Here is a 144179-nt window from a genome sequence, read left to right on the forward strand (position 1 = left end):
TTGAGTGTCCTTGCAAAGAAAGGTGGCTATATTGGTCACTGATTTGTTTTTGTTTTGTTTTTGAATGTCAGAAATGTATATTTGTGAATGTTGAGATGTTATATTGGTTTCACTGGTAATAATAAATAATTGAAATGGGTATATATTTTTTTTTGTTAAGTTGCCTAATAATTATGCACAGTAATAGTCACCTGCACACACAGATATCCCCCTAACATAGCTAAAACTAAAAACAAACTAAAAACTACTTCCAAAAATATTCAGCTTTGATATTAATGAGTTTTTTGGGTTCATTGAGAACATGGTTGTTGTTCAATAATAAAATTAATCCTCAAAAATACAACTTGCCTAATAATTCTGCACTCCCTGTATGCCAATTTGACCATGTTTAAAAGTGGTGCACAAGCACTTTACTACTGGTTAGCAGGCCTAAAGTGCTGAGTTCTAAAACTAGCAAACGTCGATACATAAAGGATGAACACACAAAAAAAGGTTTTTTCTACCCTGGCAAACCAGCCTCGCATTGAAGCACACCCATTTTCTGGCAATGTGCATATGTCATTAGATAGATGTCATCAGTCACGGGACAAGAGAGCTAGTGCTTAAAGTGAGCTGACCTGCTGCACCTGCCTGCGTATGCTATAATGGATGGAAGCACAGTGTAAACAACATTTCTATGGACAAATGGCAGAAGAGGGCTGACCTAAAGTCTCTCTCTCTACTAATCCATCTAGCTATCTCTCTCACTATTTAAATTAATTCACTTAAAAAACCCAAGGGTTAAAGTGATGTAATAGGCAGGTGAATATGTCAGTTTATACATATGTTTTAAACAAACAAAACCACTGAAATTGGTCTTTAGGGCTGAAGCCACAGATTAGGGCTCAGAGGTAGGGTTCGGTTCGTTTTTAGGGCTGGAGCCATCAATTAGGGCTCAGAGATAGGGTTGGGTTCATTTGTAGGGATGGAGCCATCAATTAGGGCTTCAAGGCAGGGTTGGGTTCGTTTTTAGGGCTGGAGCCACAGATTAGGGCTCAGAGGTAGGGTTGGGTTCGTTTTTAGGGCTGGAGCCACAGATTATGGCTCAGAGGTAGGGTTGGGCTAAGGTACAGTTCAGACCCAGTGCGCGGAATTGGACTACTTTGGCCTGTTGCACCCCACTTCTTTACTTGGCTGTCGTCTACCTTTGTTTGGAGCCACCAGTTGTTGAGGACAAAGCGTGTACCAGAAAAAAGGAACAAAGACAGCAGCGTCTGTTGTCTTACTGCACATCGGGATTTCCTTCAGAGAAACTGCCTGTTCTTTGCAACGTGAAGGTGTGGAGCGCAAGAACACCATGGGCCAAATGTATCAAGATTTTGCTTTGCGAGTCTCAAATAGCGAATTTTAAGAAATCGGTATTTCCGGCACGCAAAATGTAATGTAACAAAATTGCAAATCGGAAATAGCGATTTCTTAAAATTCTCTAATGCAATTTGCGAGGTCCAAATACCGAATCGCAAACAAAATTGCGATTCGGTATTTGAAAATCGCAAATTGCGAAAACAGCCTGATGACATCACAAGCAGGAAGTGAGTCAGCCCATGCTGTTTCCAGGTACCACACCCACAGGAGCAGTCAGAGAGTCACAGACCAGCCCCAGGGAGCAAGTGTGGGAGCAAGCCAGGACCTAACACCAACATGGCCAATGCTGGCAATGGGAAGGAGAAGGGAGATAGGAAGAGGAAGCTGAAATTCAGTGAGCAAGAACTGTAGGTGCTCACTGTGGCACTGGTCAGGACACATGACTGGCTCTTTGGGAAGAGCTCACTCCAGGTACCAGAGAGTGAGAAGCGGAAACTTTGGGCTGACATCCAGACCAAAATGTGCGCATTGGGGGTTGCGCAGCGCTCGGTGGAAGAGGTACGCAAGAGGTGGTACGACCTGTGTTCCCGTGCAAAGGAGAGGGTGGCCAGCAGGCTAAAGGAGGCAAGTAGCACAGGAGGCGGACCATCCACCCAGACACCCTCTACCCCCATGGAGGACCTGGTGGAGTACACACTGCTTCCAGAAGCTGTCAGTGGGGTCACTGATATTGACACTTCCGGCACACCCAGCACCAGCAAAGGTAAGTCCAATAATGATGTGTATCCCCATATGTGCATGTACAAATACCCCTTAGGAAATAGCAATTAGTGCAAAGCATTGTGATAAGTAGACCATTCCACATCTTACATGCGGCACAAAAATGCCTCATGGGAGTGGTAGTCCATTACCCTGAGCTGAAAATAGCACATAGATAGCAATTAAGTATACAGACACACCGAAGAACAACACACACAATTCACAGTGATACGATGTAAGTGTACATTTATTACCATTGTGCAACATTTGGTGATACATTCATAAATGACATGATGAACATTGTCGTTGCAGATGGCTCAGGCCCAGCAGCAGCAGAATGTGCCAATGTGGGGGATGCAGAAACACAGCGACTGTCCGACTCTAACACCACTGAGTCATTGTGTATAGCACCAATCAGATGGAGGGCAAGGGTGTTACCTCTCCACGAGTTGAGCCTGGACTCCGATGAAATGCTGAATGAAGGGCACACACCATCCCCAGAAGTTAGATCCACAGGAAGGCAGCAGTCCCTGCCCCAGCGTCACTCAACTCCCCGCAGGAGGCCTCACGATGCAGGCACACAGCACACAGAAAAAGGCGAGGGCCCATCAAACTTTGGTGGCCTTGAAGCGTCTATGCTCAAAGTGCAGCGCCTGCAATGCAAAAACATGAGGGCAATGCACAGGCAGTTGCAGTCACACAATGCCAATATGGGAGGACTGCACAAGCAGTTGGAGTCTCTCAATGCAAACATCTGCAAGCTGCATGAGAGACAGCAAACAGCTGCAGATAACACCAAGGAACTGACAAATGCCATCAAGGAACTCTGTACTGAGATCAGGCATGAGCGTGTGAGCCACCGCAGGCGCGAACAGCAATTCATGGGAATGTTCAATGGCTTTTTCAGATCCGTAAATCGTCTTGCTACATCAACTGCCCTGACATCACGGCATGCTGTGGCCGCACAGGTGGAGGCAGCACATAGCAGCAGGGACGTTGCACAGGGATTGGTGCAAATAACCAGCATTCTGGATGCTATGCTGACAGCACGCAGTGCTACACCCAGCGAACTGGGTGTTGGGGATACTGAGGAGTCATCTAGCCTCAACAGTCTTGCAGTCCCCGTGATGGATCCTAGGCGTCGCAGTGCCAGGCAGAAGTACTGCCTGTGAGCCTGATACAAGAGGTGCCGGCGAGGCAACTGCGCACTCAAGTGGAATGCGTGGTCGCAAGAAGTGACATTGAGGGCTACAGGGGACTACCTTCACATGTAGCAATACAGTAAAACTATGATGATAATAGTGTGACACTGTTAATGGCTCATGTCTGCCTATTGTGCATTGCTTTGTCCTAGTGACACATATGTTACCTGAAGTCAAGGTAATAAAGGTGCTAACTACGGGAATACATGTCAGAGAGATGGTGTTGTGATTACTTACATCTGAAATGGTTGTGCGTGATGTCAGCACACCTTTGCCTGCCCTCTGCTGCACTGGTCCTGTCTGCTGGCTGTAGGGGTGGTGTGGGATCATCATCCTCATCTGAGTCTGGCTCTGATATTTCCACAGGTATGCCCCTGGTGGTAGCTATATTGTGCAAGATTGCACATGTGGGGGGTGTGGCCAAACTTGGCGACCGGGACGGCCGCAAAACTCCCAGCTCCGCTCCCGGCCTAATTTAAACATCCAGCTCCAGACGCCTGTGCCCCTAAAAACAACAGGCGTCGCTTGCTCTGCAGAGGGGGACATCACCGTTGTGCATCAAACTGATTTGGGCGCTACGAGCGCCTAGGGGTGTGTGGCCTCTCGGAGAGCAGCCGGGCCGAGTGCTAGAGGGCGCGGCCTGCCCGGGTGTGGCGCCGGGCCAGAGAGCTACCCTTTGTTGCCTGAATTGAAGCTGGTGGCAGACTCGCGGTCCCCGCGCGGTCCGGACCAGCTCCTGCGCCGGGATCGCTGCCCTCGGAGCAGACGACGGACTGCGTTGACGCCTCGGCTCCGGGGCTTTGCGCTCGGAGGACCGCGCCCGCTTGGGGGTGCGGCCTCAGCTGATGTGTTGTGCGGGCTGGGCCGGTGGACTCCCTGCATCCCATCGTGGGGGCCCTCGGAGCCTGAACCGCCCTCATCGAGGATCGGAGAGCGGGCTGGCGGGGACGCTTGGACATGTCTTGACGTCATCCCCGCATTTGCTGAATGCCCCGAATGCGGTGTTTGCTCGAGGAGCTGCGGACCCCAAATGCCGGGAAGTAAGTGGCTGGGACTACGTTGGGCTTGGCGATGCGGCAGTAACACGGGAGGGTATTATACTCCCCGAATATAAAACAAACAGACATATATCTGCGATCATCCTCGCGGCTTACCGGCGACATTGATCGAGTCGCGGCGCTTACAAAAGGATCAAGTGCCTCTATGAACAATTGCACACACAGGCGACAGCACAAACTTTAACTAAAAACAGATCTGCCCATTTTGAATTGCTCTAAGTGCTGGCGTAATTTGAGAATGTGTGCACCCACTAAACGCCATCTACTCCAAAACTCAAGTTCTCTGCAGGGCACACATTACACAACCAGTGTGCTTCTTCATCAAGCACCCCAACCTGGATCTGCCTGCTCCAAGTAGAGTCCATGGCTTATACCTACAAATAAAATGCAAAGCAACCACGCAGTGAATTTATAAAGCCTGTGACCTTGTTCCAACACTTAATCCTGTTGCTCCTAGCGCTCAAGAACTAGAACACTGAAAAACTTCTCCGCCCAACATTAAACAGGCTAACTGCATAAATGAGAGAAATTCCTGCAATGTTAATCGGCCGACACCATGCAAAACACAGCTGTTAGCAATAACATTATATTACAGACAACCAATGGGCAAACCGAAGACTCCGCAGGCGCCCCCAGAGAACATGTAGTCCGAAGCATCACCCCCGTCTGCAGAACCCTCAGTCACGTACCAGGCACTACAAAAGATGGAGGCAACACTACAAACGCACACAACACAGTTTGAAAAGATATTGCAAGCTAGATTAGACACCAAAACCACCTTGGAAGCAAAAATAGGCTCAGTAGTCGAGGATGTTAACCTGCTGCGGACAGACCAATAGGCTTTAGCTGAAAAGGTTGCAGGTCTGGAAAAAGACACGTCACACCTCTCACCATTGATAATTGAACTCCAATCACAGATGGGGTCTGTATCGGCAGAGGTGGAAGCATTAAAGCGTAGAGCCGAAGATGCTGAAGGCAGGTCACGCCGCAACAACATCCGCTTTGTGGGATTTCCCGAACGTGTCGAAGGCCCTAGCGCAGAACTGTTTATTGAACAATGGCTAACGGAAACAATATTAAAAAACAATATCCCGAAGTTTTTCTCTATAGAGCGTGCCCACAGGGTCCCTGGAAGGCCCTTGCCTCCTGGCGCTCAGCCCCGCCTTCTAATAGCAAGACTCCTTAATTATCGTGATAGAGATCTTATTTTGCAATTGTTCCGTAAAGTAGGCCCAATACGCTTCGAAAGTGCGGAAATCTCGGCCTACCCAGACTTCACTGCGGAGGTACAGAAAAAGTGCAACTCATTTTTTTGGGTCAAAGAGCGACTACAAGACCACAACATCAAATACCATCTGCTGTTCCCTGCCAAACTCCGAATACAGGATGATACCCGTACTCTCTTTTTAACTACTCCGGAGGATGCATGGATTTGGCTACACGCTAAAGGCCTCGCTGACCCGGTAAACACAAGAAACTCCACGGACAAAAGGCCTCCTCCGAAGGATAAACGAAGACCCTGCAGAAAGCAAGACACCAAACCTACCCCGAGTGAGGAGCGATCTCTACTATTACAGATTACATCTCGCTTTGTCAATGCATCTCCAACGTCCTTGTCTGCACAATCTGAAGTAGATCCTGATCTGGAGGTAAACTCTGACTCCACGGACTCCGCCTGGGGCCCCAATCTTACTCCACGGACGGCAGATGACATTTGTTAGTTACTTTAGATTTAAACGCTACGGTACACCGGACCTTACCCCACCTACCAAATCATCCTGAACAGCTACCTAAACACCGCCTGGGCGCGCCCCCGACTCATCGTCACTCCCGGCCGCATCATCTTGGTCACTGATGCCCCCGGACAGCAGCACCATCACCAAGAGCACAACGGGCCGGGAATCCCATTGATTCGAACCCATTAACCTGAAGCACCCTCCGCTCCACACGGACCATTACACCAGGTTGGCAAGTACTGAAACACCACTGCCCTTGCCACAACCAGTTATTGCTAAACATAGTTAATGTTATTGTTTTCACTAAATGGGTCTCATCCCTGTTGCACTAATTAGTCTATGACAATAGAAGTATGCGTCATTACTGTGTAATTATTAAGTATATGCTAGGTAACTCCAATGCAAAATGGCTAGGTGTAATAGGCACAAAGTACATTATTAGCACGCGTAGGGCCAGATCCACAAACTCGCTATGCGACCGTACAAAACTACAAATACCACATGTCCTCCCAAAATCAACAGTACACCCCACAATATAAAATACTCACATGGAACATAAGAGGCATGGCATCCCTGCGCAAACGGCAACGGATCTATGCATACCTTAGGAGACACCAAATACATTTTGCCATGTTGCAGGAGACACATTTGGCTAAGCCCTCACTGGAGAGCACAAGAGCAAAATGGAAGAGACAATTATATGGCACTACCGTCTCAACATACGCCCGCGGGGTGGCGATCTGTATAGCCCCAGGGGTCCCATATGTTATGTCTCACACACAATGCGATCAAAATGGGCGGTATGTGATCCTAGAAGGTGCCCTAGACGGCAGCCCCATAGCATTAGTAGCACTATATACTCCCAATGCAAATCAACGTGAATTTCTATGGCCACTCAATAGTAGTAAGCTTAGTGACCCGGCGATAGACACCATATGGGGTGGCAATTTTAATTGTGTTTTAGATACTCAGAAGGACCATTCATTTCCCCCACTAGACAGTACTCCAGCTAGACGAGCTTCACTCAACCTAGCAGACTGGGCCTCCAACAATGGTCTAAGAGAAATCTGGAGAACCGGACACCCCACACTCCGCGAATATTCTTTCTACTCACCAGTGCACAAACTACACACCAGAATAGATATGGTATTCGCATCAACTGGCATAATTCCAAAAATAACTACATCTGGATATCTGGCTCGCACCATATCAGACCACAACCCGTTTTATGTTACCTTGCTATGGGGCCGCACACACACTCGTATTCCAACATGGCGCCTGCAGCCAGATGCCCTCACAGATCCTCCTTTTCACGCTGAGCTAGCCAAGTGTTTGTCGGACTATTTCTCCTTAAATAAACACAACATCATCACGCGCCACTGAATGGGATGCCCACAAAGTTGTGATTCAGGGTCACTGTCTAGCAGCCTCTGTGGGGGTCAAAAGAACACTTATTAAGGAGCTACAAGTGCTGGAGTCCAAATTATGTAAGGCAGAGATTGAGGTCTCTACAAACTGGACCTCACTAGAAACACTGAATTCGCTCAAGGCTAATCACAGAGAGGCTGACATTAGACTAAGCAAGCACGACTACAGACATTTTAAAGCACGGCAACATGTGGCGGGAGACAGGTCGGGCAAACTGTTAGCATGGCTGGTCCGTCAGCCATCGCAATCCTCGCCCATAGGTGCGATTAGGCTACACTCAGGAGCTGTGGTTAATTCTCAGGCTGAAATTAATTAGGCCTTTCACATGTACTATCGCTCCCTATATCAACCCTCCATCCCCCCAACTGAACAACAGTTGATTGAACTTCTGGCGCTGATTCCCTAAAACCCAAACATTACCGACAGCGCAGACACACTAGATGGCCCCATTACTATTGAGGAACTACGCTTAGCTCTTTCTCAAATGGCACGTGGCAAAACCCCTGAATCAGACAGATTGCCAGTGGAATACTATAACTCACAAGCCACTCATCTCCTGCAACCTCTACTTGAGGTGTTTAACGAAGCACGCAATAGGAAACAGCTGCCGGACTCCATGCGCGAAGCACTGATAGTGGTGCTACCAAAACCAGGACGTGACCCACTGGACGTTAGATCTTACAGACCACTTTCCCTTCTAAATTCTGACTGCAAACTTCTAGGGAAGATCCTAGCAAACAGACTACTCCCTCACCTACCAAGCTTAATTCACCCTGATCAATCGGGATTCATCCCAGGGAGGAATACCTTTTTAAATATAAGGCGATTAATCTGCATAATGCATAGCGCCACAGAAGCAGAAACAGTTGCTATATCTCTAGATATAGAAAAAGCATTTGATACGCTTGGCTGGAATTGTCTTTTTCGTACTCTTAAAGCGTTTGGCTTTCAGAACGGCTTCATCAGCTGGATTGCAACACTATATTCCAAACCAACAGCCCAAGTCAAAACGGGTCAAGTAATTTCGGAGGCATTCCCCATCGGCAGAGGCACTAGACAAAGTTGCCCGCTCTCTCCCTTATTATTTGTAATAGCTATGGAACCTCTGGAAATTGAGCTCCGTAGCTACGCTCATATATGGGGCATCCCAGAATTTAATACATATCATATTGTATCCTTATACGCAGATGATGCACTGTTATACCTGCACAATCATACTGTTTCCATAACAGGGGTAATGCAAATTCTGGATAATTTCGTCCTCGCCTCTGGCTTACACGTCAACTGAACTAAATCATGTATTTTTCCTCTTACATGTATACCCATTGAGCAGCACATGACACTGCCCCAACACCGACTGCCATGGGCACACCGGACTTTTAAGTATTTAGGTGTTTATATATACCACTCCGTGACAGATCTAAGAGAGGGCAATCTAGACAGACTGCTCCGGTCTACCCGCGGCTCATTGTCATTTTGGAGCTCGCTCCCTCTATATCACCTATGGGCGGAACGGCCATAACCAAAATGCTAATCCTACTGAGATTTTTATATTACTTTACTGCACTCCCGTTATCCTTGCCACGCTTGTTCTTTCATAAACTACATTCTTTACTGACGGATTTACTCTGGGCGTAGGAAGCACTAGCCATCACACAATATCCACAAGAAGAAGGCAGGCTTGGCATGCCGAATTTTGAACTATATTATGCAGCAGCCCAGCTTAAATGGGTAACCATGTGGCTTAGCGAACAGCCCACCCCAGAGTGCGCAGCAATAAATGCTTCCACAGCACCACAAACGATACCAACATCATTGCTAGCTGGGCCCCCCTATCCACTAAATAAATCTCCCCTGTTGGATACCGCCAGACTCTGCTGGCCGAGATAAGTCCAGGGCAGAATACCAACTCCCCCTTATTCCCCTTCACTGCCACTGTCTCAAGTGCCGGGTATTCATGCTCTCTCCTCTCACCATGATATACGCGTTACTAAAACACTGAATATGGGGGACCTTTACTCTGGCTCTAAAGCGAGCTCTTTCGCAGAATTGGTATCTGCTGGAATTATGCAACCCAGGACCTTCTTGACATTCAGTGCCATCACCAAACTCCTACACAACCTTTGGGGACGCAATCCCTACGAACCCAGCGAATCTCCTTTACTTACCACAATACTCACTATGGGCAATGCAAAAGGCATCATCACTAAACTATATAAAATACTTCTAACAGGTATATTAAATCATAGCAGCCTTAATTAATCTTCTAAGACACTAATATACACCATAAATTGTTGGTATTGTACGTAAAAATCCTCTTCCAAGAAGTTCCGTTAGCACTTTCAAATTTTAATATTGCATTACGTAAATTCCAATTCCATCAGCAGTCTTTTATAATGTTCCACTTCACATTATAAGATCATCCGCAAACCTTTCCAGTTTTCCATTAGTTCAATTCCTTCATTAATAATCAATTGATTAATAATGAATTATTTAAAATTGTATTTTATTAGAAAATACTGTTTGGGCACTTTCACTTTGGGAAATTGGATTTTATTATGTTGTTTGAATTCTGGTTTCCACATGAAGAGCATGCGATTGAAGGATTCACGTAAGGGAGATTGGAAAGTCAATGTAGCTATCATGTATAAATATTAATATTTACTTTATGTAATATGCCATTTAGGAAGTCCTGAGGAAGTCAATGGGCACTCTCATGACGAAACACGTGTTGGCTTGGCTTAATGGATGGCGTGATTAATTGATTATTAATGAAGGACTTGAACTAATGGAAAACTGGAAAGGTTTGCGGATGATCTTATAATGTGAAGTGGAGCATTATAAAAGACTGCTGATGGAATTGGAATTTACGTAATGCAATATTAAAATTTGAAAGTGATATACTCAATTTAATTACATTCATCAGTCATATCTGTCCCCGCCCTGTATCAATAAAATATACCCAAATTCTAAACCAGAGTGCCCTAGATGCGCCACTCCTGCAGCTAATTTCTATCACATGGTCTGGGACTGCCACCCAGTAAATACTGGGTGGCGTTGCATCACGGAAACCACAGCAGACATCGTGGCTCACACGCTTGCACCCACCCCGGAATCATGCTTGCTGGGTATACGGCATCGTGTTAAGGGAGACAAACATACTCACAAGTTTATAGACCTCGCATTCGTGGTATACAAGCGTTTGATTGCCACACATTGGAAGGCCCCAAATGCCCCTCCTTACTCCGCCTGGCTTAGCGACCTGTACAGTTGCACACCAGCAGAGGCTCACACATTAAGACAATTGCAATATGAGGGTCAGATACAAGAGGGTGCTGAAAACTGGGATCACTTTTTAGTAAAAATAGAAACCAGAGACAATATGTACCCTTCCTGAGATGTTAGGCACCCGATGGGGGATCTCGTGTTGAATATTCATAACACCTGATCCCTCATACCTTTCCTATTATTTCAGCATGACATCACCATACCCAACTGAAACAAAACATCAAGCGACAAGTGAAGCTTTATCCTGATGAGAATCTAGGGAACAAGATCGAGTACTATTAACCCGTTAGCCCTGACCTGACCCCACTACTGATTACATTATACACACATAAAGTAAAGATACCTCTATTGCCTCTACAGCCTAATGTTACCTCTATAATTTATGACGCTACTATATATGCTTAAGCATAATAATTGATATGACTATCGTTACAAGTTGCACAATTTTAAGTTGTATGCCAGTACGCTAAATTGAAACCGTATTGTACAAAATTTACAAATACGTGTAAATGTACATGAGAAGGGAAGATGCTTATTCTCTTTTTTAACTAAGTGGAATGTACTGCTGCTTTTGTATCATGTTTAATAAACAGATTTTTTTTAAAAAAAAGGATTGCACATGTGGCCACTATTCTACAGGTCGTGTCCGGGCTGTACTGTAGTGCCCCTCCACTTTTGTGGATGCACCGGAAGAAACTCTTCAGCAGGCCAAGGGTGCGCTCCACTATATTGCGGATTGCCCTGTGTGCTGAATTGTATCTCCGCTCTGCTGGTGTTGCAGGATTTAGGTAGGGTGTCATCATGTAGGTGCGCACTGCGTAGGCACTGTCTCCTGGAAGGAACAGAGGGTGTAATGAGTAGCTGTGCCATCTGACGTCACACTGCCTTCAATGCAACATTGTAAAGTTGGAAATTACCTAGTAGATATCCTTCACCATATTCCCCAGCTAGAAGTCTTGTGTGAATCCCACTGTGGCGAAAGATGTACGAATCATGTGTGCTCCCTGGGTACCTGGCCACAAGATCAGTTATGATGTAGGAGGCATTGCATATCACCTGTATGTTCATTGAATGTTGTTTTTTACGGTTGCGGTACTCATACTCTGTGGTCGATGGTGGACAGATTGCAACATGTGTCCCATCTGTGGCACCTAAGACATGGGGGAACTATGCTATTTAGAAATGCATTGAAAAATCTAGAGGGGGCACTCTGTGGTACCCCTCCAGCTGCTGCTATGACCCCTTGATATCTCCCTGAGGCTAGTAGGTACAGGGAGCATAATACCTGCACATGGGTGGGTATGCTATAGGTCCTGTGTGTTGTGCGCTGTAGTATGGGTTGTAGCTCAGCTATCAGGTCAAGTATCATTGCTGAGCTCAACCTGTACTTATCAAATATTTCCTCCTCTGTCTGGTCAAAAAGGGTAATGCGCACTCTGAAAGTGCGCTCCTGTCTCCTCCTCCCTCTCCTCAAACCTGCCAAGATCCTCATTCTCCTCACCATGACGTAGAGTGCAGCCATTGTGGAAAAGAGGCTGACGCATTCTGGGCCTATTTATATAGGTTGCACCTGGTTTCAAATCGTGGTAAATTGCATGTGCAAAAGGCCAGTCTGCGAATATTCACAATGTGTGATTTTTTGATGCATTGCATAGCGACATGGTTTTGCGTGTCGCAAGCTGCGTATCGCAATTTGCGACAAGAAATACCGAATCTGTATTTGCGAGTCGCTATTCGAGCTCGCAATTTGCGATATGCAAATAGCGATTCAGTTTTTCATGTCGCAAATTGCGATACGCAGATTGCAGCATGCAAAACCATATCGCTTCGCTAAAAATCGCAATTTTTGTGATTCCTTATATGCCTTTCATACATCGCAAAACCAGTTGTTGCATTTGCAAACGGCTGATTTCTGCGAATCGCACCATTTGCGAATGCAAAAACTTTTGATACATCTGGCCCCTTGTGCCGTGCGCGAGTGCTGCTTGCGTGTGCACATTTGGAAGCTGACCTCCATCGAACATCGGAGGCTTAGTTTGGGTGTGGCATTGCAAGGTCACTGTGCGTAAGCGCCATCTTGTTTTTACGCTCTCCCACATAGGAGCATCGGGACAAACTAACCAACACTCCTCATATCGGCAATAAGGTGAAAATAATTATGGGCGTGACCTGTGTGCCAAATATAAAGCACTTTCAGCAATAAAGTGATATTAAGTAAGTGCTATTTTGGGGACAATTGTTTAATGGTGGAATTTGAACAGTGGGAAGATAATAAAAGAGAAGACAGTACTACTGAACTAGTCAGTTTTAACTACAGGTACCCAAAGTTTCAGCATTAGCCCTCCCCAGCCATTTTGGTCTTCTGGTTCAGAATCTCCATTAAAATGGATGGAATGGAAAGAGTACTTTACCAATTATATTGAGGCCATTAATCATTCACAGGAAATGTCAGATGCGCAGAAGAAAAGGATTCTGTTATATTCATTAGATCTATGGGTTTAGAAATGTACTTTTGTACTACTAAGACACCTACTGTTGGGGACACAAATGTATTTACAGCAGTTCTTTGCGATCTAGATAAACATTTCATGCCTAAATATTTCATTGATATTTGATCAATCTAAAACTGAGACAGTGGATAAATATGTTGCTGATTTACCAATACTGGCAAGTGATTGCTAATTTGGCACGTTACAGGATGATGCGTCAGGGTTGCAGTGCCCCTGTCTCCGAAGGACACGATGGGGCCGATGTGGTCGTACCCCAGGGGCCCCAGAGGGGGAGTCGAAGAACAGACCGGAATCTCGTATATCCGGAAATAAAAAAACAAGCAGGAAGACATGGTGTGCGCAAGAAGGAAGAAACGCTAGTGACGGGAGAAACAAGTGGAAGGAGACTAAGGGCCAGATGTAGCAAAAAAAGATTTAGCAAATCTGAAATTGCGAGTCGGTGCGACTCGCAATATCCGATTCGCAAAATCGTATGCAGAATGGTGTCTCAGACACCTTCTGTGAATCTCAACGGGGTCGCAAAGACCCACCTCATTAATATTAATGAGGCCCTGCACTCACAGGGATGGTGGCCTGCAGAGGCAGCAGACCTCCATGTCTGTGACTGCTTTTTTAATAAAGCATTTTTTTTTTTGTATTGCAGCCCCTTTTCCTTAAAGGAAAACGAGTTGCAATACAAAAAAATAACGAAACCATTTGGTTTCGTTTTTTCAGAGTAGGCAGTGGTCCATTGGACCACTGCCTGCTCTGAAAAAACATTAATAGCGACATTCACAAAGGGGAAGGGGTCCCATGGGGACCCCTTCCCTTTTGCGAATGAGTTACCACCAGTGTGACACTGGTGGTAACTGCGAATTGCTTGGCGACCGCGTTCGCGGTCACAAAGCAATTCTGCATCGCGGTGTGAGTCGCAAATAGGAAGGGAACACCCCTTCCTATTTGCGACTCGCATTCCTATTTTGCGAGTCGGTACCGAATGTGCATCGCAATGCGCGTTTTGGATGGCACAAACTGCGATTTTCGCAGTTTGCGCCATGCAAAACGCATTCTACATCTGGCCCTAAAAGACCAGGAACACAAGCAGGCAAGATAGAGTCTAATGCATGGGAAAATGAAAGGAGAGACATCCGACCGAAGGCGTGCTGAGATGCCGTGCAGAGGGAGGACCCTGAGCGGCATACTGAACCAAGACAGACCGGAGAACCCAGCCACGTCCCTGGAGGGACATGGCTTATGCAGGTGCATGCTTGCATCCACAGCACCCGGGGGCTTGTGTGGAAGTGGGGACGCGGAAGGAGGGACAAGGAACAGCAAGGGGGTGGAGGAGAGATAACAGAGGGATACCAAAGGGAAAAGGAATCGGGTGCCCAGGAGTTGGGACTGACGTACCTCGGCGGTCGGCTTACACAGAAGTGTCACGGGGTGTTATACACTGACCCCTCCTCCCTATTATCACGGGACAACGGGACATTCTCCTCTTTTGGTGCACTCCTTCCTCCCTCTTTTTGCATGCCTCTGACCACCTTCCTCTACACCATGTAGTGATGCATGTGCCAGCAACCTTACCTTCAGCAAAGGTTGTGGCTAAATGGAGTCTCTAATTTAGAAAATATTTTAGCAATTGTAAGAAAAGCTGAAATTTAAGAAAATAGTGCATGAGCATTGAAACAAAATGAGAAGGAGACCACATCATGGAGCAGGATTTTTAAAAGTAAAAGTTACTAAAAGTACTAAAAGCAATATGTTACGGAATAAAGCTAATGTTTGGGGGAAAAAAAGAACAGATACAGCTAAAGGTGCCCTGCCCTGAACCAAAAATGTAGAAACTGTGGTATAAAGGGACACTACGCAAAAGTGTGTAGAAGGAAACAAATGTATTAAGTGTGTGCATGTTGATTACAGAGATGCTGAGCTGTATGAGTAAGATCGGGATTTGGAGGATGACAAACTTAAATTAGTAATGGATGTCAAGGAAAAATTGATTTTAAATGCTGCATACAAAGGCAACCTGGAAATTTGGATGACAATTGGCAGAGTAGGTGTTACCGTGTATGCTGATTCTGGTTCGCTTTACACCATCATTAAGGAGGGTATGTGGAAAGAAAGATCTGTTAGGAACGTTTGTGAATTCTTACTCGAATCCGATATAAATCCAGAAAGATTTGATGGAGAAAAAATGGTGGTACTAGGTTTCATATGGCTTATGTTTAATTTTATACATAGACAATCACAAGGAAATCTTTGTATAGCTAAGAGAAGACCATCTGTAATGATTCTGCTCGATGCAAAAATATTTAAATATTAGTCTGGACCCAAATAGCAAGGAACAAGTCTTGATTGTGGATCAGGGTACAGCCATGGAAGATGTTTTGTTTAGAAAGTTTCCTACAGTATTTAAGGAAGACTTGGATAAACTTATAGGATTTGAGCCTGAAATGTCACTGAAAAAGGATGCTTGTCCAAAAGTATATAAGGTCAGGAACGTACCTATGGCAATAAGGGATGAAGTTTCTAAAAAGTTGGAGAAGTTAGTCTCATGTGGCATAATAGAACCAATAAAAGCATTGGACTGGATTTCCCCGGTTGTGATAGCTTGACACGGTAATGGAAAAATCTGATTATGCGTCAACCTATGCCATTTGAATAATAACAACATTATTGTCAGATTTCCATCAGCCAAAATAAATGAAACGGTTACCTTATTAAAAAATGCACAACGGTTTTCAACCATTGAGCTTTTGTCACCGTACCACAAGGTTTCCCTTACTCCTGATTTTATGAAGTACACTGCTTTTAATAGCCCTGATGGCCATTTCCAGTTCAAACGGATGCCCTTTAGATCGACTTCGACTGCAGCCATTCTCCAGAGGCTAATGTTTAACATTTTTGGTAAAGAACAGGGCATTGTGATTTTGCAGGATGACATTCTGGTATTTGAGAAAAGCAAGAAAGAATAAGTTGACAAAACTACTATCTATTTTGGAATCTAAAGGGCTAACAGTAGTGTAAGTTAGCAGAAAGGAGTGTAACATATTTGGAACATGTAATTGATGAATCAGGACTTAAACTTAAGCCATCTTCGATTATTGAAGCAATCAAAAATGCAGCTACACCAAAATCTGAGGATGACATACATTCTTTCTTAGGACTTGCACATATTGTGCTAAATTTATTCCAACTTTTGCAAACAAAATGTTGTTATATTAGGCAACTCCGAAAACATGGAAGCAAATTGATATGGCCAAAACAGTGTGAGATATTTTTCTGTTATAAAAAAATTGTATGACAAGGCCAACCAAACGGAGGCCTTCATTACGAGTGTGGCAGTCTCAAGACCACCACACTCGCTATGGCGGTCGGACCGCCGCAGACAGGGCGGTCCGACCGCCCTTCTATGACCGTGGCAGATGTACCAAGGTCCGACCGCCAGCAACGCCAGGTTGCTGCTTGTCGACAGCCTGGCGGTCTCAGCAGTCGCAATCTGGGGATTACAAGTCCCCTTTCCGCCAGCCTTTGCATGGCAGTCTCACCGCCATGTAAAGGCTTGTGGAAAAGGTGGTTTCAGGGGCCCCATGGGGGCCCCTGCACTGAACATGCACTTGGCATGGGCAGTGCAGGGGCCCCCATGGACAGCCCCGTCACACATTTAACTGCCCGAATTACGGGCAGTGAAATGCACGATGGGTGCTGTCGCACCCGATGCACCACAACATTGCCGCCGGCTTGTCTACGAGCCGCCGTCAATATTGTGTTGAGCTTTCCGCTGGGCCAGCGGGCAGAAACGCTGTTTTCGCCCGCTGGCCCAGCGGAAAACTCCTAATTGGGCAGGCAAAAGATGTCCAGTACTGGCGGTCTTTTGCCTGCAGTGGCTTAGGCGGTCCTGTGAAAGGACCGCCAAAGTCATAATGAGGCCATGAGTAGCTATGACTTGGTTGCTGATAGTATTGTAACAAATGATTTCAATAACAAGTGTTTGGGCTCTACATTGGCGCAAGTCTATGGCAAAGGTATAGAAATTGTAATAGCTTTTGCTTCAAGGTCACTAACACTTATTGAAGAAAAATATCCTGCTATAGAGAAGGAAGCATTAACATGCACTTGGGACCTAGAACATTTCAGGACATTTGTGTGAGGAAGATCAATCACAATCCATTGTGACCATAAATCCCTAGTGAGGTTATTGACTACTGAAGGTACAGTTAATGCATCTCCCAGAGAAGCTATGATTTCAATGCGCATGCAGGATTTCATTTATATAAAATCAAGTACATGCCAGGAAAGGACAATGTGGCAGCAGATTTTCTGTCCAGGATGCCAAACCAACTGGAAGAATGTGAGGATGATAAATTGAACAAATTTCAAGGTTCATTCATGCATGATAGTGGATTTCCAGCTACAAAAAAGGGAAGTGGCCCAATAAGAGGAACTTATCAGGTAAGATTAAACCTTTCTGGGAAGTACGTTCTGATCTGTCTGTTGATGGGAAAGTGATTTTGAGAGGTGAAATTATTGTTCCTCCATTAAAACTTAGAGACTTGGGGACACATGAACAAAGCATTTTTCTAGTCATAAACGGAACGATTAGCAGAATTGGCCCGTTTGCAACTCGAAATTTTTTTGGGTGGATGTAAACTTGTCACCGAATCACAATTTAGGTTTTTCTATTCGGTTTTGGAACGGGGCGTGTTCAGGGCGTCCCTTCCTAATACGGAATCTGAATGGTATGTTTGATTGTTTTTTTACAGTGAATGCGGTCGCAAAACAATCGCAGTTAGCACCAATTTTAAATTGGTGTTAACCCATTCGCAAAGTGGAAGAGGTCGCAGAGGTACCCCTTCCCCTTTGTGAATGCATGCGAAAAAGGTTTTTAAGAGCAGGCAGTGGTCCCGCAGACCACTGCCTTCTCTTAAAAAATGAAAGTGAAACGTTTCAATTTTAATTTTTAAATACATCCCATTTTTCCTACAGGAAAACAGACTGCATAAAAAAAAAAAAACTTTATTTAAAAGCAATCACAGACATGGTGGTCTGCTGATCCCAGCAGGCCATCATCCCTGTGATTTTTGTGATAGCCAGTGGGTTGCAAATTGTGACATTCCTCATTAACATTAATGAGGTAGGTCTATTTGTGACCCACCGGGAATCGCAAAAGAAACTCAGTGGTGTTTCTTACATTTGGCATTACAATTTCCTAATTGCGATTTGCATGGAATCACAATTAGAAAATCGCAGTTCCAAATGTTCGTACAAGTGGCCCGAAAATACTGCAATTGTGCCATGAAGGTCATTTTGGCAAAGGAGGCACCAAGGCTGTTGCAAACAATTTTTCTGGTGCCTGGGAGTGGATTCTGAAATTGAACTCATGACCATGACATGTATGGAATGCTCCAGAGCGGACACATCTTTACATACACTTAGGCCTCCAAAGAGTGAGGGCACTTTCTAAAGAATTCATGGAAAGCCATAGCCATAGATATCATGAGACCAGTATGCCTTTCACAAAAATATGCCATTGTAATTATAGATCTTGTCTCCAGATGGCCTGTGATTAAAGTAGTGCAAAATGCTGACACTGAAGCGGTTTTAGTGTTCTTCGATCAAGTTTTCAGTTTGGAAGGTATTCCTACTTCTATTTTGGGTGACAATGGAGTGCAGTTTAAATTGAATCTATTTAATGGGTATTGTGACAGTGTTGGAGCAGAATTAAAAAACACTTCACTTTACAGTCCTAGCAGCAATGGCATGATCGAGAGGTTCAACCATGTCATTAAAGGCATAATTCAGGCTGCATGTGCTAGTAGGAAGGATGGGAAGATTTAATTGATGAACACCATTCGGGCCTATAAAGTCATTAGACATGAGACCACAGGGTTGTCACCTTTTTTGATAATGAAGGGCAAAAATCCCAGGGCCAAACCCAATCCTGGATGGTTATTTGGTGAGTGTGTTTGTTGGTAGATGCGGTCTAGACACCATGGAAAAAAACGCATCAGGAAAGCAAAGCTTATTATGATTTCAAAAATAGTACTAAGCCTGTGAGTGTAAAAGTTGGGGACTGGGTTTGTATTAAAAAAACAGGGTATGTAACCAAAGGAGAGAGTACGTTTTTTGAGCCTGGAGAAGTGATAGAAATCTTGCACAACGCAGTCCATTTGAGCAATAGTAAAGTTTGGAACCTCAAGTGAGTGGTGTTGAGCAATTCTAATAAATGGGGTGATGAAAGTCAGGAGAAGTGTGGATTTGACTGGTTGGACATGGACGACTCCATAGTTGATCCAGAAGCACTTATTGGGGTTGATGGTGATAATATTCAAAGATCAGATTTTTCTGAGAACAATTCGTCATCCACCCCAAGTAATGTGATTGGAATTAGAACAAAAAGTTGAGAGTGCACCAGACAAGAATATTCCACCTTCCATTAAGGAGGAGAATAAAAGGGATAAAAGAATGAGGAAACCACCCAAATGGCTAGATGATTTCATCCATGAAGTTGTAAATTAAGGGCCTCATTATGACCCTGGCGGGCGGCGGAGGCCGCCCGCCAGGATCCCGCCCTCCAAATTACCGCGCCGCGGTCAAAAGACCGCGGCGGGTATTACGAGTTTTCCCCTGGGCTGGCGGGCGGTTCCAGTAAAACCGCCCGCCAGCCCAGGGGAAAACGACCTTCCCACGAGGATGCCGGCTCGTAATCGAGCCGGCGGAGTGGGAAGGTGCGACGGGTGCAGTGGCACCCGTCGCGTATTTCAGTGTCTGCAAGGCAGACACTGAAATACTTTTCGGGGCCCTCTTATGGGGGCCCCTGCCGTGCCCATGCCATTGGCATGGGCACGGCAGGGGCCCCCAGGGGCCCCGCGACCCCCCCTACCGCCATCCTGTTCATGGCGGCTTTCCCGCCATGAACTGGATGGCGGTAGGGGGGGTCAGAATCCTCATGGCTGCGGAGCGCGCTCCGCAGCCATGGAGGATTCCAAAGAGCAGCGGAAAGTCAGCGGGAGACCGCTGACTTTCCGCTTCTGACCGCGGCTGAACCGCCGCGGTCAGAATGCTCATTGGAGCACCGCCAGCCTGTTGGCGGTGCTCCCGTGGTCGGTGGCCCTGGCGGCCACCGGCCGCCAGGGTCAGAATGACCCTCTAAATGTTGTTGCTATTTCTTATGTCGTTATTTTATGGTTTCTTTTCTCTTCTCCTCTTCAGGAACATATGTAACATTATAAGGGAATTTGAATGTAAATAAGTAGGTTATATTATTTTTTGTTAAAGAGGGGGAGGTATGTATGTTAACAAAAACAATGTATGTTTTACAGGAGAGAATGTGTTTTGGGCTCGTGCTAATGTCAGGCCCATGCCATTTTATTATTTGTATGCCATTCTGATTCTAGGAATGCCTTGCGGGACAGTGGGAGAATGGCTTTGTGTGGGAAGAATCGTGTTTCCTTCCTCTCTGTACTTTGGCAATAAAGACCACTTCTATCCAAAATTGTGCAGTACCTCACTACAGCAACCAACACCAAATCTTTGAACATTATGGTAATTTGTGAGATTCTATGTAATATACCTCTCTGCAGTCTTAAATACAAAGTAATAATCCACCCTCAAATGCCTATTGACATTTAAATGAGCTTTTCACAATGAACACATCTAATTCAAATTGAGCGAATCCTAAACCCTTTCTCAGTTATACTTACAAAAAGCCTGTTGATCACATAAGGTCAGCCAACAGGTGCACTATCAAGTTAGACCGGAATGCCCACATGCCTGAAACAGAAACCAGTCACTGCAAATCCCACACAACTTTTAGTTCAAGTTAGTTCAAATTACATTTAAAACCCGCTGTAAAACTCAATAAAGGTAAAAGTGATTCGTATTAAGCTCACCTTTTATTACGGGCACTTACCTGGGTTTCTGCTAAAGAGAAATATCGGTCCTGTTTATACCGGGGTCACTGATGTATGGGAGCAGTTCATTACTTCCCCTTCCAGAACTGTAGTAAGCCTCTGTATTTAAAAACTTTTGTTTGGACATGTGGTGTTTAGCTTCAATTTCTGAAAGGCTGTTTTTCAGGGAAGGGCCCCTTGCGTGTTACAATCGCTTGGGCAATTTACATGTATTTTCCAGGACTGCTTTTGGCTCAATGTCTGGCTCTAATTGTAAGATTAATAGCTTGAAGTAAGCTTCGGGGAGTGTATTCCACTGAGCTGGATCCAGGTTCCTAGAAGATCAGATTAATGGGTTCATGGAGCATTATGTATCCAGGGCGTCTGTGTAGATGGCTGCGTGTGTGGTGATTAGCAGTTGGAGATTAATTTGTTATGCTTGTCTCTCACAGAGAGCCATTAGCTTGAGTGTCAGATTCTAAATGTGATAACTCACTGCTATGATGTGGCCTTGTGGCTTACCACCTCATAAAGGAATTCCAGGCTGCTATGGCTGGGCTCAATGAGAGCCTGTCAGAGCTTTGCTGGAATACAGGGACAACAGCTTCTGAAGGGGAAGGAAGGGAAGGCACAGAGAGAGGTGATGGTGGTGGTGACAGGTAGTCAGATATTTTCTTTTTTCTTTCAGACAGGGAGGAGATGCCATGTTATGTAAGACTCCCAACCCCCCCCCCATAGTCCTCTGCGTAACTGTTGAAAGCAGAGACAGAGAATTTGGTGCTTCATATTTAACATAAAATTATAGATGAGTAAAAAGAGAATTACAGGATCACCTCGTTCTTGGTGTCTATTTCACGTCTCTCAGAACCCCTCAGTGAAAAACATTCCTATAATTCACTGGTGCACTTCTGTTATGCTATATGTGCTTGTAATGAGAAGCAGACTGCAGCCGCCTAGATATCCCTGTCATAATTGAAAAGACCACTATAGCTCGAGTGTTTTCACAAAGGAACTGGGAGTTTCACAAACTTTGGCTTTGCATGATGGGTAATGATGTTCATGTGTGGTTAGGTGCTTACTGTGGAATCTGTTGTTACTTATGGGATGTGTTCTTCATTTACAATGGGTGTTTGGTATCACTAGACAGTAATGGATTGGTATTTTGGGGAGTGTTTTCAGATAGTTCGATTTTATTTATTGTAGTTCTGTTTGTGTCTGTTTATGTTAAAAAAACAACAACACTATGGCCATTTGAGAATGTAAGTTATTTTCCGTAACAGCAGAATCAATTAAAATATTTCGAGTTTTGGGTGGCCCGTGTCTTTCTATGTGGTATCTGAATATGACACTGATATTAATATGGGCTACTGCCACAGGTTGATTCATTCTCGTGAATTCACCACAGCACAGTTTGAATTTTACTAATGATAACACTGATAAATTTAAAGAATATGTTCAAATGTTTTTGCAAAATTGTATTTAATTTCAATATGTCATACACAGTTTCACAAAATGTTTGTAATGGTTCTTAATCGTATCACTGTTGTCCACGTACTCAGTGATTCTGCTGTTTAGGACTACATGTGTGTCATCGGGGATTAAAATCGCAGTGACATCAGTTGGATGACTAAGCTGATCTGAGAATTACCTTTCTTCAACTTGTGATGCACACCTGAGCTGATACTCATTAAAGAAGAGAGGTTTCATTGCTGGATCCAAGGGAATACGTGTTAGACCGTAGCTTCCTTGTGAAGATGCACATGTGTTATGGTGATTCCAGTCCAAATGCTCTTTCAGACCAATGGCTATGTCCTGTTGTTAGGGTGGAGATGTCAGTCTTTGTCTTAACAAGTCATGTCAGGAAGCTGAGTGGAGACATCTTCACTCCTGGCAATGCGGCATGTTTGCCACCTATATGTAACCCACTACTGATCGTGATATGTACCTTTGCTGTGAAGAAGAACCTCCATATTTGTACAGTGAGAGTCCTGCCTTGACTCGGTGCACTTAGGTCATCTTTAATGCACTACAACTGTTCAATAACCACCACCCTATCCGTTAAATGGTAACCCTCGCCAAGTGCCAATGGCAGGGTCTGTCTGCAAAACAGTTCAATACTGAAGAAGTGCTGAATGTATCCAAAAAGAAATGGTTACTAGAAGGAGCAAGTAGATGTGCATGTGGATAAGAGAAGGGAACTACTCGAGTGTTGCCCACACTGCATCTTTGTGTGGAAGGAAAGCTTGTACTGATACTATGTATGTCGTACCATGGGGAAAGTTGGCACTGCTGCTGCCTGAGTTCTGCATTTATGAGAAAATCTTACCTGCTGCTGCATGTGTTGTACCTGTTCTGCATTCCTTGCACTGCTGTTGCCCGTGCTCTACCTGTTATGCTGTCGCTGTTCTGCATTCCTTGCACTGCTGCTGCCCGTGCTCTACCTGTTATGCTGTCGCTGTTCTGCATTCCTTGCACTGCTGCTGCCCGTGCTCTACCTGTTATGCAGTAGCTGTTCTGCATTCCTTGCACTGCTGCTGCCCGTGCTCTACCTGTTATGCTGTAGCTGTTCTGCATTCCTTGCACTGCTGCTGCCCGTGCTCTACCTGTTATGCTGTAGCTGTTCTGCATTCCTTGCACTGCTGCTGCCCGTGCTCTACCCGTCATGCTGTAGCTGTTCTGCATTCCTTGCACTGCTGCTGTGCATGCTGTGTCTGTCCTAAAATCATGATGAAAGCTAGCGCTGCTGCCTACTCTGTACCATTTGTGTGTCCAAGAGGAATGCTTGTACTGCCTATTTTGCACTGATGCTGCCTACGCTGTACATGTTCTACATTCCTGAGGAAAGATTGTATTGATACTGCACATGCTGTACGTGGTCTGCACTCCTAAGGAATGCTGCACTGCTACTACAGCACTGCTGCTACTGCTTATGCTGTACCTGTTTTTCATTCATGAGGAAATCTTGCACTTTTGCTACTGCCTATGCAGAAGTTCTGCAGTCATGAGGGTGGGTTACATTGATGCTGCACATGCTCTGCGTGTGATGCATTCATGAGGAAAGCTTTCACTGATAACTGCCCATGCTGTACCTGCTCTGCATCCAAGAGGAATGTTGCACTGCTGTTGCTTCTGCTACTGCACTGTTGCTGAACATGCTGTACCTGTTCTGCATTCACGAGTAACGCTTGCCTTGCTACTACTTGTGCTACTGCCTAGGCTGTACCTGTTCTGCCTTCATCCATGAAAAAAGACTACATTGATGCTGCTCATGCTCTACATGGTCTACATTCCTGAGGAAAGCTTGCACTGCTCAGCACATGCTATAATTATGGTGCTGAAGCTGATATACATGCAATGCACATAAGGGAGCCTTGCAGAGTTGTTGCATGTGCTTTATCCATTGATATGTACGAGAAAACAAAATCCATGCTGCTGCCCACACTGTACCTGTTGTGCGTATGAGGAAAGTTTTTACCACCAGGGTTAGAATGGGGATCCAAAAAGGGAAACACCTGCCACAACGCCATGCAATGCCCTTACCATGCAGGTATGTTGTGTGTCTTTGACGGGGGCAAAGAGCTGGGCTACAAGATGGCCATCACTGAGAGAGTCTCTGCTGGTTGGGTGCCTTAGTGTACCACCATCCATGCCATGAGACACTCTTAAACCGACCGTGAAGACTGATGGGGTCTGCTGCTGTGGATCACTGCTGGAGAAAGTGAAGGTGATCCGCACCACTGGTGGCATAGACTGTGGCGCCCGAAGCCAGCTGCTGGTAGCAAGGTGCCGCCATCAGGCCTGGCGGCCCATCCACTAGCCACTCACCTGTTGCTGAGCCAAGAGGGGCTAGCATAGAGCTATCTGCTTTAGCCCTGAGGTATGCCTTTGTTGACCTGTACAGGGATGCTTCGAGACTTACCGCCCTTGCTGCCCAGCATTCCTGGTAAGCCAAGCTGCTCTTAGAGCCTGGGGCTGCTGAGGCAAACCCGATCCCTGGACTGTGTGGTGCCTGGCTGCCTGGCCCTGAGTTGCCGGGGGTGGAAGCTGCTTGGACAGCTGGGACCTGTGGTGGAGTGGGTGAACTGCTCTCCATGCATGGCAATGAGGTGAGTCGGCAGGGGGTGCGTTGATGCTGATGGACTCACCGGACTGCAAGTCTAGAAGACCGTGAGTAGTGCGGGATCACACCTGTGCCTTGCCCCATGTGTGAGTGGAGTAGTAGGAGTTGCCCGATGCCAAGGGACCTCCGCGCTGGATATTTGCTGACTGCTGCAATCCTTTGTGCCTTCCCCACCACCTGCTTGTTGTAAAGCTGGGTCCATGCTGCTCTCTGCCAGTCCCAGCCTCCTGCTGTGTAAAAAGGGGTGAGATGGGGCCTGTGATCCCTCTGCATGAGGATACTAGACTGGAGCCCGAGGATTTGCTCTTGCTGATCTGCCACCTGGTGCCCGCTCTTGCAATGTGGAGGAACGATTGTACCCAGGCCAAGCTCTCCTTCAATAAGGAATGCCTCTCCAGGCCGGCAGATGCTGACAATGAGACTGAGAGCCTACCCACTGATGGCCATAGTAACTTGCCTGCTGACATGCATATTACAGTCTTGCTGGCCGATGTGTGGAACAGACTCCATACTAAAGACACTAAGGAGGTCATTCTGACCGCGGCGTGCGGCGGTCAAAAGACCGCGGCGGCCATTCTGGCTTTCCCGCTGGGCCGGCGGGCACCCGCCAAAGGAGCGCCCGCCGGCCCAGCTGGAAAGGCCCTGCAACACAGAGGCCGGCTCCGAATGGTGTTGCAGGGGTGCGACGGGTGCAGTTGCACCCGTCGCGATTTTCACTGTCTGCTAAGCAGACAGTGAAAATCATGCTGGGGCCCTGTTAGGGGGCCCCTGCACTGCCCATGCCAGTGGCCCCACGACACCCGTTCCCGCCATCCTGTTCCTGGCGGTAAAAACCGCCAGAAACAGGGTGGCGGGAAGGGGGTCGGAATCTCCATGGCGGCGCTGCTTGCAGCGCCGCCATGGAGATTCAGCCCAGATAGGGGAAATCCGCCGGATCCCCTTTTCTGACCGCGGCTTTACCGCCGCGGTCAGAATGGGCAGGGAAGCACCGACAGCCTGTTGGCGGTGCTTCCGTGGTCCTCCACCCTGGCGGTCGATGACCACCAGGGTTGGAATGACCCCCCAAGATCGACATGCCCACAAATCGACCCAATCGCATGGTTGATAGAATCAAAAAACACAACACTCGTCCGGGCCACCCTGAGCAACGAGTATCAACACTGAAGACAGTGCAGCTGCGTGCAAGAGCAGCTCTTCAGGATGGATAAAGTGTTTGAGGTGAGTCAATCTAAAAGTAAGATTTAGAGCTGCACTCCATAGGAAACAATGTTCGCATTTTAGTCCTTAGGAATCCATGGGCATGAATAAGATTGAGAATTATGTGGAGGGCATGCTTTGATCTCTCTTTCCGAAACAACTGACCCTAATGTTCTCTGTGGAGTATACCCACTGGACTCTTGGCACCTGTCCCTGCAAGACACCGGAGAGAGGGAGAGGGAGAGGGAGAGGGAGAGGGAGAGGGAGAGGGAGAGGGAGAGAGAGAGAGAGAGAGAGAGAGAGAGAGAGAGAGAGAGAGAGAGAGAGAGAGGGAGAGGGAGAGGGAGAGGGAGAGGGAGATAGAGAGAGAGAGAGGACCACGTTTTGCAGAACTCTCTTCACAGGAAGGAATTCCTCTCTCTCTCTCTCTCTCTCTCTCTCTCTCTCTCTCTCTCTCTCTCCCTCTCCCTCTCCCTCTCCCTCTCCCTCTCCCTTTGTTGGCTGTTTCACTGGCAGTATTCTCAGACCTTGATGGTCTGATCACTGTTTTCCAAACGTGCACACTGCCTTATTCGCCGATCGTGACTAGATACCTGTCCTGCTCTCTGGTGACTGGCCGACTTCTAGATGTCTCCTTCTCAGGTTGCCAGTGATGTTGGCGACCCCTCTGCTTTCTTGGAGTGTCCAGGGTATGCATAACATGAGGAACACTAGGCAGGTCCTTGCATTGATTAGGTGGCATAGCAGAGATGTAGCACTGCTGCAAGAACTGCACCTCATGAAGCACACAATGGGCAGACTTAGACGGGGGTGGATCAGTGCATGTGTCCACATACTCTACATTTGCATGAGGTGGCGCTGTTGACGTCCGTAAGGGAGTACCGTGGCACTCCTGGAACTCGGGGTGCGACAGTGAGGGCTGCTATGTTATTCTCCATGGATTTCTGATAGGCAGTAGGGTCAGCATTGCAAGTGTATATGGGCCAAACGTGGACTCCCCTGACTTCTTTATAACTGTGTGGCACACAATTCTGTGTATGGGTCCCTCTGCGGTCATCAGTGGAGGTGACTTAAACGCTGTACTGAACGGGAACCTCAATAAGTCCACCTTTGCTAGGAAAAACCACTCACATGTGGCTTCGCAAATCCACACTATTATGACTGAATAAAATCATCTAGATATCTGTAGGGACAGACACCCCCCAGGTGCCATAGGGCAGTGCATTACTATTGCACATCGCACATCCACTATTGGTTAGTCACAAAAGAATCTTTCAGGGCATTTTCCTCTTTCTATATGTGCTGCATACAGGGATTCAGGAATGCAATGGTAGTTTGAAAGCCCAAGCTCATTCTTTAGAATATTACACACAAGTTCTGGACTCTTTATGCTTAAAAGTGTTTTTTTATTTTCCTTAGCATATGTAAAAAAATATACAGAATATTATTAAAACAATAGTAATGCATGTTGCAAACAATAAAAACAATATGAACATTTCTACTGCAGTGAAAATGTCATCTAGCAACCTAGCACTCTAAAATCCACTTCTATGCTCCATACTATGGAAGCACAGAGTAACGTACCTTGCGTCTAGAGTTTCTTAGAGAGAATCAACGCACTACATACCTGTTTATAGTAAGAGTCTGTAATTATCAGTAGCTGGAAGAGAGTGTTCCCTTGAAAGGAAAACATACATCAGCTCCTTTCCTCTCTAACTTAGCTCAGTATCAACTTTCTGTGCAGAAGGGGATACTGCAGCAGTAAGGCAGTCTGGTAGTCTCTGTCAGGATTTCTGGCAGTATATTTGGTGGTAATCTTGGGCAAAGGACTTCTCCTGCCAAGTGGTCACTCAACGGGCATTTTATACTATGGTTTATCTGATATGGCAAACTTCTGACATAACCGTGGGAATGTTTGATATAACCTATGTACATCAATATGCTAGACTTAGACGCATTCTTATAAACAATGAAGGTAAAAACACTTAAATTCAGACGACATTGTTTTTGTCATTATTATTACCTGACCTTGAAATAGAGATAACAAGCCACTTGGTTCACATGTTCATGGAAAAAAAGGTCGGACAGCGTCTGCATCCAAGGCTGACATGCTGGTGAGCAGGCAAAAATAGAAACAAAAGTGTTTTGTCTGCTCAAGATGGAGTATGGCCATAGGGACCTTAAATCAGCCCACCTGGGAATATGGATTAGCAGAGACCTCATGCATATGGCAGGAGAACCACGACCCTTCAGTTGCATGGCTGGAGGAACAGGTTCCGACCTGGTCCAAACTCACACAGTCTCTTGCGAGAAGAACTGGTATAGTGGTATATCTACCTCTCTGCTAACATCCTGACCAAATCGTTGATGCTCGTCTCGGTTCTCTCCTTGTTGCAGGCATGTGAGCCGGGTGACACCCACATTTATCCTGGGAGGTTCTGACTCTACCCTTCGAGCATGGTGGTGTAAACATGCCCGACATCCAGTTGTACTGTTACTGACCGCAAGCCCAATATGACTGTCACCCGATGCTCCCCACGCAGTTTTACCCGCACGTCATTGTAGAGATGGATAATGCAGACTCTAGCCCTTTGTATACAGCAATCTGGGTGGTCCCGTTATACCCCAAGGGCATGATCGATTTTCAGATGCATGGTGTGGACCTGGAACGAGCGGCGCAGCATCTGGAATGCCTGTACTCTACAGAGCTACAACTGATACGCAATCCTTTGCTGCCCGGGCTGGAACATTGTTGTAGTGCTTTCCAGGATGGGAGACATACCCCCCAACAGCACCTTTCTTACCTTGATGTTCATAGCACCACCGCCTCTGGACATAAGCCTCTATTATTGCTTGCATCGCACCTGCAAACAGATAGCTGCTACTTTTTCTCAGGAACCCCTAATAGTCTTGCACTAGATGCTGTCCTCATTTTATCCTCTCCTCAGTGGCTAATTACTAGACTACACCTGGCATGGCAGTGTAGTAAAATAGCTCAATTCTGGTCCTCGGTGTCTGAATCTTTAGATTCAATGATACTCTGCACGCTGCAGAGAATGCCTTTGGTGGCCTTCCCGGGCTACATCAAGGGCATTCCCTCAGTCATTTGTGAACTTATCCTCATTATGCTTGTTTTGGACGTGTTCCTATGCACTGGGGCCGGCGTGCCTGTCCAAAGAGTGAACAGTTGGCTAACTGCTATAGTTTATTACCTTGAATGATTAGAAGACTATTGGTTGCTGATGCCTTAAAGATCTTGCCCAAAGATATCTGGAGCCCTGGTGGCGACCTATCTGGCTGTTCAAGATTGCTGGGGGCCGAGTAGTTGTACCTATTGGTTGAGTTCCCAGGAAAGAAGGCCACCTTACTTCTGTACTTTATCTCTGGCAATTGTAGAAGAGTGGTTTGACACTCTACCTTCCCTGTATCCATTGTAAATGCACAGTATTACTGTTGCACTTTTTGCCTTACGCAGGGTCATCCCCAGTCTTTTTGCCTCCTTCCTCCTGGTTTTTCTGACCTCTCGCTGTTGTCTCTAGGAGTCTGAGCACTTTATCACTGCTGACCAGTGCTAAAGTGCAGGTGCTCTCCCATCTAAAGTTGGTATGATTGGCTTATACCTAATTGGCATATTTAATTTACCTATAAGTCCCTTGTACAGTGGTATCTCTATACCCAGAGCCTGTAAATTAAATACTACTAGTGGGCCTGCAGCGCTGCTTGCGCCACCCACTGAAGTAGACTTTCAAACCTGTCTCAGGCCTGCTAGTGCAGGGCCTGTGTGCGCAGTTTTCTCCCACAGGGACCTGGCATCTAAATTTACTTGCCAGGCCCAGAACTCCCCTTTTACTACATGTAAGTCACCCCTAAGTTACGCCGTAGCTAGCCCTACGTGCAGGGTGCCATGTATGTAGAAAGGAAGGACATGTGCCATATTGCATGGCCTGTCCTAGTAGTGACAAGCAGCCTAACTTGGTGTCTCACTGCTGTGAGTGCTGCCTTTTCATAGGATTGCATTAGAAATGCCCTGCCTTATGTGTAAGGGGTATTGTCTGATTTATGAGGGGTAGCGTAGGCGTGTTTGGTATGGTTGTGATGGTGATAATAAATGCTGCTTACTGGTGTGGGTGTATTTTTTATTACTATCACAGAAATGCCACTTCTAGAAAGTGCGCATTTATCTGTGCTTATGACTCTGGTGTTTTGCAGCTTGACTCGAATCCACGTCTGGGCAGAGTGACAGTTGGGGCTTTGTGCATACTTTTCAGACAGCCTGTACACAGGGAGGGTGGAGGTGTCACAGAGGTGCATCTGTATACTGAATAGTCTTCCTGGGCTGAGAGAAGGGAGAGGCGGGGCACACCTCCATTTGTAAAGACTGTGCCCTGGCCTCACACAATAGGGTCGTTAACCCCCCACTGATGTTTGGAGCCTGTGCTGAAAGGAGAGAGGGGGCACTCCCAGAACCAGCTGTAACTGGCTGGAACCTCCTCTCCCTACCATTGTAAAACACTGTAAGAACTGACTATAAGTACAGGGCAATTTTCCCCACAATTTGGAGACTCTTGGAATCATCTTGGAACTGGACACCAAAGGCTGAAAGGACTCACCGGGAACCGCCATGGCCTGCTACTGCTGTGCTGACCTGTGACCTGCCTGGTCACTGTGAAGGACTTGCCACTTGCTGCCTTTCCCTTGTGCTGGCCTGTAGCTTGCCCCTCCACCTGAGGACCTTGTCTTTAGATTCTGCTCCCCAGGGGCAGGGTGCTGTGGCCCCTGACCCCTGCATCCATTTCTTCACGAGGGGTGCTTCTCCGTGGTTGCGGCTGCCATAGCGCTGATTGCAGCGCGCTTATGGAGCCTTGGGAGCTCGTAGGCTCCTTGCTGCATTGTGCCCCTTTAAATAAGATCACTGCAGCGGCCCGGGAAGCTGGAAGAACACTCACGCACCGCATCGGGTGCAGGCGAGTGTCTGCTCGGGCCCCAGGAGGGGTCCGATCTTCTTGTGGCTTCACAGCAGGACCAGGGGAAGGCGCGGGGAGTGCCCCCTTCCCCCTGGCCTCTACGTTAGAAGCAGGACGCTCCTTTTCTGCTGTTAGGTAAAATGGGTATTATTGTGGCCTCCCCCCCCCTTGGTGGAAGGGCCAGTGGAGGCCCGTGGGGCCCCCCAGAGATCGTGGGTCCCGGGAGGGGCCTGTCATTAAACCAGAGGGGGTGCGTGCCCTCCTGCGCTAAGTTGTTTTTGCTGGCTTTGGCCCCCCTCGTGAGGGCCGGTTGAGACCCCAGTAATCACGGTCCCCGGAGGGGCCTGTCTATAAAAGAGAGGAGGTGCATGTCGCCCTCCTCTGACCCCAGAGTATAAGGGAGGCCCCCGTTTTGCGCATAGGAGTGCCGGGGGCCCCATTGTTCACCTTCTAGGGACTGGAGGTGCCTTCATCCAACCAGGTACTGTTTAAAGGACCAATATAGTTGCAATCCAAAGTTCTTTCTACAGACTTTTGTTTGATTCATATATTACCTACCTGCGTTTGATGTTTTTACATATGTGTATGCAAATGTTCCTTTTATGGACATGCTTGCTAATATGTTTTTCTAACTTGCCATATGTTTTCTAATGTTCCTACTATGGGCATTTTATGATATTCTTATGACAAGTGCTGTGATGTAATAACGTGTTTTCCTGACTACTGCTTATGTTGCAGAATACTGAGTAACCTGTGTGTTATGTGTGACTACTGCTAGGTTGCAGAGTAACTAATGTGTAACGTTCTGACAACTGCTAAGGTAGCAGGATAGTACTGATATGTGATGTTTGGTCTGATAATTGCCTTGTGTACAATACAGTATATTTTCATATAATCTGGTGTTGTGGTTCCTTTGTGGTGGGGATATTGCGTCACATGTGTGTGTGTGTTGTGCAAATGCTTTACACATTGCCTCCGGGTTAAGCCTGACTGCTCGTGCCAAGCTACCAAGGGGGTGAGCAAGGGTTATCTTGGACGTGTAACTCCCTTGCCCTGACTAGAGTAGGTAAGTTCTGCCTGGCTGAGGTGCATACCCTAGCCAACCAGAAACCCCATTTCTAACATTGGTTGTCAGCGGTGAGGATAGGACTTGCGCTTGCACAATACCATTGTGACTCATTATTTCACTACAAGGATTGCGTTTAGACCATCACATGTTTGGCTTCTCTTAACTTTCTCTCTTTGGTTATTTTTCCTGTTTTCAGTTCTCACGCTTGGGTATTGTGGTTGTCACATTTGAGTTATTTGTACCTTTTCAAGATGGGGCTTACCTTTGATTTAGAGGACCTGCCGTTTTACACACAGGAGGAATTAGAGGGGTTCTGTAGAGAGGGAGGGCTGCCTGTAGAAGGGGACCTCAGGAGATCTCTGAATTTCTTTGAAAGGTTTGTGACATATAGCCAGGGAGGGAGTGTGCTTAGGGGTACCCAGAGGATCCTGAGTGTAGCGAGGGTTCCCAATGGGAGGGCTCCCAGACCTCATCCCTAGAGAGTGGTAGAGAGACTGATCAGGAGGGTGAGAATGACCGGTTGGGGACGCCAGTTGACAGGGAAGGCCCCAGTGATAGGGAGTCCCTTGCTGGGTCCAGTGTAAGAAGCAGGGCTACCTCTCATTCCTTGACGCCTGATGAGCTAAGAGATAGGCGGGAAGAGAGGGACCTGAAGTTGCAGTTAGCGCGCCTAGCTGTTGAGGAGAGAAGGGCTGAGGTAGAGAAGGCCTTAGTACAGGAGAGAATGGCAGAGGCAGAGAGGGCCTTTGCCAGAGAAAGACTCGCTCTAGAGCGCAGTCTGAAGGTTCTGGACTCACCAGGGCTGCAGGTGGAGTCCAGTGGTGGCAGCAATGTACAGTGCTGTAGCAAAGAGGTTCCTCACATACCCATAGATCTGGTACCTAGGTTCCAAGAGGGGGGTGACATACGTCAGTGGTTAAAGGAATATGAGAGGGCTCTGGTAGAGCGCAGGATCCCTGAGAAGGATTGGGGAACTGGCCTAGGTAGCTTTATTCCTGAGGAGGGGAGGGATGCCCTACTGACTCTAGAAGAGAGTGACAGGGAGGGGTTCTCCGCTGTAAAGAATGCACTGATTGTGAAGTTTGGTTTTTCCCCTGAGGAATACAGAAAAAGGTTTAGGGGTGGTAAGAAACTGTCCCACCAGTCTTGGGAGGAGTTTGTGGAGGATTGCTGCATTGCACTAGATGGATGGGTGAAGGGTAGCACAGTAAACAATTTTGAAGGGCTGTTTAATCTGATTGTCAGAGAGCACCTGCTTCGTTGTTGTTTTTCAGAGTTACGCCAACACTTATCGGTGTGTGAGCTCTCTGACCCCAGGGAGCTTGCAAAGGAGGCAGACTTCTGGTTGCGTACCAGAGGGTCTGGTGTGGCATTAGGGGGTGTTCCTAATGAGAGTTGTCTAGGTGTTTCCCAACCAGGTGTGGTGGGAAAGGCTTGTGTCCCAGGTAGGTCCCAGTGTATTGGGGCGGGTAAGGCACCCCATGTCCAGTCTCAGAGGAGAGGGAATGGGGTTGGGCTGAGGCCCAGGGTACCCGAGCTCCAGTCCCAGGTCCTGGAGGGTTCCATGAGTGAACGGCAGGAGGTGAGCCTAGCCTGTGCCGTAGGGCCAGCTGTTCAGAAGGATCCCATTTTGCCAGTAGGTCTTGGGCGGGTGGCTGGTGATAGCGTTCCGCCGGTCCTGGTGTCTGGTAGTCTCGCTCTACAGCGGAGGAGGCGCAAATCCAGGCATAGGGTTGAGAGGGGGCTGCGGGCCCCAGCGGAGAACCTGGAGGGTCAGGGGTCAGCTCTGAGAACAGAGCCCCCCAGGAATGACCTTGGTGAGACCATTTCTGGGCTGGGGGGGATCCAGAGTCTGTCAGATGGGCAGAGGTCAGGAGACCTGTGCCAGCCAGACTCTTGTGTGGCCCTTGGGGAAGGTGTATCCCTGGGGGGGGTAGGTGTGCCCCCCAGGAAGTCCTGGTGCGCCAGGCAGTGGTTCAACCGCAGGGTAGTTACTCTGGGTTGGATTACCAGATTCAGAGGGTAAGCTCTGATCTGGTAGGGGGTAGGTGTGCTCCCAAGGAAGTCCTGGTTCGCTGGGCAATGGTCCAGTCTAAGGGTGTCGTCCCTGGACTAGATAGACCGGTTCAGGGGGTAAACTCTGAACTGGTTGGGGGGGGGCGGTTAGTAGGCTCACCCCCCGTGTGAAACTTCTGGTGGCTTCTCCCGAGGTGGGGAGACGCAGGACTCTGGAAGTGGGGTTCAGGGAGGGGGAAGCCCGCCCTGTACCCCGGTGCAACCCAAGGGTGTCGTCCCTAGGTTGGGTGGTCAGTCGCCAGGTAGTGATCCTGGGCTGGCGAGAGAGTTGTGCAGGGCTGCTGTAACCAGCACCCTGGCAAGTGTGGATTCTGGTGATACCCCTCCTAGGAGAGGAGGGCGGGATCCTAGACGGAGGGGTAGAGGGAGGAGAGCCTCGCCTCTAGCCCCTGTAGAACCTATCGGTGCGGACCCTAGGTTGGTGGATCAGTGGCAGGGTAGAGCCCCTGAACTGATTGGAAATGGAGTGGAGACAGGTTGCTTTGCACCTGGGGCTACCGCCCACCACTCGTTATGGTTTCAGAGACCAGAGGCTCCTAGATGGCCTGGGGCCTGGTTCTGGCCAATGGCAGCTAGAGAACCCCTGTGGGTTGGTCTAGGCTGCCTGGGAAGCATTGACAGAGAGATCCAAGTGGAGTCAGGAAGGCGTAGAACTGGAACATGCCCCTGCTGTTGTGGGCCTGGGTCCTTGTTCTATCGCCCCAATCAGGGAAGTACCTCAAGCTATTGATTGTTCCCCCCTGGCTTTTGGCTGGTAGGGGGTTGTGTTGGACTTTTTGCCTTACGCAGGATCATCCCCAGTCTTTTTGCCTCCTTCCTCCTGGTTTTTCTGACCTCTCGCTGTTGGCTCTAGGACTCTGAGCACTTTATCACTGCTGACCAGTGCTAAAGTGAAGGTGCTCTCCCATCTAAAGTTGGTATGATTGGCTTATACCTAATTGGCATATTTAATTTACCTATATGTCCCTTGTACAGTGGTATCTCTATACCCAGGGCCTGTAAATTAAATACTACTAGTGGGCCTGCAGCGCTGCTTGCGCCACCCACTGAAGTAGACTTTCAAACCTGTCTCAGGCCTGCTAGCGCAGGGCCTGTGTGTGCAGTTTTCTGCCACAGGGACCTGGCATCTAAATTTACTTGCCAGGCCCAGAACTCCCCTTTTACTACATGTAAGTCACCCCTAAGGTACGCCGTAGCTAGCCCTACGGGCAGGGTGCCATGTATGTAGAAAGGAAGGACATGTGCCATATTGCATGGCCTGTCCTAGTAGTGACAAACAGCCTAACTTAGTGTCTCACTGCTGTGAGTGCTGCCTTTCCATAGGATTGCATTAGAAATGCCCTGCCTTATGTGTAAGGGGTATTGTCTGATTTATGAGGGGTAGCGTAGGCGTGTTTGGTATGGTTGTGATGGTGATAATAAATGCTGCTTACTGGTGTGGGTGTATTTTTTATTACTATCACAGAAATGCCACTTCTAGAAAGTGCGCATTTATCTGTGCTTATGACTCTGGTGTTTTGCAGCTTGACTCGAATCCACATCTGGGCAGAGTGACAGTTTGGGCTTTGTGCATACTTTTCAGACAGCCTGTACACAGGGAGGGTGGAGGTGTCACAGAGGTGCATCTGCATACTGAATAGTCTTCCTTGGCTGAGAGAAAGAAGAGGCGGGGCACACCTGCATTTGTAAAGACTGTGCCCTGGCCTCACACAATAGGGTCGTTAACCCCCCACTGATGTTTGGAGCCTGTGCTGAAAGGAGAGAGGGGGCACTCCCAGAACCAGTTGTAACTGTCTGGAACCTCCTCTCCCTACCATTGTAAAACACTGTAAGAACTGACTATAAGTACAGGGCAATTTTCCCCACAATTTGGAGACTCTTGGAATCATCTCGGAACTGGACACCAAAGGCTGAAAGGACTCACTAGGAACTGCCATGGACTGCTGCTGCTGTGCTGACCTGTGACCTGTCTGGTCACTGTGAAGGACTTGCCACTTGCTATCTTTCCCTTGTGCTGGCCTGTAGCTGGGCCCTCCACCTGAGGACCTTGTCTTAAGATTCTGCTCCCCAGGGGCAGGGTGCTGTGGCCCCTGACCCCTGCATCCATTTCTTCATGAGGGGTGCTTCTCCGTGGTTGCGGCTGCCATAGCGCTGATTGCAGTGCGCTTATGGAGCCTTGGGAGCTCGTAGGCTCCTTGCTGCATTGTGCCCCTTTAAATAAGATCACTGCAGCGGCCCGGGAAGCTGGAAGAACACTCACACACCGCATCGGGTGCAGGCGAGTGTCTGCTCGGGCCCCCGGAGGGGTCCGATCTTCTTGTGGCTTCACAGCAGGACCAGGGGAAGGTGCGGGGAGTGCCCCCTTCCCCCTGGCCTCTGCGTTAGAAGCAGGATGCTCCTTTTCTGCTGTTAGGTAAAACGAGTATTATTGTGCCCCCCCCCCCTTGGTGGAAGGGCCAGTGGAGGCCCGGGGGGGCCCCCAGAGATCGCGGGTCCCGGGAGGGGCCTGTCATTAAACCAGAAGGGGTGCGTGCCCTCCTGCCCTAAGTTGTTTTTGCTGGCTTTGGCCCCCCTCGTTAGGGCCGGTTGAGACCCTGGGGGGCCCCCAGTAATCACGGTCCCCGGAGAGGCCTGTCTATAAAAGAGAGGAGGTGCATGTCGCCCTCCTCTGACCCCAGAGTATAAGGGAGGCCCCCGTTTTGCGCATATGAGCGCCGGGGGCCCCATTGTTCGCCTTCTAGGCACTGGAGGTGCCATCATCCAACCAGGTACTGTTTAAAGGACCAATATAGTTGCAATCCAAAGTTCTTTCTACAGACTTTTGTTTGATTCATATATTACCTACCTGCGTTTGATGTTTTTACATATGTGTATGCAAATGTTCCTTTTATGGACATGCTTGCTAATATGGTTTTCTAACTTGCCATATGTTTTCTAATGTTCCTACTAAGGGCATTTTATGATATTCTTATGACAAGTGCTGTGATGTAATAACGTGTTTTCCTGACTACTGCTTATGTTGCAGAATACTGAGTAACCTGTGTGTTATGTGTGACTACTGCTAGGTTGCAGAGTAACTAATGTGTAACGTTCTGACAACTGCTAAGGTAGCAGGATAGTACTGATATGTGATGTTTGGTTTGATAATTGCCTTGTGTACAATACAGTATATTTTCATATAATTTGGTGTTGTGTTTCCTTTGTGGTGGGGATATTGCATCACATGTGTGTGTGTGTTGTGCAAATGCTTTACACATTGCCTCCGGGTTAAGCCTGACTGCTCGTGCCAAGCTACCAAGGGGGTGAGCAGGGGTTATCTTGGACGTGTAACTCCCTTGCCCTGACTAGAGTGGGTAAGTTCTGTCTGGCTGAGGTGCATACCCTAGCCAACCAGAAACCCCATTTCTAACAATTACTAATACTGTACTCCGTAATACGGTCAACACTACTTGGTCTGGTAAGTCCCTTTATATTTTGACTGTTCATTCCCACCTTTCTTATTTCCCTGTTCTGCTGACAGGTTCATTCCACAAAAATCCAATAAATAAATGCATAAATTAATTTAAAAAAGATTTTTGTACTGTTGCCTTGCATGACAATTCAATGAAAATAAAACAAAGGTTAACGCTTAGTTATAGTTAGGAAAACTTTATTTATTCTTTCTATACCAAACAAATAAACTACACAAACGTTAAAAATTCCAAGATTATAGTTGTGCCTTAAATTTATAGTTTACGCACAGCTTAAAATTACTATAACTTTTTTTAATTGAATTTCAATGGTTTATATTTCTTAATGAAAAAAGTGTTTAAAATCGTAGATGGAATGTAGTCAAATTGAGCGTCATTAAGTAAAATGTCAGAGTACAGTGGAGGAGACTGTGGTAGAGTGTAGTTTCATACAATAGAGTGGAGTTAAGTGGTGTAGAGTGCAGTGGCATAGGGTGGAATACTGTACAGTGGAGTGAGTAGACTGGTATAGAGTTGAGTGGTGTACAGTGGAATAGCATAACTTGGAGTGGCACAGAGTGGCGTTGCATAGAGTGGAATAGTATAGATTGGAATAGTATGGAGTGGAGTGGCATAGAGTGGACTAGCACAGAGTGGAATGGCGTACAGTGGAGTGTTAGCATAGAATCAGCTGGTATAGAATTGTGTTGGGTAGAGTAGAATAGCATATAGTTGAGTGGAGAAGCATAGAGAGGAATGGAGTAAAGTGGAATGCCCTAGGGTGGAGTGGCATAGAGTAAGGGTGGGCGTAACTGGTGTAATTTTCTCTAGCGTAATTACTGCAAAATTACTCATAATTATTCTTAATTGTGTAAGAAGAGTAATCCAACATTTAGAGCAAAATGCACACTTGTGTCCACAATGGGCCATAATGTTTGTGCTAAGAAAATAGCACTAAATGCTACAGGACATGAACAACAGTAGCTGCTCGCTCTCTCTTAGCTTGTTTTCCTGTGCTCCTGCTGTAGAATCTTTACTCCAAATTACTCTTAATGACACAAGCTGGAGTAATCACATAATTTCAGATCATAACATTAATGCATAATTACTGAAAATACAAAAATTACTGTAATGAAAATTATGCACAGGCCTGGCATAAAGTTGAGTGGTATAGAGTTTAATAGCATAGTTTCAAGTGACATACTATAGAGTGGCACAGAGTGGAGTAGCACATAATCAAATAGTGTAGAGTGGAGTGGCATAGAGTGGAGTGTTACAGATTGGAGTGGCAGAGAGCAGAGTGGCGTAGAGTGGAACAGTGTAGAAAGGAGTGGCGGAGAGTGAATTGGCATAGAGTAGAATGTTGTAAAGGGGAGTGGCTGATTGCTGAATGGTGTAGAATGTAGTGACATAGAGTAGAGTAGCATAGAGAGGACTGGCGCAGAGTAAAATAGAGTGGAGTGGCATAGAGTGGAATAATATAGAGTGTATTAGCATGGAGCAGAGTGGCGTAGAGTGGAGTGGCACACAGTGGAGAGGCATACAGTGGAGTGGCGCAGAGTCAAATAGCATAGAGTGGAATGGCGTAGAGTGGAATGGCATGGAGTGGAGTGGCGTACAGTAGAGTGGCATAGAGTGAAATAGTGTAGAGTGAAGTAGCATAGAGTTAGCTGGTGTAGCGTTGCTTTGGGTGGAGTAGAATAGCATATAGTGGAGGGGCATACAGTAGAATGTCATACACTGGAGTGGTGAAGAACAGAGTGGCCTAGAGTGGAGTGGCATGAAGTGGTGTACAGTGTAGTGGTGTACAGTGTAGTGGTGTACAGTAGAGTGGGGTACAGTGGAATAGCGTACACTGGAGTGGCATAGAATGGAGTGGCGTAGAATGGAGTGGCATGAAGTGGCCTACAATGTAGTGGCATAGAGAGGAGTGTCATACAATGGAATAGCATAGAGTGGAATTGCGTTGAGTTGAGTGGTGTGCAGTGGAATTGAGTAGAGTGGTACATTACAGAGAGAAGTGGAATGGATTTGAGTGTTGTAGAGAGACATAGGGTACAGTGGAGTGGCATAGAGTGGTGTACAGTTGAGCAGAGTGGAGTGATGTAGAGTGGAGTGCATAGAGTGAAACAGTGTAGAGTGAGATAGCATAGAGTGGAGTGGTACACTGTGGAGTGACCTAGAATGGAATAGCATACAGTGGAATGGCATAGTGTGGAGTGGGATAAAGTGGAGTGGAGTGGCACAGTGTGGACTGACTGAGACACCTAGTCCACTGGGAAAAGGCCCAGTGGGAAAAAGGCCTGTCCTGCCCTGTTACTTCCTGCTTGAGCTTTCCTCTGCTGCATGAGGGCGTTTTCCCTGTGGCTAACCAAACTAGATACCTTATAGTTTAATAAGGTACAAGTGCTGAGGGCCCCCAACTCCTCCTCTTCTACCTAAAAACCTTAATCTATTTCGCCTCTGAAGGTCTATAGATGGTGTCCATTTGCATCTTTTCTGACTTAGGCCCTCATTCCCAGTAAATTCAAAGCATGCATGTGTGGGATGCGGAAGGTTAATATTGACTAGAAATTGATGTACTGATTTCAGGGACTTGTGCAGTTTAATTAAAGACCAGTTGCTCGTGCTACTGTTTAAATCAGTATGTTCCCCTGCAGCTGGTTTGACAAAACTTGCTCTCAAGCAAATAGGGAATTGCGGCTCACCTTGAAAATTTAACCCAGAAACTCTGTACTGATTGCCCAGACCTCGTTCAGTTATAAAGAGGTACTGAGAGTTGGAGAGCAGGAAATCCAACAAGTTAATTGGGAGTGTTTAACCTGTGCTCTGTCCCTAAAAAAAAACAGGAATTTTGGAGGGTGGTAAGGGATTTACAAACACAGGAAAAATCACCTTCCCTAATGAGAAGCCATATTGTGGGGGGTCAATGGACGGCTTATTTTAACACAGTTTATCCAGCTCCTCTGTTGATGGTGTCTACTCTGACCTATTTATGCAAGAAGACATTTGTTACGGTGCTCGACTTGTTTTTTCAGTTGAGGAGGTGGCCAATGCTCTCAATTGCAGCTCCTCTTCTAAAGCCCATGGCCAGACGGAGTGTCAATTGACATTTTTAAGTACAGAGTTGGTCTGTGGTCCCCATTGGTGGCTAATGTTTTCAACAATTTAGATATGAACGCCCTCCCATCTTTTTTTTTTTATTTCTTTATTTGCATTTAAGACAGATAACAATAGCGGGCATAACAATATACAATGACCAATTATCATAAATATCAAAGACGTGGATACATCTATCATAGTAGCATTTATGCCATTGTGACTAGTGAGTTGGTTTGAGGGTTACAGCATCTGAGCATGAAAACCAGGAAGAGCGGTTAAATAGGTAAGTCGTCATAGTACCTTCTATCATCCCTAAGGATGGCCATTGCAGAAATGAAAAGGAAAAACAACACGTAACTAGAACTCCAACCCGCTCTGGCTGGCGGTATTGTCAATAGTCATTCTAGCAGCTTACAGGCGTGCAACTAAACTTGTGTTGCTATGGGAGTATTTCTAATGTGGTGACGGTTTGTATTGGGAAGGGAAGAAGGAACCAAAGGCGCCCGTGAGTATATTACCGCCAATATGGTGGGCGGAAATGGCACCGGTGTATTCATCGAAAAGTGCATCGTGTCAGGACTGGACTCGGTGTAGCAGGTGCTGTAGGGCTCTTCATATGATTGCTCTATCGATGGGGGAGGCGTTGGGTGTAATTTGTCTGACAGTTTCACTACATAAATGTCCCATAGTGTGGCCACCCCACTCCTCCCATGTATCTTGTGGTCGCGTGAGAGGGTATCTATCTATCTCCGCCAAGGCCCATCGGGAGGCCCCTCGCAACCAGCAATTAATCGTAGGTGGCTGGGTACCTTCCAGGGCATGACAATGAGGCATTTAAATAAAACCAGTGCTAGGTCCACAGATTTCAAATAGTGCTTATTATGTTCAGATTGCTTTGTCATCCCTAGTAAGCAGAGAAGGAGTTCCGGAGGAAGCATAACATCGGTCAACTCCGCCAAATGTTCCACCACCTGGGCCTATGCTGTTCACAATGGCAGACATTCCCCTGTCATGCGAATAAAGGTAGCATCCCCGTGGCCGCACCTAGGACTAAACGGAGGCATTCCCGGGAACATCTTGTGCAAACGATGTGGTGTGAGGTATGTTTGGTGTAGTTGAACTATGTGTATTTCAGGCATGTATAATGTGACACTCGCTTCACCTGTTCCAAGGCCATGGACGATTGCTTATCATTCAGAGCTGTGTCCAGGCAGTCATCCCACTGAGACTTCCTACGAATCAGAGGCAAGCAACTCCCCCATCAAGGTCGTGTATACATCGAAACTGCCCTTCGTCCTAAGCCATGTGTTAGCACACACTATAGTCCCTCATGGGTCAGTGGTTCAGCTGGGCCAGTTTTCCAGATCTCCCCAATGATTGTGTTGACTGTAGTTTAGGCAAGGAAGAGCCCAACCTGTAAAGTATAAGTATCTGTGAGGTCTTGGAAGGACAGTAGAGTACCCTCTTTGTACAAATCTCCCACTAGGGTGATCCACGCCTCCCTCCTTGGGGTGTAGTTGTGGACTTGCAGGAGGCATTTCAACTTGGGGATGCTACGTAAAGGGAGCTGTGTGCGTATGGGGTCAATGTCTGTTGGGCTGAATAAACCGAGTCCAAATGAGTTTTGCGGTGCGCATCAGCTTACCTAGCGAATTGGATGGTGAGCCTGGTGAAAGAAGCCTTTCCAGAATGTCCCTGTCTCCAAGGTCTACCCTAACCGTAACACCCTTCAGTGTTGCATCACCTGCAATCCAGCACAGAGGCCACTGCAACTGGGCCGCTGCAAAGTAGCGCTCCATATCTGGAACTGCCAGTCCCCACTCCAGCAGAGGCTGCTGGAGTGTAGCAATAGAGACTCACCCACGACCCGCACCCCACACAAGCTTAGCCTGTAGGCTCCTCAAGGTCCTAAATTAGGATTTAGTGGGTATCACCGGTAGAGCTACGAAAAGGTATAAAAGCCACAGGAGGATTAACATTTTGGCAATTGACGATCTCCCCATAAGTGAAAGAGGAAGTCGCACCCAGAAAGGTAGGGATTGTCGTAGTGAGGTTAAGGCCCTGCTGTGATTGATGTCAAGCAAGTCAGCGTCCGTTTGGTAGATTTTGACACTGAGGTAGCGGAAGGTTACAAAGGACCATGGAAGGGGTCCTCCCTCAGGGACTACTTGGTGTTTTGGTTCCAGTGCATGAAGAGGAAAAGCACAGGATTTATTCCAATTTGCCCTAAGGCCTGCCACCATCCCAAAGTGGTCAAGCAGGTCATATAGGGCCGATAGAGTGGAGGCCTAATCTCACAGATAAACCATTACATCATCCGCATATAAAAATATCATGTACCAGTTTTGGCCAAGTCGACACCCAAATTGGGCCCCCTATTGCGCAACAGGGCTCCCAGGGTTTCCATAGCCAGGGCAAAGAGTACCGGCGACAAAGAACATCCCTGGCGAGTTCCTCTCTGGATGAGAAAAGGATGGGATATCTGGGTGCCAGTGCGGACTCGCGCATGTTGGGCAGTGTAGAGGAGCTTTATCCAGCCTAAGAAATTGGGGCCCATCCCAAACTGCTCCAATACCTGTAGCAAATAGAACCAACTCAAGGTATGAAACGCTTTTTTGGAAATCCAGGGAGACCGCCACTGGTTGCCGGCCTCTCTCAAAACCGCATCGATGATGTGGCATATGCGTTGTACACTGTGTTGCTCTCTGTGGCACAAAGCCACATTGGTCTGGACGAATAAGGGTATCAACCATCGGAAGCAGTCTATTTGCGAGGATCTTACTCAACAGCTTGTAATCAATGTTCAGTGGGACAGTGAGAGGTAGGAGCTCACCTCGAGGGGGTCTCTATCCAGTTTGGGTAACATCACAGTAAGTGTTTCTTGCAGGAAGCTCAGGAATTAACCCTGTTGGCAGGCCTCTCTGTACATTTCTTGTAAACGAGGAGCAAGGACAGTCTGAAAAGAGGTGTAATAATCGAAAGGAAACCCGTCAGTGCCTAGAGTCTTGCCGCGGGACAGCTGACTGATTGCTAAATGGATCTCCTCTATTTGTATAGGTTGCTCCAGGTCCAATAGTTGGATTGGAGTTAATTGAGTAAGTGTCAGATCTTGCAGGTAAGCTCAAATTCGTGATGGGGGGCTCAGGAAGGGAGGAATACAATTGCTCGTAGTAATGAGTAAAGGCTTTGTTAATTTCTGCCTGGGTATTTTTCACCTGAGTCAAATTGTCACATATCTCCCCCAGAATGGTTCTAGGTGTTTCGGAGCACAGCAACCATGCAAGCGTGTGCCCAGGTTTGTCTCCATCTACATGTTGTCAGGTCAGGTGTAACTTGTAATCTACATTGCAAAGGCATTGCAGTTCAATCAATACTGGCGTTGTGGATTAATCAGGAGAGAGCGCGCCTCTTGGGATGTGACCACCTCCTTTTTATGGGCCAGATACGATCTTCTACTGCTGATACACTGCGTGTAAGAGAGGATTTAACTCCCCATGTTGTGGAAATACTATGACCCCTCATAACCACCTTCATGGCGTCCCATTCAATCCCATAGTTGCCCACAGACCCTGTGTTTTCTGTCAAATATGTGTACCTATTGGTTCTTTGTATGCTGTGTCTTGTAATGTATCTACCCGAAGTCTCCATGTCGGGATAGGTGTTCTCCCCCCTCCCCTCCCCATTGAAACATAAGCTTAAGTGGATTGTGGTCTGACCGAGTCCTGCCCAAGTACTCAGAACTCCGAATAAGCAGCCAGCAATCTCTGGTACAGAATAAATAGTCTGGTAGTGTGTGGATTTGATGTCATGGTGCTTAATAGGAGTATTCCCTATGACCTGGATGACGTAGTCACCAAACATCATGCAGCTCATACGACTTGGTCAAAAGTCGGAAGTGCTTTGTGACTTGCAAGCCAGACATATTCTGGAGTGGGGGTACTGAGCAATCCAAATCAATGTCATGTATGCAATTGAAATTGCCTCCCCAGAGGCTGGGTGCTTGGGGGTCAAGTAACATAGATGAGGAAAGCGAGTTCAGGAATGTACCTTGTGCTGTGTTGGGGGCATAAATGGAGATTATAGTGATGGGAAGACCATCCAGGGTATCGTCTAGGAAAATATGCCAGCCTTCTGTATCAGGGTGGACTTTAAGTTTAACAAATCGTACCTCCGAAGCAACCCAGATAAGGATCCCACTGGCATGTGCTGAGTATCCTGTTCTGTACACTTGTCCACAATAGCGCCTGTGTAGTCTGGCAAGTTCCCCTGTTGTGAGGTGTGTCTCCTGGAGACATACAAAATGTATATATCTGCGCCTTAGTCAAGCATATATCTTGTGTCTTTTAGCAGGAGTCGCCATGCCATGGATGTGCCAAGTCAGACAGGTGTATGTAGTGGCCACATGAGCAATTTGCAGTATTCAGAGTATCGCCCCGTCCATCCACCCCTCTGCCCAACAGCATTTCGGGTATCAATTCAGAGTAACTTAAACAGTAATACAAACATATGGAACAGCTCCCCGATCCCTGGCCTGAGTACCCGTAGGTGCCATGCCACAACCCACAGAACATTTTAACATGTGTGTAGGAACTGATTATATTTCAACAATGTCCATGCGGTGGAACTATATGAGGAGGTGTTGAGCAATCCATGGCATAGGTCCATTCTGGAAAAAAAAAACAGGCAATCCGGAGCCTGCACAGGGTGAGCATGGGCTCCAGGGGTGAGCCACCATGGGTATACATACCCAATGCATGGAAGGGGCCATGGGGAGATGTCTCTGTAGTGGCAACTCACTAGAGCATAGATCATCAGCTGAGCGCGGGGTTATCACCGGGCCCACAAGGGCGTGACCTGGGAGGGCATCGAAGTGCCGGTATCAGAACCAGAGTCCAATAAGCAGTTGAGAGAAGGAGTTCAAAGTCAATTGTGATGCCTCGAGCACCGCTCTATCTTGTTCAACAACTGCATGAGCTCGGGAGGGTCTGGCCTTGGGAGCCTTGCGCTTACATAGTTGGTTTACCTGACATCAAAGTGGTTATCAACCAGTTTTCTGCTTGATACCAGGACACTCCACATGTTCAGGGAAGCCAATTATCCTGATGTTATTTTGTCTGGACCCCATCGGTGTCATCTACCCTCTGGTGCAGGGAAGTCACGTCTGCCTGTAGCTGTGTCATTTGCGTTTGTAATTCTTGTACTGTAGGGCGGAGGGAAGTGAACGATAATTCTGTTGCATCCATGTGGTCCGTCAAGTTGCGGTGATCCGCCTGCAACAGATTAACATCAATGAGATTGCATCTATCCTGCTCTCCAAGGATGTCTTGGTTTCTAGGATAGCTTGAAGGACCCTGTCGAACTAGACAGAGTGTGTTTGGAGAGTAGTATCCAGATGAGTCAGGGCCTCAGCAGTGAGATCCTTCGGGTCTTGTGGCTGGGGGCCTGGTAGATTTCAGCTTTCCCACCATGGCGGAGCAATATAGTATGCCAAACACTCAGCGTGAATACGGTATCACCTCCAGGTTCATCTGCAGCAGGAGATGCTGCAGGGGATGCTACCCACCTCTCTTGATAAATGTCTCTGTACCTCAGCGAGCTGATAAAGGAACGCACAGTGCACCATGTGCGGGGTTACGGTAATGGAAGGAAGCAACAATTACCATAGAGTGGGCAAGCAGGGCGTACAATAGCAATAGTTCCCTGAGAGCAGTGTCTCTAATGCATGAGGTGTTGTGCCAGCCTTATGTCGTGGCTGTGGGGGATTCATGAGTTTCAAACCCGTTTGTGGTGATAGTGAATCTGGAGGTATCAGGTGCTTGATGGGCCCAGCATGGGCCAAATGTGTGAAAAGACCATTGCTTCCAAAGAGAGTGGGCCACAATGTCGGCTATGGGTGTATCTCACAGTAGATAAAGGCCTAGTCAGTGTGAAATACCCTCAGGCGCCAAGTGCCCCAGGGCCAAGAGCTGATTACCCACTGTCGCCGCAGCGCTGCCTCAAGGTGATCCCCACAGCTGATCTGTGGTTGATCGCATGCTGCGCTTCAGGGTCGGGTGGCAACACAGAGAGGCTCCATGAGGAATAGTGACGGGGCCGCAGTGCCACCCAGCAGGGACGAGTCACAATGTGGGCGTACAATGCAGTAAACAGTGATAACTTCCAGGCACTTTGCAAGTTGGCTCTGGGAATCCAGTCTGTGCACTCCAAGAGCTCGGTGGGTTCCCCGTGTTAGCAGCCTCTTCACCTCAGCGGTCTTGGAGATGTTAGCGCGTCGGACCTTAATAAGTAAACTTACAAGGGGACGCAAATAGGTCAATGAACCCTTTGACTCGTATTAAGAAGTTCTTACCATAGCTCCAGTACGTAATCAATAATCAATACATGATAATCAACAATCATTAGTAATCAATAAATCAATAATCAATTAAGTCAGTAAATGTCACGCACCATGACCTTTCAGCCATGAATAACCACACCTTTAGTAACAGTTCAGTACGTTTATTTCCCTTATATTAACAATACTAAAATCATGTAGATTAATCTCAAAATCAAATGGAACAAATATATGAACAATACTGGTTGTCCAAAGCGGAGGAAGAAACATAATCTAATCAAAGCTTGAATCACAACACATTCTAGAGCGACAGTGTAAATCAATAACAGAGTCAGCTGCGACAAAGTTATAACGTACATGGAATTCAGCAGGGTAATTCATCAATCATTTGTCCCTGTAATTGTCAGTCATTTGTGAGGGCCCTTAACTAATGTCAGATTAGCATCAGCATGTTGGGCTTCATGCCAAACAAATTAGAACACAAATTTAGAAAAACATCTAGCTATGGATCTGTCAAAACAGCGCAGTTGGTAACTAGAAAGAAAAGGCATAAAATGCATAACAGTCACGTATCATCATATCTACCTATCCTTGGTATGGGTCAGCAAAGCAGAATCAGTCTTTGTCCTCAGGTCATCAGCAGTGCTTAATTTGTGCTTGTTGTTTCCGGTGCTGAGCACCGGCACTTATTTGTGAGGGCCTGGGCTTATTCTTCTGCCTCAAGCATTTGCTGCGAGCAAAAGACACATATGGGAAACACGGAAGAAGGAAAAACGAAAAAGTGTCATAAAGGGAGAAAGTAGAAAGTTGCAGGATGAGCTGAAGGGGCAGGGGTGGCCGTAAATGGATTTAAGAGGCCCAAGATGGCTTCAGGATTACGCTGCCTCAGTATTCAGTGCTGGCAGATTTAATTACAGCAGCCTCGTGTTTAAGAGAAGGGCTTTGAGCACCGGCACCTCTTTATTTACAAATTAAGCACTGGTCATCAGTCGATTAGCAAAGCATCAGGCTCTCAGTCAGAGAGTATGAGCCCAATGACAGAATGAATCTCAAACCTCTCCTCTAAAGTCTCTCAAAATCACAGTAATTCCGAATAATTATCCTCTGTCGTGTTATTACATCGAAGTCACCTAACTATCCCCTAATTCCCTATTGGTCAGTTAATCGTGCGTTTATACTTTACCCAATAATATTTCTACACCAAATCTATGAATTCGAATATTTCACTCTTCACATGAACGATTGGTTCACTTTACGATGTCCTCATCATCCGGCTCGTCAGGTAACAATATTGTTGCATCTTCAGCTTCTGTCAGTGTCTTCGTTGTTCTCATCCTGAAAAAGTACATCTCGCACACATTACACATAAGTTGTTACACTATCGGGAACATCATTTCCTTGCAGTCAGTTCTCACGAAAAGCTTCTGTAAAGCACTTTTAACAAGACAATGAACATTTCATAGTTTAATTAACTCTGTCTGCATTTTTATTAATCGCTAAGAAATACAGCTTCTGCATGAGGCATGACAAGACTAGGCCAAGACACTTGCTAAGTTAAGGCCTACAGTTAATAAAATTAGAGCACACTTCATAACCCTTAATATAACATATTACTGCATTAGTCTAATACATTTCAATATTTCACAAGTATTAATCATCAATTAATAAATTTTGTGAAGACTGGTGGCCATTCTCCGAGGTCACTATTTCAAATGCGTACATTATTTTTCTACGTTATTTATTTTCTACATAAACTCATTATTCACAATACATAACACTCATTAATACATTTCTAATTAAAACACCTGTGCTAGCAATCCCTCCTCTGATGACTAAATGTGACATCACACTAACTACCACCCACAAACTTTTACAATTCGATTTCTTCCGAATTTTGTCTTCTCCTTGAATTTTCCCTGCAATTTTTTTCCCTTTCCTTTTCTTCCCTCCTCTGATTATTCTTAGTCTTTTTCAGTTTTATTCTTTTGCATAATTTGCATAACCATCATATCCCAATTAGACAAGCCATGGCAATTAATATTCCCTGTAATATTGTCAATAGAACCCCATTCCAAATGTTGCTGAGACAATTTCCCACAAAAGCAAACCCTTTGCCAGCCTTTTTTCAAACACCTGTTCTTTCAATTCCTTTAAATCAGCACTTGCATTAGTCAGATTAGTAAGTAAGTCTCTTATCTCTTTACTATTATCAGATCTAAACAGACAACAATGCCTAGATTTAATCATTCTACAGACTCCGCCATCCTTCGCTAAAAGAATGTCTAAAACAAGACGATTTTGAAGAGTCATAGCTCTATCTGTAGCTAATTCAGTATCTATCAGGAGTATAGCCCCTGAAAAATTTGTCAGCATGTTATCCACAATAGTAGACAACTTTCGAATCTTAATGGAATTCAGGATGACTCCCACTGAAGGAATCACCGCACCAAGTATATCTCCCACTATCACAGAAGAGGACTCCCTCCTCTGTCTCTTATGATGTAATTCAGTCACTTTGGGAAACTTTTTCAAGTCCTCCATCTGATAAATCTCTGGGAATACTATCCCCAAATAACATGTCCCATACCATCCTCTTGGAAGACAGTAATAAGCATTAACTCCACAAATATAGTATATCCCTGGAATTGCAGGGTCCTGCCCATTCAACATAAATGTCCATTTACTCTAAAACAAAAACACGTGCCTCCATTCACTTGTACCCACAAATAAAGTGTCAGTGCACGACTTAGGCCTATATATATAAAGCTTCCCTACGTGTAGTGCATCTAAAGCTAATTTCCCTTGCATTTTAACTGCACTGTAAGCATAATCGTTCTTGTAAGCCCTTTTCTCTAAGCCTTTTTCTAATTTCTCCTTTAACGCCTTTCTGCTGTAATCAGTGTGATCTAAGAAGCTCTCCTCTAAAGGTGTAAGCAAGCATGTCAAGTTATTTTTATGCACATATGATGTGCCAAATGTCAATGTAGGTTCAATGAATCCTCTAATACTATATCATTATCCTTGGCTATTTTACTCAAATATCTAATTATATGAACAAACGAAAACACGAAATCATGGTTAGAGTAATAGTATTGTATATATTCCTGGTTATAAAATCTTACTCCGTATGTTAGAGGCAAGCTATGATAGGTGACTCCATCCTCGACTGATGAAGGAATCTGCATACACACAAAACAATTTTTTGCATCCATTGTCTCAACATTCTCACTCAGTAAGCGATAGAAAACATTAGAAGAAAGTTCTCCCTGCGCATTAGTATAATTATGCAAATATTTCTCATCTAACTTAAACCTCTCTAATGCCGTTAGTGCAGTAGTCATCTCAAAAGCAGAAGTATGGTTGGCTCCTTTCGCATCAAGAACAGACATATCCACACTCAACACAACAAACTATATCCCACACATAGTTGCCAAACCAATGCTCATATATTTACAGCACCTAGCATCTCTACCCTGTTTATTCAAATCAGCCATGATTTATAAAGAATCAGAAAGCAGAAGGAATTTAGAAAAACTTGCAGCAAAATAAAAAATAGACAACTCTTCTTTCAGCAGTTCAGTTTCACTTCCAGGAACCCTTCTTCCTTGTCAAAATCACGTTTCAAAATTCAAATCAGGTTATCAGTGTCTTTTCTGGTTACTTTCAACAGTCTCTTTTTAAAACATATTTTCTCTCAGATTGTTTTAACAGTTCAGTTCAATCTTCTTCAAGTCAACTCAAAATATTGACTTGGAACTTCTCTATCACAACAAAAAGACAGAAACTCTTGCTGCCATTTGTTTGTAGTTGCATACGCCCATTCAGGACCTGCGTATCTTCTTTCTCTTCAACTTTCAATCACCATTCAGCTCTCATTCACTTAGATCTTCTTTTCTCGTAGTATCTACTTCGTCCTCGATTGTTGGCTCGACAACCACCTCTTTCCTTTTCTCCACTTGCGATTTCGGCCACTTATCTCCTTTCAGTGAACCTTCCGTCAGTATTCTTTTCAAGATTGAACTTGAACCCTCATCTTTCTCTGTGGTGTTTTCTCTTGACAGACCTGCAACCGGTTCAGGAGGAGTCGGATCACTTTGTCTTTGATCTACCTCAATTCCTTCCCCTTCTTGGTTTGGCAATTGCTCTGTTTGTCCCTCAGAATTGTCTTCTGCTGGGAAAGCCCTCCACTGACTAGGCTCTCCTGCTGCTTCAGTTGAGATAGGCTCTCCAATACTCTCCTGAAGGTCTCTACCCTTGTCTCTCACAGGAGTGACTGATCCGTTCTCAACGAACTCAGATCCGGTCCCAGTTTCTCTTTGTTCTTCTTCCGGCCCTGAGACTTGTCTCACTGTTGTTGGTATTCTCAACAATGCTTCTTCATGATCCAATGGACATGCCACTTTCTTCGTGTGGCCTGCGTAAATCCAGTTTGTGATCCCAGCACACTTCACAGCTGTCGTAGTCGTTAGGACCACTTGATATGGTCCCTTCCAACGAGGCTCCAAACACAACCCAGTCTCCAGCTCTCAGGTTGTGCCCTGGGTCATGGATCAGTGGCAGTGTGGTGGCCTCCACCTGCTGAGAAAGAGAGCGGACTGCATCAGCCAGACCCTTGCAGTAATCCAACACCATATCATCTGTAATGTTGACAACTGCATTTGCTGGCACCGCTGGTAATCTCATTGCTCTGCCCATAAGGATCTCATGAGGTGACAGTACTGTCTTCCTGTCCGGTGTGTTTCTCATTGACATCAACACTAAAGGCAATGCATCAGGCCATTTCAAATTCGTAGCAGCACACATTTTTGCAATTCTTGACTTCAAGGTACCATTCATCTGCTCCACTAGTCCTGATGCTTCAGGGCGGTAACTACAGTGCAGCTTCTGCTCAATGTTCAATGCTGCACACAGAAATGTAATCACTTCATTATTGAAGTGACTTCCCCTATCTGATTCTAAAGAGATCGGAAACCCGAAACGTGGTATCAGTTCCCTCAGCAGCAGTTTCGCTACTGTGAGACTATCATTTCTTTGTAGGGGGTACGCTTCAATCCAGTGACTAAAGATGCATACAATCACCAACACATATCTCAAACCTCCACACCCAGGCATCTCAATAAAATCCAATTGCATTCTGCAGAATGGACCTCCTACTCTTTCAATGTGGCTCAAGTTAACCGCTTTCCCTTTCCCCGCATTTAACTGCAGGCAAATGACACAACGATGGCAAACTGCTTCAGCAACTTGTCTAAACTTTGGGTTGAACCAATCAATTTTGAACAGACGAACTATGGCATCCCTCTCAATATGTGCCTGACAATGATAGTACCTTGTCATTTGAGACAACAGGTTAGTTGGCAAAACCAATTGACCCTCCTCAGAAACCCACAATTCATCTTGTCTTTGAACACATTTCAATTTGCTCCATGAGCATTTTCCCTGTTTGTCGACAATATTCTGTAAAGATTTTAATTCTTCCAAAGTGTCAATTACTTACAATGCGTAACTCGTACATGTTGTGTCTTCTTCAGGTAACAGTTCCCACTTATCTTTGAACGATATACAGTTCAATGCGCAAAACCTTGCGACTTGATCTGCATATCCATTTCCCAATGATACATAGTCCTGCGACTTCAGATGTGCACTGCATTTCACCATGGCAATCTTTTCAGGCAATTGTATTGCATATAAAAACTCTTTGATTCTCTCACCATTTGTCACTGGTGAACCAGAAGAGGTCAGGAAATCTCTCTGTGACCACAATTAACCAAAATCATGTACTATTCCGAATCCATATTGGCTATCTGTATAGATAGCAACTCTCAGCTGAGCAGAAACATGGCACGCTCTAGTAATGTCAACCAGTTCCGCTACCTGGGCAGAATACACTCCTTGAAGCCAGGAAGCTTCCAAGGTACCTGTAATTGTGCACACAGCATATCCTGCTCTCAGTGTCCCTGTATTGTCTCTCAGACAAGAACCATAAACAAAAATAATTTGGTCATTTTCTTCCAATCCGGGATGTCTAATCTCAGGTCTCGGTTTTGTGCACAACTCAGATTCTTTGAGACAGTCATGTTCAACATCTTCCTCCTTTTCAATTTCAACATTTTCACTTGGAAGTAAGGTTGCCGGGTTCAGCACTGTACATCTTTTCAGTGTCACATTTGGTGACCCCAAAATACTCGTTTCATATCTAGTCAATCTAGCACCAGTCAAGTATTGGGTTTTTGTCCTTGTCAGTAAAATCTCAATTGAGTGAGGGACCATTACAGTCAGGAGATATCCCATCACCACACCTTCACACTGTGAAATACTTTGAACAACTGTGGCAACTGCACGCAAACAATCTGGGAAGGCTGCTGCAACTGGGTACAAAGTGGCTGAAAAATATGCTACTGGGTGATGAGCGCTTCCATGGACCTGAGTCAAGATAGACAATGAACATGCATCACGCTCATGACAAAACAATTTGAAAGGCTTTGTGTAGTCAGGCATACCCAACACTGGCGCCCTGCACAAACTGTCTCTCAACTCAGTGAACGCTCTCATTTCATCCTGGTCTAGCACTACGGGATCGGTAACTTCCTTATGAGTCAGTTTCTGCAATGGTCTTGAAATGACTGAAAAGTTGGGGATCCATTGGTGACAATTGCCCACCATTCCCAGGAACATCCTGACATCTTGCTGTGTGGTTGGGGGACTTATCTGCAGTATCGCTGTAATCCTTTCCCTGGATATCTTTCTTGACCCTTTTTCAATCTGGTGACCCAAATATTTCACTACTTTCTGGCAGTACTGCAATTTCAGTGGTAACACTTTATAGCCATTCTTTCCCAAATGATTAACTGGGCAATCGAGTCATACTTACACTCGTCCCTTGTCTTGGATGCAATTAATAAGTCATCAATGTACTGCACCAAAGTCGATTGAAAAGGCAATTCTAACAACTCCAAATTATTTTTCAAGACCTGGTTGAACAAGGAAGGTGACTCTATGTACCCTTGAGGAATTCTACACCAGCAATAAACTCGATCTAGGAATTTGAAACAAAAGAGAAATTGGCTGTCCTCATGAAGATGCACAGAAAAGAACTCTTGTGACAAATCAATGACCGTAAACCACTCTGCATCACATGGAATCTGGAATAGTATCACAGCTGGATTGTGCACTACCAGACAACACTTGACCACAATCTCATTTATTTTCCTCAAATTCTGAACAATCCGAACCTTCCCACAGGGCTTCTTCAAACCCATTGTTGGTGAATTACATGGACTGCTCAACACTTCTTTCAGAACCCCCTGCTTCACAAAATCTGAAATTATCTGAGCCACTTTCATCAGGACATCTTGTGGCATGTTGTACTGTTGAAGTTGAGGGAAAACTGCATTTGGCTTTGTGGTAACCTTAACTGGTTCCACTCCTTTAATCAGACCTACTTCTTTTCCTGTCAAATCCCACACGTTCTCTTGTACTGTTCCCTTCAAATCAGGATGGAGCTCCTTCACAGTGAACATCGGGAAAAACTCAATCACTGGGTACTCCTCACTTCTATTTTCACACTCTATTTCTGGGGCTTGGTCCTCCTCATCATCAGTATATGTCTGAATCGCAATTCCATCATTTGAGCAAGTAATCAAACACTTTTTCTTACACAGCAAGTCTCTTCCCAGTAGGGATACCAGACTTGAATCGCAGGCTACAAACTCATGCAGTCCCTGAAAATTGTCAGTCTCAACTTGAACTGGATTTGTAATCGGGTTTGTCAAGTGTTGGTTTGCTACCCCCACAACCTGCACTGTTCTACCTGAAAGGGGCAAATTCGGAACCCCTGAACTTCTCACTGTAGAGCGTGTAGCTCCTGTGACCATCAAGAATGAAACTCTGTGACCCATAACATTTCCCCTCACATAGGGTCACCTCTGGTCTACTTCTAAAGAAGTCGCAAGCACACATGGATCCTCATCCGTACTACCACTCGTCCTTTCATCATTTATTCCATCCTCACTGTGTAACGGGAATTGGTGCACTGTGTTACTACTTCTTTCTTGTCCAGTGACCTGTTGAGAAAGCATCATCTGTTGCTGCTCCATTGGGGCTTGAGGTATCTGCATTTGCTATCTAGGTACCATGGGAACCTGCTGCTGCATCGGCTGCAATTGTGACACTTGTACACGGGGCATTTGTACTTGTTGCATGGGCTGAAAATTCTGAACTTGTTTCACATTATTCTGAAAATTTGGATTGGGACCCCTTAGTCTCAGTCCTCTAACATTCTGAAATGAATTGATGTTATTACTCTGCTGAACATCACCTTCCTGCACCATCATCGGACACTCCCGCTTCCAATGTCCCACGGATCCAGAAATGTGACACAGCAATAGCTTCTTCATCCCCTGCACATCATTCTGAACCACTACAGTATTCAAATCTGGACCACGATTCATATTGGCTCCACGACCTCTACCTCTCACCTAGGGCTGATACATGACATTTCCCTACTGCTGCGGCATCTGCTGCACAAAATTTCTTTGCACTCCTGACTGAGCTGCTTTAATCTGCATCACCATTGCCTTCTCTTTCAACTTTTTCTGCTTCAACTCAATCTCATCACTACATTATTTTGCGTACTGCAACACCTCATCAATCGGCTTTGCTTGCCAGCAAATCAAATAACTCTTAATCATCTGACCAATCTCAGGCCTCAATCCTTCCACAAATCTGAACACAAAATGCAGCATGCCTTTTGGCTCAATTGCTTCTCTACCACTATACTCCTTGAATGCCTTCAATAATCTCTCATAGTATACATGTATTGACTCATTTGCTTCCTGCACTGTCCTGTCGATCCTTTGCCAATCAATATTTTTGGGCTAAATCCTCGATTTCAGAAACTCAATCACCTTATAATAATATTTCATTACCTCAGAAGATGGTGCACCGGTGTTCTTATCTCTCTCCGGTTCACTTGTTGGCCAATCTACAGTCCTCTTACACTCGACCCATAAGTCAGCTGGAACCACTATCTCCCGTAATGTATTCAAGTCCTCCCACAAACACTTCGCAAGTTTCACGAATCTGTCTGTCTGCTGATACCACTCCACTGGCTTCTTTCTCAATTTTGGATAATCATTCGTAAATGATAGAATGTCACTTCTGCTCTAAGGGATGTGAACCAAATTTCCCCCTGGAATTTTCCTCATTGGTAAAATCTTTACTGGATCCTTGTCCTGCTGTACATTCTCAGTCAACTTCAGGGAATCTCTTTTCTTCTTGTCTCTTTTCTTTACCCATCTGCCTTCCCATTTGTCTAGTGCTCCCCAGACCTGAGCACTCTGCAGTAATTCTTTAAGGTGTGACCTCATTCCGGCTGACCTCATATGTTCAAAATCTTTTGCCTCAAAATCTAATCACTAACTTCTCTTCAAATGCTTTGTTTTCTTAATTTATATGCCATGTTTCTCTGCCAGATCTGCTAACCTCTGATGCAGTTTGCTCACCTCTCTCGTTATCTTTGGGCACAAGTATCTCAACTCTGCCTCTGTGTAGGACTCTAACCTATTCACCCCCATCGTTCCTGCAATGAGTTCACCCGCTTCCATGCTTAGTCTGACTCAATTCAAGTGTTCTTCTCCTTTAGTGGCATTCTGTGGGGTAGTCAGCTTGTCTAGCCATTCAGTTAACTGCTGAGCTGTCAGTTCCTTTAACAAAATGTTACTTTCTTGGATCGGTGGCACCTGCTGTGCCACTGTACTTGGAGTCTGCGGTGTCAATAATTTCAGGCTCTGACCTGCATTTGGTCCACTTACGGCATCTGGAAGTGCAACAAGTGGACTCACGATGCATGCCAACCCGACTACAGGAGAAACAACGCAACGTCTCACTCGTGAGTGAAATCGACGAATTGCAAGCCCTTTTTGACGCACACTTGCACGTGCAGTGTTATTTTTGACGCACCCAAGGTACATTTTCACGCTAACAGCGTTAGCATTGTGTTTAAATTTACATGAAGACTCTTTATGCATTTTTAGTGATAAACTTGACTTGTGTATTGTGGATTTTTGTCATTTTGGTCCATTTTTCTACACCTGTGTTGTGTCATTTTGTAGTGTTTTCATTAAGTTACTGTGCGTGTTGGTATAAATACTTTACACCTAGCACTCTGAAGTTAAGTATACTGCCCATGCAAAGCTACCAAGGGGGTAAGCTGAGGTTAGCTAAGGGTGATTCTCTTTTACCCTCACTAAAGTGAGGGTCCTTGCTTGGACAGGGGGTAACCTGACTGCCAACCAAATACCACATTTCTAACAACATCTCACACACATAAGTTGTTACACTAGCGGGAACATCATTTCCTTGCAGTCGGTTCTCACAAAAAGCTTCTATTAAGCACTTTTAACAAGACAATGGCCATTTCACAGTTTAATTCACTCGGTCAGCATTTTTATTAACCGCTAAGAAATACAGCCTCTGCATGAGGCCTGACAAGACTAGGCCAAGACACTTGCTAAGTTAAGTCCTGCAATTAATAAACTAGAGCACACTTCATAACCCTTAATATAACATATTACTACATTAGTCTAATACATTTCAATATTTCATAAGTATTAATCATCAATAAGTACATTTCGTGAACCCTGATGGCCATTCTCCGAGGTCACAATTTCAAATGTGTGCATTATTTTTCAACGTTATTCATTTTCTACATAAACTCATTATTCAAAATACATAACACTCATTAATACATTTCTAATGAAAACACCTGCACTAGCAGAGATCAGCTATGGACCAGACTTGGCGATCCCCGGCTCAGCGTCACAGTGTTGACCGGGTGCTGTTCAGATCAGCTGCTTGGGAGCCGCATTGTTATCGTGGCTGAACACAGGGTCGCAGGTCCTGTCTTCCCCAATGAGGTGCTGGCATTGGGTGGCACATGCTGCTTCGGCTCCGAGTTGATTACATTGATCCGGGTTAGCAAGTGCCGATAGCGGTCGGGTGGCTCAGGCACTCATTGGCGGCACAGGGTCCAGCTCTCACGCAGCCATCTCATTCACTAGGGGTGGGCGCTGCACTCACTACAGGCTGTGCAGCTCGTCCTCCACAGCTCCGACACCCTCCGGCAGCATCATCAGCACTATGCAGCTATCAGAGTCACTCATCCAGCGGCCCACAATTAGGTCAAGGATCCCCCACAGCAGTGAGGGAGTGAGGGGCTCTGGCTGCGCAGGATTAATGCAGTATGAAACGTGGGCCTTCACAGAGCTCTCAGCTCTGCGTCCGCTCCCATCACCATCTTGGCTCCACCCTAAAAGCCCTTCCATCTTTATGGTCTTGTTCCATCATAGTGCCAGTTTTTAGAAAAGGAAACCGGGCAGATCCAAAGTGCTACAGACCAATATCCTTGATTGACCCTATTTGACCCTACAGTCAAAGTAAACGGCAGAGTTTTGTTTAATAGGTTGCAAGAGTGGTGTGGTGATAATGGTATTCTTTCACCTTGCCAGTATGGATTTAGGCAAAATTTGGGCACCATGGAACAATGCCTAAATATTAATTCGCTATTGGGAAAGTATGCTGTAGCCAAGAAATTATGGATGGGCTTGTTGGAGGTGGGTGTAGAGGCTGCAATCCTGCATTTTCTTGTCTTGTTTACATCGCAATTTGAGTGCCAAGGTTAGATTTGGTCCCAACGGTGAATTATCTGACCCTATTTGTTTGAAATGTGGAGTCAGGCAAGGGTGTGTATTACCTCTGCTGCTATGTATATGATATATTAATAAGCTTAACCCTCATTTATGCACTGTTTCTACTGATGTTCTGTGTACATACCCTTGGTGTTGTATGTTGATGATGCTGCACTTATAGCATGGACACCTAAAGCCTTGAGGAGTTTGGTACATGGCTTCACAGATTTTATGTTTGAGCTCAATCTGCTTACTAACTACACTAAATCGCAGATCATGGCCTGCGACCCTAAATGTTATATAATGTGCACACTATGGGTAAATGAGAATTGCATGGAGTGTGTTTTTAAAATTCTCCTACCTTTGTCTTGTCTTTGACTCTAATGGTTGCTGGATGGAGAATGTCCGATTTAGAAAATCTAAATTTAAGCATGCTATTTGCTAAATCGTTAACATTTGTAAGTCTGTAGGAGACAAGCCAATTTTGTCTCCTCTGAATGTTTACTCTAAGCAATGTGTGCCTGTTTCTAGTTATGGGTGTGGTATATGGGGCTATAGTGACTGTAGCTTGATTCACGCTGAAGAGAATTGCTTTTGTAGGTGAATTCTCTCTCTTCCTCATTCAATGCTTCACTTTATCTATTATGAAGCGATGGCCCTACCATAGCTTCAGGATGTTAATAAACTGGGTCCCCTTTTATTGTGGCTCTCAGTTTGGAATAATCACATTGCCTCTTTCACTCATAATACTAGTCTGGATTATATTCGCAGGGACCTGAAAATTCTGTGGCTCGCGTATGTCAAATGTACTTTTGCTACCTTGGACAAAATGTGTCTATTTGACAATCCTGCATCTATGAGTAGGGCAGATAAAGCCAGGCTATTTCTTGAAAAACATGGTTTGGAAAAAGAGTGTTTAGTTCTGAGTAAACCACTTGTGCTTTCTGAAGACTACTGATGGTTTGGAATCGTATTTAACATATGTGACCGATAACTGGGAAAGTGTTCTTTTGTTAAAATGTGAGGCGGGCACTATATGTCACATGTTTCTCGCGTGATTACTATGGCAATCCTAATGATGAAAAATGTGTTTGTGACAACATCTCCACCCAGTTCATACTACACCTTATGCTTTTTTGCACATTGTACAAACCTTTTATGATATGCTATTTAGGGCCAGATGTAGCAAACGTTTGCGACTCGCAAACGGGCAGAATCGCAATTTGCGACAGTGCAAAATCGGATATGGGATGCAAAAAGCCCATTTCCGACTCGCAAAAAGCGATGGGACCCGTTTGCGAGTCGCATCTGTTGCGACCCCATCGTGCGAGTCGCAATTTGCGAGTCGCAATTTGCGAGTCGCAACCCATATGCAATTGCAACTCGCAAATTGCGACTAGTCGCAAAAAGCCCAGTTTGCATGTCCCCTTTACCACTAACTCAGAGCAGGTGGTAACCATTACCAAAGTATAAAAGGAGACCCAGAAGCCATCTGGGTTACTCAAGATGGCGGAGATATACCTGATAGCAGTGAGGAGGAGAGTCTACGCAGCCCAGCAGAGGAGGAGGAGGGGCCACAGACAGGAGAAGATATATAGAACAAGGCAGACCCTTTTCCAGCAAACTGAAGAGGAGATCTATGATAAATACCGACTTAGCAGCGCAGCCATTCTAGAATTAATAGATTTACTAAAGCCACAGCTAGAACACAAGACCCTGCGTGGCTGCGCCATCCCTACGCATGTGCAAGTACTATGCGCACTGCACCTCTTGGCCTCAGGGAGCTATCAGGGGGTCATTGCCGTGGCAGGTGGGGTATCCCAAAGTGCAGTGTCAAGGTTCCTCAGGGCATTCCTAGATGCCTTAGTCACGCACAGGTCTCACTTCATATACTTACCAAGGAATGAGGCAGAAATTAACAGCACCAAGCTGGACTTTTACCGCATTGCCCACTTTCCCCATGTCATTGGATGTGTAGATGAGACACACATTCAAATATGCCCCCCTGCTAATCTGGAACACATTTTCCGCAACAGAAAGTGTACCCACTCACTCAACATACAGGTTGTTTGTGATGCCCATTACGTCATCACGGACATCGTAGCTAAGTTTCCAGGCAGTACCCATGACTCATACATTTTTAGGCATAGTGGGATACATCAACGCCTGGAACGTGGGGAATTTGGAGACGGATACCTCCTAGGTAGAGCCACAGACACTTGCAGACATACACACAGGTCACTGTGCACGACTATCTGGACTTCCTAACAGTGTACTTTTGTGCCCAACAGGTGACAGTGCATATGCTCTAAGGCCATGGATCATGACTCAGTTTTTAACACCAAGAAATGAATCTGAGAGGCAATACAACAGTGCGCATAAGAGGACCAGGAACCTGATCAAGCGCACCTTCGGACTCCTGAAGGCAAGATTCAGATGCCTCCACCGCAGTGGAGGCGCCCTCCAATACACCCCCCTTACCGCATTCAAAATTGTGGTCGCATGCGCCATCCTCCACAACATAGCCACTCGACGTGGGCTACCTCTCACCCCTGCAGACCCAGATCCTGATGATGAAGAGCAAGAACAACCACATCGCCATCATGGGGATAGGAGTCTAGCTAATCAAGGCAGACTGAGACGGGACCACATTGCAACGCAATATTTTGGACGATACGTGTAAACTCCCACCATACTCACCCATTAACCAAACACTCCTTTTGTTAAGTGGAAGTAAAATAACTGTTTTAATAATGTAATGAATGAACTATACAGTATACAAGATGAAATTGTCCATGGGCAGGGAAATGCCAACCAGTCATGTGGCACATTAACGGCATGTGCCACATTTATTTCTCCTGGCTGTTCTCTAAGATCTCCTGCCCCTCCTGCCAGCCTGGCTGGTCCCTGCTGCGTCCATGGTGCTCTGCCTACCACTCCTTAGCACCCTACTGTCAGTGGCAGATACACTGCTCACTGTGGAGCCCTCTTCACTGTCTTGGGGTGTTTCCCCGGTGGCCCTCGACATCTCCCGTGTCTCCATTAGTTCTATTATGTGTGTGAGACGTCCCAGGCCCCTGGCAACATCCCCAGCAAAATGGCCCATCTCTATTTGCAGGCCAACTGTCCTCCTCGACAGGCCTGTTGTGTTGATGGCTAGCCTGCCGATCGATGTGGCCATCCTGTCCAGTCTTAGCATTATCTGGTGATCTCTGCGCCACCCAGCCTCTGCCTGGCCCAGCAGTCCGCCCGCCAGTTCCCTGATGGCAAAGGCAATGTCCCCAGAGTTCTGGCACATCAGGTCCATGCGTCTGTTGAGGTGCTGCATGCTTGCATGGTTGTGTCTTACAAAGCGGTGCAGCACCCCACTAATCCTGCCCAACATTCTGTTCTGCAGGCGCTGACCCCGCAGCAGATGTGCCTCACTGCTGGTTGGAGGAAGTATCCGGGATCCAGATGCTCTTGCCCTGCGACGCCTGCGCAGTGGTGGCTGCCCTGTGCTCCCACCTGTATCCTCCCTGGCTGTTGCTCGGGCAGCTCCTGGCGTTGTTGTTGCAGCAGGCGTTACCACTGCAGGAATGCTGCTGACTGTGCAGGTAGGGGTGCTGGAGGGTCCTGGGGTGTCCTCCTGGGCCTGGGTGCTTGGGGTGTTGGGGGTGTCTTGCTGGAGACCTGTGGGACATGGGGAACACACTGTCAGTGTCTAGTATCCATTGCACAATTCCTAATAAACATTTGCCTATGAACTGCCTATTTGACTACATTTCCCATAATGCATCATTCTGGCTTTTTCTACCCTGAAATGGAGCTAATTTGGTTGTGCATGCACCTGTGTACATGGTGGGTGGGGTATGACATTGATAGGGGTACAGGCTTATCACATGGTACTCACCGGTTGATGTGCTGGGCTCTGAGGTGTCCAGGTCCCCAAATCCACACACTGCCTCCGGCTCAAATGTTTCCTCAATCCTTTCTTCAAGGGGTGTGGGTGGTGGCACAGATGATGGTCCCCCTCCAGTGCCTCTCATCTCCCGGAGCCTTTCTGCCACCCTCTCCTTGGTCCGGGAGCGGAGGTCATACCACCTCTTCCTTATGTCCTCAATTGTCCTGTGGCTCACACCCAGGGAATTAATTTTTTCTTGCATTTCCTGCCAGATTTTCTTTTTGGTGGCCTTAGGAACAGTGAGGGCTGCTCTCCCAAAGAGCTCATCATGGTGCTGACAACATTCCTCGGTCAGCACCTCAAGCTCCCTCTCAGAAAATTTAATTTTCCTTTTTCGTGGGGTTCCCTCCATGGCTGCTGCTGCTTGTTCAGTGTGAAGACTGGCAGTTATAAAAGGGTGTGGTCCAGCCTCCTCCCAGGTGTATTAGTAAACTTCCTGGCTGTGATGTCATCATCATGTGCCAGGAAGTGTTTCCAGAGTGTTCTGGTGTGCTTTCTGGAGTGTTCTGCTGCACCTGCAAGCAATTTTGAAGGTACTCGCAATTTGCGACACCCACTCGCTAATTGCGAGTTCGTTTTTTGCACACTCGCAAACAGCGACCTCGCAATCTGCGGACTCGCACACAGCGTTGCGAGTCCGGCTGCGAGTCGCTAAATCGGACCGGTTTATTTCCTAGCATACCAAATTGCGACTCGCATTTTGCGAGTCGCATCGACTCGCAAAATGCGACTCGCAATTTTTATTTTTGCTACATCTGGCCCTTTGTTCCTCTTTTCAAACTCTATAATTTTTCAACATTGGAGGGTTTCTCTCAGGTTTTTACAGTTGTTTGGCCAGTATAGATGTTTGTTTTAGAGTGAGCAGCTTTCTTAAGGCAGCTGTGCCCTACCGACATTTCGAATAAAGATTATTTGAATTGACTAGAATATCTGCAAATATGCCTTGCCAAAAATACATCCCAAAATAATACAGTTATTCCTTAGGAATACATTGCTTTTTAGTCCAAGACAGGGGACATGCGAACTTGTATGACATCAGTCTTTTTTAGTTTCAAAAACTTGCAATCTTGTAGTTTTGCAGCCAGCAATGTATTCACAAGGAATAACTGTATTCCATTTTTGGCACGCGAATTTAAAAGTCTACTCCTTGCAATTTCAAGTTTTTCCAACATGTGACCACATTTGCAACTACTAAAGTTGTTATAGACCTCCTGGAGGTTTATGGCTTGCTTCTAGAATGTGGTGTGATCTGAAGATCATGAGCTTGAGTCTGCAGGGCGAGCTCAGTCTTTTGTCCTTCCACAGCTGATAAAATGAGTAGCATTAAAGTGTGTAATTTAGTACCAACTGTTTAATAAAAGTGCATAGAAGAAAAACACTATGTGAAACTCGAAAAATGCAACATATCTTACCACGTACAAATAAAAAAATACTTTATTAGAAGGTTATTTAGCAAGAAATGAAGTTTGTAAGAAAGGACACGAATGACACTGAAGAACATGACTATAGTACCAAAATCAAGCTTCCACCTAGGGCACTGTGTATGTTTTAAATCCTGGGCATACATGTATTTTATTTGATGTACTTGTCAGGTTGAAAAACAGTTTCATATACACACAGTTGACAGATACAGGAACCGAGAAACCAATTAGCAATGGACAGGAGGAAAGCGTTTGAAATTTTCTCCCACAGGATTATTCCTACATTTGCACCAATGTATCACTTTTCAGGGAGTCGAAATGATCCCTTGACGTATGGGAAAATTACAGATGAATTTTTCAAAGGAAATGTGCATTCATACAGTTGATGCATGCTGAGTTACCAATCAGTTGAACATTCTGCATATGAAATCCCATGCAAGTATGTATTCCTACATGTAGTTACTCTTCTCTCCGGGGAAAATATTGTCCTGCAAAGGAATTCTCTTTCCTATACCTCCACTAAATACAGGTGTTGTGTCTCTCAACTCCCACCCTGGAAAATTCTCATCATTGCCCTTAAATCAAATAACTTTTCATGCCTTTCCATGGTTAGCAACTACCTGAAAGAGTAGTGAATTCCTAAAAATGTAGCTGTCTGTGGGAGCGAACTCAATGAAACACTCACAAATCCGCCTGATATCTAAATTTGTATTTGCAAAAATCGCAGCCTGCTGCCAGGATACCAGTAGTCCCCCCATCTCTGAATGAGACAGACGGTCTATAGGCTGTGGAGAAAGGGACATTCACTGATTCACAGTGGATGCTCCACGAGCACCCAAATCGATATGAGGCTGTTTTAAAAGAGACGTTTTAAGGCATAGGTAAAGTTGGTAATTGCAGACGGCCCTCACCTTCCTAGGGCCCCATGGTGAAGTGAGTGGGCAGTTGAAATTCCTGGCATATGATTTTTGCTCCTAACAAGTAGCTTATTTTTTTATAATGTAACAGTCAAGAACGCTTCACAGAAATTTAGGGCCAGATTTACTAAATGTTTGTGCCAGGGAAATTCATGCAAAGTGACACAAACCACCAGAAACTCTTGCAAATTTTCCAGAGCAAAATGTATTTTGTACTGGAAAGTTGCCTTTTCTCAGTGCAAATAGAATTTTGCACTTCTTTGCATCACTTTGCGTCATGGGACGTTACTTGGGTGCATTACAGCATGCACCCACATTTTCATGACAGGAAGCCTGATCTACAAAGCTAGCCAGACCGGGCTTTGAAGACAAGAAACAAACAAAACCATATCACACCTCCTTGAAGCATGCACTAACATAGAGAAAGGTTTCAATGTCTCCAAAAAATCCACACATTGCATGTATGCTGCAGTGTACAGCACACATACAAAGGATGGCATGATAAACAATTTGCCTAGGCTTAGAATTTTGACCTGGTAGGGTATACACATCCTCCAAATCCTATGCTAGACAGCATGCACGCACATCTGTACCAAGGTACAAAAGTTGTGTGTGGCACTAGCCAGTTTCTTTGTGTGCCACCGAAGGGGTTGTTAGAAGTAGCAGGCAAATCTTTCATAAATGGGCTCTGCTCCGGCAATGCAGCACTGTGTTGCACTACAAATAATCACCTCAAAATGGCATCGGACTGAAACGCTGCATCGATTAGTACAGACTTTACCATGTAATTTCATTGTTCTGACTGTCTGCGTAATGGAGAAATGGAAGTACCACCGAGAATGTGTCTGTTGCCTTGAAAAGCCCCGAGTTAACCGACCAAACAAAAGGGGAAAACACGTGTCAGCTGTTCTTTACTATATGTTATAGACTGTTATGTTTGAGTCTTCATCTCTAAGCTTCAAGACTTTTCATGTGAAATGCCACGACATTCAAGTTTTTGATATTAATAAATGAAACCTATTTGCAAATAACGCTGGAATGACTTCATGCTTGACTCTCAACTGGTGGAATTTTGATAACATCGATTTTCTGAGTGGGCTACACTACTATTTGGAAACTAAAAATAATCCCTTAGGGCCTCATCAACGAGGGCCTAGTGGCACACTGCGCCACTGGAGGGTAATTTTTTTAACGCTCCAGCGGAGCAGTGTGCCAGCCCATATTTACAAGGCCATGCAAAGCCACCTTGCATGGCTTTTCATGGTCTTGTAAATATGGAGCCCTTTCACGCATAACACTGCATGAAAGTGGCATTCCATGGGTGTTGCTTGGAGTGTTCCCATGCAACACTCAGGGAACCAGGAGGAATCTAATGCATTCCCAGATTTACAATCCCGAGAATGCCTCAGATTTCTATACCACCTCAGGGGTGGCGTAAGAATGATGCAACAGGGAGAAATATCTTTATTTCTCCCCGGTTTTTCCTCTTTCTATGTGTGCTGCGTTCTGCAGCACACATAAAAACAGGAAACGCCTCTTGTGATTGTTTGTGTGCAGGAAGGTCTCCCTTCTGGCACAAAAACAATCATCCCCACAATGCATGCACCCTTGCACTATGGTGTAAGGGTGTCTCGATTGGCGCAAGGCTGCAATTTGTGCGCCAGTGCAGATGGAGAGGACAGAAATGTGGCATATCTTGTAGCACATTTCTGCCCTGGTGGCACAGGGCAGCACAGCAAGGCACTTGCTGAGTAGCTCTGCACCAAGTGCCTTTTAAATGAGCCCCTTTGTGTGCCATATCAAGCAGTTGGTGGCAAGAGAAAAATATCTTTCTGTATCATTTTTTTGTCTGTACTTCACCTCACCTCTTCTACGTGAACCCTCTCTGTTAACCTCTCTCTCAAACTCAAGCTCAGATCTCTGCACCTCACCTTTGTCTACGTGTCTTCTCTCTCAACATACCCTAAATACCTCTCAAATGCATCTTTCTCTACCTCTCTCGCATAACCTTACCTCTCTCTCTATCATTCTCTGTACCTACTTCACCCTTGATCTCCTCTTTCTACCCCATGATTCTCTGTACCTCACTTTTTTTCCATCTAGCCTTTCCATCATACTTCAATTTTCATACAACCTCATCTCTGTCTTTACCTCATCGCCCAACCACTCTTTCTGTCTCTCTTACCTTACCTCTTTAAGCCCTTTCTCTTCCTCACTGCTCTTTCTCACCACTCTCTTGTTTGTCTCCCTAACTTACATCTCCGTCACTACCTACCTATCTCTGTATCCCACCAGTCTCTCTCACAACAAATGTTGCTCATACTCACTATTAGCTCACTAAATCACCTCTCTGACTCCCCTTTCTCTCATTGTACCTCTGTCCTCTTTCTATTACCTTTCTAAATATGTTACTTCTTTCTGTCTACCTCTACACCTTTGTGTCTATCATCATCTCCTCTCGCTTGTCTTCTCAATCTGTATCTCTCTCATTCAAACACAGGTCTCCCTGAACCTCCTTCTCCATTTTCACTCACACCCTCCACCTCAGCTGTCTTTCTCAGCCTCTTTGTTTATAAATCTCTCTATATCACTGTCTCTACCTCCCACAACTCTCTATAACTGTATTCTCTAGCTCTCCCAGCTCTCTAGCTCTGCACTCTCCCCACCTCTCTCTATTTCATATGTCTAGCAACATCATCTTTTCACTCTACACCACATTTCTCTCAGTAGCCTTCACCCTTCTCTGTACCTTTCTCTCTTCATCTGACCCATTTCCCTCTACCTTTCATTTTGTGCTCACTCTACCTTGCATCTCTTTGTTTTCCCTCATGTTTTTCTGTCTACCACCACCACTGCCTTTACCTAATCTAATTCACCTCTTCCTCTACCTCACCGCTGTCTATCTCACCCCTCGGAATACTGTACTTCTCTGCCTCACTCTACATTTTCTGCTCCCTATATCCATCTCTCTCTACCAGACTCTAAAACAATACCTATTTCACTACCTCTCTTTCTCTGTCCAACCTACCTCTTTTTACGCCTCTTTGTATCTTTGTATTTTTGTCTGGCTACCTCACGTTTTTCAATGTACTTTACTTTTCTCTCTACAGCACATATCTTTCTACATCATCTCTTTCTCTACCTCTTTTTTCCGTATTTCATGTCTCTTTCTATACTTTCTCTTCATGTCTCTGTCCATCTCCTGTATCCTGCTCCATTCCATTTCTATTACACAGTTGGGTCTCAGGTAACTCTCTGCCCAGAGAAGGGCACAGAAATTGAAAAGAGAGACAAGACAGGAGGAGAAAAATTAGGATGTCAGATGGAGGCACCTGAACCTGGCCTTCAGGAGGCCAAAGGTCCTGAAATGGCGACGGCCTGTCCTGTGTGGAGGGACAGGTGGAAGTGAGGTAATGCCGCTGACGTTGTGTGCCGTGGCAGTAGGTGGCGGCGAACTGCTGTGCAATTCCTCATTGGTTCATATTGGGCCCTATGGGATACAGTGGCCAATGGGGATCTACGCCAGTGGTGACGGTATGCACCGCCACGGACATGCCTGCCATTTTAATTCACATTCCTCACTTGTTTCCTGACCTTCTATAGGAGAGGACGTAAACTGCATGTGCTGCTGTGACCTGTGTCTGGAATCTACCATGGCCCATGTGACAGGGAAAAGGGCCCCAACCTTCACTTCTGAGAAGTTAGAGCGACTCGTGGATGGGGTCCTACCCCAGTACAGACTACTGTATGGGCCTCCAGACCAACAGGTGAGTACACTGTGGGCACGATGCATGTGGCATGAATGCATGGTGTTGTGTGTGAAGGCATCGTGTAAAGGGGGTGGGTTGTTGGCCTCTTGGCGGTGTACATGTTGTGCGCTGGGCTATGTGTATGCCAATAGTGATGCAAACGGGTACGGTCGGCCTTTTGTGTGACAGGCTGGACTGTTTGTCTAATGGTGTTCTCCTGTCTGTTTTGCCTCTGCAGGTCAGTGCCCATCAAAAGAAGGGAATATGGCGTGCCATCGCCAAGGAGGTGTGGAGGTGTCGCAAATGGTCGGAGGACCTGAGACGCTGGGCGAGGAAAGGGTGCCTGTCAGACCCTGACCCCCCTGATGGCCCGCATACTGGCAGTGGCCTACCCTGAGCTGGATGGGCTCTTGAGGGCATCACAGCAGCTACAAGGGGGTGAGTACAGTGGCTATCATTACAACTTACGGCTGGGGGGGTGGTATCCGAGTGGTGTGTCAGTGGGTGCCCCTAGGCCAGGCCAGACATAGCAGCGTAGGTCCTCTGGAGGCTAAGGGTTGAATAGAAAATACTGCTTACCTAGCTTGTTAGTATTCACTTCTGGGCAGGGCATCATGGGTCACAGGCGTGCTGCAGTTGGCAGTGTGTGCCCTTTCTCATGCCTTGGTGACTAGCCATTTCACTTGTAGTGCAATGCATAGTGCGTAGGCCTGTTCCCTGTGTGTGAGGATGCTTTGTATGCCAATGGTGGCATTGGTGTAGTAATTGACCCTGAGTATCCTTTGTCTCTCTCCCCCCTATTTCTTGTTTTGTCATCCTGTCCTTATGTGCATTAGCATAATCTGGCAGAGGAACAGAGGCACCGGCGACAGAGGGAGCTGCATCCCACAGGACCCTGGAGGCAGACTCCACCAACGCTGGGGGAACCAGTGGGATGGAGGGCGAGGGGAGCACCACGGCGAAGACTTGAGGGGACAACACAGACTCTGATACCTCCTCCGATGGGAGCTCCCTGGTGATGGCGGACACCTTTGTGACCACCCCAGCTGAAGGTACAGCCGCCACCCCCGTACTAGCACCGCCTTCCCACTGGCCCCTCAGCAAGTTGCCCGTGCCCACTCACCCAGGAGGGTGGGCATCTCCTTCACCCCAGGCACCTCAGGCCCTGCCCCAGTGAGCCCTGCTGCCCTGAGTGAGGAGGCTATTGACCTCTTAAGATCCATGTCTGTAGGGCAATCAACCATTGTGAATGCCATCCAGGGGCTGGCATCCCAGATGCAGCAATGCAATGCATTCCTGGAGGGCATTCACGGTGGATTGTCAGCCCACCAGAGATCGATTCAGGCTCTGGCCTCCTCTCTGATGGCAGCCATTGTCCCTGTTTCAGCATTCCCCCACCAGCTTTCACTTCCCAGTCCCATACTCCTCAACCCCAATCCATCCCAAGCACACAGCCAGATGAGTATGAACACAACACCCAAGAGTGGCAGAGGCAAACACAAGCACCACACTTTATCCCTCAGGCTCTCACACAAACACCATTCAGTTGCAGGAACGACAACATCCACTTACTCCACTGTCTCCCCCTCCTCCTCCTCCACCTCACAAACATTTACGTCCACACTCACACCTGCATGCAGTACATCAATATCCACTACCAGCATCATCACCACACCAAGCAGAACACACACCTCACTGGCAGACACCTCCACAACATCCATGCACGCTTCTCCTGTGTCCTCTCCCACTGTGTCTGTCCACCCCCCTCCTAAAGGACACAAACGCAAGCACTCACACACCCAACAGCCATCCACCTCACAACAGCATACAGCCCATGGAACTGCACCCAAATCCAGCAGACATACACCTCCGACAACCACCCTGTCATCCTCCACTCCCATTACTCCTCCCTCCTCCCGCCCCAATGTCCCTAAAAAGCTTTTCCTTTCCCAGATTGACCTCTTCCCTACCCCTCCGCCTGTCTTGCACATATGGGCAAGGTAGCAAGGACACAGCCCAGCAACTCAGCCAAACAGTCCACGAGCCAGTGGTAGCACCACCTACTCGTTGTGATAGGGATACCAGAACAACAACACTGGAGGGGAAAGAGGCAGCACAACCTGGAATGAAAGGGAAGAGCCCGGCACCAGCTGTGAGGAAGGGGAAGGAGCCTGCACTAGCTGGGAAGAAGGGGAAAGATCCTACACCAGCTGGGAAGTAGGGGAAGGAGCTCGCACCAGCAGGCAGAGAGGGGGAGGAGCCTGCACCAGCAGGCAGAGAGGGGAAGGAGCCTGCACCAGCAGGCAGAAAGGGGGCGAGCCCATCCACCCCTGCCAGGAAGGGTAAGGAATCCCCAACCCATAACCAGGAGGAGAAGAGGCACTCTACGCCAGCATTAGCTGTCAGGCAAACACCACCACCACCAGCATCTGTCACGGGGCCCCCACCTCCAGCCATGAATGTGCCTCGATCTCAGAGGCTGACCAGGAGCCTCCCCCAACCACCACCAGCATGCAGCCATCACAGAGTGCAGGGGCTGACCAGGAGCCTCACCCAACCACCACCACAGTGTAGCCATCACAGAGTGCAGGAGCTGCCCAGGAGCCTCCCCCAACCACCACCAGCATGCAGCCATCCCAGAGTGCAGGGGCTGACCAGAACCCTCCAACAACCACCACCACAGTGTAGCCATCACCGCCGGTGGACACCATGTAGTCCACCCTCCAGGGGCTACTGTACGGGCTGCCACCTCCAGAAACCGTGGGGTATTCACCCACTTGAGAGACTGTGGCCTTGCACTCCCCAGGACAAAGCACAGGGCATATTGCCCCCTCCAGAACCAGTGCGAAAGACACCCCCTCGAGAGACTGTGGCCTTGCACTCCCCAGGACAAAGCACAGGGCATGTTGCCCCCTCCAGAACCAGTGGGGTATTCACCTACTTGAGAGACTGTGGCCTTGCACTCCCCAGGACAAAGCAATGGGCATTTTGCCCCCTCCAGAACCAGTGGGCTTGTTCCCGCATCCACTGACGTGCCCCACCCTCCCCCTGAGGTGCCTACCTATTTGACAACTGATGCCCCTGCAGTGTTCCATCTGTTTCATGGCCAAATCAGATTATTAATTTTGTTGTTGAACTGAATACAATCACTTTCATCAATTCCTGTTGTCCTTGAATTATTCTACAGATGTTCGGGGTCAAATTGTTTTTGTAATGCAGCTGGTTGTGTGTATGGTTTGTGTGTGTCAGGTGTGTGTTGTGCATGTGTGTGTCACTCTCTTTTTCTTCCCACCCTTCCTTGTGTGCTAGGCAGCTGAACTCACCGTCGTCTTCGCCAGCGTTGGTGTTCCAGGTGGAGCATAACATAGAAGATCATCGGGAAAACTTGCAGTTCGGGTTCCATGGCGGCATCGCTCTTCCCTGTGTCTCCAATGGTGAGTCCTTGTGCTCTGTTTCTGCCAGGGTTTGGATGGTGTTGGTACCACCCCAGAAAAGGTGGTGGTTTGCAGGGTCTTAATATGGTGGGTGGAACTTTGTCTTCCACCTGGCTGTAGGCGGCTACCGCCATGGTGACTGTTGTTTCCGCCCTGGTGGTAGGTGTTGTACATTGTCTGTCTATCGGAACTATCACTGCCATGGTCACAATTTGGCAGTACTTACCGCCAGCCTGTTGGCGCCACCACTTTATCACTCACCGCCAGGATCGTAAGGAGGGCCTAAATGCCAGTTCTGTTTAAGTCTAGCTTCTTTCTGGAGTAAAGCACTGAAGTGCTTCTGGAACATTGTAAAGTCAAAATGTTGTGACCTCGTAATTGAACAATTCACTGGACCAAGCAGTTCCTTTTATTTTAAGGATATATAGGCCTTCATTACAACATTGGCGGTAAAAGCCACTTACCGCCGTGCAGAAGACCGCCAACACACCTCCGTGGCCGCATAATTCCGCCACAGCAATTATGACCCACTGCTCGGAATCCGCCAAAATTGAGACACCCACAGAAGTCTGCCACACCAAAGGTCAGTGATAAACTGGCGAAAACAAAACCTCCACCGTCACGCCAACAGAAATACGCCCACACTATCACGACCCATGAATCCATGTGGCGGTCTTTCAACTGCGGTATTCTATTGGCGGTACACACCGCCGCGCTCAAAATACACACACATTTACAAAACACTGCCACATTGGAAAAATCGAAATACACACAACTGATACACATACACACACCACTCCCACACACCCAATACAATATAAAACACACACCCACATCACCCACAAACCCCTACGACAAAAATACCGAAAGAAGGCCAGAGAGAGACACTACAAACTACTACCAAGCACCCACAGGCACACAATACCATCACTCACTTAACTTCCACGCACTTCACACAATACACCACTAAATATCACCCCACTTATCACAACACACACCACCCCACACATCACTCACACCACCCCATGGCACGGCAAAGACACCCCAGGTTCTCTGAGGAGGAGCTCAGGGTCATGGTGGAGGAAATCGTCTGGGTAGAGCCACAGCTATTCGGAGCACAGGTGCAGCACACCTCCATAGCTAGGAAGATGGAGCTATGGCGAAGAATAGTGGACAGGGTCAATGCAGTGGGACAGCACCCAAGAAATAGGAATGACATCAGGAAGAGGTGGAACGACCTACGGGGGAAGGTGCGTTCCGTGGTCTCAAGACACCACCTTGCGGTTCAGAGGACTGGCAGCGGTCCCCCACCTCCTCCTCCACAACTAACAACATGGGAGGAGCAAGTCTTGGCGATTCTGCATCCTGAGGGCCTCGCAGGAGTAGATGGAGGAATGGACTCTGGTAAGTCAATTCTTAACTATTACATCCCCCACCCTACCCTCATGCTATCACATACCCCCACCATCACCCTCACCCCCATCACTCCAACTCCTCACAAATGTCCCAATATCACAAACCACACATCCCAACACTAAGCCCTGCATGCAACACCAAAGCATGGACACCCATCACCAATGCATGACCACTGCACATACCCATACACCCCCCCTAAACCACCATCACACAAGGTCCCACACAGGAATGCAAGCACTGGGGTACACGGTCACCCACCCTTTGCACACCATGGCACACACAGATGCAATAAACATCCTTTTATACCCCTACAGGAGCCCTACCCAACGTGACCGGACAGGAGGGTCCACACATGTTCACACCACCAACAGAAGAGGCCCACAGTGATGACAGCAGCTCTGTCCAACTGGATCTAGATGGCCAGCCCGGCCCATCTGGGACCTCGGGACAGTCGGTTCCCCACACACTGGCACAGGCCACCCCAGAGCTTTCCCCCTCTGGAAACACCAGCACAGCACCCACCTAGCGGGCCCATACCTCTGTCCAGAGGACACGTCAATCAGCAGTGTGTCCACCACTACAGGGAACCCAGGCTAACCCACCACCCCAACAACAACAGGGACCTGGGGGCAGTGGGCACACGGTCCAGGGGACAGAGGCCCAGGAACACAGGGGAACTGGGAGGGCTGCTGTGCGACAGGGGGAGGACAGGCCCGGAGAACCCACTCTCCACGAGGCCCTCTCCAACATCATGGGAACCTACCATCATTCCCAGGAGACAATGGCAACGGTACTGGCCAAGTTGCCGGAGACCCAGTGGCTGCAGGAGGAACATTATTTGGGCTTCAGGGAGGAACTCAGATCCATCAATTCCACCCTGGGTACCATCGTAGGGGTGCTGAAGGAAGTCCTCAACACCAAGAGGGACACTGTGGCACAACAAGGGGCCCCTGACACTAGCCTGGACGATGAACTGCCAACCACCTCCACCGGCGCTAGTGGACAGGAGGCCCCGCCACAGGAACACCACACCAGCACCCCACCCCCTGCAGAGTGAGAACCACCCCGCAAACGGTCCCTGAGATCCAGGACAAAGACAGAGAACGATGCCAAGACCCCACCAAGAAATGAGACCGCCCTGACTGTCATCCTTTTGTCCCACCTTGTCACCCTGTCCATCCTTAAACTACCCCAGCTCCACTTCCTATACCTCTTTGGACAATGCACCTGTGAGACTAATAGACTGGACTCTGCCATGGACATTCCTCCACCATCACCCCTGACCATTTTACAACACCCTCTACTATTTAGCACTTAAATAAACACCCTTAAAGCACAAAACAATCTGGAGTCTGTCTGTGATTTCGAATTAGTGTGTTAGCAATTACAGTGTCAAAATGCTCTTTCAATTGTAATGTTAACATACCTATGTCACACAGCTCTAGTCCATGAGGAAACAAAGCAGATGTCACACAGTGGGACCGACATCTGTGAAATCGTAAGGGAAAGTGACAACTCTGTGACCATACACTGGATTAAAACGACAGACAGTAGAGAGGTAGTAGTGTTAAAGTACATGTAGTAGGCAGGTTTGTATTCTTACCTGTGTCTCACTGGAAGTATTGCAGGATCACCGAGTTCCTGTTGTCGATGTCCTCTTCTTCTGCTTCCTCGTCTTCACTGTCCACAGGTTCCACAGCTGCCACAACACCTCCATCTGGACCATCCTCCTGCAGAAAAGGCACCTGTCATCGCAAAGCTAAGTTGTGAAGCATACAGCAGGCCACGATGATCTGGAACACCTTCTTTGGTGAGTAAAATAGGGATCCACCTGTCATATGGAGGCACCTGAACCTGGCCTTCAGGAAGCCGAAGGTCTGCTCTATAATCCTCCGAGTTTGCCCATGTGCCTCATTGTAGCGTTCCTCTGCCCTTGTCCTGGGATTCCTCACTGGGGTCAGTAGCCATGACAGGTTGGGGTAATCAGAGTCACCTGCAAATATGGAGGGACAACTGTTAGACACACACTAACGTGTAGGGATATCCCCAGACCCAGACAACCATTCCCACTGACTTGCTTCCAGGTGCTCACCTAATAGTCACACACGGTGCCTCTGGAGTTGCCCCATCACATAAGGGATGCTGCTATTCCTCAGGATGTAAGCGTCATGCACTGAGTCAGGGAATTTGGCATTAACATGGGAGATGTACTGGTCGGCAAAACACACCATCTGCACATTCATTGAATGATAACTCTTCTGCTTTCTGTACACCTGTCCACTCCTGTGGGTGGGGGGGTACCAAAGCCACATATGTCCCATCAATGGCACCTATGATGTTGGGGATATGTCCCAGGGCTTAGAAATCACCTTTCACTGTAGGCAAATCCTCCACCTGAGGGAAAACGATGTAGCTCCGCATGTGTTTCAGCAGGGCAGACAACACTCTGGACAACACGTAGGAAAGCATAGGCTGGGACATCCCTGATGCTATGGCCAATGTTGTTTGAAATGACCCACTTGCAAGGAAATGGAGTACTAACAGCACCTGCACTAGAGGGGGATTCCTGTGGGATGGCGGATAGCTGACATCAGGTCTGGCTCCAACTGGGCACACAGTTCCAGGACTGTGGCACGATCAAGCCTGAAGGTGCTGATCACATGTCTTTCCTCCATTGTCGACAGGTCCACCAGCGGTCTGTACACCGGAGGATGCCGCCATCTCCTCACATGTCCCAGCGGACAGTGCCTATGAAGGACAACAGCGAACACAGAGTCAACCAACTCAGAGGTACTTACACACAGCGTACACAGAACACAATTCATAACCCGAAATTTGCATGTATGAGTGTTGAGGCAAGGCCTAGGTATGTGTGACGCAGTTAAAAATTAAGCCATGTGGGCCCCTGAAATGGCAGCTGCCTGACCTGCAAAGTGGGACAATGGGGTGTGAGGTAACTGTGCTGGCGTTGTACACTGTCACGGTAGGCGGTCAAAGACCGCGGCGCAATTCTGCATTGGTTAACATTGGACCCTATGGGTCCCAGGAGTCAATGATGATGTACGCCGGCGGTGACGGTACGCACCGCCGCGGACGTGACCGTCATTTTCTATCTGTTCAATCACTCGATACCAGACCTTCGACAGGAGAGGACCTACACTGCAAGTGCTGCTGTGACCTCAGTCTGGAAGAGACAATGGCTCGTGTTTCTGGGGCCAGGGCCCCTGCCTTCACATCAGAGGAGTTGGAGAAACTTGTGGATGGGATCCTCCCCCAGTACACGCTACTCTACGGTCCTCCAGACAAACAGGTTAGTACACAGGGAGCATGCTGTATGGGCTATGCCTGTGTGGAGTGGGGTGGATGAAAGATGGGGAGGGGGAGGGGGAGATTGAGGCGTGCATGAAACGACGGTGAGTGCATGTGCCACATGGCAAGGGTAGGGATGGGGGACAATGACTGTGACGGTGCAGTTGGTAATAACTTTTCTTTTTCCCCTGTACAATTCCTGTAGGTCAGCGCCCAACAGAAGAAGGATGTTTGGCGTGCCATGGCCAAGGATGTCCGGACCCTGGGGGTCTATCTCAGACGGAGCACCCACTGCCGTAACAGATGGGAGGACATTCACCGCTGGAGCATGAAGACGGCGGACGCCCAGCTGGGGATGGCCTCTCAACGTGGGAGGGGTGCCCGTCGCACCATGACCCCCCTGATGTTAAGGATCCTGGCGGTGGCGTACCCGGAGTTGGATGGGCGCTTGAGGGCATCACAGCAGCCACAAGGGGGTGAGTACACTCCCATTCAGCTGATTCAGCGCACAGTGGAGGTGTCTGGGTGGGGGAGGGAGGCTGTGGGTTTCCCTAGGCTAGGGCGAGTGTGCTAGTTAGATCCCCGTCTTCTGGCAGACCCTGTGGCACCCCACCCCACATGTGTACAGTGCCAACTACACCTAGTCAGGCTCCTGTGACATCCATGTGTGCAGATGTCAGCCCTAGCCTTGTAGGCCATGCCTCAGGGATTGAACAGTGGACCCCAGGTGCGCGGCTTAGTGCAGGGGGCTTCTGTGTCTGTCGTATCCACCAACGGTAGCGGTAATGCATGCACTCATGTCTTTCTTTTGTCGTTGTCCCCCCTTTTTGTGGTCTCCTTGTTCTTGTGTGCATTAGCATCATCAGGCGCAGGAGCAGTGGCACCGGAGCAGGTGGGAGCTGCATCCCACATGGCCCTGGAGGGCGAGACTACGGACTCAGAATTCACCAGTGGGACGGAGGGCGAGGGGAGCTCCACGGTGGGGACCGGAGCTGAGACCAGTGATACGGACTCGTCCTCTGATGGGAGCTCCTTTGTGGTGGTGGCCACATCTGTGCCCCTTGCATCTACAGGTACAGCCGCCACCCCCCCTACCAGCACCACCCTCCCAGCAGCCCCTCAGCCTTTGCCACGTGCCCGCTCACCCCGGAGGGTGGGCATCACCTTCGCCCCAGGCACCTCAGGCCCTGCCCCAGTCACCCCTGCTGCCCTCAGTGAGGAGGCCATTGACCTCCTAATGTCCCTCACTGTTGGGCAGTCTACCATTTTGAATGCCATCCAGGGTGTAGAGAGGCAGTTGCAACAAACAAATGCATTCCTGGAGGGCATTCATTCTGGTCAGGCGGCCCTTCAGCGAGCTTTTCAGACTCTGGCCTCGGCACTGATGGCAGCTATTGCCCCTGTCTCTAGCCTCCCCCCTCCAACTACCTCCACCCAGACCCACACCCCTGTACCACAGCCTACCCCAAGCACACCATCAGACCAGCATGCACACACGTCAACATACAAGGGAAGCTCTGGCAAAAATAAGCACCACACATCCCACAGGCACTCACGCAAGCATCACACATATGCAGACACACCAACATCCACTGCCTCCACTGTGTCCCCATCCTCCTCGTCTCCCTCCTCCCTCCCAGTCTCGTCTCCACTCACACCTGCATACACTACATCTACAGCCACTACTTCCATCACCAGCACACACACCACCACACCCCGCTCACATGCAGTCACCACCCCCACTACCATTCACACTTCCCCTGTGTCCTCTCCCAGTGTGTCTGTGACGCCCCCTCCCAAGATACACAAACGCAGGCACATACCCACCCAACAGCCATCCACCTCACGACAGCCTCTAGTGCATGCACCTTCACCCAAAGTCACCAAACGAACACCTCCTACAACCACAACCTCTTCCTCCACTCCCAAACCCTCTCCAGCTAATCGTCCCGGTATTCCCCAAAAACTTTTCCTGTCCACCCTTGACCTCTTTCCCTCACCTCCCCCACCCCGTCAGTCTCCTAGGGCCTGACTCTCCAGGTCTCAACCTAGCACCTCAGCCACAACATCTCCAGGACCTGTGGTGCCAGTAGTCACCGGATTCTGGAGTGCACCAGGCAGCAGGGCAGCCAGTGTGGCAAGGAGCCACAGCACGGACAGTCCCCCACCTATCAAGCATCAAAAGTTGGCCAGTGTCTGGCGGGAGAGGGGGAAGGCTCCAGCCACCAAAGCCGCACCCAGGGGTACAGGTGGGAGTGTGGATTCAGCTGCGACACCTTCCAAGGTGGGGAAGGGGCACAAGAAACTCAGCAAGTCTGGGAAGAGCAGCACAGCGGAGAATACCGCCATCAGCCCCGCTGCCCAGGAGGCCACCACCATCATCCCCCCTGCCCAGGAGGCCACTGCCATCATCCCCGCTGCCCAGGAGGCCACCGCCATCATCCCCGCAGCCCAGGAGGCCACCGCCATCATCCCCGCTGGGCCAGACAGCACCGCCAGCACCAGCCCCGCAAGGCCAGAAAGGACCGCCAGCACCAGCCCTGCAGGGCCAGAAAGGACCGCCAGCACCAGCCCCGCAGGGCCAGACAGGACCGCCAGCAGCTGAGTCACTGGGCCAGACAGGACCGCCAGCAGCTGAGTCGTTGCCAAGGACCCCGCTGCCACAAGCACCGCTGAACAGGACACTGCCGCCACAAGCACCGCTGCCAAGGACACCGCTGAACAGGACACCGCCACCACAAGCACCGCTGGCCCATGAGCGCCAAGGGCACTGACTCTACTGTGTCCGCCACGAGCAGCATGAAGCACTCTGGGCACAAAGCCCCCTCCAGAACCTGTGGAGATTCACATCCACTACCTCAGTCCTTGGCAGGATGAAGCACTCTGGGCACAAAGCCCCCTCCAGAACCAGTGGAGAAAGGCATCCACTACCTCTGTCCTTGGCAGGATGAAGCACTCTGGGCACAAAGCCCCCTCCAGAACCAGTGGAGAAAGGCATCCACTACCTCTGTCCTTGGCAGGATGAAGCACTCTGGGCACAAAGCCCCCTCCAGAACCTGTGGAGATTGACATCCACTACCTCAGTCCTTGGCAGGATGAAGCACTCTGGGCACAAAGCCCCCTCCAGAACCAGTGGAGAAAGGCATCCACTACCTCTGTCCTTGGCAGGATGAAGCACTCTGGGCACAAAGCCCCCTCCAGAACCAGTTGAGACTGTTATCCACTTGAGAGACTGTGGCTTTGCACTCCCCAGGATTGAATAGTGGGCAAACCACCCACTGTAGAGACTTGAGAGACTGTGGCTTTGCACTCCCCAGGATTGAACAGTGGGCAAACCACCCACTGTAGAGACTTGAGAGACTGTGGCTTTGCACTCCCCAGGATTGAACAGTGGGCAAACCACCCACTGTAGAGACTTGAGAGACTGTGGCTTTGCACTCCCGGGATTGCACAGTGGGCATGGGGCCCCCTCGTGGATTTGGCATCGTGCACTCAACCAGCTGAGGTGCCCCCCCTTTCCATTCCCCCTGAGGTGCCTGTTTTATTGCTTTCTGATGCCCCTGCAGTGTTCTCTCCGTCATGTTCGGGTATTGGGTGTGGGCCTCGCCCATGCCGTGTGGGCCCAGTGTTCCACGGACTTCAATGGAGCAATTCCTGGACTACTATCCCTGGTGTATATATTTGTTAATAGTGTATATATATTTTAGCATACTGGATTTTAATATATTACAATGGTTACACTCATTTCCTTTTGTCTTTGCATTCTTCCAGGGGACTTGGGGGGTGTAACTGTAATGTATCATGCTGTATTAGTGTGTGTGTTGTAGTGGGTGAGGGTGGGGGTGGGGGTGTTGCGTGTTGCGTGTGTGTGTCCCTGTTTTTCCCTCCCCCCTCCCCTGTGTCGTATGTGCAGTACTCACCGTGGTCTTCGCCGCCGGTGTTCGTGCTCCTGGTAGAGGAGCAAGAAGATAAGTGCAGGGAAAATGTGCAGCTCTGGTTCCATGGCGTCCTGGTTCCTCGTGGGGTGTGTAGAGGTGAGTGTTTTCCCTTCGAAGTCCTGTTTCCGCCGTGTTTTAGTTCACACTGAATCCGCCCCGGAAAAGGTGGCGGATTGGTAGGTTGTGATACTGTGGGCGGTACATTGTCTCCCGTCTGTCTGTTGGCGGTGACCGGCATGCTGTTTGTTTGTACCGCCGTGGCGGTCGGAGTGTTAAAGTGGCTGTCTTTGTTGGCGGTTTCCGCCACGGTCGTAATTCCATTTTTTTCCCGCCGGCCTGTTGGCGGTCTTACCGCCGCTTTAACACCGTCCGCCAGGGTTGTAATGACCACCATAGTTTTTCCACTGGCTGTATATCACCTGCATGCAACACTGGTACCACCTGACTTTTAAATATCTTAAATGTATTTGTGCAGCCTTTTACAAAATGTTGTAACCTTCCACAAAATGCAAACAATTAACACACATTCTGTCTTTCTGATAACTCCCAAACTGCTTTTACACATATGATCTACCCTTCTACTCTCTTTTGCCTTATGCCCCACTAATAATATTTATGTCATTTCTGATTTTTATTGAGGCAACAATGACTCCGCTATATCATAAATCCTATAGGACAGCCACATTCGGTGGGGGATTTATTACACATGCTAAGATATCATTCAATTCACAACAGAGACCTTGACAAAACAGACACCCTTTTTTGCTTCTGACCACCCATTTCGAACTACCAACGGATTTAATGCTGCACTATAACTCAACAATTCTTGATTAGCCTGTTTTAAATTTAACAACTCTGTCTCTAAAGAAACCAATTGTGACATACTATCATGCAACTTCTTCATCTGATCACTAAAAGCAACCAAATTATGAAGGGACAAATCTCACTTTAGTTGGGTCATCTGAGAAGGTCACAAGGTTACACAAAACTATGACTGAAACGGATTAAAAAACAATGCACATTTCTTTGGATCCCGAGAGAACCTCTCTGAAGGAGCCAAGGGTATAACTGTAATCACTTAGAAACAAGAATGTATGAAAATCTTAGAGTCCTGTAAGAAAGTTGGCAATATCCATGACGGCAAGCCTTGTTTGGAGGCAAGGGCATTTGACTGTCTTCAACCAATTGCCTGTCATATAATTCTAAATGACGTGTTTTATTCTCTGTTTTAACTAAACTGACTTCTTGTTGTGATTTAGTTATGACTACCGAGATCAGAGACAGAGTTGTATGTGAATTCATTGCATATGGTAGATGAAAATGTGGGTTAGGCAGTCACTCATATTTTGCACTGGTCTTGAGCACAAGATCCAACAGAAATAGTCTTCTTTTTCATTTCTCATGGCATATACTAAAACATAAAAGCCAGTAGAAGAAGTGGGAAAAGGCGAATGAGATAAGAAAGATAAGAAAGAGAATAGAGGCAGACGACTCCACACTCTGTCTCGTAACTACTGGGGTCAAGGTATGCTGCAGGTTGTATTGGATCTGTGAAAGAGAAAGAGAAATCTTTTTAAAATTGTCAATGTTACACTAATACTTTCCACAATAACTTACAATGAATAAATGGTATTTCCTAATAATGTCTCTGTAACCAACTCTGTGTTTTGGCAGGATACTGTTAATCCCTGAAATATAAACATAAATATATATAAAATAATAACTCATGCCCTTGTCACGCACAGTGTTGCCATGTATAATGTAATTTCAGATGCTGCAGAGGTGTTATAAATGATGTCATAGAACGTGATTAGTGATGTAACATGTGAGGACATTAGCAGTGCATGATGAGGGCATGAGTTATAAGTACTCTACGGCAAGAGTTATAGTTAATTGAGAAAACTATAACTGGTGAATTTCTGTGGGTTTGCTTGTTCTAAATGGTAAGTTTTAACTGGCATTTTCACCTAACTATAACCTCCCTTTAACCTTTGTGTTTTAGTGAATTTCTGTGTTGACACGCCATGAGATTGGGTGCAGGGGCTGGTCCAACCCCTTGTGAGCTCCCTACCCCTACGCCTTTTGGCCTTTCACCTGCAGCTAGGCCCTGCCCCCAACCCTTTCTGGCACCAGGGCTGTAGCCACAGGGGGGGCACAGAGGCCTGGCTAGCCTATATTTTTCTGCGGCACCCCTAAAATGTTTAAGTCTTCTTGTGTTAAATTAAAGTGGCACTGAAATCTCCCTTCTGTTTTCTGCAGTCAGGCCTGTAAATAATCAGACCGGCCCGGGAAGGTCATGGATAGGTCAAGAGGTCTGGTCAGGAGGTGCTTATGGGGCCTCATAGCTTTTAAACGAAAATGAAAGTAAAGGCAAAAACTGAGTATTTGCTTGCCCTTAAATAACAAACTGTTGCTGCCCCTGACGGACCTGGAGCCTGTGCAATGATCGCTGTCGTGCAGGGCAATACCTTCCATCCCTGCTTAGACCCCACAGTTTCACCGTGCATGGTCTTGCTGGTATGTGCTTTAAATGAGTTGCGCCCCACATAGTGATCTGAGAGCTGCAATTGCTTGCCTTCAAGCTTCCTTCTTTCCACCTGTGCCAGGGTGGCAGCATCATGGGGGAATCATACTGGTAACGTCTCTTAAATTCCTTTCTTTAATATTGTTTGTTCTTTTTTAAAGGCATTTTTTAACACAGTGTATTATTTAGCTTCTGCAAGAACCAAATAAGAAGTACTGTCCTTTGGTTTCAAAAGTAAAACGTAAAATGTAAAATGCAAAAGCAGTCCAATGACTTAATTACACAATATATAAGAGGGAAAACTGGGATTTATATTCTGTCATCAAGCCCTGACCAAAAAATTTGATCTTCTTTGAGTTACAAATTAGTGACCAGCACTATTTTTACCATGCAGGATGTATATGCCTGTGGTGCTGCTTCCAATGCACTGGGTTCCAGACTTTCTAAGGCTTTGTACCAGGTTTGTGTGACAGAGACCCAGAGTAAAGTGATAGTATGGGAATTGCCCTCAACCACAAGTCAGGATTTTAATTGGATGGTATCCCACAGAAGGACAGACTTAAGGGCAGTGCGGCTGGTGCGCCTTCACTGGGCACTGACCTGCAGAATGGGGTGCTGACCTCAGGAAGGAGCTCAGTGTTTAGCAATTACTTACAAATTAAAAACAGGTGCTGCAAAGTTCCTTGTGGTCCAGCTTTCAGGCAGCAATACAAATGTCAAGATAACTTTTGTGATTCATGTTCCTGCTAGCACATAGATTGGAGTTTTGTCTAGTGGCAGTTTTGACTCACCATGAGTAGCGCAGTGGGTTAAAACGCCTGCTGCTCAGAACATGTACCATGCAGATCGCAGATCTGTATTTTATGTGGATAGCTGAGTGTAATACTGCTTTTGTCACCGAGATCTTTCCACAGTTTATAAGATACAACCCTGATATAGAACAGTGACTGTTATGAACTGGTCATCAAAGAGCTTCATGCAAAATGCATAACATAGGTTAGGATGTTTTTTTTTTTTTCCCCAGTCTTTATTTACCTATTCTAAATGTTTCTAAAAATGATTCATCTGGGTAGATATACTTTCTTATTAGTAAAGCCAGCCTTCACCAGTGCTTTAAAATAAATGAAATGTACGTCAGAGAGGGTCTATGGAGAGATGAGGGGCGTTTTTGCCCTGTGTTAGTGAGGGAATCCAAGTAGGGTGTCATGGTGAGGGTGTGTGTGTGTCAAAAATGATTGCTGCATCAGGCACCAGCAGTGCTAAAGCCGGCCCTGTCTCAAAGGAACACAAAGCTGTGCTATGCACTGTTTCCTGTTACTTTGAGTCCGGGGGCCTTCCAAAGGTGTTCTCATGCAACTACCCATGGTTTTTTATGAAAATCCCTATCTACAAACATTGCTTGACAGGGATGTGCACCAAAATCTTCAGCCTCTTTGAGGGAGCCGTAATGAGGAGATCTGTGTTGATTTCTCCTTATTTTTTCAACTTTGCAAATGTGCTACATTGTGCAGCACATGTACACAGAGGGAAATGTCTTAAATCATAGTTTGTATTAATATTTTAATAATTATTAATACTATTTGCAAGAAGGCAGCACAATATTAGTTTTAATTCTAGAACCATAAGGTGCACAGAAATCACTATGGTTATTTTTTTATGACATTTTCTCTGAAATTGAGGAATTGTATTTGGTATTTATATAGTGCTTTCCATACCCCTCATAAGGTTTAGATATTCTAGTTCATTATTTATATAGCGCCTCATTCCCTTGGCAAGGTCATCAAGTGTTCTGTTTTGTATCAAGTTGCTGGACACCCTCTTTAGTGCACGGTTGAAAGGAGGTTGTTTGTGGTTTGATGTATATGGGACATGTTAATAAAGCTTGGGAAGTATGATGATGTGGTGGGTGCACAGTGCACTGAGTGTCGCTGTGCATTGGCATGGGCGTTGCAGATATGTACATCAATGGGCAGGGGTGTAGCTTGGGCAGTAGTATTGGAGGGGTGTAAGCTTAAGATTTTCCAACAATCATGCAGGTTAAAATGGATTGTATGAGAAGCAGGGCATGGTGGTGGGTGGGTGGGCTTATGGAGCATTAGAAAGGGAGAGGAGAGAGGATTGTTAGGGATATTTAAAACTCAATATTTTGTAAAATAGACCATTGTAAGACTATTAAACAGAGATGAGTGAGAGCGTGGCTGTCTGTGTGTGTATGTAAAATCCCAAGTGAAATCCGATAAGCACCTCAGAATTCCTGACTTAAATCACCTGTACCCAATTATTTACTATAACATACATTTATTGAGGGGGTGTAACATCTCAAACACCACCGCCTAAAGCTGCTCCCCCTGTCAATGGGAGTGGTATAGGAGTCTAATAGCACCTAGCAGGTTTCTCTTTATGAGTTTCTAGATCTATCAGTGTTTATGATCTGTTACTCTGTGTTTGGTCCTGGTCTGATTTAATTTTCTCTTTATTATGGCCAAGCCTTAAAAGCGCAATGACCTTTATGACTGTGTTGCCATTGGAATTACCTGTCTTTTAGAACGTGAGCCATAGATAAAGAGTTCCCCATTACATGAGAGGAGATGTGAGGATGCAGTGCTAAAGCTGGTTTGAAAATGAATGGGAGCCATGACTCGCAGTATTTAATAATTAGTGAATGCATCTGCATTTCACTCAACTCCCTTCAGTGTGGTGAAGCAAAAGTTAAAATTCATCACTAAGAACATATATAAAGGTAGACAGGTGTTAGACCTGACATGCTTTAGGGTGGTCACCCCTAACTTTTTGCCTGCCTCCCTCCACTTTTTGGACTCTGTTTTTGCTGGCTTTTAGACTCTGCGCACTTTACCACTGCTAACCAGTGCATATGCTCTCTCCCTTTAAACATGGTAACTTTGGATCATACCCAATTGGACTATTTAATATACTTATAAATCCCTAGTAATGTGCACTGTATGTGCCTAGGGCCTGTAGAATAAATGCTACTAGTGGGCCTGCAGCACTGGTTGTGCCACCCACTCAAGTAGCCCCTTTATCTTGTCCCAGGCCTGCCATTACAAGGCCTGTGTGTGCAGTTTCTCTGCCACTTCGACTTGACATTTAAAAGTACTTGTCAAGCCTAAAGCTCCGCTTTTTCCACACATAAGTCACCTCTAATGTGTGCCCTAGGTATCCCCTAGAGCAGGGTGCTCTGTGGGTAAAAGGCAGGACATGTACCTGTGTAGTTTACATGTCCTGGTAGTGTAAAACTCCTAAATTTGTTTTTACACTACTGTGATGCCTGCTCCTTTCATAGGCTAACATTGGGGCTTCCCTCATACATTGTTGAAGTGGCAGCTGCTGATCTGAAGGGAGTAGGAATGTCATATTTAGTATGGCCAGAATGGTAATACAAAATCCTGCTGACTGGTGAAGTTGGATTTAATATTACTATTTTAGAAATGCCACTTTTAGAAAGTGAGCATTTTTCTGCACTTAAATCCTTCTGTGCCTTACAATCCACGTCTGGCTAGGTTTAGTTGACAGCTCCTTGTGCATTCACTCAGACACACCCCAAACACAGGGTACTCAGCCTCACTTGCATACATCTGCATTTTGAATGGGTATTCCCGGGCTGGGAGGGTGGAGGGCCTGCTCTGACACAAAGGACTGCCACACCCCCTACTGGGACCCTGGCAGACAGGATTGAACTGAAAGGGGACCTGGTGCACTTCTAAGCCACTCTTTGAAGTCTCCCCCACTTCAAAGCCACATTTGGGTATAAAACAGGGCCTCTGCCGTACCACCTCAGACACTTGCCGGAGAAGAAACCTGAACCAGAACCTGCATCCTACCAAGAAGAACTGCCTGGCTGCTCAAAGGACTCACCTGTCTGCTTTCTACAAAGGACTGCTGCCTTGCTGTTGGCCTGCTGCCTTGCTGAACTCTTGTCTGGCTGCAAAGGTGCTCTCCAAGGGCTTGGATAGAGCTTGCCTCCTGTTCCCTGAAGTCTCAGGACCAAAAAGACTTCTCTTTTTCATTTTGACTCCTCGTGCGCTGAAAAATTTGACGCACAGCTTGTTCCGCGGTGAGAAAATCGCTGCACGCCGACTCTGCCCGACTCTACGCCTACGGTGCGACCGGAACTTCGACGCACAGCCTCGCATGGACATGCCGCCTGACTACCAGAGAGGAAATCGACACGACGCCTGGCGCGAGAAAGAAAATAACAAGCCAAGGAATCCACGCACAAACCCTGGGACATTTGGTAATCCCGCGAACCATAGAAGGAGTCGGCCCGTGTGCCGGAAAACGACGCACGTCTTCCCCGAGTGAAAAATAACGACGCAAGTCTGTGTGTGAAGGGGCGAAACTGACGCACACACAATTTTTCTTCCCGCAGAACGACGCACGTCTCCACGCATGAAAAATAACAACACAAGTCCGTGTGTGAAGGGGCGAAACCGACGCACACACCATTTCTCCACACATCTCCTCCTCTGCGGCCCTCTGCGGAGATTTTCCACTCCAAACCAGGTACTTTGTGCTTGAAAGAGACATTGGGGGTCATTCTGACCCTGGCGGTAAAATCCGCCAGGGCCAACGACCGCGGGAGCACCACCAACAGGCTGGCGGTGCTCCCATGGGCATTCTGACCGTGGCGGTACAGCCGCGGTCAGAAACGGAAAACCGGCGGTGTACCGCCGGTTTCCCGCTGCCCTGGGGAATCCTCCATGGTGGCGCAGCTTGCTGCGCCGCCATGGGGATTCCGACCCCCATACCGCCATCCTGTTCCTGGCGGTTTTGGCAGCCAGGAACAGGATGGCGGTATGGGGTGTCGTGGGGCCCCTGGGGGCCCCTGCAGTGCCCATGCCAGTGGCATGGGCACTGCAGGGGCCCCCGTAACAGGGCCCCACAAAGATTTTCAGTGTCTGCCATGCAGACACTGAAAATCGCGGCGGGTGCAACTGCACCCGTCGCACCCCTTCCACTCCGCCGGCTCCATTCGGAGCCGGCATCCTCATGGAAGGGTGTTTCCCGCTGGGCTGGCGGGCGGCCTTCTGGCGGTCGCCCGCCAGCCTAGCGGGAAACCCAGAATACCCGCGGCGGTCTTTTGACCACGCAGCGGTATTCTGGCGGGCCCCCATTGTTTGCTTTTTAAAGACTTAAGACACTTTATATCACTTATCAGTGATATTTCTAAAAATTCTTATTGCATCTTTTATTGTGTTGATCTACAAATATCCAGATACATATTCTATATTTTTCTAAATATTGTGTGGCGTATTTTTGTGGTGCTATATGGTGTTATTGTATGATTTATTGCACAAATACTTTACACATTGCCTTCTAAGTTAAGCCTGAATGCTCGTGCCAAGCTACCAGAGGGTGGGCACAGGATAATTTGGATTGTGTGTGACTTACCCTGACTAGAGTGAGGGTTCTTGCTTGGACAGAGGGTAACCTGACTGCCAACCAAAAACCCCATTTCTAACAACAGGTTATACCAGGACATTTTAATCACTTGTGCTATATTTCAGCAGACCACCACCTAATTCCTCCAGGCTCATGACTGCACTTTCCCCTCTCTTGAATCCGTAACTGGGCAAACTCTTGGCCATTCGTCTTTCTGAGAATAATGATCTGAGTATCATTAAACTGGGTAGCAGTAACATCAAATATTTACAGCATTTTTAATTCAGAAATGCAGTATTGGGTTTAGTTTGTACAAGCACTGACAGAGCCAACATGTTTGACTATATGTAGGTGGTGCTCAAAAAAATCCTTGCATTCATTTACAGATATAATACATGCATGCAAATTATAGACATAAGTAAACTGCAACAGACATCCCTGGCCATAAGTCAGCAGATAATCATGCACCATGTATACAGACCTAAGACACCCATTATCATAAACCACCTACCAAGCAATCACTCATACACACAGACTACATGACGTGTTATGTTGACTGCTTGGATTACACTTTCTGCTGCTGGAAGGACATTTACAAGTGCTAGATGTGACAGGAGAGTGTAAAGAAGGGAAGAAAAGTGAGGGAGTGAGGAAGGCACCTAATGAATGGCATAACCTTTGTCAGTATTGAAGCACGCATTCGTTGATTTGATTAACAACATTATGGACCTCATTTTGACTTCGACAGACGGAAAAGCCCATCCTCCGAATTCCTGCGGCCCCTATTATGAGTTTCCCACTGGGTCAACGGGCGTAAACAGATTTTCCACCGCTAGCCCAGCGGGAAACAGCCCACAACATTGACACCGTCTCATAATAGAGCCGGCAACAATGTTGTGGTGCGTAGCAGACAGTGAAAAGCGCTACGGGGCTGGCCATGGGGGCCCCTGCATTGCCCATGCCAAGTGCATGGGAAGTGCAGGGGCCCCCGTAGGGCTCCCTGCACCCTGTTTCATCCAGCATTTACATGGCGGTGCAACTGCCATGCAAACGCCGGCAAAGAGAGGGGTCGTAACATACAGGGCAGCGCTGCCCTGACAGATTGAGGGCACCGCCAACACCACCAGGCTGTCAGCCAGCAGAAACGTGGCGTGCTGGTGGTCCGACCGTGGCACGTACAGTTCCTTGGACCGGTCGTGAAGTACAGTCGCGTGCATAGTCACAGTCAGTGAGGGAATTAAACACCCTAGAAATGTACTGCTTAGTCATGCTTCTTTTATGTCTGATAGCCTACGTGTGGTCCACTCGAGCTGACGGTTCAACTCACACCACCCACTCATTGTGGCCTTTCATAATTTTTTGGTTTAATGTGGCAATACATGGTTCCTGACGGCATGAAAGTGGTCAGAGTTGTTGAACATTTTACTTAAAAATTCTTAGGGAAGGAAGATAATAATCCCATGATATAATAATGTAAATGTAAATGTATTGAATGCATGGAACTCTCACTGATATGGCAGAATTGTATTTAAAAGGTTGTAAAGGGATAGATCTCACTACAGTTGCATGTCAGAATATCACTATCAAAATATCTTTTGACATACATATAGTGGCCAAAATATATTTTACAAGATGGTGTTCTTTTGCTTGTATTTTTCTATTGTTAGCACTGGAGTTAGCTCTTGCCATCCATTGCTCTCTTGTTGTTTCGTTTGCATTTTCTCCCATCAACTACAGCATGCGACAAGGGCCCAGCCCAGTTCTGAATTGGCTGACTTCACTGTGAGTGAAAGCATTCTGCTCTCTTACAAGGACAATGTGTACACACAAAGCAGTTCTCTTCACTGCAGGCACTGCTATAACAATATGTTTTTGAGATCAAAATAATTTGCTTGTAGTAATATTTTATGAACATATTGGCAAGGGGCAATGGCTGGTTGCTTCCTCAGCAATAACATTTAAGACAAATAAGGGCAAAACATGCATTTCCAAAACCAAAAGACTGGGTGCTAACAACAGGCCTGTTGACTTTGCCAATGCTTGTTAACGCTAATTGGGCAATGTTTTGGGAAACAATATTTAGAACAGTATATGTCTGGCAAATCAATCAAATAATTTCTTAAGCGCACTACTCACCCGGTAGGATCTCAAGGCGCTGGGGGGGTAGCGGCCGGTTACTGGTCGAAAAGCCATGTTTTTAGGTGCTTTCTGAAGGTAAGTAGGTCCTGGGTCTTGCGTAGGTTGGTGGGGAGGGAGTTCCAGGTCTTGGCAGCGAGGTGGGAGAAGGATCTGCCACCAGAGGTGGTGCATTGGATGCGGGGGACTGTGGCGAGGGTGAGGTCGGCGGAGCGGAGCTGGCAAGTTAGTATGTGGAAGTTTACTCGTTCGTTGAGGTAGGTCGGTCCAGTGTCGTGGAGGGCTTTGTGAGCGTGGACGAGGACCTTGAAAATGATCCTTTTGCTGATGGGCAACAAGTGTAGGGATCTGAGGTGGGTGGATATGTGTTCGTGGCGAGGGAGGTTGAGGATGAGTCGTGCGGCTGCATTCTGGATTCGCTGGAGTTTTCTTTGAAGTTTGGCTGTGGTCCCTGCGTAGAGGGCATTGCCGTAGTCCAATCTACTGCTGATAAGGGCGTGGGTGACTGTTCTTCTTGTTTCTAGGGGTATCCATTTGAAAGTCTTGCTTAGCAGGCAAAGGGTGTTGAAGCAGGAGGATGATATGGCGTTGATTTGCTGGGTCATAGAGAGGGATGAGTCCACTATGATGCCAAGTTGCGTGTGTGGGTGGTGGGTGCTGGGGGTGGCCCAGGGTGGTGGGCCACCAGGAGTCGTTCCATGCTGTCTTGTTGGGGCCGAAGATGATGATCTCTGTTTTGTTTGAGTTCAATTTGAGGAGGCCTGTTGTCATCCATTTGGCGGTGTCGAGGAGTCCGGCGTGCAGGTTAATCTTGGCGGTGGCTGGGTTCCTGGTGAGGGAGATGATGAGCTGGGTGTCGTCAGCGTAAGAAATAATGGTGATGCCATGAGGGCAGAGGATGTTGGTGAGAGGAGCCATATAGATGTTGAAGAGGGGGGGGCTGAGGGAGGATTCTTGGGGGACCCCACAGATGATCTTGGTGGCTGTAGACCGGAAAGGAGGGAGGCAAACTCTTTGGGTTCTTTCGGAGAGGAAGGAGGTGAGCCAGTCCAGGGCCTTGTGGTGAATTCCGGCGTCGAACCGGGGTGCGCGAAGGATTTGGTGGCATACAGTGTCAAAAGCTTCAGAGAGGTCTAGGTGTATGAGGGCGACGGTCTCGCCCTTGTCCACTCTGGTCCTGATGTCATCTGTGTAGGGGATAAGGGTGGTCTCAGTACTGTGGTTCTTGCGGAATCCAGATTGGGAGGCGTTGAGTATATTGTTTTTTTTCAAGGAAGAGAGATAGTTGTGCGTTGACTATCTTCTCAGTGACCTTTGCGGGAAAGGGGAGAAGAGAAATGGGTCGGTAGTTTGTGAGGTCTTCCAGTTCTGCTTTGGGTTTTTTGAGAAGAGCGTTGACTTCGGCGTGCTTCCAAATATCTGGGAAGGTTGCAGTGTCGAACGAACTGTTGATGACGGCACGGAGCTGGGGAGCGATGATTTGGCTGGCCTTGTTGAAAATGTGGTGGGGGCACGGGTCTGTTGGGGAGCCTGAGTGGATGGAGTTCATGGTTTTGCCAATTTCTTCATCGTTGGTGGGGGTCCAGGTGTTTAGTGGGTTGGTGCGGCACGGTGTTGTGGTGTTGGTTGTGTCGGTGGTGGTGGTGGGTGCTGATGATGAGGGTGATAAGAAGCTGTCGTGTATGTCTGCGATTTCGCAGTGGAAGTAGTTGGAGAAGGAGTTACAGAGTTCTTGGGAGTGTGGGGGGTCGATGGTGCAGGATTTGGGTTTGGTGAGTTCTTTGATGATGGCAAAGAGTTCCTTGCTGTTGTGTGTGTTGTTGTCTATGCATTCTTTGTAGAATGATCGTTTGGTGGTCCGGATGAGTTGGTGGTGTTTGCGCATGGCTGTTTTGAGGGTGGAGAAGTTGCTCATTGAGGGTTCTTGGCGCCAGGCTTTCTCAGTTTTTTGGCATTCTTGTTTTGGAAGATTGAAGTTCTGTGGTAAACCAGGGGGCGGTCTTGGTGGTGCGGGTGTTGTTGTTTGTTTTCAAAGGGGCAAGGGAGTCTGCGCAGGTTTCTAGCCATCGTGTGAGGCTGTGGGCGGTGGTGTTGGGGGGGCAAATTATACTTAGGCTATGATATTCAGGTCCCATACCCTCACTACCTTATACATACAGTCCATGCCATTCCCTTCATGTTATTATTGGGGGCTATGCCTCCCAAACCAAACATTCCTGTCAACAGGCCTGGCTGGCACCCAGCCTCCCACTGTGCAAGGCCTTTGGTCATGTGTGGCATGGGGTTGAGCATATGCCCTGTCCCCAACCCCCAAGGGCAGACTACTTGATGTTACAATATAAAGCATGTTATTTTAAGCACAGTAGATTTACTGATTTTGTCAAATGGTCACAACATCAAAGTGGACCTATTGCTTTATCAGTAAAAATCAATATATATTTGTCTCTTTCTTTTAGCACTCTTCAACTCACAAAATGCAGTCATGAAAACAGCAACAAGAGGGCCTTACACTACTGCTGAAGAGCATAGAACCCCAGCAAGGAGTGCTCTCCTGGGGTCATGGATTTAATGACCCAAGAGACTTACTGTTGTTTAAATGCTTCTGTGGGGCTTCCACGCTTCCTGCAGCTTCTCACAACATAAAACAAGCATTTGCAATGCAATGAGTCTCACATTTGCTCGACTTAGAGCTATTAACGTTGTAAAGTCCTACCCGGACTTTTATTGCCACATAAAATGAAAAGTGATTCAGTTTTACATAAGCGTGCCGATTTTAAGCGCCACACCATGAGCGTGAAGGAGCACACAAAATGAAACAGAAGTTTGCTTGCGTCAAATGTATTGGCAAATGTTCAGCGAGATCAGTCCAGAAACCATGCTGAAAACATGGAGCCTCGTATGTTTTCAGTAGTTCGCCGGTGCACTCGAGGAGGGCTAAACACCGTAAAGGACATGACGTATGCATGCCTTTCACAAACAGTATCAAACGATGTTTAAAAGGCAAGCCCACAAACCAAGTAAACTGATGGGCGTGTGGTGGGCGTGGTTAAAAGCCCACAGAGAAATTACAGTAGGCTAGAGCACTTAGTCCTAAATAATGTTTGCTAGTGCCACTGCCCCTTCCAGGGGCGCCACCAAGATATAATAATGTAAAAAAAATCCCTCACAAGCCCACATGTGGTGCTCCATGACAGAACTACTGCTGCACATTCATTATTCATTTTTTAAACTATGTTTTGGGTTTCCAGGTGCCCACCAAGGGGCACCCATACCTGTAAAACGTTTTGGTTGAGGCTGCAGGGTGAGACCCAGGGCATGCAGGAGCAGGCAACATATTTTTAATTTTTTTATATGAGGGGGCAGGAATATCCTGCCACCCTAGACCTGATATTGGGGGAAGAGTATCCAATCTGGGATAATATATATATATATATACACATATATACATATCTATATATCTATATCGGTAATCCTTGCATTAGTTATCATAACATAGAAAGAGGTGTGTGTGTATGTATATATTTTATATGGAACATTTCTGAGTTGAAATTGCAATTTCAGACATACAATTGTTATATATGGGTGTATAAGATATTAGAAATCCAGTTCCTCTCTGAGGTAATTACTGTAACAAAGAGAGGCATGCATGTGTGTGACACAATATATGGGTGTGTGATATATATAAATATCTATATATATATATATATATATATATATATATATATATTTAGTGTGTGTATATGTGTCGCCAGTAGGTAATTATAGTTAGGACCATGTTTCCATTGAAAAAGTGTTTTTTGACTTGTATATTATTGTGCCGCCGTTTGACAAATTGTCAGGAATTTTTCCAAAAGATGTGTTTCAGTGAATATTGTTGCACAGTTGTGGGGTGATTCTTCAAAGGAGGACCAAGAAAAAATGGGGGGTAAAAAAAGATGTGATTCCCATTACAATTACCATAGGGATTTAAGACATGGCTACAGCCCGAACTGCTGGACTACACTAAATTTGGGAAGAAGGTAGCTCTTGGTCAAGAAAGAGTGTTTTTGTTATTTGGTGTAAATCCGTTCAGTAGTTTTTTAGATATAAAAAGAAAAAGAAATATAGATATATAGAGGCATTAAGGATTCATGAATAATAACAAGCTCGTGCAGAGATCTCCAGAGCCCTGATTGGCTGCCAGCACTTCAACCAGGAAGTATTGGCAGCCATCTTGGGACATTGGCTTCAGACAAGGCCCCAAAAAAAAAGACGAAAAAAAAGAAAAGAGGCCAGGGTAAGGACACCCTGACTCCTTAGCTTTGATGCTGGGGTCCCAGAGGGAGCCCGCAAGGGCAAAAACACACTTTGTTTTGTTTACAAAACTGCTGCAAATTTGAGACAAATTTGTGAATTCACAGCAAAAAATGTTTTAAAAGCACGGTCTCTTGTACTTGTTTAACTAAAGCCCATGGGTGGGCCAGGTCCCACGGCATGTGAAAATAAAGGAGAGGTGCACGGGCCCCCACTCCTGGGCTTATTTACTGCCCTGGGAACTGCCAACTCCCCGAGGCATGTGAGAATTAAACTCGGAGGCCCATGCGGACCCCCTCCAGACCCAGGGACTGCCACCGCCCGGGACAAATCATTTGATATTAAGTGGGCGAGCACACGGTCCCCCACAGCCCCTGGGACTGTCACATCATGGGCAATTCAATTGACATTAAGGGGGGGCGTGTGCCCCCCACAGCACTGGGGACCGTCAACTCCCCAGGGCAAATCATTTGACATTAAATGGGGCCGCGCTGTCCCTCGCAGCCCCAGGGCCGCCACCTCCTCGTGGCAAATCATTTGACATTTGGTGGGGGCTGTGCTCTCCCTGGGGTTGTTTAGTGTTGGAAGGAGGCTGTGTGGCCCTCCTCGTGGAACCAATGATGGCCCTGGGGACTGCCACCCTCCAGGGCCGGCTCCTGCCCTGTCCCAGGATGCCCACCGCTAGGACATAGCTGTTTGTTCTCACTTGGCAGGAGCTTTGACAGCTCCTGCCAGATTAGAGCAAACACTCGGCCTGTGGCAACTCGGTCTTGCTGCAAGTGGAGGTTTCCTCTGTTTCTTTGCCTGCCGAGATGAAGGCAGGGAAATGGAGGAAACTATTGCTCTCACAGAGATGGAGCTGCATCTTTAGCACTTCCCTCTCTGTGTAGGCAATGTCAGCTCCTGAAGGCTCCCCCTATTGTCCCATTGCAAAAATAAATATTTAAAGGCCGGGCCCCAGGGAATGAAGTCGCTTGGGCCTAAATCAGCCAGGGGAGGGAGGCATGTGGCTCCCTCCTCCATTTATTGAGGGCCAGGCACCGGGAATGGGGTACCCGGAGCCCACATTGACCCAGGGAGGGGGGCCACATGGCCCTCCTCCCATACAGTGGACATTAACCCAATGAGGTAGTACTTACTAAATAGCCATTAAAACGTTCTCCATTTGTATAGACAGTAATAATAAGGAATGTTGCGGTCCTCAAATTTGTCCACTTCTGCAATTATGTTGCCAGAATAAGCCATGATTGTAGCTCATGGTATTTCACCATGGTGTCTAAGTGAGCTACAAGCAAGTCTTTGATAACGGCTTATCATGGCATGACTTAATTACAGTTGACTTAAATTGGCTATGATCACAGTTTATTCTGGCAACATGTAAGTGAATGTGACTATATTGGTGCCCTCTCATGTGATATGAAGGGACATTGCAGATGAACACAATCAATTTATATTGCAGAAGTGGACAAATTTGAGGACCACAATGTTCCTTATTGCTGTATGACATTTATGCCCTGAGAAAGTTCACATGTGGTGAACAAAATGTGTTGGCTATTTTCCTTCTCTTTATGGAAGAAACTAAAGGACATATTGGAGTAATCCTGATTGGATGATTGAAGTTATTTGTAAATTGCCGGTGCCCCTCCAATTGGATTATATAGACTTTGGACCTTTGGTTTGCACCTTGGGAGTGGTGGGTGTTCTTGGTTGGAAGCACGGCATTTTGATTTATTTGGGAGAGGTGCGGTTGGATTTGGCTTGCTGCTCTAGTTTGGTGATATGAGCAATGACAATTACTTTAAATCAAAAAAACTATAGAAATCCACTGAAAACAATGAAAGTTACAGGGACGTTATAGTTAGGAAATAGAATTTAAAAAAAATTGAAATTCACTTAAAAACCAAAGGTGACACAGACGTTATAGTTAGGTTCTGAATTTACTAACACAAAACCAGAGAAATCACCCATTATAGTTAGTTATTTCACCATCGCCATGCACTGCTGCTTACCCCAAATATTACAGCACTCATGACAACTTTTATAACGTCACTAAAAATATCAGTGAAACATTAGAAGTCCAATTATTGAAGAAAAAACTGTGCATGGCAGGGGCACAAGTTATAGATACCTTAGACCGTGAGTTATAGTTACTTGAAATAACTAACTATAATGGCTGAATTTCTCTGGTTATGTGCGCGTAAATTGAGAACCTGATTATAATGTCCCTGTAACCTTTGTTTATTTAAGTGAATTATAGATAGATAGATAGATAGATAGATAGATAGATAGATAGATACATAGATAGATAGATAGATAGATAGATAGATAGATAGATAGATAGATAGATAGATAGATAGATAGATAGATAGATAGATAATGTGTTTTATACACACACACACACACAGTGGAGTAGTTTCACTCCATGATATAGAGTGTAGGTACGGTAGGGCTAGCACAATGGGGTTGATGAAGATCCTTTCCCGTCTAATGCTAGAATTTGAGGTATTTTGTTTTTTAATGAAATAATTTGTTATATATGTTCAGTTCAGTGTTCTGGAATTCAATAACTGTTTCATGAACTTTCTATATTGAGAATACTACCATTGAGATGTATGAGCAGTGTTTACTGTTTACTTTCTTCCTAGTGAGCTTATAGATTCTCAAGAGGCGCTTGCCAGAACTTTTCTTGTTACTCAAGGATTTTTTTTCTGTCTTTTTAGTTTCCTTCTGATTTTATTGATTTTAATTTCTGTATCATCAAGCCAGACATCCTTCAGGTTTTGCTTTATGAGGTGGACTTGGAGGATATAAGTTTATCAAAGACATTCATCAGTAGGGGATTATTGAGTGATGCAGAGTGGAGCTAAGGTGTGAGATGTCCTGTTTCTTTCATGATCTGAAAATGATGTGTTGTTTTGAAGGGTGAAAGGGTGAGCGTCTTTTGATGCTGGAGGAGTGAACAGAATGTAGTCACATGATGATTGGTTTACATGATGTGAATCAGTCACTGAAATCACATTATGAGAGGCAAATATTGCATCATGTGTTTGACCTGCAGAGGGTATTGCAGAATATCCTTTAATCCAGGTTTGAAGAGCGACCTTTTAACTTTATGTGAGCTGGGTTTATCAAAGCAAGACAAACGCTCAATTGCATGGTGCAGTTCTGTGGATCAGGACAGAGGTGCAAGTAAAAGTTGGTAATGAATAATATTATAACAGTAGGGTGTCTTTGTAGACAATAACCAGCTGTCTTCCTGTCTTTTTTGTTAGACAGTTCTTTTGGAGTATTTTATGTCTAATCAAGATAGCTTCATGCAAGATAGGTCTTGAGTCAACTGTTACCCAGGGTTCAGTAACAAATAGCAAGTCAGGGTTGGTCTCCAGTATAAGATATTTTATGCTAAACCATTTTTAATGATATATCCAGCATTCAGGAGTTTGCATGAGGTGAAGAGAGTTTTTAGCGTCAATGAATGTGTACCATATGTTCTGATGTGAGGTGTGGAGGAATAATCACAGGTACAGAGGGGTTCAGGCCATATTCAAACATGGTTTGAGGTGATTTTACAGGAGGAGGTGGTGGGGATTGTTTCCAGGAATAAGAAAGTTGGGCTTCGATTTCAAGTTGAGAATAGAGAAATTATCTTGTTGTATACGGCCTGACCTGATTTTACCTGCTGGAAATCATTTCACCTGCGGGAAGATCTTGCCAGTGTAAAAGTACAACGGGAACTGGCTGCAGTGTAACATGGTCCCAGTTTCTACCCCCATCCTCAACTGAGGCACAGAGAAAACATATAATGTTCCCTCTTCCAAAGAATGTCCTTCCTTTCCCACTCAAATCCTCCTAAGCCTCTCTGCCCTTCTGACATTTACCACCTGCTAGAGCATGTGATAAACGCCTAAGTTAAATCCCAGGGAACTGAGAGTCCACATGGAATTTCGCCCAGTACATTTGGGCCTGCATAGTGTTTACCCATTCCGGGGGGTTTAACTCATAAAAGATAAAAATATGTGGGTCAATACCGGACGGCAAATTTCAGCCACCTGGAATGTCTGCACATATATCTGCCTAATTTGTAAACGGGCTTTAATGTAAGGAGGGAAGTAAGTGGGGTGAGAGGAATGGAATGGGGGGAAATTGTAAGGAGGAGAGAACTGGAAAGCAGAATGATCTGGGTGGAGTGTAAGGGGGTAGGGAGTAAAGTAGCTAGGATGATGGGCAGAAAAAGGGTCACGATTTGATGCGTTGCGGAGTAGGTCGAAGGTCGAGAATGAGAGGAGGAGATCATGTGGAATTATGAAACATGGCTATGCATTCCCAGATTGAGTTAAAGAGTAGGCATTAAGGCCCATATTTATACTTTTTAGCACCGCATTTGCGCCAGATTTTGACGCAAAAGCGGCGCAAACTTACAAAATACAATTGCGGCGCTAAAAAAGAATAAATTTGGGCCTAAAACTTCATCCTCTCCAAGTTCTCATGTGGTTCATCAGAAGTAACAGGTGACTTATCAGGCTTGTAACATGGGAGGTACTTAGCTGAAGCCATAATCTTCACAACTCTGCTTGCATAAAAAACATGTACACTTTTCTAGGACTTTAAGACTTTAATTATGAGTTGGCCACTATGGGATGTGATAATTATTTTACCTGATCAAATCACAAATTTTGGGGGAGTAAGATGCGGATATTTGTGCTTACCGCACCAAAATGCACATGCTCCGGTATTTAGCGAACATTTTCCCCTTAACAAATATTGGCATGTTTGAGTTTTATTTTTCACAAAAGTCATGACAGACATTATCAAACGTAGTTGAAATTGTCGACCCAATCGTACTGAGGACCTTTGTGTTTCTGTTTCCAGGTTACGTCGTTTTCAATGTTGAGAATTCCTGTATTGTACTGTGCTGCAATTGTATAGGACTCCTGAGGAAGCCCTGAAGAGTGTTTTGCAGATCAGGTAACTTGCAAGAGTGTGGATTCATGTGCGAACTGGTTTCTTGTCATGTATGATAACAACATGAAATGCAGAAGTTGAACTTGAACTGTGGGTTTCTTAGTGCTGAATGACAGATATTTATTCTTGTTTAAACTTCGTGGGCACTTTTATGATATCCAAAAACTGAGAGGCGCGAGTGCCCGATGGGATTTGAACCCGTGGTCATGGGCTCAAGCACAGATCCCTGTAATACATACTTAAGTACACTTCACTTCACATGCAGAGCGTTTTCGCAGCGAGAGGCGCATTCTCATATAAATATTTTATTCTCATACTTGTACCTCTTTCTTGCTCAGTCAACAAAGCAGTCAGACTCAGGACCTCCTGCTGGAATAACGAGCTGGCGATGGACCAATCAGATCTCTGTCCACAATTACGCAGTGTAATTCTGTGCCATCTGTCACGAGACTGGGATTCGGCCAACTCACTTTTTCGCAACCATAAAGCACGCACAAGAAAAACAAGCATTTGCAATGCAACGGGTCTCACATTTGCTCGAGTTAGACCAACTAGCGTTGTAAACTCCTAACCGGAGTTTTCTTTCTAAATAATTTGAAAATAAAAAGTAAAACAGTTTCACATAAGCGAGCCCATTCAAATCACCACACCATGAGCAGGAGTGTGAAGGAGGCACACAAAAGGATAAAGAAGTTTGCTAGCAGCCAAACGAGTAGGCATAAGTACAATTAGCCATGTAACAGGGTCGATGTCTAAGGCGGTAACCAAACCGCCCCAAGGAGGGCCAAACTTAAAGCATTTACCAATGATAACAAAGGATTTTTGAAGGGCAAGCCCATGAACGAGCAATAGTGATGGGCGTGAGGTGGGCGTGGTTAAAAGCCCAAATAGATAACAGCATTCAAACTAAAAATAAATGGGTGCTTCTTTTCTCCCTCTGCTTTTTCTTCAACCCCCTACACTCCTTCTGTCTTAACCGCTTTCAAAACTTACAAACTCTAAAAATGTTGTGCCCATCGTAAGCAGGAAAAAAAAATCGTGCTCCATCAAAAAAACACAAGACAACTGAAAGATAGGCATGACTGGATATTTTCTTCATGCCGGACTGTTAATAATTATTTGTTTTTGTGTAGCACTAAAAAAAATTCTAGCATTTGCGTTAAGAATTTTTCAATTCTATTAAGGACACAGAGGCGAGGATTATGCTTCTCTTTCCATGCTCTTTATTTAACAGCAGGCAATGAAAACCATGGAAAACAAAAAACTACATATCCCAACACTGATATGTCACGTGATAACCATAGAGGAGGAGGCCTATAAAGTGTTGCTTCACACCCAACCACTCCTCTTTCTTTGTCCAATATTCGCAACAGATAGGTCATAGTCTTAAACATGAATCCTGCAAACGCAATCCTGGAGAAAGATGACCTGGGGAATGAAATATATGGATCCAACCCGTCTGGAAACTTGAAACGGTGACAAAGCGAACCGAAATCCACTTCTCATCATTTCCTAGGAAAAAAGAAAATTCAGACCATAAAAGCTGAACATCTTAAAAAGATACTTATATCTACTACCAAGTAGGGTGGGAAAGCACTGAAATACAGTAAAGATTTTTGTACATGAACTACATATTAACCTGATGTACCACAAAATAACATAAACATACAGTGTGGTGGGATAATCCTCGCCTCCGTGTCCTTAATAGAATTGAGAAATTTTTAACGCGAATGCTAGAATTTTTTTTATTCTATGTCAGGACCGGAGGCTCAGATTATACTTGTTCAAAGCTGATTCACCACCACTGATGCAATATCCACAATAGGTTTACAGTAAAAAGTTTTAAACGTAGAAGGGGAAGACCAGTCTGTCGCCCTTAGAATGTCCTCCAAACGAGAACCCAAAGCAAAAGACTTTGAAGCCATAGCACCTCTGGAAGAATATGCACCAAATTTTGAAACCTCAATGCCTGCTTCATTCAATAACCATCGCATCCAACTAGCGAGGGCGGCCGATGAAACAGCATGATAAGGCTTAACCAAGGAAATGAACAATTGACCCCCCATATCAGAATGAAATTCTTCTGTACTCACCTCATAAACTCTAAGGCACTGTACTACACAAAGTTAGGGATTGTCTACGAAACAGGGATAAGCAACTGACTTCAGATTACATTTAGTTCAACGTGAAATAGAAAAGGTAACACCATCAGGGGAAAACTCTCTCCCTGCCAAATCCAGAGCTCTAACATCTGATACTCTCTTACATGAAATTAAACATAACAACATGGTGCATTTTGCTGAAAGTTGTTTCCTAGATAAATATCTATTGGTAGACCATGATTCCAAAAAATGAAGAACAATGTTCACATCCCAAAGGGAGGAGTAGCGAGGGCGAGGAGGATTAGCCAGTCTGATACCTCTCATTAATTTACAAACAATGGGAACTCTCCAAAAGGTTTGCCCTCAATAGGTAAATGACCTGCCGAAGTAGCAGACCGATAATTATTAATAGATCGATAAGCTACACCTGATGTTGCTAAGGAAGATAGAAAATGGATGTAGAAGGCCCAGAGGATCGTGGAGAAGTTTCTCCTGGAAAGGGAGTAGGATCGGATGATCACAACTCAACTCCATCGCCAACGGAAACCATTCCTGAGACCTCCAAAGAGGAGTCACCAAAATCAGATCCACTTGCTGACGTCTGATCTGTGCCAAAACCTTGAGTATCGTTAGGAAGGGGGGGGAAAAGCGTACCCCTGTTCTTGAGACCAGTTCTGAAGGAAGGCATCCGTGATAGTTGCTTACGGATCCGACCTTCAACTGACAAAACGTTTGATCTACTGAGTGAGGCGAGACGCAAACAAGTCTATCGAGAGGGGACCCCACTGAGCAGAAAGGGCCTGGAAAACTCTGGGGTGCAGTCGCCAATCGCTGTAATCCCTCAGGTGTCGCGAATTCCAGTCCGCCACCAGGTTGCTGGCCCCTGGAAGGTACTCAACGACGACCGAAATCCTGTGCTGAAGGCAAAAGTGCCAAAATTCCTTGGCTATCTCCGCTAAAATGCGAGAACGAGTTCCCCCCAACTTGTTGACATATCTCACCGTCGAGATATTGTCCATGCGTAGAAGAACACAACAGTTTGCCTTGAGAGGGGAGAGACTCTTGATGGCAAGTGAGCCGGATAGGAGCTCCAAACAATATGTGCAGGGTCAGCTCCGTGTTCGACCATCTGCCTCCCGTGGACACTGATCCGCAACGGGCTCCCCAGCCCCAACGACTGGCATCGGACTCTATCACTACATCGGGTACGAGCTGAAATAGCTCTGCCGTTCCAAGTCTCCATATGTTTATCCCCCAATTCATCTCAGAACGAGATTCCTCAGATAGGAGAACTTGGTCCGCATAACTGAGACCCTTATAAAGATGGAAGATCTTTAAACGTTGAAGGGCTCGGTACTGAAGAGGGCCCGGAAATATCGCTTGGATCGAAGAAGAAAGCAGGCCCACCATCCGGGCAATCGCCCTCAATGATACAGTCTGTTTGGATAACAGAGACCTCAACTCCCTCTTGATCAAATGAATCTTCCCGGAGGGAAGTACCAAAAGGGATCGGACTGAGTCTAACTGGAAACCCAGAAAGTCCATCCACTGAGAGGGGGTCAGAATGGGCTTCTGGGCATCGATTATAAAAAACCCAGGCTCTGAAGCATAGACACAGTGCACTCCAGGTGGGAAAGCAGTAGGTCTTGGTCCTAGGCCATAATCAGGATATCGTCTAGATAAAAAGTTAGACAGACCCCTTGAGAACGAAGGAACTCCACAACTGGGTGCATCACTTTCGTGAAGCACCATGGGGCAGAAGACAGGCCGAATGGGAGAACTTTGTACTCGTAATACTCTTCCTCCCACTGGAACTGAAGAAATCTCCGAAGTGGAGGAAAAATAGGAATGGGTATGAAAGCGTCCTTCAAATCTAAGCGGACCATCCAGTCTACCTCTTGGAGAATGTCTCTCAACAAATGGATGCCCTCCATCTTGAAAAGTCGAAAAAAAAAACGTTGAAGTCTTTTAAGTTTAGAACCAAGCGAGACCCGCCCCTTTACTTGTCCACTAGAAACACTGGACTGATAAAACCTGAAGGGTGCCGGGGTACCTTGACGACGGTACCTTTTGTTAACAGCGCAGATATAACTGCGGAAATGAGACTGAGCTCATGAAGGGGAAATATGCTGGCCGAGGAGGACACAGCTGAGACAGGGTCTCGTAAAATTCTAGTTTAAACTCCTGCACAGCTTCTGAGACCCAAGCATCTGAAGTAATCAGACCCCATGCTTGCAGAAATGTCTGAGTCCTGCCCCCCAACAACTTGCAACAAATCTCACCTGTGGCTCCTGGGACCTGGGAGAAAGATTGAAGACCTTTGGATCTCCCTCTGCGGAATCTGCCCCGACCAGACCTTGGTCTTGATGGATAGAAGGTAGAAGAGGAGGAGTCGTACTCCTGATAACCGCCTCTTCCTTCATGGTAGTAATCACTTTGAGGGCCTTGTTGGTTGAAGCGGCCGAGGCACGCCCTCTGAAGCATCCGGCCCCTCTAAAAGGTGGACTTAGCACCCTTCTGATAGAAACTTGGGCCTTGTCCAAACTGGCGTAGGTTGAAACAAATATTGAAAGTTCCTTTATGAAGGGGGAACCAAACAGGAAACCCAGGGCCACATGACCTGATTCAGAAGTAGCAATGTCTGCCAATTTTGGGTCTAACTTCATCAACACTGAGCGACGATGCTCCGAAGATATGGCGCAATTGGCATTGCCCAGGAAAAACAAAGCGCTCGTTGAGCCCAACCCACAAGAACGTCAGGGTTGAAGGGCTCGCCTGACTCCTTGGCCTGAAAAGTCCGTTCTAAAATCTTTGTTAACGAACCTGAGACGTCCAACAACTTGTCCTGACATCCACGCCAGGCGCGATCAAAACCCTTCTTTGGGTCCTTGGCAGATTTTTTGTGAACAGTGACCAAAGTAGGGTCCAGAGGGGGTTTCAGTCACCTTGGAGGGGAAATCCAGCCTGGGGCATTCAGACTGCAGCCTGGAGCGAACCTCCTTGTCAAAGCTATGTCTAATGTGGGATTCCACATAATCCGCCACTTCTGGGGGAGACAACCAAAGTGAAGACCTGGGGTGTACAAAATCTTCCGGCTCAACCGTCAGGACCCTAGGAGTAGGAGCTTCCTGATGAGGAGCCTTCTTTTTGTGCTTGCGAGGGGAATCATCTTCCTGCTCGGAGGAGTGTTCAGAAGAAGAAGAAGCTGAGTCATATGCGCTTTTCTTTTGTGAACCTGAATTATAATCATGTTCCCTTGCCATATTCCTAATAAGGCTTTCAAAGTCCACGGAATGCGGATTAGAACTCTACTTAGAGGTTTGGATATTTGCGGAAGGGAAGGTTCCAAAATGGGTTGAATGCCCGAGGGGGCTACCCAGCCTTGAGCTCCACAAACCCCAAAAGGTGGTGCTTAATGGGCTTATTAGCTTGAGCTAAGGCTTGATTAAGAGCATATACCAAGTCCAGTACAAAAGAACCAGCTGGTTCCTCCAGATAATACCCATCATCGGCTTGGTCTTCATAGCCAGCCATACTGTAATACAGCAGAAAGAACCCCAGAGGAGTCGTAGTAATAATAAGAATAAGAATAATAAAACAGGGCATGCAAATTTGTTTGATTTAGGACGTGGAGGGAGCTGCCATGTGTGCAGAAGTACCTTTAGTGCAGGCCCAGCCTGAGTAAATAATTATTTGCAACCCCAGAGTCCAGGCACTGGGGTGTAGATGGGGAGCTAAACCGGTGTACATTTCTTTAGAAGCACCTTGTGCTTAAATCAATAAACGCTCCAAGTCACGAGCATGTAAATATAAAACTCTTTGAGTTTCAGAAAATAAATAAATAAACGCTCTAGATAACGAGCGTGTAAAAGTAAACAATATTGCCAACAATCGATTGACTTTTGCCCCAAACGCTCGGGACACGAGTGCTTAATAATGAAGCCCCCCGGGGCACAGAAATAGAGCGTGGGCTCTTGAAAGACGCTCGGAGATGAGCGCTTGAATAATTAGGCCCCCCACAGGGGCAGGGAAACAGAATTCAGGCTCCGGACAGGAGCGGTTAAGTAAATATGCCTCCGGGACTAATAAAACAAATCCCCGGAGCCGGCACAGAGACACGCGACAGCAGGTTATAATTAGCGCGGACTCTGGTAGGCAAATAAATGCGTTCAGCACGCGCTGCAAGAATGTTGAATATCGGCAATAAAAAGAGAACTGCGTTGTGGCGCGCAAGTCCTCGCTCCCCTGCTCCCACTCCACACAACGAAAGCGAGACGAGCAGCCGCTTTGAGGAGGGAAAACACCGCTCCCAAATTAGATTATAAGTAAAACAATATCATGCATAAAAACATCAATGAATCACTTAACTGGCTGTGAAGCAGCCAAGAAAGAGGAGTGTTTGGGAGTGAAGCAACACTTTATAGACCTCCTCCTCTATGGTTATCACGTGACATATCAGTGTTGGGATATGTAGTTTTTTGTTTTCCATGATTTTCATTGGCTGCTGTTAAATAAAGAGCACGGAAAGAGAAGCATAATCTGAGCCTCCGGTCCTGACATAGAATTGTGTTGTACCTGGTAGGTATTTAGTATTGTCTGAGAGTGAGCCTGCTGCTCGAGCTCCTCTCAGCATGAGTAGTGTTCTTGTTAAGAATTGTTTGGTTTTACTTCTCTGTAAATGTGTGCCATTTCTCATGCCTTATAAACTTGTAATGACTTAAAGGTGTATGGTTCATGCTGACATTAGTTGAGTCAGTTCCCGCTGGCTGGCTGGTTCGCTGGTTGTGCGATCTATGTACCTTTGCACTAAAATAAGTATTGTGGGGTTTTAAGCACGCCCATCACTTTCACTAGTTTGTGAGCTTGCCTTTCAAAAATCCCTAGATGTCATTGGTAATTATTTTACATTTGTCCCGCCTTGGGCCGGTTTTGTTTCCGCCTTGCAGACTGACCCCGATACATGGATAATTGCACGATATCCGATATACTTAAGCATGGGTGAACAATTTTTTTCTTTGGTCTCTGTCCTTCGTGCTCAATGGCAACAATGGCACTCATAGTGCGAACAGGGTCAACAGCGCAAACTCCACCTGCGCTATTGGAGTGCTGGTCACATCGTTCACACTGTTACCTAATCAGATTCACTTTTTTTGTCTCTCCCCTTCGCGCTCCGTAGCTTTCCGAAAAAACACTTATAATTGATAAATGCTTTACTAAAAAAGCATTCTTTTTCAAAACATGTTTGGCCATAACTCAGCCTGTGGTGGTCCTAGGGCAATGGAACCACCACTAAACCATTCAGCGTGACACACTCGTTAGGTTTAGGTCATCTTTGGGTCACCACACTAGGTTAGTGTAGACCCCAAAATAATACCCTCTCCCACCATTCAGTCCCTGTTTAAACTCTCTTACGGCTGGAATTTTTGTTTTGCAGGTTGGAGTAGTCTGCGTTTTAAGGGCATTAGTATTGCAAGAGGCCCGCTAGACCTCAAAATGTGTAAGGCACTATGGGGGTCATTCTAACCCTGGCGGTCGTCGACCGCCAGGGCTAAAATGACGGGGGCACCGCCAACAGGCTGGCGGTGCCCCGCAGGCCATTCTGACCGCGGCGGTTCGGGCGCGGTCAGAAGTGGAAAACCGGCGGTCTCCCGCCGGTTTTCCGCTGCCCTTTTGAATCCTCCATGGCGGCGCAGCTCGCTGCGCCGCCATGGGGATTCAGACACCCCATACCGCCATCCTGTTCCTGGCGGTTCGCCCGCCAGGAACAGGATGGCGGTATGGGTGTCGTGGGGCCCCTGGGGGCCCCTGCAGTGCCCATGCCAATGGCATGGGCACTGCAGGGGCCCCCGTAAGAGGGCCCCACAAAGAATTTCACTGTCTGCATTGCAGACAGTGAAATTCGCGACGGGTGCCACTGCACCCGTCGCACATTCCCACTCCTCCGGCTCCATTCGGAGCCGGCGTCCTCGTGGGAATGTTGTTTTACACTGGGCTGGCGGGCGGCCTTTTGGCGGTCGCCCGCCAGCCCAGTGTAAAACCCAGAATCACCGCAGCGGTCTTCCGACCGCGGAGCGGTATTCTGGAGGGGGAACTCTGGCGGGCGGCCTCCGCCGCCCGCCAGAGTTAGAATCACCCCCTATGTCCTCTAGGGGCTCAATCTATGGTTGCATTGCATTACTTTCTGTCATTCTATTTTTATTGTGGTGTCCTCTGGGGGCTGTTCTGAGCATTACAGTCAACATACTTCAATTCATTTACAAAGCAATTTTGCTCATAACTCAGCCTATGGTGCTCCTAGAACAAAGGGACCACCTTTGAAACGTTCACCACAACCTGCTCTTTCAGTCTAGATCTTCTCTGAGTCCCCACACTAGGTTAGTGGGGACCCCAAAATAATAACCCCTCCCTCCATTCAGTGTCTCTGTAATCTTTCTCCTGGCTGCAACTTTTGTTTTACAGTTGAGAGTAGTTTGTGTTTTAAGGTTTTATTTGTAATATCATTGCAGTAGGCCTGCTAGTCCTGAAAATGTGGATGCCCTCTGGGGCCTAAGTATATGGTTACACTGGAATGGATTCAGTCATTTTCTTTTCATGTGGTTATGCTCTCTAGGGGCTAACTATATGGTAACATGACCATGTTTCTTACAAATGCTATTTTCATTGTGGTGTACTCTAGGGGCTGTTCTGAGCATTACAGTCTAATTCTAAATGTTTATTTCTGATAAAGGTTTTTATTGGGTTTATATGATAATGGCATATGTTTATTAATCTTTCCATATTGCAATTATGGCCATGGTTCAGGCCAACTTAACATCCTTATTACACTATGACTGTTTGAACACTCTTTATATGTTTGGATGACCCTTCTAGTTTATTTTGCTTGTTACTCCCCCATGGCTGTCTTGTTTTGGAAATTGTGTTTGCCAGCCAGCATCTCTGATGGTGGGGTGGTGACAATGGTATACCATTGGAATTAGCATGGCGGATTTAAATTAGGATGCTGAATGGCAACATTTTCATTTTTGGCTGCAGATAGGGGAAGAAGTTAAATGGAAGTGCTTTAGGTCAGTGGTTCCCAACTTGTGGTACGGGGACCCCTGGGGGTCCGCGAAGCCTTCTCAGGGGGTCCGTGAGAGCATAGAAAATGAAAAAATATTAACTAATATTGACAAATTAGGTCCCCAGCTTCCAGTAATGACTCAGGCGGGGGTCCCCGGATTCCCATGATGATTCAGTGGGGGCCCTTGGGTTCCATTAATGTTAAAGTGGGGGTCCACAGAAATCAAAAGGCTGGGAACCACTGCTTTAGGTATATGCAGGACCACTGGAATTATGTGGCAGGAAAAGACCAAAGTATGAGTCAGTGTTAACCAATTTATGTGGCAAGAAAAGTCCAGTTATGAATTTACAACGCCAATAAATTTAACTTAAGCAAATGCGAGACCCATTGCCTTGCAAATGCATGTTTGTCAATGGAATGAAGAATGGCTTAGGTGGCCCTGTCGGGATTTGAACTCGATATGATCCTGGCCATGTTGAAGTCTTCTTTCACTCAAACAGTCCTCGCAAGGCAAAATATTCACCATCAATTTATCTTTTTCTTCAGACGTTTGAGATAAGGTAAGGTGTTATACTTTCTAATGACACATCATGTACTGTTGTTTTAGCCTTAACTCTTTGTAAAAATATGTCATTCCTCATATTTGGTTCTCTGTGATGAATACAGTTCTCGAGCCATGCTTTACCAACATACAGCAAAAACTGACAGCTATGACTTTTAATATATCTTAAACAGGTATAACAGCAAAGACTACAAAGTGATGCGCTACACTGGCTGTAGAAGCTTTCTTCATGCTGTGTATAATCTATCACGTTCCAGTTGTATTTCTTCAGACTACTAAAAACATGGCTGTTCCCAAAATATTATTTGAGACTCTAGGTATTCACCTGTGAAAATCTTTTCTTAGATTCAAGTGCCAAGGAGATGTCAAAGTAAAAATCATATAGCATTATGAATTATGTCACCAGTGCTTCATTTATGCAGGTGGCTATAGGTGGTAGGCACCAATACTCATTTCTGGTGATGGGGACTTATTTTTGATAAACAGACTTTGACCCAGGGCAAGGGAGAGAAAAGAAAAAGAATAAGGAAGTAAAATGTAGGAAAACAGTCAAAAAAGAGAAAGCAGGAATGGATTAAAACATGCAAGAGTCAGATAACAAAATTTGATGTGTAAGATTTATGGTCATGAAGCACCGGGGAGTAGAGGGTAGACAAAAAAAAGTTTATTTCAGAGCACATCTACCACAGCCTTCAAGGTTTCTCTACTGATCTTCAACTAACTACTGGTGGAACTAACAGTCAGATGAACACAATCATAGAACCCTGTGCACACAACATTCCACTTAGAGCATAAAGTGGAAAGGATTACCACACATCTTTCCCTCAGACATATTCAACAATAGAATAGACAAACGAAAGAGCAATTAACAGTTGGAATATATGAAAACAAAAATACTATGATTTAATGAAACAGGAACTCAATCCAAATTTCCCTTGAAAGGCACCACTTGGTTATATTACCACATTCTCCCATCATCAACCTTCACTGCATTGCAAAACAACTTTAGAATTTTGCATGGTCCTCAATTCTGAAAACTTGAAAAAATCTTATGAGCTTGAAGACGACTTGATTACAACTACATCTCCATCTTCTATAACATGATATGCAGTGGCCTTGCTACAATCAACAATCTTCATGCGTTTGGGCACACACCTTTCCTCCTTAAGTTTTCATTGTCAATTTCGTACTGCTTTTGTTCCCCGAACCCAACCAATCAGTAGAAATCTGTGTATTTCCTTTCCTCCCTATAAACAATTCAGAAGTTACATTTCCAGTTGTGGAATGCAAAGTGAACCTGTATGCATACAAAAACTTCTTCATCCCATCTTTTCAGTTTCTATATGCACATCTTTCAGTTGTTTGCATTCATCTATTTCTATTTGCCAGTTTCCACATGCACTTCTTTTCAGTTGTTTGCATTCATCTAAAGCCATTTCCCCCTGGATGAAAAAGAGCATTTCCTGTGCTTCACCCTTGTGGGTCAAAAACTCTTCCATCTCTTTTGATGCCAATTGAGATCCATTGCATGTGAGGATGCTGTTAGAATTTCCTTCTCTTCTAAGGATTGTATCTAGAAATTCTGTTTTTTTTAGTTTCAGTGCTACCTATAATCCCAATCTCGGCCCAATGAGATAATTTATCTTTCAACAGTAAAAGAGAGTTACAAGACTTCTCTGCATGCAAAGGACCCACAATATCCAATGAAACATTTTCCATGCTTTACTAGTAACATTCCTACACTCCATGGGTGGGGTTACCACCCTGAAGACATTGTAACTAATCATGCAGTCATGACACCCTCTTACCAGTCTCTTAATTTGGACATCCAGTCTAGTCAAGTAGTAGTTCAATCTGAATTTCTCCTTGGTTTTACTCATCTACTCATGACCTTCCTTTTCAAATGTCATAATCCTCTCCCTGAGTATAAAATGGAACAACTAGTCGGGTTCCCATTAAGATAATCTCTCCATCTCTAGGCAGCTAATGTCTCACTTTTCAAAACACCACCAACTCCTGAGACTTCTTCTTTTTTATTCCTTCTTTATGTACTCTTTTGCTCATGTTTTGTAGTTCTTCATCACTCTGAAGTGCTTGCAGCCATTCCTCTTATGAAATAGGCCCTGCTATATTACTGCATTTTTTCACTTATTCATCATTATCAGCTTTAACCTCCTTCAGTTTCCCAGGACCCAGATGTTAGACCTAACAGCTGTCATGAGCAACTCAGCTGAATTTCCCAGGTTGTTCTGATGGGGTGAGTATGGCCCCAACTCCCTCTAGGGCCTGGCCACAATTGCAGTGATTCTTTTAGCTAAGCGCTGCACCGAGCGAGACCTCAAAGGGAAAGGGGGTTTGGAAGAGAAAGAGAGAGAAAACTAACCACTCGAGGCAGGGAGAGGTGGACAGGATGTGTTGTAACGGGCATCAGGTTGCCTTGGTTAGCAGGACTCCAGCATAGGAACAGCTCTCCAAAAAGAGGCACAATTAGGGCCGTATATATACCATACGCCACAGGAGCGTCACTTTTTGTGACGCTGCAGTGGCGTTAAGCACAGCGCCATATTTACAATGTGGCGTTAAGCCAATTTCTGTGGCTTAACGTCACCCTATAAATACGGCCTTCCTCATGCAGCACTGTGCGTGGAAGGGGCGTGCAATGGGTGTTGCTGTGGGCGTGCCACAGCATCACCCATTGCATTTTGATGCTGCCTCAGATTTATGAAATCACGTAAACCTGAGGCAGTGGCAAAATCTAACGCCATCCTTAGGGGTGGCGTTAGCAGTGCGCAACGAGGAGGAATACTTTTATTCCTCCTCGTTTTTTGCTTTTTCTATGCATGCTGCTGTCTGCTGCACGCATAGAAAAAGCAAAATGCCAGAAATGATTGTTTATGTGCGGGAAGGTGTCCCTTCCTACACATAAACAATCTTTTGAAAATGACTCTTTGGCACTTCTGTGTGTACTGCATTGTGCAGCACACATAGAAGTTCCAAAGCGCCTTTAGTGATTGTTTATGAGCAGAAAGGGACACCTTTCCGCACATAAACAATCACACCTCTCAACAAAGACATCCTTGCACAATGGTGCAAGGATGCCTGGGTTGGCGCTGGCAGCTAAATTTAGCACCAGCGCAGGGAGAAATGTAGGGGTGCGCTGTATTCAGTTAAATATGGCGCATCTCTGAGTCTCTAAAGTGATGCAGCACTTCGCTGTCAATTTTGGCGCAGTACCACATTGCGCTACTTTTAAATAAATCTGCCTCTTAGTTTAGTAGTGTGTAGGTTCTTCTGAATACAGCTTTGATTTTATGCCACAAAACATAACATGTCAAAGGACATACAGGCTAGTGTACCTAAAATCCTAACAGGGGCTTTCAGCGCATATAATGACTTTTCGTCCTAAACAGCACATAGAGCAAACAAAGTTCTTAAAGACAGTATACTTTAGTTTTTCACCCAATTGTCACAGCAGTCAAGAAAGTCTTAGTTAGCAATAACGATCAATTATTTTTTAAACATATAAAATCAGAAACTGTTCGAGTCAATTGTTTGTAAACAACACAAAACAGTAAATTAAGCACTCTGGGTTTCTGGTACTGGGACTTTCTTGCAAGAACTTCACCAAAAGATTATTGTCCATTAGGCAGTGGACCATTTTTCTTAAAAAGGACCAAATAATCCATACCATATTTGTGCTAGGTAGTTGTTCATAAAAAAACTCACACAATGTGAGTCCACATATTTGTTACAACTGAGTTGTTGTCCCTTTTCCTTTTTCCTGCAGATCCAGAGGCGCAGAGCTGAGTCTGAGTGGAAGATGGTTGCAGGGAGACATGTCGCCCAGGCAATCGATGCTGAAGAGGGACGCTGCTCTAAGGAGGAAGAGTCAATTGGCAGGCTACAGGAGGCTAAAGATTCAGATAAAAGTAGAGACGATGCCAACCACGGGCACAATGAAACACTTGGTTTAAATAGTCTTGTTGGGGGCGTGAGTCACCGTTTGTTGTTTTCCTTGTGCAATGGCGTGTTTGCTCGTGTACCTAGGGATGAATCATCCTGTTTTTGCAATATGCACAAAACAAGTGGTGGTTAATAATAAAGGATGAGTCATGTTTCCTTCCTCTTGCTGCTTTCTGTGTGCAGTGGTTTAATTACTTATGTACCTGGGGATGAGTCATCATGCCATATGCTCATAGCACTTAGTGACTAATTAGAAAAAAAACTATGTTCTTTTACATAATTTGAATCAACCGACTGCTTTACCATCTCAAACAAAGTGAACCAAAATACATACACCCTAGTGCAAAAGGGCATCACAGAGAAACACAATGTCATGACTCCATCAAATGCATGCATACTTCAATTCATGAACCTTACAAGCACATCCCATTGTATTGTATCATTGCGTATTAGCGTGCTATAGCACAAGGGAGTAGGGTCACAACAACAGCCTTAGGGTGGTCTTCCCCCAACTTTTTACCTGCCTTCCTTCATTTTTCTGATCTTGTTTTTACTGGTTTTAGGAGTCTGCTGACCAGTGCTAAAATGCTTGTGCCGTTTCCGCTAAACATGGCAACATTGGCTCGTACCCAATTGGCATATTTAATTTACTTATAAGTCCCTATTAAAGTGCACTACTTGTGCCTAGGGCCTGTACATTAAATGCTACTAGTGGGTCTGCAGCACTGATTGTGCTACCCACATAAGTAGCCCCTTTACCATGTCTCAGGCCTACCATTACAAAGCCTTTGTGCCATTTTCCTGCACTTCAACTTGGCATTTAAACTTACTTGTCAACCCTTAAACTCACCTTTTATTACATATAAGTCACCCCTAAGGTAGGCATTGGGTAGCCTGCAGGGCGGGGTGCTATGTAAGTAAAAGGCAAGAAATGTACTTGTAAGTTGTACATGTCCTAGTAGTGAAAAAGTCTTGTTTCACTATTGTGAAGCTTTCTCCTCTCATAGCCAGCATTGAAGATTCTCTTATATACTTTTAAGTGGTAATTTCTGATCTGAAAGGAGTGGCATTGTCATGTTTAGTATGGTTGAAATGGTAGTGACAAATCCTGCTTACTGGTGAAGTTGGTTTTAACATTACTATTTTAGAAATGCCACTTTTAAAAAATAGGCATTTCTCTACACTTACTTCTGTCTGTGCCTTACAGCCTGTCTCCAATCCATGTCTGGTCAAGCTCCCCTTGTACATTACACCCAGCAGCAATAAACACAGGACACTCAGCTGCATTTGAATTCATCTGCATACTGATGGGTATCCCTGGGCAGGAAGGGTGAAGGGGCCTCCTCTTATACTTCAAAGGCTAGTGGCCTGACCTCACACTGAAAACCCCCCACAGATCTCCTGGCAGACAGGACTGGGTTGAAAGGGGAAATGGTGCACGTCAAAACCACTCTTTGAAGTTTCCCCCACTTCAAAGGCAAATTTGGGTATATGCTGGGTGTGTGACCTCCTCAAATCAGACACTTCTGGACTCTGGACCTAAAATTTGACTTTTCACAAGGACTGCCACGTGGCCAAAGGACTCATCTGGATTGCTTTTCTGGAAGGACTACTCTCCTGCTTGTTGCCCTGCTGCTCCTGGAATGTGCTGGAAGGACTTTGTCTTCCCCCACAAGTGATCTCCACGGGCTTGGGCTGAGGTTGCCTCCTGTTAAAAAGTCTCAGCCATCAAAAGACTTCACCAGAGGGAATAAATCCACTTCCCTGGAAAACAATGCCTGGAGAATCAATGCAGCTCTGCGAGCAGCACCTGTTTCATAATTGCAGGATGTTTTGGATTTTCCACGCATCATCCCTAGGCGTCAAAATATCTCTGCACCGCAATAAGGAGCCAAGGCTGCGCACTCGTAAATTGACGCATCGCATTGCCCACAAGGAAAGAATCAACACATCACCTCTGCCCCACCAGAAGAATTGACGCATCGCTTTGCTTTCCAATTCTTCACCTCCTCTGCGGCCCTCTGGTATTTTGTGCTAAAAAGATACAACCATTGATTCCTATGGATTAAGACTTACCTACAACCCTAAAAAGTGATATCTTGACTTGTGCATATTGGATTCTTGATGTTTTAGTCTTATTTTATTCAGAGAAATATTATCTATCTTTCTAAAGTACCACTTTTTTGTGGTCTTTTCACTGTGTTACTGTATGAGTTACTGCATAAATAATTTACAAATTGCCTTCTAAATTAAGCCTGCCTCCTGCGTGGCAAGCTACCGGAGATTGAGCTCAGGATAATTTAGGTTGTGTTGTGACTTACCCTAACTTGGATTGTGGTCCCTATTTGGACAGGGTGCATACCTCTGCCAACCAGAGACCCAATTTCTAACACCAACACTAGAAAGACAATCTGCAATGGTGATGCTAGGCCTAGGCATACAGTAGACAGCATAACTCTACTCTTGCAGTCCCATTATCAATTTACTGATCTGTATCAACACAGAATTCAACTCTTCCTAGTTAACACTTCCAATAGAGACTTATGGTCAGTGTAAACTGTGAACTTTGACCCCTTCAAAGTTTTTCAATTTTGTAATAGCCCAGAAGACCCGAAAGGCTTATTTTTTTAATGGCCAAATAATTATCTTCCAATGAAAATGCATTAAAAATATGAGTTATGCTTGTATACCCTTTGTCACCTTCACATTTTTGCAATAAAAGCGCACGCAACCCCACTGCACTGACATCCATCATAATGTAACACTTCTGGGATGTGTCAAAACACTGCAAGTCAACTGCACCTTGCAGATCTTCTTTCACACTGATAAATTCCTTCTCACTATTTTCTGACCACAAAAATGCCTTCTCTTTTTGGAACAAAACGCTAATATTGACAGTTTAAGATGCTAGCTTGGTTATAAATTTTGCATGGAACGTCAACATACCCAAAAAGGATAACAGCTCCTCTTTATTTGATGTACTCTGTAGAGTCATAGGGGGTGATTCCGCCAGGGTCGGCGGGAGCACCGCCGACAGGCCGGTGGTGCCCCGCAGGTTATTCTGACCGCGGCGGTTCGGCCGCGGTCAGATGCGGAAAACCGGCGGTCTCCCGCCGGTTTTCCGCTGCCCATGTGAATCCTCCATGGCGGCGGAGCGCACTCCGCCGCCATGGGGATTCTGACACCCCCTACCGCCATCCTGTTCCTGGCGGGTCTCCCGCCAGGAACAGGATGGCGGTAGGGGGTGCCGCGGGGCACTGCAGGGGCCCCCGTAAGAGGGCCCCACTTTGTATTTCAGTGTCTGCTATGCAGACACTGAAATACGTGACGGGTGCCACTGCACCCGTCGCACCTTCCCACTCCGCCGGCTCAATTCTGAGCCGGCGTCCTCGTGGGAAGGATGATTTGCCCTGGGCTGGCGGGCGGCCTTTTGGCGGTCGCCCGCCAGCCCAGGGCAAATCCCAAAATACCCTCAGCGATCTTTCGACCGCAGAGCGGTATTTTGGTGGGGGAAGTCTGGCGGGCGGCCTCCGCCGCCAGCCAGACTTAGAATGACCCCCATAATGTTAAAAAGAAGATCTCTTTTAGGGATCATGCTACAGTGTCTCATGCTAAGGTAGTACAAATAATCAATCTCTTCTCTTGCAAACTTGCACTTGGTGAGTTTGAGTCAATCCTTTCTTGCTATGTTTCACCAGAACTTGTCTGACTCTCAAATTATGAATTCCAGGCTTCTCAATAAATATTATGATGCAATGCTGTAAGAAATGTATTCTCACCATTTACTAAACATGTTGTGCATCATTCTCTAGAAGACTGCCACAGATGATACAGATGATACCAGACCAACTAGCATCCTCATTAAACAGTTAGGGCCAGATGTACCAAGAAGGCCTTTTGCGAGTCGGAAATAGCGATTTTTAAGAAATCGCTATTTCTGATTCGCAAAATGCAATGTATCACATTTGCGATTCGGTAATAGCGATTTCTTAAAAATCGCAAATGCTATTACCGAATCGCAAATTGCGATACCGGCCCCATTCGCACCTATGGGCCTCTAGGCCCATATTTGTGAATTTTTTGCAGTTCCAAAATTGTGATTTCTTAACTGGAAATCGCAATTTTGGAAATGCAAAACCCTCGGATGCTGGGGGCTAAGGACCCATATGCTGCACCCCAAAAGGTTTTTTAGGACATGTAAGGTGCACACATGCGAAAAGGGCATGTGTGCTTTACATGTACATTTAAAAAATGCTTTTTAAATGCATTTTTAAAATTTGCACATGATTACTACCAAGTTCAACTTGGTGGTAATAGTGATTCCTTAATGCCCAATTCGCATTAAGGAATTGCTTAAATGTGCTTAGAAATCGCAAATAAGGAATCCTTATTTGCGATTTCTTATTTAGAGAGTCACAATTTGCGACTCTCTAAACAGGGTTGCAATTTTAAGGAATCGCTATTTTAGCGATTCCTTAAAATTGCTCTCAGAATGCCTTTAATACATTCTGAAATGGCTATTTGCATTCGCAAACGGGCATACGCACCGTTTGCGAATGCAAAAAGCTTTAATACATCTGGCCCTTAATGTTATGCAGATTTGAAGAGTGCATTATCACCCAGGAGGGTATCCTGGCACTGATGGTGTTTAGTGTGGGGCAGATAGCATTCATCAACTGGCATTTATGGTTGCAGATGTAATTTACGGATTATTAATGCAAGTTAGAACTTTCTAAATTTTGTAATAGGGAGTGATTAGAGTTCCCAGATGGGACACGGAGGGTCGGGGGGGGGGAACGAGGGGATGCTGGGGAGAGAGATGGCATTGCTGAAAGAAACACATAAAGTCACAAAAGTGTGCGTATTGACAAGCGTTTCTAGCTTATTCCGCCTTCCTAAGCTCAGACTTAACACTACTACAATACTGTTGGAGTAAATATGCTTTTGGGGTAGGGAAAGTCCGTAAAATTAATAAAATGTATGCTGTGGAAATAAATAAGGGCCAGATGTAGGAAGATTCCAAAATGCGACTTGCAATTTGCGAGTCTCTGCGACTCGCAAATTGCAAGTCGCAATTTGGAATGCAGAAAGGTGTCTCAGACACCTTCTGCAACTCGCAATGGGGTCGCAAAGACCCACCTCATTAACATTGCGAGTAGGGGCACTCACGGGGATGGTGGCCTGCTGGAGACAGCAGACCACCATGTCCGTGACTGCTTTTTAATAAAAGGAAAACGAGCTGCACTTTGAAAAAAAAAACGAAACCTTTAGTTTCGGTATTTTTCAGGGCAGGTAGTGGTCCATTGAACCACTGCCTGCTCTGAAAAATTATTATTTTTTTCCAGACACAAAGGGGAAGGGGTCCCATGGGGACCCCTTCCCGTTCACGCCTGGGTTACCATCCACTTCAAGTGGATGGTAACTGCGCTTTCATTTGCGATCGCTTTCGCGGTCGCAAATGAAAATGAATAGCATTGCGAGTCGCAAATAGGAAGGGAACACCCCTTCCTATTTGCGAGTTGGAAATGTATTTTGCGAGTCGGTTCTGACGCGCAAAATGCATTTCTACATAGCAAAGAGGCATTTGTGCCTCGCAAACGGCGATTTTCGCCGTTTGCGACTCGCAATCTCTTTGCTACATCTGGCCCTAAGTTCCAAATGGTATTCTAGAGTTAGCAAAGTCTCTAGAATCAAAATGTACAACAATTTGGCCCATGCAAGAGTACAACAATTTCTTTAGCACATGGCAGTGGAAAATGGTCAAACAGCACGTAATTTTTGACTGCCCTTTGATCTAAACACAGCTGAATGCCTCTGGACTTCTTGCAAGCCACGACTATTGGGGCTATCCGTTCTGCACAATCAGCAGATACAATTATGCCCTCTGACACAACTGTTCCAATTGTCTCTCCACTGCTTCTCTCATTGAAACAGGAACACTTCTGAACTTACTAACTACAGGTATTGAATCTTTGTTTAACCTTATCTGGTGCATATCCTTTGAGACAATCCAATGTATCAAACAATTCAGGGAACTTAGCTACAAACTTAGGCCCAGATTTAAGAAAAGTGACACTTCATTACATGAAGAGCCACTTTACTTGCATCCCATTGCGCCCCCTAACGCCACCATGTGTGCACCATATTAATGATACAGCACACCATGGTGCATGTTATGATCAATAGAGTCACAATTTCTGACGCTATTGTGGTACTTTGCAGGATTAGCGCCAAATATTTTGGCGCTAACCCTGCAAAGTACACAGAGGTCCATTATAAACAATGATGTGCCTCAATTTAACGCCTGCACTGAGTAGGCGTTAAAATGACAAGAAAAATGGAGCAGTTGAATCTCATACATTCCACTGAGCCATTTTTCTGGGCCTCCTACTGGAGGAACGCCTCCACCCCCCTTGCATACATTATGCCTGGTGCAGGCATAATGTGCTGCAAGGGTTTACAAAGTGGTGCAAAATTTGGAGCTGCGTTTTTGCCAACCTAATGCCACATTAGCGTAAACAAAATGACGCTAATTTGCCGCTAGGTGGCGCTAGGCCCTTCTTAAATTTGGGCCTTAGTTCCAGCATTCCCTTCCACACTATCTAAATGCTGTATTTTGGCATCTTGAAAGTCTTTGACGTAATGCTCTCTGAGCCTGACGAGGGATTAGCATTGGGATCCAATAGAACCCATGACTCAGAGACTCTTTTCAATGTGGCCAGCATAAAACACTGTCTACTTTCAGATATGGATATAATTTTACCGAAGGATGAATGGCATTGAAACTCAGTTTCAGCTTCGAAGCATCCTCTGAATTTAATAATAGCCACCCAGAATTATATTGAAATCCCTCAACTTTATTCTTTCTTGGACCTTTTGATCAAAGATTTCATTTGATACTAAAGACAACCATGCACCAGAATCTATCAAAGCTTCAATTTGTATACAAACAATAGCAATGATAGCTTTAGGAATTTTGTTTCTTTTCTCCTTCACCATAGATTGACAATATACAATCCTCCACCACTTTGACCATTTCTGACACCATTTCACTGACTACAACATTTTTGTTATGTGCGCAACAGCATTTTGAAGATGACCCCTCTTGTTGCATGATCTGCACACCACATTAAGAGCTGAGCACATCTGTAACAAACCCCACAAACCTCATATTCATAGGCTGCTAATTATTTCCTTTTATTTTTTAATCATTTGTGTCAACTTCTGTTGGAGAAAACGTAGACCCTGGAGGCACAAAACAAAAGAACTCAAGCAGTTGACCAAACTCTTTTGCACTGTCGAAGAATCCTAGAGGCTAGCTGACCTGGCAGAGATGAAGCATTAAAGCACCACAGGATCGAACTGTCTAAAAGTGCTGACAGAGGAAGCTCAAGGTAGAACGTGAGAAGGAAATGTCACAGACTTGCACTGGAAGTAGGAGCTCAAGCAGGGTGTGGGGAGGTAAATTATGTTCCCCAAATACATCAGAATTTACTTGTCTCAAGGTAGTGGGCCTCTATAGTTTTGCTTATGCAGGTGTTGTTGACAGAGTGACTGTGAAATAGCGCCACTCACCTTCAGTGTTGATGGTTGATAGGAGTAATAAGAAATGGGCTACATCAAATCAAAACAGCATGTTGAGGTGCTCATTTCCCACTCATGATCAACGTAATGAAGAACTAGGGTCCAAAAGATGGAATAAATGATCTTTATTCAGAGCACCTCCGCCACAGCATGCAGGTCATCTCTGCGTATGTCAAACTGACTATTAGTAGAACCTGCAGTCAGGTGAACACACACATAGAATCCATGCAGACAACATTCCCCTCAGAGCATAAAGTGGAAAGGAAAAAAAGGTTATGGAAAAAAGAGGCAAGAGGTGGAATCAAGATTACTCAATCTTGTATTCAACAATCCCTGAATTCAACAGTGCTGGTGGCGGGTCCCAAAAGAAATATTTGATAGGCTCTGCAGTCTATATTTAAGTGTAAAGTGTCACTTAGAAATGGTGAACAGAAAATAAGTGGATAGTTATACCTAAGTGTAGGAGTTGATTTACACAAGAGTAGAGCTACACATGCAAACTTACCTTTGTGAACTGGGTGATTAGTTTGCTGACACACCTATAGACACCATTAGATTTCAGTTATGTCACACACATTCCTTGATATCAACGCTATCTGCAGGCTAAAAATATCTTGATAACCTAGTTTATATCAATCTTAAAGCTGTTTATTTGACTAAACCTCTTTTGAGGCACTCCCACTTTCTCCCCTCACACTTTTCTTGACACACAAATATCTAAAGCAAGTAAAAGCTTCATGAATGTAGTTAACTTGCAAAGCTTAGCTCAGGCTGAGATGTAGCTTAGTTAAACATGGATCAGCAGTTGCAACAATTGTAATAAATAACAATTCTATCAATTCTATTCAATTCTAACAATTCTATAGGCCCAGAGAAGGCCAGATGGAACAGGAAATTCTAACCCTGAGTAACATATCTATGGTCAGTGTAGTGATGACTCTCGCACAGTCACTAAGCCTCAAGACTGAGTTTATTAGTTAGCATGTCTTGGACGTGGCTCCCCTCTTGTCAGCACACATACAACTGACGTCTTCACCACCACTCTGTACTTTCCCCCATTTTACTACCAATCAGGCCAGCATTTTCCATCACCATGAAACCACTACTGTTACTGTGGTCAAGGTTTGATGGTGATATGTATCACCCCCTTCTGGTACAGCCAACTCTTCTCTTATTCCATTTATCACCATTCTCAAAAACCACATGCCAATCATGAACCGACTTGACTTTAAATGGGGCACAGAACATGGACAATCCTGCTTCCTCACGTCCCTTCTTGATCTTGACCCAATCTTCGGCTTCAATTATGTTTTTTCCCTCTGCCCACCAATCTTTCCTCCACCTTGTCCAAACCCGAAGCAGGAATGCAGGCAACAACTTTGTGCCCAGTTTCCTCCCTCTGATGCATTCAAAGGGAGGCATTTTAATAGAGGCATTCTTAGTAGACTGATAGGCCCATGCAATATTCTCAAACATACTCTCTACATCCTTTCCACTTTGTACCTCATTCAAAATTGTACGCTTTACCAAGTGGTTAGCCTTCTCTACAAGAACATTACATTGTGGGTTGTACAAAGATGTGCACTTGTGTTTAATATCACGCTTCTCCAAAAACGTTTTTATCTCCAAGATGTGAGTTGTGTGCCATTGTCTATAATGAGAATTCTGGGAAAATCCTCCTCTCTGAAAACCTTCTCCACCACCAAATTAGTACTCTTTGCTGTCACTTCTGTCATGAATTTAACCACCAGCCACGTAGAATACATTGGAATGTTGGGCTATTTGAAATAATAGGTTGCGGACTTCACACTGGAGATAACCTGCTCACTTATATTGCCAGTCTTTAGGAATCACGCATCTTATGATTGTCAAAAATGCATTTATGGTCCTACGTGCTGTTAACACTAGGCTGGCACTTCAGCGTACGTTACCATATCTTGACGATTTTCCGAAAGGGCTTCAGAAATGCGAGATCCATTTCCTTCATCCACACGTATGGAATTCTGGTTCGCAAGGCAGGCTGTGCGCCTGCAAGTAGTTGCCAAATTGTAGTGACGACTCTCACACAGTCATTAAGCCTCAAGGCTGGGTTTATTAGTTGGCCTGCTTTGGACATGGCTCCACTCTTGCCAGCACAGATACATTTGACTCAGTGGAACTCACGCACGCCAAAGCTTCTACCATAACATAGCAGAGAACCTTTACACAGAATGTCTTAAGGCATAACAGTCAGGTAAAAAGCTGAGATGCAGTAAAATGATGTATCCTAAGTCGAAGTGTGTAAAAGTATTTCTTTGCCATACTGTATCAGGCATTCGCCCTAAGTAGGCTTTTGTACAAAAAAACTTAGCGAAGCTACAGTTTTAGTGAAAGAATTGTTTCGTAAACAGATTGTGCAGAATAATACATTATGACCAATTTAACTCACAGGCCAAGTTAATAAAAGCTTTATAACCTTTGCAAAGTGATACCGGGTTTGGAAACACTGCAAGACGATTGTTATGGAAAGGAAAATATTGGCAGCTGTCTTTGGTGGCCCCAAAATGCAAGAATTCCCTTTGCCCAAAATCATTGCACCAACGTAACTACAGAACTGTTGCATCATTCCTCTGAGACCCCAAGAGGCCAATCTTCTGCCACGCCGCTTTTTTACTTCACTTTGCATCAAATAATGCATCTACGTTTCTGCCTAAGGTACCTACCTGTGTAATGCCAACTGGGATAACCTTAAAAACCTAACTTTTACCTGATATTAAAGTAGTTAAAAGCACTCACATCATGCTCTGAACCTCGTCTTCCAAACTCGGATAATACATAACCATTTGCTTTGACAAAGTCCGGCTTGCAATGTATGCAGCATATATAACTTAAGCATTTCCAGTGCCACCCAGCTCTACCCAGGTGGCATCGAATAGGGAAGACCTAGGTGAATCTCACAAGCCATGGTTCATAGGACCAGCACAGTGCTGGACTGTCCAGCTTTTGAGTCTCGTAGCGTCCTGTACGTTTGATGCAAGGCCTCTACAGTCGCCTTCACCCTTGAGGGAGCCGTTAAAGTCTGCCTTGTGGCAGACCTTTGTCAAAACTCAACTCACACTGAAATTGACTGATCACATCTAAGCATTCTAACTTCATACACATTCACTCCCAAAACTTGCGGTTCGCAGGGCTTTGTTGGGGCAGGGCGGCGTGGGGAGGAGGGTCAGGGGGGTGAATTAATTTTAAAAAGTCACTTACCTGCTTCTCCCCCGCCTCCACAACCACCGCTCCGCTCCTCCCCTGCACTGCAGGCACAGGCTCCCAGTCTGCCCTGCAGCCAATCCTGACAATGCTCAAAGCAGCGTTCGGATTGGCTGGGAGCGCCCACCCAGGGCACTCCCACGCAGACTGGGAGTCTGTGCCTGCTCTCTCTAGCCCGGCCACTGTCTTGCTGGGCTGGAGAAAGCATACTTGGCATGTATGTTTGGCTGGCCCAAGATGGCCGGTCAAACATACATGGGCACTGAGCGGAAGTGCACAGCACTCCCCCTCAGTTCTCGTCACACCTAATACCCCTCTCGTTTTACTACAAAATGATAATAAACCTAGTTTATTATCGTTTTGTAGTAAAGGTTTTGCAGCTGCTGCTGCTGACCGGGGGGCAATGCTCCTCCACCATAGCAGAAGAGCCGCGCCTGCTTAACAGGTTAAGACAGCGAAGACCGGAATAAAGGCTGCTCAGGTATGCTCAGGCTGCACGTAGTTGGAGCAAGCTGCCAAATTAGTCTCTTGTGCCACAGTGCCTGCAGACACTGGGCCAAGCAAGCCTTCTTCTTTCTACTGTTGGGCCACCTGACTGATCACTACCATGCTTTGTCAGTCAAGTTCCATTTCCTTTTCTTCTGAGGGCAGTGTCTGCCCACACCTGTGCCTGATTGTGTGCCCTACCAACTGACTCCTGTGTATAATCATCTGAGCTGTTCCATGTGAAAGAAGCTTCTGCAGAACGTGAGCACATGCATGTTGCATACATGCTCTGTAGGTCTGCAGCACAGTTTTATTGGTCTGCTCAAGCTTTCTGTACAACAGTGATGGTTTATGCAATGCCACATGGCCGGATCAGACATTAGGCCTCCCTCGCCTCTCACTGTTAGACTGCGGTGCTTCTCTTACTTTCACCACCCCTGAATCTTTCTTGCATCTTTAGCCTGTTTTCAGTGACTCACTCTGGAAGCCAGGCTTAGCATCAGTGCTAAATCTACATAGTTTTACCCAGCTGCCTTATGATGACACCGCAAAAGACTACAAGAAGGCCCCAGATTGTAACAATTGTATCAAAATGGCCTGGTAGCAACCAAATACCGATATATGGTTTACCTGGGACTCCCAAAGTTCTTCCCCCAGAGTTAGAAGAGGTACTTTATAAAGTGAGTTTGCTGGATAACTGGGTACCTGCATTTCTGGAGCTTCCTTTGGCCCCACGCATATCTGAAAAGAGACTCTGGGTCACTAGAAATTATTGTCACTGCAAAAATAAAAGTGCTGAGTGTCTCTCCTTTGGCGAATGAGCTTTTGCCTTTCCGGCACTGGGCTATATAACCTTGCCATGAGACATGGCTGCCTACCAAAGGAAGGCTTGGAGTACGAAACACGAGACAGACAGCCGCTTTTGCCTTCCTTAATTTACTGGATTTCACTGAACCATTTTCTTTGAGGGATTTCCGGTAAATGATGTGTTCTTGAATGGCGGTAAACCCCAGGACAAGTACCCTGTAAACCCTGGCAATAGCAAAACACACAGCAGAGAGCCAGCTCACCCGCCAGGAACTATACCGTACCTAGAAACTAATCAATACCAGAGTCTGAAAGATATTATGGAGGCGATTATCCACTTTGTAAAAGTTCTGATATAAATAATTGCAAGAGGAAACATTTTAAAAGGATTAAGGGGCGGTAATCTTTAACAGGAGTATACTGCAGCAGAAACATTTTATTGAAAACACACTGTGCGCTAGCCCAATGTCATTACATCACACTGGGCAATTTGGTGCACGTGAATCATTCTGAAACGAGGGCCCTGGGATTAAAATCTTCCTTAATTTAAAATCAGAACGTTAGTGCATGAACAGCAGCAGAGACACTTTCCCACACAAAGCCCTCATAAAATACTGGGACTGTTGGAATGGAAATTGGACCGGTGTCCAACTCTCCGTGATGCGGACGAGGTCCATATACTGATGTTTAATTGAGAAATTGATATTTTGCAATGTATCTGCTGCTCTTAAAAGCTGATATCTGCACAGTTCTGATATTAAGGCGCAAGGGACACAATAATTGTTCTTTCTATGAAATCACAAAAATGTATTGAATCTTATTCTTTCTCGCTACAGTGCAATGAAGTTGGCCCTAATCTTTTCATTTTCTTTACTATAACTACGGAGGGGTGGAGTTTGCAAAGTCTGCACTTCAGTCAGTTTTGTGAGACCTAGAGAGTTTACCAAATCCGCTAGCAGTTGGGCAGAATCAAAGTAATGCAGTGGTGTAGAGAAAACGTTCAGTTTTGCACCCACCCTGTTGAGAAAGAAGTTGTGAATTTTGAACATCCTCAGAAATGTACGCTGAAGAATTGATTTCAGTAATCTGATAAACGTAATGTCAGAGTGGACAAATGATCAAATACACCTTCTATACTAGAATCACCAAGCAACTCACTAGAAGACTACAAACCATCCAGAACTCAGCAGCCGGACTCATCCTCAACCCCCACGCAGAACACACATCACACCAAACTGCAGGGAACTTCACTGGCTCCTGATGCACAGATGTGCACAGTTCATACTCCTTACACATTTAAGGCCCAACACAACACAGGCATTGCATACTTAAATAATAGCATCTCCATCCACCCCCCCAAACAACTCTGCTCTGCCAAACTTCTACTTGAACAAATACACAAAAACAGATCTGGAGACAGGGCCATCTCACACATTGCTCCTAAAGCATGGAAAAACCTCCCAATTCACATTAGAGCTTCCTCTTCTCTTCTTGTGTGCCAAACAAAGTTAAACACCTGGGTTTTTGATTAACCCTACACCCTAGGCTAGACTAGGTACATACCTTCTCAGCCTAAGATACCCTCACAGCACTCTTCCAAATATACATAACAGAATATAACATGTATTAGGTTAATATGATCGTGATCTATCCTCCTGTTGTGTACATAGAGATTACCACAGGAACTAATGTGCTTACACACGAATTTGAATATGTATGAATGCCTGTGAAAGTTAAAAACTCAGGAGGGTGCAGGTATATTTGTATACAGATTTTCGTACAACGTAGATGTAGTCAGTAAGCAGAGCAGGCAAGGATACAGTCAAAGGTGTTTGGAGTGGAAGCACGCTCTGAGAGTTTCATCTCTTCTTTCTTCCTTTATCACTTTTTTTCTATCTTTCTCTTCCACCTCCTCTCTCCCTTGTCTACGTTACTCCCCCTTGCACTGAAGAAAAAAAGTCTGATGCTGAAAAATAAGTCACAGCCCCCATGAAAGATTGCCAGTGGCCACCACCTGTAACCTCCAGTACAACTGAAACACCGAGGTACAATGGCCTCCCACGGACTCTGATTGCTCTCGTGAAACCTGTTTCCACATGCAATAGCGATGCACTCAGGGGCCAAAGGAAACATATGCAAATCGATGGATAGATGAAGGAGGCAGGAAATTGATTTGGCAGGAACATCTGTGCCTTTATTGTCTTTGGAGGCCGCGATGGTCTATCTGAGATTAGCGAATTCGGGCCTGCTGTTGTTTATCTGCTGTGCGCTCGTGCCCTCCGGCACGCCATAATTTCATGCAACAAAGGAAAGGACAAAGCAACATAGAGGACAGCATTGCCTAATACCGAAGCTGTCAACAGCGAAGAAGCTGACTTACCAAGCCATAAGAATATTGTAACCTTTCTATAAAAAAGATACATTTTTTATTAATGCTCGGTATTTTTGTTGAATGTACCCAAGGCACAAGTCCTTAGAAAAATAGTAGGGGGGGTAACTAGCATAGTGAGATCACAATGACGCAATAAAAAGTGATATTACAATATGTTACACCATGGCCTTACATTATTTCTCGCTTACAATGTGGAACGGGCCTATAGTACAAAATATGAAAAAAAAATCCAGCGCCTTGAGACCCTTTGAGTGATTAGCCACGCTTTACAAATCCGTGATTGATTGATTTGATTTGATTGAAAAGAACATGTTCTGGTTTGTTTCACATTTTATAAATATAATGTATGTTTTCCACATTTCGGTGTGAAATTGAGCCCGAAGAGAAACTAGTTTAAACGAATTCGTTCAACTGGGGATTACGTTTTAACCTGCATTTAGAAAGTAAACAAAATGTGCGTGGTGCATTTGTATAAACAGTCAAACTGGCCGTTCACGGGCGATTGCTTTCTGCAAGACTTCTTTGTTGCGCCTCAAAGCACAAACGTGCGGCCCATTAGCAACTCTTCGGGCGACAGAAGGGTTAATGGTGTGATGTTCTATGTTACTTCTCAGATAAGAGATTCAAAAAGAACCCCTTAAAGTGCCTCTCTTACAAAAAAAGAGGTGCTGTTACCATTTGGATGGAGGGTTTACAAAGCAGGCCAGGTTGCAATACAAGCAGATGCAGAGCTGGGCACAAGCTCACACCTCTCGGTGGTGAGGCGCCGTCGACTCTGACTTGTGCCCTGAAAGTACCTGGCGCTATCAGATATCTACATGTTAAGGGGACAGCCTGCATCTTGCATTAGTCCGTAAGTAACAGTAGTGCAATCTGCTTTCAATATGTCATTTTTATGATAGAATCATCAGACGCTGATACATCTATCAAGTTCCTTTCTAAACCTATTCCAAAATCAAACCAGATGTCTCTGAATTTCTGTTGAAATCCGATAAATTGGCTAAACGTTCCTTCTGCACGGATACAGTGTGCGTGAAGATTGCACTATGAAGCTTAACTGAAAGTGGAGCTAACATTTCACCTCAGGACAGTACATATGTCTTAACTTACAGTTGTATGTTTTACTGATGCCTATTGGATTTTAATTTAGGTCACTCATTTATAGGTATAGGGAGTGAATATCAAATAAAAAAGGAAAGTTAATGATTATAGCCTTCGTTTACCTATGATTTCTGTAAGGTTACTTTTCCCTTGTATTCACAAACATCCTAAAGCTTGGAAAACTACAAAAAACACAGATTGCCATATACAGGAAGAACACACTGGTAGATTTTCTGGCAGAAAACACTTTTACAGTTAAGGATAATGTTACTTTTTTATCTCTTCGTCCACCTGATTTTTTTTTTCCAGATGACCCTTGACCCTGCTACAGGCAGGTCGCTCCCCAGCACCGCTGCCTCTGCTCCAGGTGCCCGTTGATTTTGGATTCTTTTTTTCTTTCTTTTTCCTACTCCCCTTGGCCCCTGCCGCTGTGTCCCCGCGGCCCCGCCCCCTCCCTCCACCTCAGTTCTCATTCCTGCCGCTGCGTCCCTGCAGCCCCACCCCCCCCTGCTCTCCCATTTGCTATTTCCCCTCCCTCCTCCCTGCTGCCACTCCCTCCCACCTCCCCTCATATGGCAGCCGCGGCACGGTGAGGAGAGCGACCCTTGACCCTGCTACAGGCAGGTCGCTCCCCAGCACCGCTGCCTCTGCTCCAGGTGCCCGTTGATTTTGGATTCTTTTTTTCTTTGTTTTTCCCGCTCCCCTCGGCCCCTGCCGCTGCGTCCCTGCGGGCCCGCCCCCCTCCCTCCACCTCAGTTCTCTTTCCCGCCGCTGCGTCCCTGCGGCCCCGCCCGCCCGCTCTCCCATTTGCTGTTTCCCCTCCCTCCTCCCTGCTGCCACTCCCTCCCACCTCCCCTCACAGGGCAGCCGCGGCGCGGTGAGGAGAGCGACCCTTGACCCTGCTACAGGCAGGTCGATCCCCAGCACCGCTGCCTCTGCTCCAGGTGCCTGTTGATTTTGGATTCTTTTTTCTTTCTTTTTCCCGCTCCCCTCAGCCCCTGCCGCTGCGTCCCCGCAGCCCGCACCCCTCCCTCCTCCTCAGTTCTCTTTCCCGCTGCTGCGTCTCTGCGGCCCTGCCTCCCTGCTCTCCCATTCGCTCTTTCCCCTCCCTCCTCCCTGCTGCCACTCCCTCCCACCTCCCCACATATGGCAGCCGCGGTGCAGACGCGCCTAAGGCAAGCCCATCTGTGCCCAGACCGCGCCCAGCGCCAGTGCCCCTGGCCCACGCGCCCCCCGCACCACAAATCACCGCTACACAGTCAATGACCTCCACGCCCTCAATCCAGGACTCTCCTCCATCTGCTTCCAGTCCACTCTGAAGCACACCAAAGGACCCTTATCCTGCAGAGCCTGCAACTTCACCTGCACCCTAACCACCAAGCTCCAATACAGAGCCGCAGACAACCACCTCAGCTGCATTCTGCTCAACACCTGCTCCGTCCTCAAGCACGCAACCGAACTCTGGGACCTACTGAACTCATCATCACCTGATGTCGCATTTCTCACCGAAACCTTGATGAATACGGCCTCGGAACCAGACATAGCCATAGCCATACCTGAAGGCTACAAGATCACTAGAAGAGACTGCACCAACAAACCAGGAGGAGGAATCGCCACAGTCCACAAAAGCACCATCAGAGTCTCCACCAGCTCCCACGACACCATCAACTCCGCCGAGCACCTCCATTTCAAAATCCACATCAACGCCAACACCACCCTCAGAGGAACACTGGTCTACAGACCCCCGGACCCCCAACCACACTTCTGTAACGACATCGGCCACATTATCAGCGCCTAAGCCCTCGCCTCAACTGACTACATCCTCCTCGGTGACCTGAACTTCCACCTAGAAAACAACAGCGATATCAACACCACCAACCTACTCAACAACCTCGCCAACCTCGGCCTCAAGCAACTCGTCACGTCGCCCACCCACACCTCAGGACACACACTCGACCCCATCTTCTCAGCCAGCAACCACATCTCCTTCAGCCACACCACCGAACTCCACTGGACTGACCATCGCTGCATCCATTTCTCCTTCCAGAAGCCGGTCACTCACCACCTCACCACTCAACCCCCCCGCCGCTATTTGAACAGAATCTCAACAGAACAGCTGATCTCCACCCTCGCCCAGGCACCTCCTCCTAGGACCCGGGACCCCAACACAGCCGCCACCAACTTGCATCAATGGATAGACGCCTGCGCCAACACCCTCGCGCCACTCACACAACCCTCGGTCATCCACCACAGAGCCAAGGCCAGCTGGTTCACCCCCGATCTCCAGGCCTCCAAACGGGAATGCCGAAGAATGGAGAAGACCTGGTACCTTGTACCTACCGAATCCAACCACATCGCCCTCAAGGGTGCCATCCGCAAACATCACCAGCTGATCCGCACCACCAAAAGCCTCATATACACCAACGCTCACAACAATAGAGAGCTCTTCGGCATCATCAAAGAACTCTCCAACCCCAGTCCCTGCTCCTACGAACCCCTGCCATCACAGGAGCTCTGCAACTCCCTCGCCACTTACTTCCGTCGAAAGATCGAAGACATCCACAACAGCTTCAAACCCCAGACCCACCAGCCAACCACAGACAGCCACGAACCCGATGCACCAAGCAACATCAACCCTCTATGCGCCTGGACCCACGTCAACAATGAAGACACCATCAACACCATGGCCTCCATCCACTCCGGCTCCCCCTCGGACCCCTACCCACACCAGATCTTCAACAAAGCCAGCGAGATCATAGCCCCCCACCTCCACGTCATCATCAACAGCTCCTTCAAGACAGCCACCTTCCCTGAGAGCTGGAAACACGCAGATTTCAACGCCCTGTTGAAGAAATCCAAAGCGGACCCGGATGACCCCAAAAACAACCGGCCCATGCCCCTCCTCCCCTTTCCAGCGAATTGTGAACAGCCAACTATCCTGCTTCCTGGAAGACAGCAAAGCGCTCAATACCTCCCAATCCGGATTTCGCAAGAACCACAGCACTGAGACCGCACTCATTGCTGCTACAGATGACATCAGGACCATGCTCGACGAAGGCGAAACCGCAGCGCTCATCCTCCTTGACCTCTCCGCAGCCTTCGACACCGTTTGTCACCACACCCTTCGAACACGCCTCCACAACGCCAGGATCCGAGGCAAGGCCCTCGACTGGATCTCTTCATTCCTCTCCGGCAGAACCCAGAGAGTCCGCCTTCCGTCTTACCTGTCCGAATCCTCCAAAACCATCTGTGACGTCCCCCAGGGATCCTCCCTCAGCCCAACACTCTTCAACGTTTACATGGCTCCTCTCGCCAACATCGCACGATCCCACCACATCAACATAGTATCCTACGCAGACGACACCCAGCTGATCATCTCCCTCACGAAAGACCATACAACCGCAAGAAACAACCTCCACAATGGACTTCACGCCATCGCCAACTGGATGGAATCAAGCCGCCTCAAGTTAAACACAGACAAAACAGAGATCCTCATCTTCGGCAGCAAACCCTCCGTTTGGAACGACTCCTGGTGGCCTACCTCCTTGGGAGCCTCACCCACACCCACACTCACCACCCAAGTACGAAACCTGGGAATCATCTTGGACTCAGCACTCAGCATGACTCAGCAGGTCAACACAGTCTCCTCTTCCTGCTACAACACCCTTCGCATGCTCCGCAAGATTTTCAAGTGGATTCCTGTCAAAACCAGAAAGACAGTCACCCACGCCCTGGTCAGCAGCCGACTGGATTATGCAGGAACCACGGTCAAACTACAAACGAAAATGCAACGTATCCAAAACGCCTCCGCCCGACTCATCCTCGAAGTCCCACACCACGACCACATCTCTGCCCACCTCAGAGACCTACACTGGCTAACCGTATCGAAGAGGATTACCTTCAAACTACTCACCATCGCACAAAAAGCCCTCCACAACACAGGTCCGGCCTACCTCAACGACAGACTCACCTTCTACACTCCCGTCCGCCAGCTCCGCTCCGCCAGCCTCACACTCGCCTCCATCCCCTGCATTTGCTGCACCACCGCCGGAGGAAGATCCTTCTCTCACCTCGTCGCCAAGACCTGGAACTCCCTACCGCCCCACTTACGCCAGACCCATGACCTCCTGACTTTCAGGAAACGCCTGAAGACATGGCTATTCGACCAGTAGCTCCCCCGCCCTCCCAGCGCCATGAGACCCTGACGGGTGAGTAGCGCGCTTTATAAATTACGTGATTGATTGATTGCTTGACCCCCACCCCATAATGGGGCTATTTCAGACAAGATCTTCCAACTAACTGCCTGCTGGAATTGTCTCCTACAGACAGTGGTCGAGGTGGAGGGTGGATTGAAGGGCTCGATGTGCCCATATTTTTATGATTCTGAAACTCCGGTACCCTAAATCTTTGTAAAATGACAACCGTCTCAGTACGGTTAATTCCAACAATTTAAGGGCTTCAGCTGAACTGTAGCTCAGTGAGTCTCCTGTGCTGTGAAACTGAAGCCGGGCAGACAGCTAAACGCGCCTTCCTGCTATGGTGCCTGCTTCCCTGAAAAGAAATGCCAACGAGTGCTATGAGTTAATCTGCACATGTTTTGGAGCTGGTACTCACATTAATTGTGCTAATTACTCAAAGGTTTGTGATGACAAAGATTTATTCTTTTGGAACTGTCGTGCAAAGAGTTCACATTGGCTTGTGGAGTGCTAACTTGATGAATTTAAAAGAGCTCTGACATTGTTGGGACATTATATGTAGCCTAAAACGATTTGCTGCTAATAATGTCAGAGTGTTAATTAAAGGTGGGAGTGGGACTGATCATGACCATCAATGGAGTGGCTATGCATATAACGCACAATCTGGGTATCACTAAAATCTATATTTTGGAAACACCATTTCATCTTAAACATTTAGCACATTTTGTAACAGTTTATCTTATACTGTGTGTAATGCAAATTTAAAACCAATTTTACTTTTTTGTGATTCATTTTAATGCCTCCAGGCACAATTATGTAAACTAAAAGTTCCACTCTAGTAGTAAGAAAGACACACTTATCCAACTTAGTAAAACTGCCACACTCTCTCAGCCACTGAAGGACCACTTGTGATACAGATGACTCTAAGGAGTTTGAAAAGTTCAACATAACATCCAGATATAAAATGCAGAGTAAATGCAGCCTCTTAAAACATTATCTATTAAGTACTAAAAAGCAGCGGGAGTATTACAGAGTCCAAAAGACATACCTAGATATTCAAAGACCCAAATTTTGTGTGAAATGCAATTTTGTGTGTGTTTCTACTTACAGACGCTGACTCTATGCGCTTCTCTAAGATTTAGGCTGGGGAAAAGTTTTACATGTGTCAAACAGAACAGATATCAAAGCCAATCAGCAACAATTCTTAATAGTACTGTACAGATATCAAAGCCAATCAGCAACAATTCTTTATAGCATTAGTCAACATAGTTTCTCAACTCACATCCCTTCTTTGAAACAAAAAATAGAGAGGAGGCAGATGACGTCTAAGTTCTAATGATCCATTAACTAAATGCTCACTTAAATACCTTCTTAAATGTTCTCTTTCTGACTTTTTCAGTGCACATGGGCATGTGTACACCAGGTTCCAAATCATTCTCACAATAATACGTCCTAAGTACCAGCTTTTCCTTTGTTGAAGACATCACTAAAGATCTCATAACAACATTGCAAGGTATTCTGACAACCAATTTAATGTATATATACACTCAAGGCTGCTAAGGCCTTGGAAGGGCAGTTCATACAACTTCCAGATGGCATCGAAATTTGGCCTTGAAATTAATCGGACTTCAGTTACACAGTTCTAGCTGCCCAATCAATTCTGGGGTTATGTAAAATTAACCAGGGCATTCTCAAAAGTATCTTGAACTGAGGCGCATCCAATAGGTCAAAACAAATCCTTTCACAAGTTCAAAACAATCACGTTGGCATGAAATCTTACTGGAACTGAAGACTAAATTGAACTACCTACTTCCTTAACCTCTTTATGGATTTTGTTCTTAATTACAGGTATTTGTAACATGTCAGCAAACGTAATGTCTATATAATTCCCTGAGGCTTTAGAGCCTAAAATAAAATTCTGAGACCCATTCAATTCATTTTCACTATCAAAAGTGCAACTGAATACTGTGTGATATTCACTATCCATTTGGAAACATACTCAATGTCTTCACTTAATAAGGTAGCCCTCTTCATGAGGGCTCCAGGTTTTCCGCTGGTTGTTTTTCTGCAGATGCTTGATTTGTTGGCATTCCTGCTTTAAGATAAAATTCTCTAACAAAATGACCTGATCTTCCACATTACATACATGACTTTTTGCATACCCTTTATTTCTCTTTCTTCTTTGGATAATGGGCCCTTAATACTGCCAAAATGTATAGGTTTGAAACTTCAGAATTTGCATTATATTATAACCTAGAGCATACTATTGAACTGTATTTTGTGCTTTTATGAGTTTGCTGGTAAAAACCTCAGAACTTTCACATTTGGTAGATACAGAGTCCGTGGGGATCGATAAATATATATATATATATATTTTTATGTATTTATTTATATATATATATATATATATATATATAAAATATATATATATATAAAAGATAGTGGCAACGCCGCTGCAGTTATGGTTAGGACCGAGTTTCTATACTTGCCTATATCTTTGCTTTGGTGCCGGTTGATAAATCTTTAAGAAATGTTCCCCAAAAATTCAATGCTCACTTCAGCTGCAGTCTGGAAAGTTTCGGGGTGATCTGTCAAGAGGGGGCAGAGAAAAAGGGGGGTCTGTAAATGTATTTTCCCCATGTTACTTCCCATAGGGTTTTTTAACAGGACTACAGCCCCACCTTCTGGACGGGCAATGAAGTGTTAGCAGTCATCATGGGACTCAGCTTCAGCCAATTCCCTGAACAAAAGATAAAAATAAGAAAAGGGGCCAGGGTAGGGTCATCCTGACCCCTTAGCTCTACTTACTGCTGGGGTCCAAAAACTTTTTCACAGAGAGTCATGGCAGATCCGCAGATCTGGTGAAAAAAAAAAAAAGGCCAGACTCCTGCGCTTGTTTTGGAAAAAGCCCCCAGATAGACCAGGTCCCCAAAAAGGGGGAGGGGTGCACATGGGACCTGCCTTCTGAGGGTCACTGAGCCCCAGGGACCACCACCTCCCTAAAGGCTAAATATTAGTAATGGGGGGCTGCCCAGACCATGAGCCCCCCCTGCCCTGGACGATGTTGGCCTCATGGACGCCATACCATGGGGTCCAGCCTTTTGTTATTTGTTATAGTTTTGTGGAAGGGGCTAGCAAAGCCAAGTGGCTGAATATCATCATCTGTATCATGTCTGTATTCCTCATTTCTTCTTTTTAGTCTTTATCACATAATGTAAATATTATTGAGTACGAAACCATACAAAAAAGAAAAGGAAAAAGCAATTGAAAAAATTATATCATAGCAATTATCTTCCTCATTTGTTCTCCTAAATTAATCAAATACATCCATACCCTAATCAAATTTATGTAATGATAAATAACACCAATACATATGTGCACAAAAAGTTAGTTGGAGTTCAAATCTCCTGGTGCACGAATATATTTAAACGTATAATGTATTCGGATTCCATGATTCTATGTTTCTTCTCTCAGTCACCTCCTCTCTTGCTAAGAGTGACCCTGTCCATTCCATAAAAAGATAACATATCAGCATTCCGCTCATGTTTCTGAGATCAATGTTGTGCTACTGGATAACTGACATCAGCATTCTAAATTGCTTTCATGTGTTCTAAAATCCTCTTCTTTACCGGGAAAATAGTACTCCCTACATACAGTAATCCACAAGGACAACTCAGTACATAGATACAATAATCACTGCTGCACATGATGAATTTATTTATATTCATATTTTATATTTATATATTTTATTTAAATTTATATATATTTATATATTAAATGTGAAGCGTCTGTCTCCTAACACAGAGGTTGAGAGTCTGTTCTCTTTTTCTGTCCTTGGTATAGGGAAGTGATGTTTAAGGAAGTTGAGCATGAATGTCAAAAATGGCTTAAAAGAAGATCGTGTCAGTGTGGCACCTTATTTGTATAATAGCGGGCTCCCCTTTTTCCACGTATTGCACTGGCCCGCATGGTGGAAGTGACCGGCTTTGGGGAATCTGAGTTTTATATATATATATATATTTTTTTATATATATATATATATATATATATGCATATATATATATATATATATATATGTGTGTGTATATAGATAGATAGATAGATAGATAGCTAGATAGATAGATAGATGATAGATAGATAGAAAATCCAGCAACTTACCTATATATTTCTGCCTCAGCTCAAACAAGGTCGAGTCTGTGCGAGATGGCTGGGCGACTGCGCAAGTTTGCACACTAGTCATTCCTCCGTAATATTTAAAAAAAACTCCCAAATGCAGTACAATGTGGTTAGTTTCTCTTTATTAGTGGAGGAGAGCAAATTGAGTGTCTTTTTACTCCTATCTGGACTCTTTCTCACTGAAGTCACCACCTTGTCTCAAACAACATTGTTTATGAGAAAGCGATAGAAAGTGACAAAGTGAAATGCAAGAAAAAACATAGAAAAAATACTAACATGTTAACAATTACAAAAGCCTTTCCTCTCATCGCATTTGATTTCTGCGAGGTATAGTTACTTTAGGGTGCAAGCTATAGTTACTTAAAAGAACTCTAACTATAACTGCTGAATTTCTATGGTTTTGCACGAGTAAATACAGAACCGAACAATGACGTGTGTATATATATATATATATATATATATGAAACACCAACGTTGCCAGATATCCGAGGCTGCTAATTCAGTAGCGGTCCGGGCGTGGACCTAGCCATCCACACAATATCACCAACATTCCTCCTGTCCAGAACAACGCGTTTTAGCCGTAGCCGTGATTACGTGATCAAGGCTACGGCTGAAACGCGTTGTTCTGGGAGGAAGTGTTGGTGAATAAAGCATTTTGGACTTCCACTTGGTGTCCGGGAACTCTCTGTATGCAACAGGAGGAATGTTGGTGATATATATATATATATATATATATATACACACACATATATATAAATATAAATATGTATGTATATATATATATATATATATATATATATTTTTTTTTTTACATGGATCAGTCTCTATAAAGCCTAGGTTCAGGGTATGTTCCAAGGTTATCTCTCAGATAGTTGGGAAAGATGGATATGGTGATTCCTAGAACCAGACTGAATAGGTGGGGAAGGAGATCTTTTTTCCTTCCTGACTGCTACACTCTTCCCTACAAAATTAAAGTAACTGATAATCATTCTTGCCAGGAAGCTTATTAAAACCTGGCTATTTCGCCTATACGTTTAAGAAAGTCACTGCTTGCTAACCAGAAAGGCTTTTCCCAGAAGCAAGGTGCCTAGGGGTAAAAGTTTAGAAATGTTTGTCATTCATTCATTCACTTGACACATTTTCACTAAACAGTTTATGTGAAACTTTTCACATAATAGTAATAGTAGTCCAGGAAATTGTTTGTTTTTTCTTTGAAATCACATACAACCCCTTGACCTAACTATGTAGGGTCTTAGCTATTTTTCTACTCACAGTCTTTTCTAATGATTATCACATTCAATTTGTGCACTTACACTTGGTGCCAAAAATATTTCCTGCTTGAATAGACAACAATAAGCTATCAATTGTCTGCTATTGGAAACCCATCAGTTTACTGATAGACATACATATAGACATCTAGGCTTTGCATAAATTTCTATAATTAGGTTTAATTATTTCTGTGAAACATCAGCACAGTTACTGAAGCCAACCATTTAGCTATTACAACAATTTTAGTTCAAGGTGTCTTAACGCTGGGTTGTGGAAAACCGATGGGGTTTGATTGAAATATGCAATCATGGGTAAATGGTTGGAGCAAGATTTGTTAAATATATGTCACAACTAATTTTGTAACATTAAGAATAAAGGCCAAAATACTGCCAAACAAAAGATACTAGAAAATGGGGGTAAGATTGACAAAAAGGTTCAGAATCAATGCTTTAGTAAATTATCACCCAATTCAATGTGAGGATTAAATCTAGGAAATGCAAAGAAAGAATGTAGCTAACCACATGAATCAATCAATGAAAAAATTAAGATGGGGTCATTGAATAGAAATTAACAAATCAGTGTCATCCAATCAAATCAATTGGATGAGGCTCAGCCGCCTAAAGCTGAACTCCGAAAAAACTGAAGTCCTCATCCTCGGCAACACCCCGTCCGCCTGGGACGACTCCTGGTGGCCCACGGCCCTCGGCACCGCACCGACCCCCGCAGACCACGCCCGCAACCTCGGCTTCATCTTGGACCCCCTTCTCACCATGACCAAGCAAGTCAACGCCGTGTCCTCCGCCTGCTTCCTCACCCTCCGCATGCTCCGCAAGATCTTCCGCTGGATCCCCGCCGACACCAGAAAAACCGTGACCCATGCCCTCGTCACGAGCCGCCTGGACTACGGCAACACCCTCTACGCTGGGACCACCGCCAAACTCCAAAATCACCTGCAACGCATTCAAAACGCCTCAGCCCGCCTCATCCTCGACGTACCCCGCAACAGCCACATCTCCGCACACCTGAGACACCTGCATTGGCTCCCAGTCAGCAAAAGGATCACCTTCCGACTTCTCACCCACGCACACAAAGCCCTCCACGACAAGGGACCGGAATACCTCAACAGACGGCTCAACTTCTACGTCCCCACCCGCCCCCTCCGCTCCTCTGGCCTCGCACTCGCCGCCGTCCCTCGCATCCGACGCTCCACGGCGGGTGGGAGATCTTTCTTCTTCCTGGCGGCCAAGACCTGGAACTCCCTCCCCACCAGCCTCAGGACCACCCAGGACCATTCCGCTTTCCGGAGACTCCTAAAGACCTGGCTGTTCGAGCAGCGATAACCACCCCCTTTGTCCCTAGCGCCTTGAGACCCGCACGGGTGAGTAGCGCGCTTTATAAATGCTAATGATTTGATTTGTCTCCAAAAAAATAGAATTACTAATGAAGAACAAATATGGTACCTAACTACATTGCATCAGCATCAAAACACAATCTGTGGAATTGCTCAAGATTGCCCCTCAATTAACATAAGCTAGGCCAATTTTAAACTCCTAAAGTGTTGGTTGCATGCAGTGTTTTCAGACAACACATTGGACCAATTCACAAGGATTCAGAGCTTCCTATGGAATTTCAGACTTAGGGCCATATTGCAAGGCTGGCAGTGCGAAGAACGCTAGCTTCTCGTTGGCAGTCGGACCACCCTGGGTGTGACCGTCTGACCACTACATTATGAGGTTGGCTGGCAGACCCGCCAACCTACCGCCGTCCCTGTCAGGATCAGCAATCCAGATGGGTTGATGGCGGTCCTGGGTTGTAATCAGCCAGGCTGGGGCTGAAGTCAGCGCCGCCCTGCTGATTACAACTTTGTTCTCCTCCAGCCCTTTCATGGTGGTCCAACTGCCATGAAAAGACTGGCACAGATCAAGACAGGGGGCCACAGGGGGGCTCCTGCACTGTCCCTGTCTATGGCATGGGCAGTGCAGGGGTCCCCCTGCCTAGCACCCTGCGCGCGGCAGCGGTGCCGCCAGCTCCATTATGAGCAGGGGACAATGCTGCCACAACTTTCCCACTAGGCTGACTGGCAGGAACCTTGGTTCCCGCCTGTCAGTCCAGTGAGAAAGTTGTAATAAGGCTGGTAGCGGCCTCCTCACCACAGGTGTGGCGGTCTGGTTTTTTCCGACCGCCAAACTCGTAATCAGGCCCTTAGACCAGACTTCTTATACTGCAGCTGTGTTTTTCCCTTAAGCCAATTTGAATACGTCTGTAGCATCTTTGAGATGTTTATGTGCAAAAGGACTTGAAAAAGACTCGTTCAAAAGCACCCTAATGACGCTCATTTCAAATCTAGATAATAGTCATTTTTGGGAATCTCTCATGGCTTGTCTGTACCTGCAGGACAGTCTTACATTCTGGTCTGAAATTATAATTGTTATAGTAAAACAGCATTCATCCTTTATTTGTACATATGCATTTAGAGCTGCCCTTTGCACAGCATTGTAGTATTCATGAGACCAATCAGCTATTTCTGCCAATTAAGAAAACAAATCAGTCTCTCTCTACTATAGGAAAGTGGTTACAGTCAAGAAACTACTCTGCCATACAGCTCCTAACTAGCCCTGTGTAGTCTGATTAGTGGAATACTTTAAATTAAAAGCTTCCAATAGAACTTATCCAGGTAACATTTTGACTAGCCACTGGTGAGTACTTTTCACAAAGCTTCAAACAAAATTCAGTTAAGGAAGCTAGGGAGGTGACAAGGAGTTGTGCACAGAACATTTACATGGATAGCTATTTTATTTATTTAAATGAATAAGCTATACAAATCTATACATTTTGTACTACATAGCAAAAATGAACAATCTGGTGGATAACAAATAATATCATATAAACACATAATTTGTGCATCCACAAAGGGTAGGTGTCTCATTATCTGAGTGCTCTTGCCATCAGGACTCAAGTGAATGTAATGCCTAACAGATGGTCTCTTGGGGAGTGGTCTCCCACAACACGAGGAATTCCTTGTTAGTCTACTAGTGTTGATTCACAGGCGTAAGGCTCCACTCCAGTGGTGAGATTCTCCTTAGGTGTCTCTGGTAATGCATGTAGTACTGCTGACTTTCTAAACATTTGGCTACTTGTGCTGCAGGTTGCGAGGTCTTGCTTGGAGTGAGGAAGACTGAGGGGCTTTGTAGCCACACGTGGTTCTTCTTCTCTGGCTTGTGCAATCGCTAGCAGGGATGCCATTTGTCTCAAGCGCCCGGTGAGACGTGGTGGCACAGACGCACTGTGAAGCAGGGGGCAGGTACATGATTCGCGCTTGCAGGTGGCTTAGGTTCAGTACTCCTGCTGGGCTGTTTCCAGTGATGTCCCTGCGCCCCAGTGGCTGGCTTGTGTAGATGGATGCACTCTTGGGTGGTGTATGAGTCCTCATTCTTAAACTCATTTTTTCACTCCTCTGGTGCACTTTTGGTTGTCAGGATCTTCTGTGTAACAGGTCTGTCACACCTTTCACTCCTCTTATTTTCTCCTTTGTGATGTGGCACTCTGCCATGCTCTTCTTCCTTCTGACCAATGTGGCGTTCTGCCATGTGTTGCATGTTCACTGGACATGGGCTTCTCGTTGGTTGTGTCCGGGTTCCTAGGATGGTGTATATTCTTCAGGCGTGGCCTTACAGGCCATCTCTCAGATCCTGTTCTGTCACTAGAATTTGACTCGTTCTGCTCGTGGACCTCTCTCAGGTCCTGTCGTGTCAATAGGACGTGGATCTGTCTCCTTGTGGACCTCATGCAGGTCCTGTCCCTTCCTCAGGAATCTTCTTGGTGCTCCGCTCCCTAGATCACTTTTCTTCAGCCTTTGCTCGAGGCCATAATGCTGCATCTCGAAGCTGTGCCATCGCCACACCTGGTCCTGCCTAGATTTGGGCATGCTTGCAGGGTTGGCCACTCCCTGTGACACTCTCTATAGCTGGCCAACAGTAGCCAGTTGGTGATGGGCTGCCGGCTGGCTGGCACAGGCTCATTCTTCCAAAAATGCATTGATTCTGTGCTCCTTGGGTTTGTGCTGGTGCCCTTTCAGGCCATGGTGGGGTTAGCAACCAGTCTCTTCGTGAGTGCTCTCAGCTGGCACCTTCTGCATCTGCTCCTCTTGCTTGTGGTGGTGGCCGTTCACCACTATGGACGTGCAGCGCTATCTTCCTGATTGCAGTGGCTGTAGCACTTGCTGACGCTCTGTGTTTTGGGTTAGGCTGCCTTCGGTTTCACTGCTGTCGCTGAGCTTTTCTTGGCTGAGCAGCTTTGGGCTTCCTGGGTCTCTTTTTTGGGTTATCAGTCTCTCCCCCTCTTGCGGCAATGACAGGCAGCCACCTAGGGCACATGGCACTCTCGTGGTCATTCTTTACTTTCTCCTCTATATGAAGGGTAAGTTTGTTTCTCTTGGAGGTGACAGCCAGCCAGCCACTATGAGGTGTGCACTGCTTTTGCTGCATTGGGCTTACCTCATGCCTTGCAATTTATGATGCAGCACTAGTGCTGCACTCTATGTGCTTCCTGTATGTCTCCTTTCTCGTACTGAGGCACAGGGCAATGAAGATCTGGCACAAAATC

The 144179-nt window shown here is 46.1% G+C and overlaps 1 long non-coding RNA gene across 1 annotated transcript; it reads left to right on the plus strand.

Moving 5' to 3' along the window:
* The first annotated feature begins 21768 nt into the window (after nucleotides 1-21768).
* LOC138301892 (uncharacterized) lies at nucleotides 21769-114488 on the plus strand. Its single transcript, XR_011205145.1, has 3 exons — nucleotides 21769-21858; nucleotides 100547-100642; nucleotides 114151-114488. It is a non-coding gene; the product is annotated as an uncharacterized lncRNA (long non-coding RNA).
* The last annotated feature ends 29691 nt before the right edge of the window (nucleotides 114489-144179 follow it).

Source organism: Pleurodeles waltl, chromosome 6 (assembly GCF_031143425.1).
Source record: "Pleurodeles waltl isolate 20211129_DDA chromosome 6, aPleWal1.hap1.20221129, whole genome shotgun sequence".
NCBI lineage: Eukaryota > Metazoa > Chordata > Amphibia > Caudata > Salamandridae > Pleurodeles > Pleurodeles waltl.